This window comes from Copadichromis virginalis, linkage group LG7 (genome assembly GCF_057382275.1).
Source record: "Copadichromis virginalis isolate Kocher_CV1m ecotype Utaka linkage group LG7, C_Virginalis_male_GT1.1, whole genome shotgun sequence".
Lineage (NCBI taxonomy): Eukaryota > Metazoa > Chordata > Actinopteri > Cichliformes > Cichlidae > Copadichromis > Copadichromis virginalis.
This window is the reverse complement of record NC_140624.1, coordinates 44,765,402-44,907,625: the sequence shown is the minus strand read 5'-3', so window position 1 is coordinate 44,907,625 and position 142,224 is coordinate 44,765,402. Positions and strand designations below refer to the sequence as shown.

At 40.0% G+C, this 142,224-nt stretch overlaps 9 protein-coding genes across 13 annotated transcripts in view; 5 read left to right on the top strand and 4 right to left on the bottom strand.

Moving 5' to 3' along the window:
• The window catches only part of rab11fip1b (RAB11 family interacting protein 1 (class I) b), a 16,752-nt gene extending 14,809 nt beyond the window's left edge, over window positions 1-1,943 (top strand). Inside the window, exons 4-6 of the mRNA XM_085463625.1 lie at window positions 1-592; window positions 908-1,022; window positions 1,150-1,943. The exon at window positions 1-592 is cut by the window's left edge and continues 281 nt beyond it. Coding sequence (XP_085319751.1) covers window positions 1-592; window positions 908-1,022; window positions 1,150-1,356 — 914 coding nt within the window. The 3' untranslated portion in view covers window positions 1,357-1,943. The remainder of the gene's footprint in view (window positions 593-907; window positions 1,023-1,149) is intronic.
• Window positions 1,944-7,377: 5,434 nt separating this feature from the next.
• brf2 (BRF2 general transcription factor IIIB subunit) lies at window positions 7,378-12,139 on the top strand. Of its 3 annotated transcripts, none has more exons than XM_085463622.1 (5): window positions 7,378-7,587; window positions 7,942-8,165; window positions 9,412-9,471; window positions 9,574-9,895; window positions 11,005-12,139. In XM_085463622.1, the coding sequence occupies exons 2-5, from the start codon at window positions 8,018-8,020 to the stop codon at window positions 11,837-11,839; spliced, it is 1,365 nt and encodes a 454-aa protein (XP_085319748.1). In that variant the 5' UTR covers window positions 7,378-7,587; window positions 7,942-8,017; the 3' UTR covers window positions 11,840-12,139. The 3 variants fall into 3 exon arrangements, with proteins under 3 accessions (XP_085319748.1, XP_085319750.1, XP_085319749.1); XM_085463623.1 differs by lacking the exon at window positions 7,378-7,587 and adding an exon at window positions 7,836-7,907 and having other exon boundaries at window positions 7,991-8,165; XM_085463624.1 differs by lacking the exon at window positions 7,942-8,165 and having other exon boundaries at window positions 7,381-7,587.
• A 5,430-nt stretch (window positions 12,140-17,569) lies between these two features.
• Window positions 17,570-27,927, bottom strand: LOC146705801 (prolactin-releasing peptide receptor-like). The gene is made up of 3 exons (XM_085463621.1): window positions 27,857-27,927; window positions 22,967-23,445; window positions 17,570-20,596 (listed from the first exon to the last, which is right to left on the bottom strand). The coding sequence occupies exons 2-3, from the start codon at window positions 23,413-23,415 to the stop codon at window positions 19,963-19,965; spliced, it is 1,083 nt and encodes a 360-aa protein (XP_085319747.1). The 5' UTR covers window positions 23,416-23,445; window positions 27,857-27,927; the 3' UTR covers window positions 17,570-19,962.
• A 9,672-nt stretch (window positions 27,928-37,599) lies between these two features.
• Window positions 37,600-43,470, top strand: LOC146705800 (sterile alpha motif domain-containing protein 3-like). Its single transcript, XM_085463620.1, has 8 exons — window positions 37,600-37,879; window positions 40,209-40,404; window positions 40,574-40,732; window positions 40,891-40,978; window positions 41,791-41,997; window positions 42,262-42,433; window positions 42,558-42,637; window positions 42,742-43,470. Exons 1-8 carry the CDS (start codon window positions 37,600-37,602, stop codon window positions 43,036-43,038), a joined length of 1,479 nt encoding a protein of 492 aa, XP_085319746.1. The 3' UTR covers window positions 43,039-43,470.
• An 18,382-nt stretch (window positions 43,471-61,852) lies between these two features.
• On the bottom strand, window positions 61,853-71,962 carry anxa4 (annexin A4). Its single transcript, XM_085463619.1, has 13 exons — window positions 71,813-71,962; window positions 70,723-70,772; window positions 69,979-70,066; window positions 69,176-69,270; window positions 67,126-67,239; window positions 66,575-66,665; window positions 65,677-65,756; window positions 64,841-64,897; window positions 64,648-64,741; window positions 64,353-64,448; window positions 63,930-63,988; window positions 62,296-62,418; window positions 61,853-62,071 (listed from the first exon to the last, which is right to left on the bottom strand). Exons 2-13 carry the CDS (start codon window positions 70,729-70,731, stop codon window positions 62,015-62,017), a joined length of 963 nt encoding a protein of 320 aa, XP_085319745.1. The 5' UTR covers window positions 70,732-70,772; window positions 71,813-71,962; the 3' UTR covers window positions 61,853-62,014.
• Window positions 71,963-72,364: 402 nt separating this feature from the next.
• aak1b (AP2 associated kinase 1b) lies at window positions 72,365-93,467 on the top strand. 2 transcript variants are annotated; one of them, XM_085463616.1, is made up of 20 exons: window positions 72,365-73,420; window positions 74,670-74,788; window positions 75,998-76,106; window positions 76,357-76,499; window positions 77,593-77,714; window positions 78,021-78,102; window positions 79,362-79,494; window positions 79,597-79,700; window positions 80,006-80,088; window positions 80,242-80,402; window positions 80,893-81,014; window positions 81,129-81,467; window positions 81,738-81,883; window positions 81,980-82,155; window positions 82,238-82,327; window positions 84,184-84,279; window positions 85,213-85,320; window positions 85,709-85,879; window positions 87,015-87,122; window positions 91,659-93,467. In XM_085463616.1, the coding sequence occupies exons 1-20, from the start codon at window positions 73,258-73,260 to the stop codon at window positions 92,336-92,338; spliced, it is 3,255 nt and encodes a 1,084-aa protein (XP_085319742.1). In that variant the 5' UTR covers window positions 72,365-73,257; the 3' UTR covers window positions 92,339-93,467. The 2 variants fall into 2 exon arrangements, with proteins under 2 accessions (XP_085319742.1, XP_085319743.1); XM_085463617.1 differs by lacking the exon at window positions 91,659-93,467 and adding an exon at window positions 87,443-90,617 and having other exon boundaries at window positions 72,366-73,420.
• Window positions 93,468-96,065: 2,598 nt separating this feature from the next.
• antxr1b (ANTXR cell adhesion molecule 1b) lies at window positions 96,066-114,016 on the bottom strand. The gene is made up of 18 exons (XM_085465220.1): window positions 113,684-114,016; window positions 110,926-110,997; window positions 110,757-110,828; window positions 110,569-110,650; window positions 110,417-110,450; window positions 110,098-110,177; window positions 108,023-108,091; window positions 106,978-107,058; window positions 106,835-106,895; window positions 106,378-106,476; window positions 104,125-104,194; window positions 103,861-103,939; window positions 103,250-103,345; window positions 103,085-103,126; window positions 102,897-102,989; window positions 98,900-99,064; window positions 98,091-98,171; window positions 96,066-97,383 (listed from the first exon to the last, which is right to left on the bottom strand). The coding sequence occupies exons 1-18, from the start codon at window positions 113,881-113,883 to the stop codon at window positions 97,006-97,008; spliced, it is 1,854 nt and encodes a 617-aa protein (XP_085321346.1). The 5' UTR covers window positions 113,884-114,016; the 3' UTR covers window positions 96,066-97,005.
• A 1,722-nt stretch (window positions 114,017-115,738) lies between these two features.
• Window positions 115,739-135,592, top strand: LOC146705796 (bone morphogenetic protein 1-like). Of its 2 annotated transcripts, none has more exons than XM_085463614.1 (20): window positions 115,739-116,188; window positions 120,149-120,250; window positions 120,363-120,512; window positions 120,837-120,954; window positions 121,292-121,470; window positions 121,583-121,688; window positions 122,580-122,704; window positions 124,422-124,537; window positions 127,102-127,204; window positions 127,284-127,400; window positions 127,519-127,664; window positions 128,051-128,246; window positions 128,349-128,474; window positions 130,658-130,818; window positions 131,002-131,182; window positions 132,774-132,899; window positions 133,282-133,409; window positions 133,486-133,699; window positions 134,475-134,725; window positions 134,816-135,592. In XM_085463614.1, the coding sequence occupies exons 1-20, from the start codon at window positions 116,062-116,064 to the stop codon at window positions 134,948-134,950; spliced, it is 2,907 nt and encodes a 968-aa protein (XP_085319740.1). In that variant the 5' UTR covers window positions 115,739-116,061; the 3' UTR covers window positions 134,951-135,592. The 2 variants fall into 2 exon arrangements, with proteins under 2 accessions (XP_085319740.1, XP_085319739.1); XM_085463613.1 differs by having other exon boundaries at window positions 130,655-130,818.
• A 1,242-nt stretch (window positions 135,593-136,834) lies between these two features.
• trim69 (tripartite motif containing 69) lies at window positions 136,835-141,057 on the bottom strand. The gene is made up of 6 exons (XM_085463615.1): window positions 140,079-141,057; window positions 139,348-139,443; window positions 138,911-139,144; window positions 138,203-138,225; window positions 137,996-138,111; window positions 136,835-137,868 (listed from the first exon to the last, which is right to left on the bottom strand). Exons 1-6 carry the CDS (start codon window positions 140,712-140,714, stop codon window positions 137,324-137,326), a joined length of 1,650 nt encoding a protein of 549 aa, XP_085319741.1. The 5' UTR covers window positions 140,715-141,057; the 3' UTR covers window positions 136,835-137,323.
• Window positions 141,058-142,224: the final 1,167 nt, after the last annotated feature.

Here is a 142,224-nt window from a genome sequence, read left to right as displayed (position 1 = left end):
AGAGCCTGATGCAAAGCAATAACGCTAATGGAACAACAAACGAAGCCAAACACAGCAAACGTCCTGCGCCGTCCGTACCTCCTCCTGTGGGAGAAAAGCAGTCATCAGAACCAAAAACGAGCTCTAATCTAGGCGGCGCAGAGACCAAACAAGTTAAAGTTGTTTGTGGCTTAAATCCTTTTGAGGATGATGAAGATGAAAGTGAGCTCACAGCTCAAGATGACACAGCAGTCTCTAGTAATACTGGTTCAATACACTGGCCTGCAGCTGTGTCACAAAGTGCAGATAAAGATGCTGCCTCTCAACCAAAAATCAAATCCTCAAAGACGGCCCACGCTCCCCCACCTCCTGCAAAGAATGACATCAGCTCGAACACTTTAACGAACCCGGGCACGGAAAGAAGCCATGCTACAGGTGATCGAAGTGCAACTGCGCCCGATAACGATGCACTCCAAGCATGCGACCCGTATTATGAGTCCACAAGTCCTGGGCATGTCCCAGTGAGTCCACTCCAAGAGTCCCAGTCCCTTAAAGTCCAGAATATAGTGGAGACAGATGTGAAGAAAGACTGGGCCCCTACACCTTCACGCAGGTGAGATGGTTTGGTTGCTAAAGAATAACTTTTATAGGTCAAATGTTACTATATTTATATTTTTATCTGTACGCACGTTTCATTTGTGTAATTTGCAACATTCAATCTTATTAGCTTTCACTTACACAAATGTTCAATGTATTCTGTACAGTATAGTAAGCTTGATATGGGTGAACTGAGTTTTATTATTGGGTATTATGTTCAGTTTAATTGTTGAATGGATTACTGCGCAGTGTACTTGGTTATACGGTTTCCTTTACTCCCATTCAACAGGTGCTTACGTCTGTCTTTTATGCTTTGTTTTCATCATTTCAGGCTTCAGCCGGTAAGACCTCTTAATCCTCTTGAGCAGCAGGGTGCCTCAGTTGTTCAAGAGGAAAATGAAAACAAATCCACAGGAATCCCCAGTGGACTTCAGGACAAAACAACGGTATTTGTTTCTAACTCCCTCTCTCTCTCTCTCTCTCCCTTTTTAAGATTTTCAACAAGAAATAGGCCGATGGAATTTAAGTTTCTTATATCCTGGCACTTTTAAAGCATGCTTTGTCGCTCCACAGGTGGATGACAGTGGGATGAAAGGGCCTTACTCCCAGCTGACCCGGGAGGAACTGATCTCTCTGATCTTGAAACAGGAGAACCAGCTCTCGGAGAGAGATTATAAGATATCGGAGCTGGAGCAGTACATTGATAATTTACTTGTGCGAGTCATAGAAGAGAAGCCAAGTATCCTCATGTCCTTGACCGCTATGAAGAAAGCTGCTTAGGTAGCTTTGCAGGCATCACTGTATTCTTGCTGCACTTAATCAGACCTGTTTATTCACAGCTCGTCCACATTAGAAATATCACTTTATAGATGTATTGGTTACGTTAATGCAACTGGAATACTTTTGCTGTAAAGTGTGGAGGAACACTTTAGATTTCAAATATTTCATCACCCAATAAAATTAATGATTTGAGGGAAAGAAAATCTTTGAAATCTTTGAAATATTTAGCTCTCTCAGCTAAAGGATTCAGTTTGGAAAGACTTTGTAGTTTTTAGATGATCGATAAATTTAGACATTTGTTTCATGTGAGTTTAAAGGATATCTTGTATATATCTGGTCATGCCTGTCATCTTTCTTCTGGAAATAACTTTGATAAATGTGTAATCCTGCCAGCATACCAGACTTGTTGCATTTCATGGTGAAACTCGAGTTGATTTCTCTCTGTAGAGCTTACTGTCAAAGTTTACTGCTAATTCCCATGTGCACTTTAAGTAGCTCACACTATTAACTGTTAAGACACTGAACACTGTACTGAGTATTTTTACTGCTTAAATAAATTTGAAAAATAAAATAAAACCATGAATTAATACAAACACTGTCTGCTACCTTATTTAGTTTCTGATCAGATTATAGCGCGTTTTAAAGATTAGTTTTCCTTTCCTGAAGAAACAGTTGTTCTTGTTTTTTAAATCTTAATTTATATCCTGGAATATTTTTCTGTAGGCTTAATTTCATCTAATGTCTGTACGCAGTACTGAAATTTAAGTGTACATGGTCTTCTTCATCATCTTAAAATTAATCTTGACATTAATTTACTAAAGCTTGTTTAAAACATTTGCTTTTGGTGATGTCAAAGGAGAATGGCCAGACTGCTTTAAGCTGATAGGAAGCCAACAGGAAGTCAGATAACCACTCATTATAACCAAGGTGTGCAGAAGAGCATCTCTGAATGAACAGCATATTAAAGCTTAAAGCAGATGGGCTACTGCAGCAGAAGACCACACCGGGGGCCATTCCTGTCAGATGTAAACAGGAATCTGACCTCAGTCCAACAGAGCACCTTTGTGATGTGGTGGAATGTGAGACCTGCATCGTTAATGTGTAGCCAACAAATCTGCATCAACTGTGTGATGCTGTCAGGTCAATATGGACCAGAATCTGTGAGGAACGTTTCCAGCATGTTGCTGAATGTGTGTCATTATGAATTAAAGCATTTCTCAAGACAAAAGGGGCCCAGCCCGGTACCAACACGGTGTACCTGTACGAGAATCACATGGTTAGGTCACCTAGCAGTATTTATAAAACTGAGGATTACTCTGATTTAACATTTGATCTCCTTTTGGAAAAATAAAAACAATAATCATATGAAAATTTCTAGTAATGCAGAGGCTAAGGTTGAAAATCGTGTTTAATCATATCGTCAACATGACCCTAAGATTGCTTAGTCTAAAGTTTGTCTGAAGACAGTCTGCTTGGATATCCTTTTATGCTGTACAAAACATGATGTTCTTGGATATTTCTTCAAGAACTGGTCATGAACAGATGGAGTAATTTGAGATAAACAATCCGGTAATATGAGTACTAATGGGAAACTTGCCTTGGCTGTGATGAGTTCTCAAGGTCTCAAACTGTGAAGTTCTGTGTACCACAGGGTGGAAATCAGCCTCTAATCAGCCTCTATTCAGCAAGTCTTCCAGCAACCACAACATATTCAGTTGATCTGCATGTGCAAAGGGCATTGCTCAACAAGATTAAGATTATGAACAATAAAACTGTAATCACTGAGGCATTTGAGAAAATCACTCTATTTTAAGCTGTTAAATACTCTGACTGCACCCCCACCCCCCTCAGTGTTTCTTAATTCTTCCTTTCAAATATTTTTGTTGCACTGGGAAGTGCTTAGTAGTTTCAGACTGTAAGAAGACTTCATTTTAATTAGCATTAATCATGAATGAATGTTCGGGTTTTGTAAGTGCAAAATTTGTTACTGACAGTGTTTGCCCAGCCTTCATGATGCAGAGAGACAAACGTTGTCCTAAAAAAGGTCCCTGATCTCCGTTGCGTCTACCTTCTCAGAATTTATAGTTTAATAATTCAACAGTAACTTCTCAAAGATGGGTTAAAATGTTAGAGCTACTAATCCACGTCAAAGGGGGGTGGTTCGAGCATCTTACAAAGGTGCCTCCTGGGTGTTCCAGGCATGCGTGACTGAGAAGAGACCCCAGGGTAGACTCGGGACGTGCTGGAGAGATTATATCTCTTGGCTGGCCTGGGAACGCCTCAGTGTTCCACCAGATAATTTGGAGAATATAGCTGGGGAGGGAGAGGTCTGGGTCTCTCTGTTTAGGCTGCTGCTCCTACGATGGATGGATAGATGGGTGAATGAATGGGTGGGTGGGTTAGTAAATGAGTGAGTGGGTCCACAGTTTCAATCTACACAGAAAATGGCGTCCCTCCCACGGCTTACATGGACCATCAGTCATATATCTTACCAAATTCCCTCAGAATGGGAAAAATGACTCCTAATAGCAAAAGGTTATCAAAACTCCTGATCAGTAGTCTGTGCGCAAGTGTCTATATTATTCTCTCCCAACTATCCCTGTAACTCTCTCAAAACCTTCCATAATTACATAAATGTGAAAGGAGTCCAGCCAACATTTGTGTCAGTATTTCTTCTTTCTTCAGTATCTACCTTTTTCTGTCTCTTTCATGTTGGGAATCTTAGATTGTTTTTCTTCTATACTGCCTTGAGTTAAACCAGGACATTGTTGGTGTTGGGTTTCCATATTAACACAGTGTCCGAGTGAGTAGACAATTTTAGGTGAAGGAGTCACTGAGTTTTGCAACCTGTAAGATTATTTCTGGGAATTATTTGCTTACCTCATTGCCCTGCAGCCTTGCTGGCTCTGGTTCCAGTCTTAGAGTACCAAGCCTGTTTTAGTCCATTTCCCTGCTCTGGACACCTGCATGACTCCATTATACCTGCCCCCAGTCTTTACAGCCCCTACAGTGTGCTTGATTGTTTAGGACTCCTGCATGCTTCTGATACTGCTTCACTTGTTCTCTCATTCAGGAAATTCAGCAATCGGCAGTGTCTTTGAGTTTTTGTGTGCGTGTAACGCATTGTGATATCCTTTTCTACCTTCCCTTTCTAAGTAGCTGACAGTGATTTCTCTTATTTGCATTATATAGTGGTGACCAGCTGTTATCCTAGTGTAGATTTGTGTAGTGTGGCACTTTGCATTTGTTAGCATTTTACAGACTGGGAAGACCGCACATTTTAAACAGATGCATTTGTCAAATGAGCTTTTACACTCTCAGAGGAAACATTATGTGCATTATCTGCTGTAGATATGTTTTTGGGGTTTTTTTGGTCTTCTTTCTCATGTGTTGCACAACTATGCTTATTGTTTTCCCAGTATGGGTCAACAAGCTTAGTTGCATCACTTTTTTATTCAGATTAGAGTTGGACTGATTCCTGAAATAATTTCAAGGAGGGCTGGTCTCTTTAGGTTTACTATAGAAAGGTTACCTCCCTACTTTATGTAGAGTTCTAGTCTGGTCTTAATTTTTTCTTTATTGTAGCACAAATGTATTGACCTCAGTGTCTTTCGCTGGCCCTATTTGCCTTTCAAATGCACATATTTTGCACTGCATGGATGGATCTAACTGAGATATTATGATATGTTGGCTCTTGAAGAAAAGAGTGAAACAGGGATTTTTCTTTTGAACTACTTTTATAACCACTGGTAATTTTTGGTATTGTTTTTTTGTTCCTGTCTTTTTGTGTTCATTCCAGCCTGTAATTGCATCCTCTGTTGTTCATCTTGTGTGAGTCTTCATTTTGATTGTGATGACGTCTGTGATGACGCATTTGGCCTCCTGATTCTTTTGTGAGTCTTCTTCGTGAATACTCACACTACTTGAAGTCCACTTTTTCATGGCTTTTTGGGGTTGCTTTGCTTCTCCATCATTCTTTTTGTTCTTTGATGCCTGTTCTTTCACTGGAACTTCTCTCTGCACTGACATTTTCTGTTATTTATTACTGCTCCATTCTCCATGTTGCCCTCAAGTCATTCCGATTTCATGCTGTGAGTCGTTCTTGGGTAAGTAGTTTATCCTGCTGTGATGAGTAGCCTAAATTCCCTCTCTAACATTTCTTTCTTCCTCAGTCTTTTTAGTCTTGCAACATCATCAGAATCCCTTACTCATTTCATGACTTTCCTTTTCATTTATTACTCAACTCTCTCACACCATTTTGAATTTCTGGTCCATGCTGAGGAATGAGGTTTACAGAGCTACCAGGCCTACAGAGGACACCATAACCACAACACTCCTTACTGTTGTCCTGAGCTACACGAGGCTGCTCTTTGTAGATTTCAACCTCCCTCACAAACTGGTGACAAAACTGACAGAGTGTCCAGTCACTTCTGGTCTGACTTTCTGTCTCTTTGACTCCCAAAAGGTGAGAGTAGGCTGCTACAAGTTCTCAGCCCTCAGTCTCAGCACCGGCTCTTCACAGGGATGTGTGCTGAGTCCCTACTCTTCATCCTCTATACTCACAACTGCACCCCCACCCATTCCAGCAACAACCTCATTAAATTTCCAGATGACACCACTTTAATGGGGCTCATCTAAGGGAGTGATGAGTCTGCTTATTAGGTGGAGGTGGAGTATTTATCTGGTTGTCGTAGTGATAACAACCTGATCATTAACACCACCAAGACCAAGGTGTTGATTATTGACTACAAGAGGTAGAAAATGGATATTCAGACCATTTTCATTTCATGTGTGGATAAATTATTGGACTGATTCCTGGGCATCCAAGCAGAAGAGGAGCTGACCTGGAAGAAGGCAAAGCAGAGACTTTGCCTCACTCAAAAATCTGCTTATGTCCTTCTATCACTGCTCAGAGAAGTAGAGAGTGGTTTCCCAGCTGCACAGTAGAAGAGAGAAAAGCGCTTTCAGAGGGTGATCACAGAAGATCACCTCTCTCCTCCCTGGAAGAGCTTTACAGTTCCCGGTACCTCATAGAAGGAAAGAGCATCCTGAAACATCCATCCCACCTCGGACACTTTCTGTTTGAACTGCTGCCCTCGAGCAGATGTTTCAGGACATTAAAAACAAGGACAAAAAGATTTAAAAATAGCTTTTATGCAAAAGCTTTAACAGCAAAAAATGCTGCTGGAACTTTGCAATTTTGTGAAGACAGAGAGCTATGCAAGCTGAATGCCTGGAGAATGCAAAATGTCTTGTGTGATGTGTGAAGTATGATGCGTGTTTTATCTTCCTTTTAAGTTGAGTAGAGAGTTAGCAAGTATAGAGGTTGCTCATTTATAAACTTTTTATACATATATTTATGGACACATTCTAAACCTTTTTTGCCTTTGCACTGATAGAATTGCATCTGATGATACTATCAGATGTACATGTAAAAGTACATGTGTACTTAAATTAAATCTATTACTGTCATTATTATTATTATTATTATTATTATTATTATTATTATTATTATTATTATTATTATTATTATCATGACCTTGATTAAAAAGGGTTATTTTCAAAATTCAGATTCCTGATGATAATCTCTGTTTGTACTCTTAACACTCTTTGTTATTCTGATCAAAGCTTTCATTCAGCTGGCCACCCTTTGGACATGTGCCTTGTTCTTTGTCTCTACCAAATGTCTACATCTTACATCAGACCTTAAAGAAGATGGCAGGGGAAGCTAGGCTCTTATCAAGATAAAAAAAAAAATTCTGGTAAACAAATTTTGCAATACAAAAGATGAGCAAATGTATGAAGCTACAGTTTGAAATTCAACACAAACAATCCTGAAACATATATGAATGCATACCGAAAAACAGGTAGTCACAATTCCCGTTCCACAGAAATTCGTGCCCCTCATGACGCCATTTAATTATTTTAAATGTCTTGGGAGCTGACATTCAGTCAAATTTAATTTCAAATATCGACAAAAAAGATTAAATCATACAAAGAAAACGTTACCTACATATAAGAATGTTATCAAGCTGATTCGGGGATACTGAAATAGCTGAAGAAATCCCTGCAGTTAAGCTTAACTGAAAGTTTATGTCTGTTTGGCTACAGTGACTTACACCCACTGCTTGAGTGGTTTATAGACAGAGGCCACGATGCACCCGTAGGATGGTCTGTTAGTAACAGCATTTAATTTAATTTAATTTTTTTCTTTTTAAAGACTGTATATAGGTAAGTTGTAAACGTGATGTTATATTTTCGTACTAGGCTGTGTGGCGATGCGTTTTAATGAGCACTTATCCAAAATTTCCGGGGTCGTAAAACCCGTTGTTTGTGTTTCAACCATCATTGGTTTCAACAGTGTTTCTGTTATGAATAACTCACCCCGGAGGCTCGGCCTTGTGATTTTTTTAATCGCTTACAAAAATGACGAATTGGCCGAACGGAACCTTGTAGAATCCGAACCTTGTTTCTATCCGGACACATATTATTGGGCTCCTTTCTCGCGACCGGTCGCTTAAGCGACGTTCATTGGTTGTTGACAGTTCCAGGTTAGTAACAGGATGTTGTGTGTGTGTGTTGCAGGTGTTCCTATCAGTTTAGTACCCGTTTCATACCTTTAGCTGTCCCTCAGGCGGCGGCAGCAGCTTCACTAAGGATAATGTCTGCTGCTGGTATGCGCTGTCCGGCCTGCGGTTCCACAAACATTGTAGACGATGACCTGTACTCTCAGGCTCAGCTGGTGTGTGTGGACTGCGGCTCTGTGGTGTCCGAGGGAGTCCTGGCTAATGATCCAGTGGGAGGTTCAGGTACGAAAATGAGACTGAAGTCAAGTCTGTCCCGTTAAAAGACCGTGTTAAATATGAGTAGTTTGTTTTTTTTTTTGTTTCTTTTCATAATTTTGTTTGCTGAGCTCACCGAGACAAAGTACTGATAGTAAGCGGGACCTGTATGTGCTCCCTAGTGGAGAAATTATGTAATGACGAGGCTTAATTTCCTCACAGTTAGAGATTTCTTAGATATAGATTCAATAAGGTTCTGGAAACATTCATCATAGATTTTTGGTCTATATTGATGTGAAAGCATCATACAGTTGCTGCAGATTTATCATCTGTACTTCATAATTATCATCTCAAATGTTCAAAGGTGCTCTACCGGACTGAGATCTGTGAGTACAGTGAACTCATTTTCAAACCAGTGTTACACTGTGGTTATAAAGGGACGGGACATGGTCAGCAACAATACTCAGGTAGACTGTGGTGTTTAAATGATGCTAAGCTTGTACTAGTGTGCAAAGAAAACATGCCCCCACACCACCATCACAGTGAATTTTAGCCTCACTTACCTGTTCCAGAGTTTCCAAAGATGCTCATCTGCATATCTTGAAGTTGAGGTTCTGTTTCCTTCCTATCAGTTTGAAGCAGCCTGGTCTTTCTCCTGTGACCACTGGGGTCAAACAGGGCATTTTCGACCGCTGCTGCTCTGTTGTTCACTGGTATTTTCTGTCTTTCAGAAAATTTTCTGTAAAACCCTAGACATGGTTGTGTGGGAAAATCCCAGGAGATCAGACATTTCTGAAATCCTTTAAATCACATTTCTTACTCATTCTCATGACTTCAGCAGGTCATTTGACCATGTCTGCATGCCTAAATGCATTGAGGGGCTACCATGTGATTGGTTGAATTGATAATGATGTTTATGAGCAGTTGGACATGTATGGCTAAAAAAAGTGTCAGGTAAGTGTAGATACATAATTTGAAATTTCTTAGCATTAGTCAGGCCGGTTTAATAAATTTGTTCTACTGGGGAGGTTATGTAAAAGGTTATGTAATGTCAATAAATGTAGATTTTTTTTTTTTTTTTTTTTGCTGCTGACATTGACTACTAACTTCAGTACAGGGCAATGACTAGAAGGGCACTTGAAGATTGTAAAGCATGTAAAGTAAGTCCATATGAATGAAATTTATGACCCTCTACTGCTGAAGGAATGGTAGATCTCTCTCTTTACATTTAATCACTTTTGGACTTTGCCTTGATTATTTTCCCCTCTTGCAGATGTCAGCTTCAGTCGAACCACTGCTGTTGCCAAAAGGCCGTGCACAAACCTGATAAAAGGTGAGCTCTTGCCCTCCAAAAGAAGCTTTTCCTTGTTACTTCAGTGTAATTCAGTCCTGTTGCTTGTGCATTTCCTCAAATGGATTTGTTTTACACCTACAGGTCAGCAGCGTGTGAAAGCCATATGTCGGATTCTCATGGTCAACAGGGAGATTGAGGATCTCTCACAGACGTATTACAAGATGGCCTATGAGCATAAAGCTTTCCTCAAAGTGAGCCTTCAGAAGAAAGAGATTCTTACTGGTTGCTGTGTGCTTCTAAGCTGCAGGCAGCTCAATTGGCCCATTACTGTGGGAACCATCAGCTGCCTGCTGGATGCCGACTCGATGGCGGTGGGAGCGATTTATCAAGAAATGGTCAAGAACCTCAGCATCGAGGCCCCGATCATCAACGTCACTGATGTAATAGAAGCTCACTGTCATGAGTAAGTGAAGAACTTACTGCAGCTTTCAGTCCTAAAATGCTAAGTAGGTATTTCAAAACAACTAATTTATTGCAGTTGTAGGTCTTCTAACTGAGACCTACAGTGGTGATGTAATTATTTGATTCCCTGATGAATTTGTTAGTTTGCTCACTTCCAAAGAAATTAACCATCTTTACTTTTTTAAAGGAGACAGAATATGAACCAAAAATCCTGAAAAACACATTACATAAAAGGTAGAAAATGATTTGCAGGTCATTGAGTGAAATAAGCATTTGATCCCAGAGCAAAACAGGACTTCATAGCTTTGTTGACAAGAACAGCAGGAAGACATTTCTTGTAGTTAGTATTTTAGTTCACTCCTCTTTACAGAAACTTTTAAGTTTCTTGGCTGCTGCCTGTTAGCTCGAAGCCTCAGCTCCCTCCACAGATTTATCTGTAGGACTGAGGTCTGGAGACTGGCAAGGCCACTCCATGACTTTAGTGTGCTTTACCTTTAGCCACTTCTTCGTTGCCTTGGCAATAAGTTGCCATATTTAAAGTTTTGGCCAAGGGAAGGAGATTCTGAAATTTCGTGGTGCATGGCCCTGTCCATTGGCCCCTCGTTGTGTCGTCCTGTAACCCTTAGCAGGAAAAACTGACCCAAAGCTTAATGTTTCCACCTCCGTGCTTGACTGTGGGGATGGTGTTCTTTGGGTCATACTCAGCATTTCTGTTCCAAATACGGCATGTTGAGTCGTTTTTTGTTCAGTCATACCGATAATTTAGTGGTAAGTTATCCTTAGTTATAGAATATGTAGTTATTTGCTTTTATTTTAAAAACATTTTTGGCTTACATAGTTTTTTACTACTTTAGTTAACTTAAAAAGCTGATTTTGTTTTTCCACTTGTTTAACATTCATTTCTCTCTTGGCCTGCCCTGGTTTTAAAGGAGTTTCTTGTTTCAGCGTTAAACCTCGATTAAATTTTAAAACCCATTTCATTGGAGTTACTTGAGGTTAACTGTGTTTATCTGAAAAGCTGATTGTTAAAATATAAAACTGTCAGTGCTCTAGATGATTTACCAGCTCAGTCTTTATCTCAGATTTACTGGGAGCATTTCTCTTTGACAGATACAAAATTAGCTCACTTGATGTTCCTGAAGAATTGGCTGAGAATTCGAGGGACCTGACCAAACGAGCTGTGGCCCTGGTAGAGCTGGCAGCAGATTCCTGGATTGTGACTGGCCGTAAGCCCATCCCCATAATGATGGCAGCGACGTATTTGGCCTGGCAATCCTTAAAACCCAACAAGCATCGCCTGAAATTCTCCCTGGACAAGTTCTGTCAGGTTGCCAAAGTGAAAAAGCTCAAGTCTGCTATGAAGAGAGTAGCTGAAATCAAAGAGGTGTTGTGTAAGCTAGGCAAGGAAATACCCTGGGTCAGGGAAACAGTGACACCGGATAATGTTATTCAGCTGGTTGAATGCATTCTGCAGAACAGGTACGCCCTGCTAAGAAGGGCTATGAGAACCCACGAGGACGCTCTGCTGGAGGAGAGTCAAGCCAGCTGTGCTGAGGCTCCGCCTGAGGGGACTGCTTCCTCCCAAATCTCTGAGTGTGCAGATCAGACTCCAATTACGTCTTTTGTGAAACAAAATGGGTCGAATTCTGACGGGAAAGAGAAGCCAGGAGATGTAGACTATAATCCACGTGTACTGCCAGAGCACAGCGACACTCAGGAGAGTCAAAATCCACCTCCAAACTGGGGTAAAAGAGTTCTGTTTGCTCCCCCATGTGTCATTAATGCTAAGAAAAGGAGAGCGGTGCAGCCTGAACACACGGATGTGACTGGTGATGAGGAAATCTCTGACAGTGAAATTGACTCATACATTCGCACACCTCAGGAGGCTCGAGACTTCGCTTTAATGCAGCACATGCTGTCTTTGTCTGACAGTGCTAAATCATAACCGAGCCCAGTGACTGGTTCTTCAGAGATGGCTGGCATATTTAAGTTTATGTGCACTTTCTTTTTTTTTTTTATGACTGTTGAACTCAGGATGCAGACATTTTCGTTGGCTTGATTATATAACCTATTCATCTAATTTTGTACAGTCTACATAAGGGGCTATGTCTTTTGTGTTTGTACTTTAAAAAGCTTCACTCAGCACTTGAAAGTGTAGCATGAGGAAGTTAATGTGTGTAAATATTTTGTTTTAATGGAAATGTGATTAAAGCAAAGGCCTGATTAAAAGGATGCACGAACTTCACCGTGTACATTTTATGATTTTTGGATGGCTTTTCTGTTTGTTCTTTTATATTAGAGCTCTTATCAGTGAAATAACACATGGCTATAAATAGAGCAATTACTGCTGAGTCCACAGCAAACAAACATAAAGAAAGTAATAAACAAATGTAAGTGAAATCTAAGGATGTGTTTGAGTAGAGCTCTGGTAATTAGTCAAATATACACTCACCAGCTATTTCTTTACTTACACCTTGCTAGTACTGGATTGATCCACTCAAATGTCAGATTTATTAAAGCAGAGCTCAACGGTTTTGTGTAAGAGGAAAATGTTTGAAATACTTTTTATTGGAACTTGTTTGTACATTCTTCTATCTTTGATAGCAGTTTCCATTTCAAAGGTCCTATTTGGGTTAATCCACGAGGGGATTACCTGCAGTTGAACTTCCCAAAACAATCGGCTTTGTTGCTATATTGAGAGAAAGTTCAAAAGTATAGAAGTAGCAGACATGCATTTGCATTCTCAACCTCTGTTGGATTTCATTAAGTATTTACTTCCTCTTCAACATTTGTAATGATGAAGATAGACCTCTAATGGTGCTTTTGCACAGGACACTGCATCCTCTTTACTTGCTGCTTTATTTGGTGCATTGTTTAAGGACGCTGTAAATAACAAAGAAAAATAGTCAGGTTTTAAAACTAATACTGGTAATTTTTGTTCTGTATGAAAACTGTCTATTCCTCATTGCCCTAATTAGAAGCTTTAGAACAGCAACTGGCCACTTCATTAGTTACACGTTGCTGGCACCCAGGTGAACCTTTTGCCTTCAGAACCTCCCTAATGCTTTGTGGCATAGATTCAACAAGATGCTGGAAACATTTCTCAAATTTTGGAGGCTATTTAAAAGCTTATCGTCATGTTCAAGAAGACTGTGGTCCTAAAGGGCTAGACATGGTCAGCAACAACACTGAGGTGGGTTGTGGAGTTTAAATGATGCTCAATTGATATTAAGGGATCCCCACACCATTACAGCACCACCAAAAGGTTGAAGCACTGGTACAAGGCATGGTAGAGGCATGTTTATTATGATGAGAGATCAGATGAGGTAGCACATTTTTCCAGTCTTGTCATGTCCTGTTTGAATTGTAGCCTCGGTTTTCTGACCTTAGCTGTCAGGAGTGGCACCGTGTGGTCTTCTGCTGTTGTAGTACATCTGTTTCAAGATGCTCTTCTGCATATGTTGGTTGTAACAAGTTCTTCCTATAAACTTTCCATTCATGTTTATTAAGTTGAATTGGTTTAACTGTCCACCTCTGACTTCTGGTGTCAACCGAGAGAACTGCCACTCACTGGGTATTTTCTCTTTTTCCGACCAATAGTCTCTAAACCCCAGAGATGGCAGTGTGTGAAAATCCCAGTAGGTCAGTAGTTTCTGATATACTCTGAAATAGCAGCACTAGTATTAATGCTACATTTAAAGTCACTTAAGTCACCTCACTTCTTCATTCCAATGCCCAGTTTAAAGTTTAAAGAGCAGCTGAACAGGCATTGGGTTTAAGGTTTGAGTATGACTCTGGTAGTTCCTAACATGTGATCCAGTTTAATAAGATCAAATTTCTCACACTAATGGACACCATTTGAAAGAGCTTTCTTCTGCATATTATGTATGAAATGCCTCATATATCAGATGGACATGGAAAGAAACTCGCCCGAACATCAAAACCATAAATTTCAATTAATTTTTTTCCCCTGACAGACCATTTTTGTGACAACATCACAAATTCTACCTGAGATATGAGACCTGTGAAGTATAATAAGCCCTTTTTGCTGAAGTCATGTTGACATATTGAAGTACATTCAGGTTGTGTGTGTCCTGTCTCTTTGTTGTATGAACTACAAGGATTTCCTTAATACAATAAAGGGACGCTTTAAGGTTACCACTAATATGAGCATTTCCAACTATGAGGAATCTGCTGTGGAAAAAGCCTGTTGTCCTGAGGCTACATTGTGTTGAGTAAACGTCCAATTTTCGTTTCACTTCAGTGAAAAAGTTTGTTGAAACAGGAAATATCTGTTTGAAAATTATTGTTATTGAACACAATGCGTCTTAAAACTCAAAATTCCCACAATACATAATAAAAGATTCACATAAGTGGCAAACCTGAGAACTTAAAAATCAAACCCACAAAATAAGTGCCCAAAACTGGGGTTCCTCTTGTAGTGTGACTTCAAAACTCAGTCAGTCCTCATAGATGTATAAAGAAATAATCCAGCTTTACAGCTTAAAAAACTGGTGTTGAAGTGGGACAGAGTGATCTGGAATGACGTTCTGGCATTTTCTGCTAATTATGACTTAAATCTGATTGTGTGGTTAAATACATAATAATACAAAGCACCATTATTTTTCCTGTGCTGCAGCCTGGCAGTCTTTTCAGCTGATCGCACTGAGGTACTTGCTCAAATTAAAAAGTGGCATCCCACGGTCCTGCTTGCACCCTCTGCGCATCCTGTTTTCCTTCTTATCCCCTTCATGCTTTCATGCACACAGATGTCACAGCTGATGTTGTGGAAATTCTGTATTATAGCCATCTAACAAGTCCTGAAAAATGGGAGCGCGATAAAAGAAATGTGTATTTTCCATTGAGAGAAAGCCTAATGTGTGATAATATAAAGAACTGATGTTAGAGGACAGGAGAGGAAGATGAGAGTTAATTTATGTTGTGAAAACACTTGGAAAAACAAATTGAATTATAATCAACTTGTGTTATTCCAAGTATGAAAATTTTAAGCTGTTTAGTGAATGCTAAACAGCTTACTTGGCAGTGAGCACTGAGATGGATTGGTAGAGCTAGTGGTAGGGTGCAGACAACCAAGTAAAAAAGGTAAAAGAGCATGTATAGATTTTCTTTTACTTATGTATTAATCACATTATTTTATTGTATGATGCCTTGGTGCCACTGGATTTTAACTGAGAGCCATGCTAGGCTCAGAGAGACTCTGCTGACCGTCTGCCCCACGGTCATGCTCTCCACAAGCTTGGTTTTCTGTTCTTTGTGTGTTTGGATTAAAGAATGTTAGCTACCGCTCACTGCTCGTCTGCAGGCTTTATTTAAATGGAAAACTCCCACAACAACAAGCATAAATGTGGCTTTTCTTTAAAGGAAAACAATCAAAGAAGAGTTTGCTGTTGTCTGTTGATGACAGGCACCTTTAAGTGAAATTCATTATAGATTATTTTTTATTATTAATGATTGATCAATTTCAGCAACCGTAGCGGTTATCAATTTAAATTTATGCTGGTCATGCTTTTTATTTTCACTCGTAAAATGCTATCTTTTGTATTAATTTTGTACTTGGTGAGAATGCTGCCATGATAGCTCGTGTAATATTCTTAAATGTTGTTGAATAAATTGTCTAAATCCAAAAACCCCCCCCAAAAAAACAGGTCAGCTGATCACAGCGTGCACACAAAGAAAACTCTACTGGGGCTCACAATCCAAATCATCATGCTACACTGGATCTTAGCCTAACCCCACCTATCACATCCCGTTTAAACCCTTGATCAAAAAGCATGTTTACTGGTGCAAGTTTTTGGTCTCTGTGGATAATTTTCCTCTTAACTGGAGTCATTGAACTCAACCTCTCTGGTGTGTTTGCACCTTTGTTGCCTTTTGCAGCATTTTAATTATCTGACAAATTACATGTCCTGCTGTTGCACTTCAAAGCCTTTGTTTTAAAGTTTTGGTAAATGAAGTTAAAGTGTATACTTTAGTGTTTATTTGTTAGAGCACTTTGCAAAATTCTGGAGCTACCTCTCATTTCCTTATGTTTTGTTAGGAAAATGGATATATGTGCAGTGATTTATTGAAACATAAACATACATGGAAATACAGCATATTAGGTACCACCTTTGTTCTTCAACACCGCCTGAAGATTTCTTGTAATTTCTTTAAGTAGTCTTTAGGAGTAGTTCTTCATGGATATTTAAAGCTCTTCTTCGGATGTTGGCTGTCTTTTGTTCTGTTTACTGTCAAATATGATCCCACACTGCTTCAGTTATGTTTAGGTTTGAACTTTGGGGAGGCCAATCCATGACTGATAATTAGTACCATTGCGTATGTTTCTATCCAGGTATGGTTTTACCGCATTGGCAGTGTATTTAGGATCACTGTCATGCTGAAAAATGAAGCTGTTGCCAATCAGATACTTTTCAGATAGATGCTTTCCACCACTGGATGAAATGCAGTCGAAACCATGACACAGCTTCTAGTGTGTTTTACAGATGGCTGTAGACACTCACTGTTGTTCTTCTCTCCTGACCTTTGTACTTACTAATGCTTATTTTGAACTAAAAATGTCAAATTCGTATTCATCAGTTCATAAAACCTGTTGTCACTGATTTTCAATCCAGCTCTTGTGTAATTTGGCATATCTCAGCCTTTTCACCCTGTTTGCTGTCCTTAAGAATGGCTTTGTGGCAGCCAAATAAAGGGCCAGATGCATCTCTCGGGTCTTGTATCCGGTCTTTGCTGGATTTTCCCTTGTCTTTTTTCTTAAGGACATGACTTTCAGATACTGTTCACCTGAGGGGGGTTTCTTGGCCTAACTATTTTCTTTTATCTTCCACTAGTCTAATTACTTCATATTTTAAGGACACATTGCACACCATGTGGAGATTTAGCAGGTTTTCAGGTGTTAGCTCTTTGGGAATCACAATGTTGGTGTAAAAATATTATTTTATGCCCGTAAAACTGTGCTATCTTTGGCATTTTTCAAAGACTGAAGGGAAGAAATTTAAAGAAATGACTATGAGCTTTGCAACATGCTGCTAGTGACAAAGAACTACAACATACACTTATTAAGTGAATTCTTCGTTAAGTTATCTGCTATGTACAGACACATTACTGATTCATCCCTCGAGTTAGGTGCCTTTTAAGTGTATTAGCAAATGCGACATTCCTATAAAGGTAAGGACTGGACTGAAAATGAGCAAAATAGCAACAAATGTCCAAACAAAAAAGTCTTAGTGCTCAAGACCACCTCACAAAATGAAAAGAAAGTCTGGCTGGAAAATAAAAAAAATGAAGACTTTTGCAGCTTAATGTTTTTAACATCAGACATGTGCTGTGTGTTGATCCTGTGTGGTTTATAAATCCATTTTGATAATCACACTTGCCAACATTTTCTAATAATCCACTTAAAAAGACAGCCCAAAATGATGATTTCCCTTCTCTGTTAAAAACAAAACAAACAAGAAAAAACACAGATAATATTGAAAAAAAAATTCATCAGCTTGCAGGTTAAAAGTAAAACACAAAAATTAAATAAACAAAATCATACATGACTGAATGAGTTGATGATAAAATTTTCACCTACTTAACTGGGTGTTGTCGTGCTGAAAAACAACCACTGCAGGAAGCGAACATCTTTGTTGGCAAGTAGCAAGTTCTCTGACGTGATTGGGGAGATCAATAAATTATCACATTTTTCAGTGTCCTAACAGGCCTAATTGATATGCAGACAACACTTTTCATCCTCCTCTTCCATTTAATTAGTAAATTCAGCTGTGCAGCTGCACTCTGACCAAGTTGGATATAATTTGCTTCCCGTTACTGCCATCACACAGGCCGGTCAGAAACAGCAAGGTCATTTCATCTCTGGATTTAATCTCAGATTTTCCATGCTACACATTACAGTATACTGTTGTTACATGCCACACCACATTATTTATATCATTTTAAACATTGTGTGATCATTATAACACTTTTTTTTGCAAAGTATTTATACTGTGTCCTTTAATATAAGAATATGATAGGGAAAAAAGCAACAACAAAAAGAGAGAGCACGCTGTAACATTTGAAATGTGTTGACTCTGCTGCAGAGGCACAGATGTGCACACAGAGAACACAAAGCAAGAAGCATAACATCTGCTGTGCAAACTAAATAAAACTGGATTAAAGACGGTGTAAACAACAGGCAGCTCATCTGTTATCAGTTCAGTGTAACATGTTGGTAAATGCAGTAGACAGTTTTATTAGAAAGCTGCATTAACATGACTTCTTTCTTTCTTTCTTTCTTTCTTTCTTTCTTTCTTTCTTTCTTTCTTTCTTTCTTTCTTTCTTTCTTTCTTTCTTTCCACATTTTCTGCCTGGATAACCAGTCTTTCCCATTATGTGCAAATTTCCAAAAGCCAGTGGAAGCAAGAGAAACCACAGCACAGAAAAAGCAACATCGAGCCAACTGCCACAGTATGATTATTTTTCTGCAGTAATTATATTATGCTATCAAAAATAATTTGATGACTTAAGCCGCATATTCATCAAATACAGGAAATGTGGGCCTTAGGGACCAAGCTGATGAATTTAATTTTGCACTACACAAAGATTAGCTCTGACACCAGCCCTCCTGGTGCAAACAACCACCTTTGTGGTTTCCAAATGCAATTTGAACTCATGGTTTAACCCTCCTGCCATCCTTTAAAAAACTCACACCCATCACCCTAGGGACCATTCTCAGCCACGCCATAAAAAGACCACATATCCATATTTTATTCCACTTTAAATTAGCCAACCTTGTAAAACTACTTCTCCCTGAAATATTCATGTAAAGTTTTAATTATATTGTCGTTGTTTTAACCCTTCAAATCCCAGTGTTATTACATGAGCGCCCTGTGTTATAAGCCCCAAAAACCAAAAAACGAAACTAAATATTTCCACAAAAAACCAGTTGAAGTAATATGTGATTGTCATTATAAGTAGGCCTTTAGATGGACCAAAGATTGGCACCAACATACATTTTGACCTGCCATTATTTTTTTTGCATTTTTTTTGCAATTTAAAAATTAAAACTTCAAGGCCCTGAGTCTTCATTGACATCCAAGACAAGAAGAAAAAATAAAATCATATGATGATAATTTGGGGTTGAAAAATAGCGTTTATAATGGAAGTCAATGGGCAGAAAATGGTCCCCAGGGTGATGGGTGTGGGGATTTCTGCTGCTCAGCCATTTTAGGCTGATTTAAGGAATTCACACTGGAATATTAACATTGACAGGTAAAAACTATCCTGTGGCAAGTTTGGTTATATTCCACTGAACACAGTGGAAATGGCAGCCATTTAACACATAGCAGTGGCACAAAAAGGTCCCAAGAAGGCAGGAAGGTTAATGTGCTATTCATATCCAGTAAAGCTGCACCCGTCTGACATGTTCTCTGTCATTTTTGATTAAAAGCTGAAACCCTTCTGATCTTATCTCCTGTAATTCACTGGAAATATTACTATTAAACAAATAATTACAAACATTTTTTTTAAATATTAACATTTCTTTTCAAACAGCACTGTGGTCCATGACAGAGTAGTCTAACCGTCTGATATTTATGAAATCTGCTGCTGATATGCCCCCTCCCCCCGTGTTAGCAGAGATTCTTATCTTTCAGCTCGTGGCACATGGCAACCCATAGAAAGGAAATGTGCGGATCTAAGTAGCCACAAAAGTAGCTGCATGCACTCATGCTTGCCTTAGCCTGGTTTGGGTCCTCTGAGTTTTCGCCGCTCTTAGCTTAAATGATCAGCCTTTTACACAAATAAACAGGTGCTACTCCCACCTAAACACGACTGATCGTGCCATTTAACAGATGTGATTCCTAAGAAAATGAATGCACATTTTCATGCTACCCAGGAAATAAATCACCTGAGATTCACCCCCATCCCGTTTTATAACCAATGACTGCATTACCACGAATGTTTAGGTGGAATGGTTTGCTGCTGAGACCTGTGTTTCCACTTGCGCTCAGGATGAGTCAGTAAGTGACACTAAATTAACGACAGAGGATGCTCTTCACTAGTCAATTACAATACCACGCTGGCGGCACAGTGATTGGCAGGCACTCCAATGCGATGATGGCACTTGAACATCTTCCGCAGCTCGGTGCGGAAGCGGTCGTGAAGCCAGGCGTACAGGAAGGGGTTACAGCAGGAGGAGCTCATGGCGCACAGGTGGCACAGCAATTGGATGAGCAAAAAGTAACGCTTGTTAATGAGGTGAATGTCAATGTCTCTCAGCACGTTGAACACGTGAATAGGAAGCCAGCACACCGCAAAGGCAGACACCAGGAGAGCGACCAGGCGAAAGATCTTTCTTTTGCGAGCCTGCTGAGCGCCTGCCTGGTCCTGCGTCCTGTGGCCTGGAGCAACGCAGTTCCTCAGTTTGACAGTGATGCAGAGATAAGAGACAAAAACAGCCGAAAGCGGGAGGACGTAAGTAACCAGCAGGGTGCTGTACGCATAAGCACGTCTTTCTTTTTCCTGACCCAACCAGAACTCCTCACAGATAGTGAAGCCTTCCTCTTTGAATTCAACATGATAGGTGTGGGTCACTGCTGGAGCTACCAGGCCACAAGACAGAAGCCAGATCCCAGTAAGGACAGAGGCACAGGTCGCCACAGAGGTCCGCTTCTTCAGGGGGTGAACTGTTGCATAATATCTGCAATGAATAAGGAATAGTACTTTATAAAAAAGAAAGGGAAGGTGCTCATGCTTAATTAATGAATGGCTATTAATGCAGTCGTGAACTCCTACAATTATAATACTCAAGCTCATTGGCAGTGGCGTTACTTAATATTGGCTATAAATGTTAAGTTGAATCATTTTCTCATAACCAGTTACTTTGCATTCGACGTGCTTCACTGAAGGACAATCAAATTTGTTAGAAAAGACAGAGTGGACTCCGTGATCTGCACAGTCCACGAGGAAAAAGAGTGAATTATTTATATTTTACACTTTAAAACTGAACTCAGTTGTGCATCACAAAATGACAGCAGCATTATATTCTCTGTAAAAGTAAAGGGACTTTTCATTTCATGTTAATGTCTTCCCCTTAGAAGGAGGAGACATTGCAGAATGCAAAGTACAATTGAAAACTTAACTAAAGATCAATGAATTTTTCATGGGTCCAGTGAGCAGACCTGTTCAAACCTGAGGTCTGTTGCATGTCTCAGGGGTTTAATGATGAACACTCTATACAGCTCAATAATTATGTTATGTCTGGGTCTGGAGCTCATGTAAATGAATTAATGCATTCAGTGGAAAATCTTTATTGTTTAAGTGTCACCTCAATGAAAAGAAAACACTCAGTAATCAGTCTCCCTTCATATCTGCCTAATTTCTAAACTAATGTCTCATTTCCAAGTAATCATAATGAGTTATAATTGCAATTTATAATCAAATTTACAGTTCTCTCATATATACTGTGAAGTATTTGTTCCTTTCCTGATGTCTTTCTATTCTTTTTTTACTTTTTTTTTTTACATATTTGTCACACTTTGTCCATGTTTCAGATCATGAAACAACAACAAAAAAATGCAGTTCTTCATGAGTTTCAGCGCTTTTGCTGTTAATGAAATTAACAATTGTCACACTAGAAGAGCAAAAGTGAGACAATCCCCAAAACAGGACTGGTTTTACATCTTTTCTCACATTTAGGATCAGTTTCACTGCTGGTAGCCCAAGGCGATACCTGGACCCAACAGAGGTAGCACAGGTAGTCCAGCTCCTCCAGGATGACTCATCAATTTGTGCCATGCCAGAAGCTTTACTGTGTCTTCCAGCAGTCTGAAAATCATGGAGGAGACTTCAGGAGTCAGGCACATACTCTAGTAGAGCTGGATGGGGCTGTAGAAAGCACTTAAACCATCAGCAGGACCAATATCTGGTCCTTTGTGCAAGGAGGAACAGGATGAGCACTGCCAGAGCCAAAGCCCTACAAAATGAACTCCAGCAGAACACCAGTGTGAATGTTCCAACAATCAGAAACAGACTTCACAGAGATGCCCTTAGGATCCGACATCCTCCACAGTATTTACTGCCTGGCACCGTGGAGCCCAATTTACATTGGCCATAGAATATCTGAACTGGCAGATCCACCACTCGCATCCCGTGCTTACAACAGATGAGAGCGGGTTCACCCTGAGTACATGTGACAGACGTGAAAGGTGTCTGGAGAAGCTGTGGAGAAGGTTATGTGGCCTATAACCTCGTTTAACATGGCCTGTTTGATGGTGAGTCAGTGATGGTCTGGGGAGGGATGCACAGACCTCTGTAGGCTGGCCAAGAGCAACTTGTGTGCTATTAGGTATCAGGATGAAATCCTTGGACCCATTGTCAGACCCTACATTGGTGCAGTGGGTCCTGGGTTCCTCGTGGTGCATGACAATGACAATCCACGTCATGTGATGACAGTATGTAGGCAGCTCCTGAAGGATGAAGCAATTGATACCACTGACTGTCCCCCAGGCTTGACTAACTTAAATTCAATAGAACACCTCTGGGACATTATGTTTCAGTCCATCTGATTCTGCCAGGCTACACCTCAAACTGTCCAGGATCTAGGAGGAAATCAGGACTTCAGCCATCTTCTCATTCGGAGGATCCCTCGACATTTTCAGACATGCATACAAGCGTGGGATCTGTACAAACTGCTAAACACTATTTTAAGTTGCTGCAATGAAATTTCGACAAAATGATCTGACCTGCTGCATCAATTTCTCATTTTGATATTTGGGGTGTTTTCAGGGTCTGATCATTTTTATTTCCATCAAATGATGCGGCAGCCTTTTGTACCAAACACATTACCCAGTCCATATCAGTGTAGATATCTAAGAGGGGTTTTTTTGCCATTGAGATGTGATGCGTTTTCAAGCCTTTCTAATTGTCTGTGAGATATATACATATATATGTACAGAGCAAGAGAGAGAAAGAGGGAAAGACAAAGGGAAAAACATTTAAAACAATTCAAATAATTCAAATCTTCAATTTTGATCTAAAGAAGATCTCATATGCCACAAGGAGCACTTACCTGTCCACAGCAATAGCAGTGAGTGTGAAGACTGAAACATACACTGTGACAGGTTGGACGAGAAACACCAGATAGCACATGGTGCGCCCGAAAACCCAACCATGAGGGTTGAAGGCGTAGGCGAGAGTAAAGGGGACGCAGGTGACACACATGAGCATGTCAGAGAAGGCCAGATTTCCAATGAAAAAGTTGGTGACGTTGTGCATCTTTCGGGTTCGGCAGATGACATAAAGAAGCAGGTAATTCCCAAAGACACCCACCACCACGACTAGAACGTAAAAGGGGATGATGAGAGGTTTGAAAGTTTGCAGCAAGGCCACGTCTGCAAACTGGGAGCTGCGGTTGGTGGAGTTGGTTTGTACTGCAACTTCATAAATGTGCCCATCAGTCTGTCTTTCTAGCAAAGATGGTTGTGTGCTTCCAGTCAAACCACTGTGATTACCCTCCATGGGAGCAGAATCAGTCTGCCAGTAACTGCACTATAAAAACAAAAAACAAAAAGCAGTGAAACGACACGACATTCTAACTTTTCCAAAGGTAAAATCTCAATTTTATCCAGTCAATCCAAGCTCCATTTTTATGCATTATATTAATTGATTAAAATGTTGCTTCCCTTTCCGGTTATTGTCACATGCCATCTAGCAGAGAAGGAATTGCAAGTTAATTAATTAACGGGAGGAAACATTTAAGCGTAAAATTAAATTAACGACTTCCTTGTTTTTGTGTGCCTGAAAAGTGGAACCAGGAACAGCTTCACATGTGTAAGGTGGGACCGAACACCTCTTTGCTCCGTGGTTCGAAGACTTGTGGAAGACTTAAAAGAACTACAGATATTTAACTAGTAAAAAACTGTTTTAAATCAGCGAGCCAAAACTCGCTGATTTATCATCATCGATGTTAAACCTGTCCTTGAAGCTGACAACTGGAACACCACCAGATGGAATGAAAAAGAAACGAAGGAAAACAAATGTACACTAATTTATCAATCAAACTAGCTCTTCTAGGCATCATGTTGAGTTTACAAGGCTGGTAACCTCCTCAAAATTGCAATGGGCTGCCATTATATGGATGAAAATTTCTGAATTTCTACATATTAAATCTCCTGTGCAAAATAACTTCACAGCCTGATTTTGAAGCCAGCTTGCTGATGCAATGTGTCGTGTAATTATCTAAATGTAGTAATTTGCAAATAGATGATGAAACAGAAGCCCCTCTGCAAAGCAGTAGTGTTTTGAAATGAAGTCTAAAAGGAGCGCAGTCAGAATCGATGAGGTTTATTATTGTGGTTGTTTTGTTTTTGCACATAATTTCATGAAAATATTTCTGTCCTTTTTACCTCACCAGATTGCATCATTTGCAGCTGCAGCACAGACTGTGACTTTCTGTACTCATTCTGTTCTTTTTACACTTGACACTTATACTGCTCTTTAGTGTAGCAGTACACCGAATAACTAAGGACTGAACTGTACCTTGTCAAGGCCTTTTTTTTTCATTCAATTCTGCCATTGATGCAAAGGACTGATTCTGACAGCTTATCCTAATGTTCACCAAGAGTGTGAACAAATGAAAAGATTGTAAAATTTGATCAGATTTCCTCCATAGTTTGCTGGTACTTGTTCAGGATTTTGTTCTTTTCAGGTACAATTGAATACAAGTCTCTCCTTTGAACCTCTTACAGATTTCGGCAGTGAAGAAATTATGCACTCCATAATTTGTATGTATCACAGGGCTTTTTCATGCTTGTAGAGTGCATTTTCTTTCAGTGACGATTTGCCAAATGGATGTTGACAGGTCTAAAAGACTGACCCTGGTGCTTTAAATGTGGTTAAAAAGATCAGGGCCCGTATCCCTAAAGATTCTGAGAATCCTCTCAGAGAGCTCCTAACTTAACCTAAAAATTCCTTGCCAGGAGTTTTAGCTTAGAAGTGATTCCAGAACATTTTCAGTGAACTCTGAGCAAGGAATGGATGGAAAATCCTATCTTAGTGAGGAGGTGTGGTTGACCCCGTTGCTAGGTATGAGTCATCATTTCAAAAGCCGTGATTGGTTGATCCTACAAGTTTGATGGAAATGAGCTTTTGGTGATAATGAGCAAAGGATGTACCCTCAAATCAATAAACATATTATACACTCTAATCTTATGCGGACTGTAATTGTAAATAATATTTCACATTCAAGAAAATATCTGGAAAATGAATAGTAAGCTGTAGGGGTTATAGCCATTAGAATCTAAAATATGTGAAAACTTAAACTCATTACACCCTGTTCAAATAATGATTCGTGTCTTATTTGCTCATATTAATATCCTAGCTGGCATATTTTGTACTTTCACTCCCATATGGACCCCGTTGAAAACGAGATGGCCTATCTCAAGAGGCTGTCCTTAATGAAGTAGAAATCACAACGTTACAAGTCCAGTGTGGTCTTAACGAGGGTAACATGGCTCAGCTTTTAGCAATGTCTGTGATTGCAGACCCAAGTCATCACTGCTGCATTGTTGCATTTTCCCGGTTGCCAAATACCTCAGGGTTGTGATTACTTTCGTCTCCGGTGTAATAGCGTTGTGGCATCGAGTTGGTGAAGTAATTGCATCTCTAAGGAGATCCACCACAAACATGATTCCTGCACGATCCAATCTGTAGCATCTCAATAATTCCCTGTCATCCAGTGTTTGCAGGACATCTCTCCTGCCTCTTCTGTTGGCCATTTTGTGCAGCTGCTTAGGGGAACTCCTAAGCCACTAAAAGTCCTCTTCCCTGCTCTTAGCAGATCTCGCCTTAGGAGCCCTTTTAAGCGCTAGGAATCTTGAGGAATAGCTTTTATATTAACTGGGATTGTCGTGTCACTTTTAGGGGAAATTCTAAGAAAACGTCATGACTCTGAGAATTTTCTTAGAATTTGGCCGCTAGGAGCCACTTTTTGCACAAAGATTCTTTAGGGATACGGGCCCAGATCTGCACAAATAAAAAGTACTTTGCTCCCCCAAATTACTTTCCACACAAATGAGGCTCAAACCAAATGACATAGTAACCTGAATGTGAATAAGGAGAAAAAATGATGGAGTCTTGTGCACCAAAAGAGCTCCAAAGGGACAAAATATAAAGTGCTATCAATAAACGTTGTATAAGTGAAAAAAGGTAAACAACAACAAATTAAACTGCTATTATATGCATTTTTTTATGTTTAATAAAAGCATTTTAGAGAACTTTCAACAGCTCTTATGTGGATGAAGGTTTAATGTTATTGTCTCTATATCTAACCCAATATTAATGCATTGATTTGTTTGGGTTTATTTTACATCAGAGCTTTGTAGGAACCCAGAACCTGCTGCAGGGTTCCTACAAAGCTCTGATCTCAGGTGAGGAGCTTGTCTTGCTTTACAGACGGGCAAATAAGCTCTCATCTTTCAGAAAGATCACTTCTGACAGAATTCTGTGTATTGTACTGTACATAGGGGTATCAGGGTTTCACAGGTTTTTGGTGATTCTCAGCTGATGATGCTGTTGGAGTTCTTCCAAATACTTCTCAAAATAAGGCTTTATGTCTCTTTCATCTGCTACCTATTTTTGTTTCGTGTCCAAAGCTCATTATGTTGTACATCTGCAGAAGAGCCCGGATATAACAATATAACAATAACCGTATGACTGTTCCCACCACTAACACATGACCCTACGCTGTGTTCACTGCATCATTCCATGTTTGGCACTGATCACCACCTGCACTCGTGTATATATCATGTATATATCTATCTGTCTACTTAGCACTTTTAATTCTTATTCTCATTTTTATTTTCATGTCTATTTAAGATTAATTTATAACAGTATGTTTGCACTGAAGCACCGCAGCAATTTCCTAATGTTGCATTTGGCAATAAAACCCTTTCTGATTCTGATTCTGATATCTAGAAACATCTGCCTGCTGCAGAATTTCTGCCCGTGAGAGTCTTCGCTAATGCAGGGTGACCACCACCTTGTGTCCTGTTGCTATGCTGATGTTTTTCATTGTGTAAGATTTCAGATAACCCGCCAGCTCTCCAGCAGCCTCATCTTTCTCATATGTCCATCCCAGATACAGGTTTGTACACCCTTCCAGCACTTCTCATTTACTAGTGTTTTGTTATTTATTTTAAAAAAATTAATTTAAAAAAAATGATAATTTAAAAAAAAAAAAAAAAAAAAAAAAATATATATATATATATATATATATATATATATATATATATATATATATATATATGATTTCTATTTATCTAACTATCTCACTCGCTATCTAAAAAGATGCCAATTTCTTCTCATTCAGATATTTGCAATTTACATGATTACAAATCTAAACTTTTTGACAGACTAATAGATATTTCATATCACTGTTCCAATATACTTTTTTTTAGCGTTAGATGACATACACAGGTCTTTTTGGTTCCTTTGTGTTCACACACTCACCCTTCAACAATACAAAGCTTCACATGTCCATGCCAGCACTTATTTGCAATCTGATTTTATGTTAGAAATCCAGCTGTAGGCCCTTGGATGAAAATGCCAAGAAGCATCATAAAAGAGGTCTGGCATGCAAAGCTATTAGCTCACAACAATGTATACCTTTATATGCATTAATTGAAAAAAAAAATGTGGATAAGCATGCAATTGCCATATATATATATAATATTCTGAAATTACCTAACATAAGCCCCTACCTGTGAGGCTTGTGTTACATGTGACTGGAAAAGCTTGAAAAACAGGAAACACTCGTTTCTGTTCTAATTACATATTTTTATGCACTTGGAAAAAGAAAAATGTTACTACTACTGCTTAAGGTGCAGCTGAAAATAAAATAAAATAAAAAAGAATACAATAACATGAAAATTCCTTAAAAAACAATCAGCTGATAACCTACCTGTGCTGCTGTTTCTCAGTGCAATGACGAGTTGAGTGTGTGAGGAGTGTGAAGAGCAGACCTTCCTTGTGTGCTTCTCCACGGTGAGTGAGCTCGGGCTGAATGCAGTTTTATAAAGACAGGAAGAGAGAGTGCGCGAGAGAGGAGGAGAAAACGGGGGGAGAGAGAGTGGGTGAGAGAAATGCCAATAAGATAGTTTAGTTCCAAGTCTAGGTTGGACTTGCCACAGACTTTTGATCTTCAACACGTTAGTTAGCGGTCTGACTGAGAGATCTGGGAATGGTGACAGTTAAGATAATTAGAGCTGTGTTCACAGGCATGTGCAGGACTCGCTATGACAGTAGTTTAATTAATTGCTTGCTGAACTGTTTGTTTACACAGTTGCGTTGCCAGTAACCTTCTGACTTAACACACAATCAAAGTGCTGATTGTCAAAAAGATCAGAAAAATGGAAGCTGAAGCTGGATTCCTTCCAATCCTGCTGGAAAGGGGTCTACAAAAGCCCACGTAAGACAACAGCAACGCATGTTGGCTGCTACACATGAAGGTCTGCATGTCAGCAGTATATGAAGTATCTCATGTAAAAATGAGTTATTAATTACCATGAAATATATGAATGAACAGTTAAGGGTGAAATAGAGGAATGAAGATCGTGACTTACACTCATATTAATGTGGCTCACGAGAAGGGTTACCACTGTACTGAAATTAAGTAAACACTGCACAAGTGCTGTTGCAGTTTTTATATATATATATATACATATACACACAGTATATATACACAGTATATATATATATATATATATATATATATATATATATATATATATATATATATATATATATATATATATATATATATATAATTAGAGATATATCATAATTATATATGTAAAAATGCAGATGGTTAATAGTGGCTACTACCATTACCTCTTGGCAAAAAGGTCTGGGATTAAAATCCAAAAGCTGGCCATGGGCTTTCTGTGTGGAGTTTACATGTTCTTTCAGTGTGTGTGTGTGTGTGTGGGTGCGTCCTATCAAAAAAATGCATGTGGGTTAACTGGTGATTCTAAATTGGTTGTGAATGCTAGTGTGAATGGTTAGCACTGCAGTAGACTGGCAACCTGTCCAGGGAGTAACCCCCCCTCCTCCTGTGACAGCTGAGAGAGGATCCCATTCAACTGCTACCCTGCATTGAATAAGCAGAAGGAAATAGATGGGTGGATGGCTGGAAAATGCAAATATGTTAATAAAAAAAAACAAAACATACCCAATGGACCCGCAAAAGGTCAAGTTAGGAAAAGCGAGAACAGCCAGAGGCTGCAGCACGGTGTGGGGCTCAATTTAATTTACCACTCACGCTAACTAAGCGATCACACCACAGTTCCACTACAAATCCAGATGCAAACTTAAACTACACCGCCCCAAGTGTGCACACCGAAGAAGAGTGTGGTACAATCACCAGCACAGTATCTTTCAATGCCAAAAGACATAAAACAATCTATGTATTAAAATTACAGGATAATTAAAACGCAACTGGATAACAATTAATGACAAGTCCGCATAGTCCAGGCACCTACATGTTTTGGAACGTCTTTAAAATGAGTCTTTCTTGGGGAAACACATCAATCTTGGAGGGCCGTGTTGAGTTTTTGTTTGGGCAACAAAAAAAGTGACTGTTACACCTGATGCATGGTCGCTTGTTGCCCAAGCACCTCCCACTAGCACACCCACTAAGGAATCCCATACACTACATTAATATAGTCAAAAGAAAAACTGTGGATTGCTCAGATGTAATGAATGGATCCACTGAAAATGAATGAACGCCGATGCCAGGCAAAAAGGAAATTGAATTAACTGCACTTCTCTCACTGAGGGATTCATCATGACGGAAACTGACTTAGGGCGATGAGATGGTCAACAAAGCTTCCTGTTTTTAAAGAAGAATTGCTTTTCAAATGTTTCCATTTAGAGCATTGTCCCGCTAAAGCCTGTACAAGTGCTTGCTTACAGAACACAGCTCCCAGAGCCTGCACAGATGAATGATGTAAATCCAGCAGCAGTTATGCCTCAGCAATTCTTCTGCTATAAATTTTTTGACTTTTTAGAGGAAAACAAGGCTGTCATTTCAGTTTTGTGACAGCTGGGACCCTGTTTACAGCTGGGACCCTGTTTACTAGAAGGTTTTAAAATTTCTGTACTTTTGGGTGACAGAAGGAGACATGTGGCCTGGTCAAAACACAGAGAGCTGCACTCTAAATGATCTTTAAATATAGTAAACATACCTTGTGTGCCACAGACTGCTCCCAAACACGAGGGGGCAAATAATACCTCTAAAACACTTAAGTTGGCTTTATTAAACGTTAGATCTTTAGCTGGGAAAACATTTTTAATTAATGATTTAATCACTGATTTTATGTTTTTAACAGAAACTTGGTTGGACCAAAGTAATAGTGGAGCTGTTCTCATTGAGACGACCCTTCCTAACTACAGTTTTATCAGTGAGGCCAGGGTGAGCAGGAGAGGAGGAGGGGTTGCTGTCTTATTTAATGAATCATTTCAATGTAAGCAGCTATCTCCTGGAAGTTTTCAGTCTTTTGAATATGTGGCTTTACAGCTGAAGGCCCCATCCAAAGTTCAATTCAATTCAATTCAATTTCTTTATTGTCCCACAAGGGGAAATTAGTTTAGCAGCAGGATATAAATAAACAGAACAATACTATAAAATAATAATGACAATAATAGTGATAGAAAGTCCAAGGACAGACCTGGAGTCTTTTAGTCTTCCTCACAGGTACGCTAAAACGGCGGCCGGAAGGCAACAACTCAAACTCACTGTGAAGTGAATGGTTCAAACAATTAATAATAGAATGAGCCTTTCTAAGCACATTTCTATTGTAAATGGCCAAAAGTCCATCTTGCCAGCGCCCTGAAATTTTGCTAGCAGTTTTTACCAGAAGCCCAACCGATTCTTATTCTTCACCGTCAGGTTACCAAACCAGGCAGCGATACAAAAGGACATCACAGATTCGATAAAACTTCTATAAAACAAAGACAACATCTCAGATGAGACATTAAAAGATCTCATTTTCCTTAAAAAGAACAGTCTTTGTTGAACTTTTTTAGTAGTGGCATCAGCATGAGATTCAAAACACAGTTTATGGTCAAGTACCACACCTAGATATTTATAACTCTCAACGATCCCAATATCAGCAGTTTTAATGATAGTGGGTGATGAGCTATAAAAGGACTTCCTAAAATCAGTAATCATGTCTTTAGTTTTTGACACATTAAGTCATAGGTGTCAAACTCTGGCCCGCGGGCCAAATTTGGCCCGCAGCCTAATTACATTTGGCCCGCGAAGCCATACCAAATTACTATTAGAGCTGGCCTACTAGTATTATACAGCTAATATATATATTGTTTAGTATTAAGCATTGCTTGTTTCATATTCAGTTTTCCAGCAAAAGTTATTTGAGTCCATAAGAAAAGATTCATTCTTAAATCTGGAGCAAGATTTTTTTTCAATAAATATTAACGTTAGCCCGCGACTTTGTTCCAGTTTTGAATTTTGGCCCACTGTGTATTTGAGTTTGACACCCCTGCATTAAGTGAAAGGAAGGACTCATCACACTAATTCACAAAATCATCTACAACCTGTCCATGGCCTGACTCGTCCCCCACTAGAAGACTGACAATCAGTGTGTCGTCAGCAAACTTCAGGATGTGTCTGTTCGTGAAATTGCTGCGACACTCATTCGTGTACAGAATGGACAGAAGGGGAGAGAGGCAGCAACCCTGGGGTGATCCATAGAGGAGGTGAGCACATCAGAAAATACATGATTCACCCTCACGCATTGTGACCTATTAGTCAGAAAGTCTGTCACCCAGCCGACCAGACTAGTGTCAAGCTTGAAATGATTGTAAAGCCTGTCAGCAAGTAAGAAGGGTTGAATTGTATTGAATGAAAGTCAGCAAATAATAATCTTGCATGGGTGTGGGGGGCCTCAAGATGCTTATACAAGAGATGCAGGAGTGTGACAACAGCGTCCTCCACACCTCTCCCTGCTCTATAGGCGAACTGCAAGGGGTCAAGATGGTGTTCAACATGCATTAAAATCTCCTTCTTAATTATCTTCTCAAATGACTTCATCACTAAAGAAGTTAGAGCCACAGGCCTATAATCATTCAGCACCTTAGGAGAACTGCCCTTAGCAACAGGAACAATGACAGCATGTTTCCAAATCTTAGGTACTGTCTGTAGCTCTAAAGAAAGTGAGAAGATATGGTGAAAAATCCCACTCAGCTGATCAGTACCTGTCCACAGATGTTGTCAGGTCCAGACTCTTGCTTTTAGTGTGTCTAAAAAGATTAGCTAGCCCCCTCTCATCAATACAAATTGATGGGGGAGTGACAGTCTTTTCCCTCAGTGTGCTGGTCTGCCTAGAACAGTCAAAGTTCTCAAAATGAAGGTAAAAACTGTTAAGACTGTCTGCCAGATGTTTGTCAGAGGTAAACCCCTCTAAGGTAATATTACTTTTACCTTTCGTCTGTAGCCCTGCCATTGTTTTCATACCAAGCCAAGCTCTTTTGAGGTTTTTACTGCTGAGTTCTGTCTCAATCTTACTTCTATACCTCATCTTGGCAATCTTTATTGCAGCCCTCACCTCCTTCCTCAATATTCTCATAGTGGGAACGTCTCCCTCGTTAAAAGCAATTTTCCTTTTAAGAATCAGATCCTTAATATCTTTAGAGAGCCACGGTTTGTTATTAGGGAAAGTCTTAAATTCTCTGACTGGAATCACAGAGTCTTTGCTACACACCACATCAGTGAGTTCATCCAAATCAGAAGTGCTCTTTTGAAACAAGGACCAATCAGTGCAATCAAAACACCCCAGAAGGGCAACACAACTGTCTTTTGTCCAGACATTAGTCCGCTTCACACAGGCCTTCTCCCTCCTAATCACAGATCTGTAAGCAGGGAGGAGATGAATAACATTGTGATCCGAAGAACCTAGCGCAGGTCCGGCCACAGACTTATATGCCCCCTTAATTGGTCCATAACACAAATCCAGCGTTTTGTTATGCCTTGTAGGACAAGTTAGCCACGTCTCGGTAAGTGCCATCAGACAATCCTCCCTGTATTCCCGTAGATGAAGCACATTTCCTTGTAATTCATCCGTTTTGTTCCTAAGAGATTGGACATTGGCCAGAATCATAGAAGGCAGAGGAACACGATTCTTCCTCCGAAGTTTTCTTACATGCTGACCCACGCCGCCTTTCTTTCTGCGTTTTCTCAAGCGGCGGGGCTTTCCAAAATTAGTCTTTGACCGGGCAAATAAATCCTCACCAAGAATCACATCTGTCCGAGCATTAGAAGAGTCGTACATAGACAAACAGGACCACTGTAATCCAAGTAGTTCCTTGCATGTATAAGTGATTGTCAGTGAGAGTGAATTACTCCAGGTGAATATCGCCAACAATAAAACTAAGGTGTAGAAGATCTCCATCTCGGCAAAAAAAAAAACTTCATAAAAAGTTAAAACCACAGTTAAGAACAGAGTTAAAACAAAGTTAAAAACAAAAAGAACACCAGTAAACACCTGCTGCAGGTCGCCACAAGAGCAGCGCCCCTTTGTGTTGTGTTCTTAATGTTTACAGGCCTCCCAAATACTGCACAGACTTTTTTTAATGATCTCAGTGAACTGTTGTCTGTGATCTGTGTTGATTTCGACTGTGTAATTATTGTCGGGGATTTTAACATCCATGTGGACAACCCTCAGGGCAAAGGGACTAAAGACCTGAGTAACACTCTGGGCAACGTTGGGCTGACTCAGCATGTAACAGAGGCCACACATGATAGAGGACACACTCTTGACCTACTGATCTCCAAGGGCCTGAGCATTTTGAAGGTTACTATGTCTGATGTGGGCCTGTCTGACCATTACTGTGTTTTCTTTGAAAGTAAAATTTCAGCTCACACAAATATATCAACAGCAGTGATCACAAAACGGTGTATAACTGAATACATTAGTGAGATATTTAACCAGGTCTTCCCATTAACACCTGACCTGTCCAGAGGGTCAGTCAATGAACTCGTCAATAGCTTCAATGCTAGCATGTTAAATGTAATGGACACTATTGCTCCCATTAAGGTGAAGGTTATCTCTGGAAGGAAAAAGTCTCCATGGAGAAACTCCAAACTGGTGAAAAATGAAAAAAGAGAGTGTAGGAAAGCTGAGCGCAGATGGAGAAAAACAAACCTCCAGGTTCATTATGACATCATAAAGAGAAACTTCACAATTATAATTTACAACTGAAGAGTGCAAGGAGGTCCTACTTCTCTGACATCATCACCAAAAACAGTCATAATGCTCGGGTCTTAATTTCTACAGTTGACAGGCTAACAAACCCTCCTGTGTCAGTGGCAGCTTAACGTCATTCTACCATGGCCTGCAATGACTTCGCCAAATTCTTCACAGACAAAATCCAAAAGATTAGACAAGCAATTGGTACATAAACAGCATATTCAGGATATATACTGTGTCCACTGAAAAACTGTTTAAACACCATGAAACAGTTTCCCCCTATTAACAGCAAAGACCTGGAGGACATCTTAGGTCACTGAACTCCTCCTCTGCTGTTTAGATGTCCTGCCAACAAGTTTTTTCAAAAAGGTCTCAAAGACTTTGGAGTCAGACCTGTTACAGATCGTCAACTGTTCTTTAATATCAGGTGTGTTTCCAGAACCACTAAAAACTGTAATAATAAAGCTGTAATCAAACCTATACTGAAAAAGGACAATCTTGACATGACACAAATGAACTACAGGCCGATCTCAAATCTCCCATTTTTAAGTAAGATCATTGAAAAAGCAGTTTCTCAACAGCTCAATTACTTCTTAAAACAGAATAACTGCTATGATGCCTTCCAGTCAGGTTTTAGACAGAACCCCAGCACTGAAACCGCTCTGACCAAAGTGTTTAATGACATATGTCTGAATACAGACAGTGGAAAAATGTCAGTCTTGGTTTTGCTGGATCTCAGTGCAGCATTTGATACAGTTGACCACAACATATTACTCAAACGACTGGAGAACTGGGCAGGTCTTTCAGGAACTGTACTAAACTGGTTCAAAACATACTTAGAAAACAGGAAATACTTTGTATCAATAGGCAACTTCACATCTGAGCAGACAAGTATCACATGTGGAGTTCCCCAAGGTTCCATCTTGGGACCCCTTCTGTTTAACATTTACATGCGCCCACTGGCACAGATTATAAAGAACAACAAAATTAACTATCATAGCTATGCAGATGACACACAAATATATATCACAATGTCACCAGGAGACCGAGGCCCTGTACAGGCTCTTGGTAAATGCATTGAGGAAATTAATGACTGGCTGTGCCACAATTTTCTCCAGCTAAACAAAAACAAAACTGAGGTAATAGTCTTTGGTGCCAAAGAAAAACGATTACAGGTGACCAGAGAACTTCAATCTATACACCTAAAAACCAGGCGAGAAATTTGGGTGTAGTGATGGATGCAGACCTAAACTTGGAAAAACACATTAAGACAATAACAAAATCAGCTTCCTATCACCTCAAGAATATTTCATGGATAAAAGATCTGATGTCTCAACAGGACCTGGAAAAACTAGTCCATGCATTCATCTTTAGTAGGCTTGATTACTGTAGCATCTTTACAAGTCTACCTAAAACATCAGTCAGACAACTACAGCTCATTCAGAACTCTGCTGCTCGAGTCCTCACTAAGACCAAAAAAGTTGACCACATCAGTCCAGCTCTGAGGTCTTTACACTGGCTGCCTGTCTGTCAGAGGATAGACTTTAAAGTTCTGATGCTGGCCTATAAAGCTCTGAATGGTTTAGGACCAAAACACATCAGTGACCTCCTGAACCTTCCAGATCCCTCAGGTCATCTGGATCCGTTTTTTTTATCAGTTCCCAGAGTCAGAACCAGACATGGAGAAGCTGCATTCAGCTTTTATGCTCCTTATATCTGGAACAAACTTCCAGAAAGCCTCAGATCAGCTGAAACACTCAGTTTATTTAAATCCAGGCTGAAGACTCACCTATTCTCAGCTGCATTTGAATAAAGCACCAAATCCACACTTTTAAGCTTAAATTTCAAAACGTACATTTTAACTACTGATTTTATCTATTGTTCTGATTTTATCTGTTTTGATTTTATATACTGTTTTGTTTGTTTGTTAATTTGTTTGTTTGTTTGTTTGTTTTAATCAATTTTAAATCATGCTTTTTATTTGTTTTTGTTTCTAATGTCTCTGTAAAGCACTTTGAATCACCTTGTTGTTGAATTGTGCTATATAAATAAACTTGCCTTGCCTTGCCTTACCTTTGTGTATGAGGCAGAAATTTGCTCCAAATTTCAGAGGAAGCCACATATGAAAGCATGAATCTTTGTAAAAGACATAAACAAGGCTAGCAAGACACAGTGTCTTGTGCCATTTCTCATTAAAAAAAAGAAAAAGAAAATAAATACATAAACTGTATATCACACTGCATATACACATAATAATGATATTACTGGCATAGACAGAAAAAACAAAAATAAACTGAATTAGTTTGATCCCCAGATGCTAGAAGTCTATCTTTTCATGTCATTTTCGCAGATTTAGAGGTCTAGTACTGTAGGAAGGAATTTTTACCTGGTGTTGTAAGGACTCACAGGAAAGGGCGGGCCTGTGGCTGCAAAGTTCATAACATATGCAAATCATGTTTATTCTGTATAAGCAGAAGCATTTTTTTAAAGAAAAGATGAAAGTGCCCATTTAATGATGCAAAAATGTGTTGCTGTGATGTTGATGCAAATGAATCCCGTGCGAATCGATGAACCATCTGGTGTCAGGTCCCCCAACAAGGTTCCTTTATTATAAATAATATTAAAATATTTTCAAAAATGCTCAATATATCTCTCAGAGTGATTTCACAAAACAGATTACGATTAATTGTGTGACCTTTAGTGTTTTCCTGTAATCGTCTTGAACTTAACTTAGTAGAAGAGCTCTTGTCCCTTTAGCAGGAAGGAAATTACATATTTAGAGAGTGCAACTAATCGAATGTGCAGCTCATTAAATTTGAGTTCAAGTCTGCTGACAGATGTTTCCACAGGAACTTTGTTCAAACACTGTTATGGCTGATACATAAGCGGCAGTTAATTAAGGCTTCATTAGAGTATTGGATTTATCACTCATACACCTTTAAAAGTTGCACGTTTTGGGTTTCTTACACAGTCAGAAATAGGGGTACGGAAGGGGTACATTACTGTGCCCCAAGGTACAAAAATGACATTAATACAGTCTAAGGACAAATATTGGACCTCGGGGTAACTATCTGTACCTTTTTTAGCGTCTGAAAGGTACATACATGTTCCTTAATTGTGAAAAGTACTTATTTGTACCCATTCTTTCAAAAGATAAAGTACAGGTTGATTAAGCTCTTTTTGATTAGAGGTTTTTTGTTTTTTATTCTTTTTGACAGTAATTTATTTGCAACTGTATTGATATAAGCATATATTTTAGTGTTTTTATTTTTTATTATTTTCATTGCTGTTGTTGTTTTTGTATTCCCTGAACCCCCCCCCCCCCCTTATTTTTAAGCTGCTTTAAGAACAATGAATTTATTTGAAAGAAAAAAAAGTAAAAATGCATTTAAAATTTTTTTTAAGAGAGTGTTTTTTTTAAAGTATAACTCTTTGGATGAATTGCAAAAAAGCACCCTTATTGAACTCGGAGTGCGAGTTGAGCCCATCCTCACAACATCAAACAAAAAGTAGAAGAAGAAACTCAACGAATAGCTGGTGGATTCTAGAATTTTCTGTAAATGCAGCAGGTGCCATTTTGTTTTATCAACGGAGGGAGATGGATTATGAACTTGCAAGTCCTGGTGTGCTCTGTTCACTTTCAACCGAGGAACTCTTAACAAAAATACAAGAGTGGGGCTTAGATGTCACCGAAGCTGAAGCTCAGCATTTCAGAGGTAAGTTTTATTTAAAGAAAAATGTAGCGTAATTACTAATTATTGGTTTAGCCTAGCTTAACGTATATTAGCAATTTAGCTAGTTTCGGCACTCTCTTAGCTCAAATTATGTCTTTTTACAAACGTTTTTACAAACGTTTCATGTGTAAAGTTGAGGTCACAGTTCTGAAAAATGAAAAATGTGTACACATAGTATTTGTATAAGTTTGAACTTATGTATGTGGTTCGGCCACAGTCTATGGGTTCGGTAACCCCTGCGCAGCGGAATGGCGCGAAATTTGATTCCCTGGTAGCTGAATGCAGTTTACCGTTAGTGTATTAATGGTAGAGCTGGGCAATATGAGATTTTTTCATATCACGATATGTTTTTTTCATTTCAGGCGATAACGATATCTATCACGATATAAGCCAAATAACTATATTTGTAAGATTTAAATGTGCCGTTGCTCACAAGTAAAATGTGAAATAATCAGCAGCTTGTTTTTATTTAAATATTTATTTCCCATAATAAGTTCAACAGGGTAGATGTACTTAAGGAACATGAGACTTTTTCAGATAAATAAAGGCAAATATTGCAAACTACACAAAAGGCAGCCGCTAAAGCGTTTAAGTTTCAAAATAGAACAAACAAAACAGACTACTAAATTGTCAATTCCACTTAGAAACAAAATATTAATTCTAAAAATAAATCTTAGTTTGTTTTACAGAAGAACAGACAAAACTGACTAACTTTTGTCAATATCAAATAAACTGAGAACTAAAAGGAAATTCTCAATCTCTCCTTGTTGTATAGCTGAGCTTTTCAAACAGTTGTAACAGTTACTTTAGTCTGACAAAAGCCGAATGACGAATTAGCGCTTCCAGTCAGAGACTGAGGCTACGTCCACACGTACACGGGTATTTTTGAAAACGGAGATTTTCCGTTTTCGTTTTAAAAAATAATCCCGTCCACACATAAAGGCAGAAATAAAGGAAAACGCTGCTATGAACATGCCAAAGCAGCAGGTGGCGCTAGATTCCTAACCGTGCAGAAATATTGGCCAATCAGAAGTCTAGAAGCCTCGGTGGGAAAAAGTAAACAAAGCTGGGGCATAGAAGCAGAACCGAGTCGTATGTGTGGAGGGACAGTAACTGTGTGTATATGTAAGCATTTAAACACTGCAGAGAGTAGAATTAACAGTATTGTAGAAATTCATTTCACCGAAACAATAACGTGGCGCACAGTGTGACGCATGCACCAGTTCATTGTATTTCCAGACTTGCTTTCGGCACAATTTACAGTGCACGCTACTCTGTTTTTTGTCAGACTTGAAATAGCCGAAATACCTTCACACTACGGAACTTCTATGGCTCTTCCGTTCGACAATCTCTTCGGCGTTGGAACCATCATCTGTTTTCTCTTCGGTCACGCTCGGTTGATTTTTCTAGTCTGCACACTCATTTCCTCCATTACCCGCTGGCTGCTTCCCAAACAAACACACGTGCGGCTTGGCACTTGTGCTGTACGTTACAAGTCACGCGACGTGACGCTGCGGCTGTGATTGGTTCGGCTCTGCGCTACTTAATTTGGATTGGCTGATCTTTTTTTTTTTTTTTTTTTAAGAGGACAAGAGCGGCGAGGTCTATCGCGATAGCTTAATTTCTCTATCGAGTAAAAGTTATATCGCGATACATATCGTTATCGTTCTATCGCCCAGCTCTAATTAATGGTTTAATAAAATCACGTTTTTACATCCATTCCAAGGCCGTCAACACACATGGGCGGCTGAATATAACGTCTAAAGGAAATATCTTAACACCGCACTTGTTTAAAATATAACAAGGGTGTCGCAGCTGGGGTTTGATAGTCGCGTTTTAAGCAATGTGGGAACTTTTTCAGCATGTAATCTGAGCTTGTAATACGGTCCTGCGGGTGTTATCGCTATAAGTAATCGGTCTGAAAGAACAGACGGCAGAAACTGTCGGAAATCTGGAGAAAGGAGTCACCTTAGTAGTGAATATTAACAAATTACAGCATTCTAGTCTTTTTTTTTCTTCCAAACTTGAAAGGGCACAAAAGCATGCTCAGACTCTGCTCTCCTGTGTCCAGTAGTCCCAAACAAACATCTAAATTTAAAAATGAAAACTTTGCATATCAAGAGGATTCACTCTAAAGATTTGCTTTATTTTATTTAATTTACTGATTTTTTTAAATGAATATTTCTTTGAACTGAAAGAAGTTGTACAAAAGGTTTTAATGTGTGTGATATACGGTTTTTACCCATGTAAAAATGTGGTGATAAATATTCTTACATGCAATTTAGAGGTTGTACTACCATTTATCTTGCAGACAATGAGGTTGATGGTGACACAGTTGACTGCGGTCTTACTGAGACTATGGTTGCATACCTTTTCCAAGGATCCTTCAAAAAGCAGGTTAAATTCAACCAATTTGTGTCAAGGATGAAGGAATCTTCAGTGACGCTGACTCTACAGACTGTCTCTCCAGAAGACTGGCAACCATCTACTTCGTCAACTTCAATAAGGTATTTTCTTATTTATAATGAAGTTAGTATGTCTGAAACATACATGTTGGCCGTTATGCACTTTTAGGATTTAGTTAATATGATCATTGTTTCTACCATATGTATTGTTACTGTAGTGTTTTATACTTCAATTCATGCAATAAAAACAAACGCTTAACTGTTTTCACAGCAATGAAAATACTTTGAGACTACCAGCCTCTTTTGAAATTCCAAGATTTCCCAAAAATCTCCAACTAAAACTGGACAACAAAGAACCGTGCCATAAAAATCCAAGGGACAGACACACAATAATCAGAGTTCTATATGAAGCTGTGGCACAGTATACTATGTAAGTTAATCAGGGTAATGTTAGCTTGTTGCTTTAGAAAAAGCTGAATCTGTCATATTGAAAATAAACGCTACATTACTAAGAAACAATAACTGACACTTGATAAAGTTTGTTTGTCAGCAGTTGCTCTAACACTTATGTTTCTTCTGATATTACAGGTATCCCACAAATTCTGAATATGTGCAAGCTGTGAAGACGCTGGTAATGAAGTATCCTTTCCTCAAGGATCGTGAGGGAAATGGTTATGTAAGTTAAATTTAAAATTTGCATAAGGTTCCTTCAAGATTACAAAGTAAAAGTGAAGCTTTTTTCAATCTTGTTTTGTTAGTAAGACAATCTGTAGCCTTTCAGTAGGTTTGTATGAAGTATGTTTACTGATTCTTTGTTGGGTGTATTTTGTGTAGATTGTTTTTACAGTAACTTATGTTTCTGTTCAACAAGCACACATGGCATATGTCTTTGAGACGTAAATTCAAATCAGAGCGGGCACCACTAGTCGACAGTGAGGCAGTGAGGCGTTGTAAGGAGAAGTTTGGTTCTATGAGGAGAGGGCAGCCTAATAAATGTCAATGAACAAGTCAGAGAAATGTTTGTCAGGTTGGTGTGAGGGACATCTTGAGCTATAAAATGTTCTTGCCTCTGTTATTACATCTAAAACTAAGGATTAGGGATGCAACTGTACCCCTTTTTTTTCAAACCGAAACAATACCAATACTTGGATTAGAGCACTTGCTAATACAAAGTACCAATGCTAATACTTCTACCTCACAAAATATTATTAATTAGAAGGCGCTAAAAGAGGGTGAACTAGATTTAAAAAAAAACAAAAATTTTTAAATATGACTCCAAAACTAAAATTTCAAGTTAACAATTAAGATTTTATGTGAAATTATTTCAGAGTTTCCATATTTTAAATATTGGTCATGGTATCGGTTAACTTTAACCGATACGAGTTCTTTGTGATGCACAGATCGTGTCAGCTCTAATTGTATATTTAGTCTTATGTTGGGTTTCTAATCTGTTTTGACTTTCTCTTCTCACTCTTGCTTTCTTTCAAGGGACCATGCGTCCAAGGAGAGGATTTATTATCCATAGACGCCCACTTAAAGGTCTTACAGTGCCAATATCAGAAGATGCAACCAGATACCATGGTGGTTCATAACCGTGTGCAGCAAACGTTTGCTTGGCGGCAGAAAGAAATTGCAAATGGTATGCCTGTGGAGGATGTGTTGAAGAAGTACCCCTTCTTAGGGATGCCTACTGGTGTAAGTCAGAAAGCTGAATTGAACTTGGAAATAGCTGTCACATTTAACATGTTTATAGTAGTAAATTTTATTTGCCCTTGACCTTGTTTTCTTCATCTGTCCCTCTTTCCTTTTTTTGTATGTTCATGTAACTTCTTACAGTATTGTTGTTAAATTCTATAAAAAAAATAATTATGCAGCACCATACATAATTAATATCAACTTTAGATTATTTCATTTTCATACACTGTTATTTTGTACTGAAAATGAATTTTTTACTTGTAGCTGTGCAACGAACTCGGGTGGATCCAACCAACAACGGGTAATGTAAGCCAGCGATTTCGTGAAGGGCTCTCATGTGTTGCGGCAAAGGTGATTGACCTTACACAAGGGAAAACCCCACTCTACCAGCTCTACCTTGATGCAAGAGAGGAGGCTCTCACTGATGACCTACCGGGTATTTGCTTTTTTTTTTTTTTTTTTTTTAACTTCAAGGCTTCCATTTTATATAATTTTTATAGGTAACTGGAAATGCCAGATAAAATGCATGGGTGATCTTGTGTTTTGTTGTTTTTTGGCAGATCTTGACACAAGGGCTGCACTTTTATTCCTGCCATACGTCTTCAAGGAGAAACTGGATCTCTTTGTCATACTTGGAGAGGTGTGTGTATTAAAATATTTAGTCTATATAAAAGGAAAACAAATGTATCTTTTGTTAAGAGACTAATATATTGCTTTCCTCTACCTTCTTTTTTGACTTCAAAGGTTCATCCTAAAACCCCCTATCCAACTGTTCAGCTACTTCATGAAGACTGGAAACCAGTGTTCTCCAGAAGCGCTCCAAACATTGTGAAGTTGGATGGCAGTGAAGTGTGCAGAAGCTCGTGTATTTTTGAAGGAATCATCTCTTCTTTCTGCTTGTATTTTGTCTTCAACCTTGCTTATCCAAAACATCTGAAGAACACCCTGATTTTTCTCCAAAAGTACATTGTGAAAATAGATGAGGGTGAGGACCGGCCTCTGCCAATCACAGTCACCAGACAAATAAATCTTCTGTATTGACCACCATGCCTCAGCCATATCAGTGCTCCAAATGTGGCAGAAGAACCTTTAGTTTGACAAAGCTTATGCAGCACATAGGACTTATTCATTCCCATGATGCCAATTTTGATATAACCTGTGGACTCAGTGACTGCTGTTCTTCCTTCAAAAAATATGAATCTTTCAGACGACATGTGTATAGGAAACACAGAGAACAGGTGTTGTGTTAATATTGACACAATGTGGGTCTTTTGTGGAAAAATTCTCATTCCTCTGTTATATGACAACCATTTTCATTCATACAGTGTTAGAGTTGATAGTGAATGGACGTTGCTAAAACCTGGACAGGAAATTGATGTTGCAGCTTATGACACATACTCTGTTGATAACAGTTTGTATGTAACAGTTAAGCAATGTATTTAAGAAGGTAATAAATGTGACAAGTATTTTTGACTTTGTATCTTCAATTTTTCAAATCTTGAGAGGAAAAATATAGGAAATCTGTGTGTAGATACTGAACCTTTAGAAAGACATTTTTGTACTCCTTTTAAGGGTTCTTTTTTGTACTTTATACTAAGGGTACAATTTTGCCCTTTAAAGTACAGGTTTGACGTGTAAAAGGTACAAATTACAAGGGTACAATCAGTACCCACAGTTTAGGGTACAGAACGGTACCTTAGAGGGTACCACCCCAGTGACAAGCCATTGTACCCCTATAGGTACATTTCTGTACTTTAATTTCTGAGTGTGTAGTTTTGAAAAGTCTCTTTTGCTGGAGTCAGTCCAACCACATGATTACTTTTTTCTTCATTTGAAAAAAGCTCCAATGGAGCATTTAAGCCCTGACTTTCTTGGAAACAGCTGCAGAGCTGAATCCAAATTTTATTAAAGCAGCTATAATCAATATTTTTATATAGCAAGAGACCCACTCAGTGTTGTCAGTGACAAACCGACAGACCATCATTATCTGAGTCTGCCTCTGCTTTTCTAAACACACAGAACATAAAGCACCTAAAGGGCAAGACATTTTCTCTCAGGAATTATAGACTGCAAGCAGTGTTCACACAATTTGGAAACACAAAAGGGACAAAACAATGCCAATGCATTTATTTTGACCTCAAGTGACTATAATGAGGTTGCAGTTTGTAATCCTACACCTACGCGGCCGAAATTAGTTGTTACAGGTTTATTAAGAAATTATAAACATTAATAAATTAGTATTGCTTGCGTGTTGTTAATGTTAACTTAGGTTTTAGCTGCAAGTTTTGTTGCTTAAATGTAGGAAAGTTGTGACCCACCGGCAGCCCATGGATGGGCTTTCCTTGCAGCTTCAGTCAAAGATTGAATGGCCCTCCAGCAGCTCCTGTAATGTTCAACTTTGCAAAATGAGCATCCTGCAAAGCTTCTGCATCCTCCTTCTCTTGGCTCACAGAAAGTCCTCCTGTCCCTGTTCCTACACTTTTCCTGCAGGTCTTGGTACCTTGTGCGTTTTCTTCTCAAGGTATTGTTTGAAATACTCTTTCCAAGGCACCGTGAGTTCCATTGTGATCAAATGTTTTGAAACTTCAGAGGTAATTATCAAGTATGGTCTGACTGAAGTTTTAACAGTGAGCTCTGGGAACTGCTTTTCACGATATACTTCCAACTGCCAGTCCAAGGCTGTGTGAAATGGCCTATATTTGTTTGTTGGTTTCTCTGAGGCTTTGACAGTTGATATTGTCTTCTTTGAATCATGATGCTGTTTGCTGCTATTAATAGATAAGTCTAGCCACTGCCATAAGAACCTGGTCATGGCGCCACAGTGGCTGTCTGCCAACGTAGACATTGTCAAGCTCACCTGATGAAGTTCAAACTGAGCATCAAAATGGGGAAACAATTTAAGTGACTTTGAATGCTGTTGGTACCACACAGGTTTACGTTCAGTATTTCACAGCATTTCAGAAACTCTGGGAGAAAATACCTTGTTGATGCCAGATGTCAGATTAGAGTGACCAAATCAATTCAAGTCAGATTTATTTAATGATCCCCAAATTACAATAGCAGTCATCTCAAGGTTCTTTATATTGCAATTAGGGCTGGGCCATATTATAACGTTCACGGTAATACCGGTATAATGTTAGGCAACGATAGGAAAATGAAATATCGGGATGAGTAAAACGCGCATGCGCAGTGCCTTTGTTTTCGTACGCACATGGCCGATTGTTGAGTGAAACAGATGAACCAGAATTGGTTTGTAAAAATGGTGCAACTTCAGTGATGTGGAACTGCTTTGGTGTTTGTCCGTCAGATACACGACAAAGCACATTTTTTTGCAGAACATGCAAGCGGCCGTCGGACTAAGATGCCCTTAAATCTGGGAGTAATCTGGGTCCTAAACTCCGTAAGCTTCAGGTCAAACGAACACTGCAGCATCACTGAGACGTAAAAACTGTCTAAATTCTTTCATCTTTAATAAAACGATCAGCATTGCTGCTTTACCAGGTGTAACTATGAAGTTTAACTCCCAGGCATCCATGAAAACAAAATGTATTACATTTAACGGAGTTAGAAGTTAGCAGGAAGCTAGCGGAAGTTAGCTCGCTAGTTTCGCTAGTTACCCAAGCATGCTATTGCATGTTCTGACTGAGAGAGTTCTGAAAAAAATCAAACGTACAGCTCTGCTATCACTTCCAACATAAATGAAGACAGGAAACTAAACAGCATTGACGTTTGTAGGGTTACTGAAGTTGGGCTAGCTGGTATATAATGATGTGCTACGTGATCGCTAGCGGCACAGCTATGTTAGCATAACATAAACAGTGAAGCTGGAGGACGAACACTAACACTTTTCCACTTATAAAAGTTAACGTGAAGGTTCCTCATGGTTAGAGACAAATGCAATCGCATGGCAGGATGCTGTAAACGGACCAAACTTCAGTCAGGAGAACAACTGAGATAATCCATCCACAATGCGAGGTTAGTCATTAATATACTGCAACAACTGATGTAAACAACCCGCACAGTTTGTGAGGGACATGTGGAAGAATACTGGTGTAGTAAAGAAGAAAATATTAAATGAGAGGTTTATTTCTTTTATTTGAAGGATTTTATCACCACATTTTCTTTCTTTGCCTTCCATGGAATCTGCTCAATGTTAAAGGGGCGATGCACTTTTTTAAGACATGATCGTACTGTGGCTCTTGAAGGAGCTCTCATAGCTTCGACAAAATAACCATAATGATCTCTTCAGGGTAGCTCAGCTTCAGCTGGTGACTTAAAGCAACGGTGATCAATAATTTCATTCTGACAATGGAGCACATGCCTACTTGGATGAGAAAGGGTTCACTCAAAGTGATTTTTCATCCCTCTCATCAAACTTATGCCTTTTTGGCAATAGGAGGCAGCTGTTTGAGGTTTTAAAAAGGGGGGGGAGAGAAAAGGGTTTAAAAAGCCGTTTCTTGCCCATCACCAAATGACAGATAAACGACAGCTGGTGAATGTAGAATAATCATAGTGTAACAGAGTCATAAATAACATTGTTATAATTACACAAAATGTGTTCTAAACCCCCAAACTTCTCCTTTTATACCTGACTTTTAGGACCTCCAAGCCTGTAGTTGTGTTCATTATCAGTTAGAGCCCCTCCTCATTCTTTTCTTCTTCTTTGGTGCAATACTATAAATACAGTGTACCCCTTTTGCCTCTCCCCTTTTTCTACAATTCCCCTGTGGGAGAGGTGGGTGTCATTTCTTTCCAGCACCTTAAAGCACACATAATTCATATTTAACCACCCTGATGTTTATGATTGCGATTTTAGTTCAGTTATTGTCATTATTGAGCCTGTTTTTGTAAGATGTTATAAGTGTGTAGTATGTGTGTGTCATAAATGTGTTTTAGGCGCCATAAATGATAGCATGAATATGTATTCCTTGCTAGCTTGGGAGCTGTGGTGGGTTGAGCTAATCCTCTTCCCCACTGTCTGTATTTGGTCGTAGGAGCTGGAGTGGGCAAATTATTTACTTGGAGGTCTTTCTTTCTTTTACCTTTTTTATCAGGTATGTCAGATTTCATGTTGTTTTTGTTTTATCTTATGTCAAATATGTTACGTGTAAATGCATATTTTATGTTTAATGTAAAAATAAATGCCAGCCCTTTTTCTACAATTCCCCTGTGGGAGAGGAGCTGGAGTGGGCAAATTATTTACTTGGAGGTCTTTCTTTCTTTTACCTTTTTTATCAGACACAACGCAGAATCACACCGGTTACACTTGGTGCCGTGACCCGTCACATCGCCAATCCGCGATCCACCCCTCCTCCTTCTGCTGCCGCTGTTTTCCCGCCTCCTCTCTGCAGCTGTGTGCCAGAATCCTGTGCCCTGCGCTTTGACTCACAGGTTTTTATATCGCGTGTGTGATCGATGCCCCGTAATTTGGCTTGCAGGCATCTCTGTCACGTGTGAACTTAAAGGGCAAATACGTAGGTGATCATTTCTGTCACTGTTTCATATTGTTGCCTCAAATTATACAGGCACGGATTGTAATTTTTTTTTCTCTATTGATATTGGCTTTTACAGCCTGTTTTAATTGAGAGGAGAAAACAACATTTTATTTTCTATGGTGTTTTGATTCTTTGATGTTTTTTTTCTTCTCCCCACATTTCATTGTTTTGTGAAGTTTTGCATAATTGTGTGTGGGGGTTAGGCTCGTTTTTTTTTGCTGTTGAACAGTGATATCTCACTTGGGCCAACATGTTAAGTGAGGAAACTGTGGATAGCGCTTTGCCTGATCTGTTCTCTGCGGGGAGTAATATGACCTTTGGTTTGGGGAGGGGTCATCAGATTGCTCCAAAGTTTTTTGGGAGGGGTAGGCCAGTAGTCCCGGGTATTGGTGCCCACACTGTAGACCAGCCAGTGATGCACTCACCATTAATGCCAGCAGCTAGCTCCACACCAGCTGCTTGCGAACGCCAAACACACACCCAGGCTGTCACTAGTGACATGTTGAGCAGCTTGATCACTGACTTAGCAAAGCAAATTGGGGAAAATATCACATCCTCTCTTGACTCTATGCACCAGCCAGCCCCCACCCAGCCACAGTCTCCCCAGAATGTGCCCTCGAGCTGCAATGACCAGTCCCAGCTGAAGGTTGTTGTTCAGTCAGACACCAAAGCTCCACCATACTTCAAGGGTGACAACACAGATCTATTTCCCATCGGTGAATGGGAGGACATGATGAGATGTTATCTGCACAGAATCAGCTGTGACACAGATGAAGAAATGTTTGCCATATTAATGTCTAGACTAACTGGCAAAGCCAGAGATGTGGTCAAGGTGTCACTTCGTTGCCGCCCTGAGTTGAATCGGAATGATCCTATTACTGCTGTGTTCGACATACTGAGGTCTAACTTCAGCGACTTGACATATTCCAGCCTGCCCATGAAAGATTTCTACAGTACTGTGCCACGTCCAGGTGAGAACGCCATGGATTACTGGATCCGGTTGAACAAGTCTATTGATGCTGCTGATGAGTGTCTCCGCAGGCGCGGCAAGATGGTAGAGGACCCCAGTAGTGAGGTTGTTTCGATGTTCATTAATCACTGTCCTGACCACAGTCTTACGTTGTCTTTTCAACTGAAGGCCCCTGAGGAGTGGACTGCAGCTGAGGTTCAGAGCCGTCTGGACAACTATGTGAGGAAAATGAGACAGTCTAGTGTTTTGTCTCATAATACAGCAAGTCTGTCCATCCCGCATCAGAGCCCTGTCGCTGTTAACAGCCAGCCCCACTCCAGCGGTGCTCAAGCAGTCCCAGTAACACGTGAGCCAGCCTCGTATCCTATGCCCTCTGTTCCCTCTGCAGCCACATGTCAGCCTCTCTCTTCTGATGGCATGGTAAGTGTGCAGCAGCCCTCTGCTTGTCCTCCTTTGACTCTACATGTCATGCCCCCATCTTTGCCAGTTTCTGGCCCTCCTCCAGCTGAGCCAGGTGTTCAACAGATGGTAGCACTGTTTGACAAGGTTCTGTCCATGTGCACTGCATCACTAGCCACTGGTCCTAGGTGCCCACAACCCACAGGTCATTCCCATGGGCACCGCAATGCTCATCGTGCTTCGTGCAGAGTGTGTGGCTCACATGAACACACAACCCATGTGCATTGTAGGCTGTACAAGCTATGCCACAGCTGCTTTGACCCTGGACACATGAGGCGTGAATGCCCACAGTTGCACCAGAAACCAAGCGTTTCAGTCCCTCCTCCCACCGATGCTGCTTTAAACTAGCCAGCCCATGTAACGAGAGGGGTAGCATGGGCAGTGTTGATGAAACCCTCGGAAATGCAACAGACCCAGAAGCCATATATGTTAACTGCTGTAGTAGCCTCTCTGATGAGAAGACTGTTATTATGGGTTCACAAAGAGTTGGCAGGGCTAGTGAGTTGTTTTACACTCCAGTGTCGGTCAGTGGCCGGTGTTCCCTGACAAGCATGCTTGATTCAGGAAGTATGTCATGCACACTAAGTGAAGAGGCTGATAGCAAGCTAAGAGCCGCTGGTGTTGCTCTGATTCCGCAGCATATCCCTGAAAATGTGGTGCTGGTTGGTTGCGGTGGCCTTCTCACACAACCGAAATGCATCTATGATTTGGACATTGAAGTATATGGGACTAGGTTTCTTGTACCAACATTTGTGGTTCCTGGGCAAAAAGATGAGCTCATCGTGGGGAGCAATGTGATCCGGCCCATCATTCAGAAGATGAAGGCTGATACAAAGTACTGGGAGCTTATTAACTCCAATTACACTGGCACTGATTGTGAAGACTTCCTGCAGTTGCTGAGCTGTATCTCACGGTGGTCTGCTCCTGTGTTGCCAGATAAAGTAGGTACAGTCAGGTTGCGGAAGAGTGTCACTCTCCTGCCACAAAAAGAATATGTAGTTTGGGGAAAGCTGCCACCTTCTGCCCTCGTGTCTCCAGGAAGTACTGTCGTTGTGGAACCCACGTCAGCCCGTTCCACTCCAAAGAACATAATGGTGGGGCGCATTATAACACCCATGTGGGGAGATCGTTGGGTCCCTATGAAAGTCCTTAACCCAACAGAGAGCCCTGTGACACTTCGTCGCAATGCTAAGATTGCGGATGTCTTTCCTTGTATTGCTGTGGAGGACCTGCCCATCACTCAAGGTCTCTGCGAGACTCTGACTGACCAGCATACCAGTTTTCCCCCCTCATCAGACTCTGTGCCTGACTCTGCACAGCTACTCAAAGATGCTGGGTTGGCTGACATTGATGTTGAGGGCTGTGAAGTGTCAGATGGGTGGAAGAGGAAATTGGTGGAGCTTGTGTTGACTTACCAAGATGTGTTCTCTAGAGACAAACTGGACTGTGGTGAGGTGAAAGACTTTGTCCATCGTATCCACCTCACTGACGACCGCCCTTTCAGGCTTCCCTATCGCAGAGTACCCCCGGCTCACTATCACAAGTTGCGAGAGGTGCTGTCGGACATGGAGATGAAAGGCATCATCAGTAAGTCCACCAGCGAATACGCCTCGCCACTGGTAATGGTTTGGAAGAAGTCAGGTGACTTGAGGATATGCACTGACTTCCGCTGGCTCAATGCCAAAACCATTAAGGATGCTCACCCACTGCCCCATCAGGCTGACTGTCTTGCTGCCCTTGGTGGGAATGCTTTCTTCAGCACCATGGACCTCACATCTGGGTTCTACAACGTTCCCCTCCATGAGTCTGACAGACGGTACACTGCTTTCACTACACCTCTTGGCCTGTATGAGTACAACAGACTTCCCCAGGGTCTATGCAACAGCCCAGCATCTTTCATGCGGATGATGCTCAGCATCTTTGGTGATTTGAACTTTTCCAGCCTCCTGTGTTATCTTGATGACCTGCTGGTGTTTGCGCCTTCAGAAGAGGAGGCCCTAAGACGTCTTGAGATTGTTTTCTCTCGCCTGAGGACCAGCAATCTGAAGCTGGCGCAGAAAAAATGTCACTTTCTCAGACGCTCTGTGAGGTTTTTGGGTCATGTCGTGGATGCTGGTGGTGTCTCGGTTGATCAGGATAAAGTGAGGGTTATCGCCAATTTTCAGAAGACTGACCTTATGGATGGTGACGGTTGCACCCCTTCTCAGAGGAAAGTGAGATCCTTCCTTGGCATGGTGATGTTTTACCAGCATTTTATTCCAGGGTGCTCTCGTATTGCGAAGCCACTCTTTGCTCTAACTGCCGGTCAGAAGAGGACTAAAGGCTGCCATGGGAGTCGGAAACCTGGAACTTTTCGCAAGCTCACCCCTCAAGATTGGACTCCTGCTTGTGAGAAAGCATTTGAGGGACTCAAAGGTGCACTCCTCAGCTGTGCGGTGCTGGCACATCCTGATTTTGAGAGGCCATTCATCCTTTCAACTGACGCTTCCATGGATGGGCTGGGTGCTGTCTTATCCCAGGTGCCAGCTGGTGAGGAGAGAGCAAGACCTATAGCCTTTGCTAGTAAGTCTCTCAGCCGCAGTCAGGCCAAATACCCAGCACACCGGCTCGAATTTTTGGCTCTGAAGTGGGCTGTGTGCGATAAGTTCAGCCACTGGCTCAAGGGTCATCGGTTCACTGTCTGGACTGATAACAATCCTCTCACATACATTCTGACTAAGCCAAAACTGGATGCCTGTGAACAGCGTTGGGTCTCTAAGCTTGCACCATACTGCTTTGAGATCAAATATGTTCCTGGAAAGCTGAACATTGTGGCAGACACCCTGAGCAGGGAACCGTTTGTGAGGCCGTTGGCCCAGCGGCTCCTGTCGGAGCCCTACTTTGAGCTGCTAGAGCAAGTCAGTGGTGTGAAAGATGCCAGTGTCCAAGATGCCTTCCGTTTGACCTGTCAACCTCAATCGATACGCAGTGCTCCACCCTCTGCTGTGCTTGATGTGTCTCTGTCAACTGATGACGTGTCTTCTCTCATGTCTTCGCTCTGTGAGTGGGAGTCTGCTTCTCGCCAGCGTGCAACATCCCTCGCTGGTCACCTAACCTCCATCAGTCCACCTGACTGTGATGTTACTCATGCGCTGTCCCGTGCTGATCTCCTGTCTCATCAAACAGGGGATCCTGTGATCTCCAGAGTAGCCCGCTATGTTGAGCGTAAGCGCAGACCCTCCAGACGTGAGCGCTGTCATGAGAACCAACATACGTTGCGGCTCCTGAAACAATGGGATAAGCTCACATTCCTCAATGGTGTCCTCTACAGAGTCGTGAGGGACCCACTGACCAAACACAAGAGATTCCAGTTTGTGGTACCTGACTCCCTAAAACAAGTGGTGCTGTCTGGCATACACGACAATGCTGGTCATCAAGGTCAACCTCGCACACTCTCCTTGGCTCGTCAGCGTTTTTTCTGGTATGATATGGAGAAGGATGTGCGCGGTCATGTGAGAAATTGCCGCAGGTGTGTTCTCAGCAAGACCCCAGAGCCAGCAGCTAGGGCCCCGTTGGAAAGCATTAAGACCTGTGCTCCACTGGAACTTGTGTGCATTGACTTCTGGTCAGCTGAGGACAGCAACAACAAGTCTGTGGATGTCCTTGTGATTACTGACCACTTCACAAAATTAGCACATGCATTCCAATGCCAGGATCAGACAGCTAAGAGAGTCGCTAAAAAGCTCTGGGATGGATTCTTCTGTGTGTATGGCTTCCCTCAGCGCATTCACTCTGACCAGGGAGCTAGTTTTGAGAGTGAGCTGCTTGCAGAGCTTCTGGTTTTGGGTGGCGTTGCCAAATCCCACACTTCACCATACCACCCCATGGGTAATGGTACCACAGAGAGATTTAATCGCACCCTTGGAAACATGTTACGGTCCCTCCCCCCCAGATGTAAGCAGAAATGGCCGCAGATGATACAGTCCATGACGTTTGTGTATAACTGTACGGCACACGAGACCACCGGCTTTGCGCCATTCTACCTGATGTTTGGGAGGGTGCCAAGGTTGCCAGTTGACCTCATGTTTCGGGATGTCCTTCATGATGACACCATTTGTGACTATGATACCTATGTCAAGTCACTGATGGATGACCTGCGCTCTGCCATGCTCCGAGCCCAGGAACACAGCACAATGGAGCAGAGACACCAGTCTGACCAGTACAACAGAAAAGTGAAGGGTCTGCCTCTTTCACTAGGGGACCAGGTGTTGTTGGCAAACAAGGGAGTCAGAGGAAAAAGGAAGCTCTCTGACAAATGGGAACCTGTTGTGTACACGGTAGTTGACTTGGATCCTGCTCTTCACATCTGCCGTATCAGAGACAAAGAAGGTCATGAGCGTGTGGTGCATCGCAACCTGCTCCTTCAAGTTAACTTTTTGCCCTTGGACACAACACTGAATGACGATGCTGCACATCCTGCTGTGAGCGTTGTCAGTGGCCCCGCTGAGTCTGACCTGGATGGGTCTGTGACATCTTTTGGGGGCACAGGAGCTGTACCTCCTGCCACCTGGACTGTGGATTCCGTCTCCAGCATTGGCGAGTGTGATGACCGCACACTATCATGGATCCATCAGCAATCTGCCGCTGACCCGGTCGAAGATGGCGTTCATGGGACCCCTCCCATAATGGGTGTTTCTGATCTTGGTGGGCTGGCTGGTGATGGAGCCTCCCCAGGCTCCCCTGCTGCTTTCCCGTCCCACACTTTTCATTCTCTTGAACCCAAAAATGTGGACGTGGATCAAGGACTTACCACACGTTTTGGTAGAATCATTAAACCAGTTCGTCGCTTGATTGAATCAATGGCTCAACTTGAAACACTCCTTGGTGTTGAACCTGTTCAAGCAGCGGTTATTGATGTGTGAATTTGCTTATTTCTGTATGTTTTTCATTGCTATTGTTTTTGGAAAAGAATAATACAGGCACAGAGTTCATTGTATTTTGTCAGTCTGTGCAGTCTGATGGTGACGCCCATAGATATTATGGCCTGTTTTGTGTGGTGTAAATGGCACCTCATTTTATCTATAGAAAGTCCTGGGATCTTGCTAGGCGCCGAGCAGGTCTCAGGTCTCTTATCCTCCTTGGAGGAAGCTATGTTGCTGATCTAATTCATTGTATATGTGATGTGAATTTGTTTGAGGCCACTGTATCTGTTATTGTGGGTTTATATTTTTTTTTTTGGTGTACCCTTTAGGATTTTGTGTAATTCTTGGGGGGTGAATGTAACAGAGTCATAAATAACATTGTTATAATTACACAAAATGTGTTCTAAACCCCCAAACTTCTCCTTTTATACCTGACTTTTAGGACCTCCAAGCCTGTAGTTGTGTTCATTATCAGTTAGAGCCCCTCCTCATTCTTTTCTTCTTCTTTGGTGCAATACTATAAATACAGTGTACCCCTTTTGCCTCTCCCCTTTTTCTACAATTCCCCTGTGGGAGAGGTGGGTGTCATTTCTTTCCAGCACCTTAAAGCACACATAATTCATATTTAACCACCCTGATGTTTATGATTGCGATTTTAGTTCAGTTATTGTCATTATTGAGCCTGTTTTTGTAAGATGTTATAAGTGTGTAGTATGTGTGTGTCATAAATGTGTTTTAGGCGCCATAAATGATAGCATGAATATGTATTCCTTGCTAGCTTGGGAGCTGTGGTGGGTTGAGCTAATCCTCTTCCCCACTGTCTGTATTTGGTCGTAGGAGCTGGAGTGGGCAAATTATTTACTTGGAGGTCTTTCTTTCTTTTACCTTTTTTATCAGGTATGTCAGATTTCATGTTGTTTTTGTTTTATCTTATGTCAAATATGTTACGTGTAAATGCATATTTTATGTTTAATGTAAAAATAAATGCCAGCCCTTTTTCTACAATTCCCCTGTGGGAGAGGAGCTGGAGTGGGCAAATTATTTACTTGGAGGTCTTTCTTTCTTTTACCTTTTTTATCAGACACAACGCAGAATCACACCGGTTACAATAGCAGGGGCTTAAATCACAGCAGCAGCAGCTAGCTGCGGCACCACTGGCTCCCTCCAGAAGCCAGAGCATTACAGAGGCGAGTGCTGCTGTTTTGGGGTGACGCCTCAACCTAATGTAGCTGTTTGGCACCGCCAGGGGTTGATGCCACTTCTTACCATAGTTGTTGCTGCTTAATTTTGTAGACTATATCTAAATTATATTAATTTTTACCATCTGTGGCATGGAAAGCTTTTTGTATGGACCCTTAGACTGCTACAGTACTTCAGTCTTCTCTCTGCCCTTTCAAAATAGGCAGCATTATCTTTGAATTTTCTCTGAAACCATTAATTTTTATGAACATACTGATTAATAGGACTGTAAAATACCATACAGTACTGTATGATTTAGTTATTGTGCCTCCCAGCAACAGATGTGTTCAACTAATTAGCAAGTATAATAAATGTGAAATGCCTAATAAACATCTGGTTTTCAACTCAATTAATGCCAGAAAGATCATAATTAATATACAACTTCCTTACTTACTATCAAAACACAGTTTTTAGGGAGGCTAATGATGCAAAACCTACTCATGGCTGCAGTTCTAGGACTTGTATAATAAATAATGATGCAGAGTAAAACATTAATCTGTGCTTTAACTTGTCCAAATAAAGGACCACAAGTCGCTCTAAGTTTCAGCTGGTCCCGCAGAGACATGGGTGCTGTGTTGATGATATTTTAGTTCCTTCCAGGACCAGAGTTGAACATTATTGTTCTCATTGTTAGAGCAGTATTTGCAATTAGGCAACATTAAACCATTTTGAATTCTGGATAGACATGGGAACACAAAGTTAATGAAAATTAAAGTGAACACAGATTTATAACATTGAGAGAAGCTAAATTAAAGCCTTTAATTATGCTATAATTTAAAAAAAAAAAAAGAAAGAAAAGTTTTTTGGCGATGATTTTTAGCACTCATTAAAAAATCCCAACAAATGTTCCTGCTTCTGATTAAAAAGGCTCATATTAAAGATTTTGTGTCCAAATATGCAGAAGATAAGTAGCCAGTTGGTTATTAGGTACACGTGTTGAAGTCATCCCATCACATTTCAGCAGCTCAGTGCATTTAGGCATGTAGACGTCATCAAGACCACCTGCTAAAGTTCAAACTGAGCATCAGAATGGGAAAGGTGATAAGTTGTTTTTGTCAGATGGATTGCTGATGTACTGGGATTTCCACGCCACTGTTTGTATCATGGATGTAAAGATACATTTTTAAGACAGTTTGGGCCATAAATCAAAAATGCTGAATGTGAGAGACCTCCAGTCAGGTGTATTTAAGTGGGAGTTAAGAGGGTTGTTGACCCACCATTGATCATGTGCCTTATCACATGAGCCAAGGTGTGAAAAAGGGTGTGGGTCATTAGTCATCAGTAAACAAACAAAAGACAGTGAAGCACAAAGGGCACAAGTACATGAACGTGACATTAACCCTCTCCAGGCAGACGTTGCAGATTTGCAACAGTTAAGAACTAACAACATGATTACCCCACATACATATTTTATGAGTTGTTTTTTTTTTTTTTACTCAGAAGTACCACTGCAGGACTTGGTTGTGCATTAGCAACAAAAAACTTAATTTGGGCCTGAGTGTGTTAAGAGCGCAGACAGCGAGGCCCCAACGAGGCTGGAATAACAAAATGAATAGAAACCAGAAATCAATTTCACAAGAACAAAGACTCAGAATCACAAAAAATAAAACTAGCACTACAGTGGCAAGTAAATCAAAAATACGAATGAGAACTGAACCAAAGAACTGAAGCGTAACATGACTGGAATAATAATGAAATCAAAGCAGGAATCCAAGACGTCAATCCAAATAATACCCTGGGAATTTTTTTAACAAGCAGATTGAATCTTTTATCTTTATCTTTATATATTTACTATTTAATTAACAGGGAACACACATAGTTGGTTTTTTTAAGTGGTGTTATACAGCACAAGTCTACAATCCAAGGATCCGAGGCTTAAAAGAAAAATAAGGAGAAAATTGTAGCTACTTGGCTGTCTGTGCGTTTGACTTTCTGGATAACACAGAGAGATCATTGTGACGGGTATCTGAAGCTTTCAGTAAAAACAACGAACAACAAAACACAAAAATCAGTGTAGGACAAAAGAACGTGTATGCAAATGTATAATGGCTTTCATGTGCCTTAGATTTGGTGCAGTCTCTAAAAAGATCTGTGTGGATTTGTCGGATTTTGAACAAATCTCCTTCATATTCTGGTTGTCTGGAAAAACCTAATATTTGATGTGTTAAATTCCAGTTCATTGCACCTGCAGCTACGTGTGCAAATAACACATTTGTTTTCAATGCATTCAACCACAACAACAGCTTAAGTCTTCCCCTGTGACTTTGCCAGAATTTAGTCCATATTAATGCTTGTGTGACTGTGTGTGTGTGTGTGTGTGTGTGTGTGTGTGTGTGTGTGTGTGTGTGTGTGTGTGTGTATTATCAGAACTTTGGTGGTCCTCAGTCAGTCACGAGCAGAGCAGCTGTACATCAGTTTTCGTTTTATTCCCTGAAGGAAATGACCTTAATTAATTAAGATTTTCTGCATTGCCCATCTACTGCACTCACAGCCTTCACAATGGACCACCTAATGACTGTGCACTAAATTATCATCTGACTTATAAGAAGTAAATGTGAATAAATATTTTTATCAATTTGCATTTTTTATGCACTCAGTATCGACAATCAGGCTGAAGATGATGTGAAATGTCCATTATTTTGCAAATGAGGATCAGATTTGATCCACAGACATGAACTTATTTACATAGAAACTGATTTGTGTTATGCAAATTTCTTCCTAATCTCTCAGCGATTGAACACGGTGAGCATTTTGTTTGTTTGCTTGTGTAAATTGGGAGCTAAATTACGCTGCAAGCATTTGCATCTCGCCTGCTCCTCCGGCATTTGCTTTAATTTACACAACATGTTTGTGTATGCGAACACATTTGCGTAATGTGTTTTTCCCTCATGAAGCAAGCAAATGTTTCAAGTAAAAGAGCACAAAGTTGGTCAGACTAAGTATATGTGCTCAGGATTTTCACCGAGGAATGGTAATATCCATCCATCCATCCATCTTCATCCGCTTTGTCCGGGGCCGGGTCGCGGGGGCAGCAGCCTAAGCAAAGAGGCCCAGACCTCCCTCTCCCCAGCCACCTCCTCCAGCTTATCCGGGGGAATACCAAGGCGTTCCCAGGCCAGCCGAGAGATATAATCTCTCCAGCGTGTCCTGGGTCTGCCCCGGGGCCTCCTCCCGGTGGGACATGCCTGGAACACCTCACCCAGGAGGCGCCCAGGGGGCATCCTTGTCAGATGCCCGAACCACCTCAGCTGGCTCCTTTCGATGGTAATAAATTACTTTAATCCCACTAGATGAGAATGAAGTAATGGATCAATACTGAGCAGGAAAGCAATGAATAATGATCATGTTATGGAGCAAATTTCAGATCACATAATACCCTCTATTTTTGCTTAATGAATTTCTGTGAAATTCATTAATGGGCCCATTTGCTCAGCTTTCATGTCACTGAAAATATTTAAATCTGTATTTCTTTAAAGGTAATTAAGGTGTCCCTTTGAAGTAAAGCAAAAATGAGGGATGAATATCTGTTTAGCTTTATAAATAATAAATAAAAACCTAAACAAATAGCTTCAGATTTCAGCTGTGAACCTTAACTTTGAAAGTCAAAAAAATTCAGCTGACCCCAGCTTCTGCTGGTAATCAGAATCAGAATCAGAATACTTTATTCATCCCGAGGGAAATTATAATACTATACATAATAATAAGTAGTTCTCAGATCCACTGATATCTGGGCTGGTGCTCAAACAGAAACACAGAACTGGCTTTGCACTGGCACACTGCTGGAAAGAGGTATTTAGTGTCATTTCTTTGTCCCAGCAGGTGGCCATGTGTGAAAATCTTGTAAAAAAAATGCAGCTGCACATCAGCACCAAGCAACATATAACATATTTCCTGCATAATTTTGCCCTGCCATTTTTGAAGTACAATTTTGTTAGAAGCAGAAGAAGGTGGGTAATGTGGCCTTCGGGAAACTAAGCCAAATTAAAAGTTAAACAGAAATAGATTATATATGTAAAAAATATATTAACAACACTCTCTCTATTGTATACACCCACCATTGGGCGGCTCAGGTGTTTGACCCTCACTCTGCAGCCCATTAGTGACCTGTGGCTGATGTGAGTTTCTGCAGTCACTTCTGTTTTATCTTTGTACAACAATGATGCTGTAAGCACTTGGTGAGGGTCAGTACATTTTTGCTTGGCTATTTTGAAAGGCCATGAAAAAAATCATGGAAAGGATTTCCATGTTATTAAATTGCTTTATTTTAGCATTAGGCAATTCTGTTATTTCAACTTCACTTATTTGAGTTGGACCAACGTAATTAATGACTAATCAACTTGATTTAATTGAGTTAATCCAACCCACGCAAATTACGTTAGTATAACAAAGTATTTAATGCTAATATAAAGTCATTTATTATATTTTGTTTGGTAAAACATTATAACACGACTAGCAAATAAGGCGCAAGTACCCTGTACTTATGTGCATTTTGCAGGCCACAGATCAGGTTTTCTGGAATGCGAGCCATATTATAGAGTCACATGCAAGACCCTCAAAACAATGAAACAATTACACTGTAAGTACCCTGTACTTCTGTGCATTTTCCGAGCAACTAGTCAGGTTTTTTCAGGAAACAATGAAACAAGTACACTGCAAAAACCTGACTTGTTGCCTCAGTTAATCATCAGTTAATTGGATTGTGGGAGGAAGGCTGAGGACCCAGAGAGAACAACACAGAAAAGGCCCCAGGCAGTTAGTAGATTTGAAATCAGGACCTTCTTGCTGTGAGGTAACAGGGCTAACCACCGTGCCACTGAACTGTCATGCCACAGCAGGAATCAAGGAGAACATTATGCATATTTGTTTACTCATCCACTTCTTTCATTCAGCATGTTGTTGACTGCAGTGGCATGTTGGTAGTTTAAGCTCATGTACATGTAAGTCAAGTCCTCTTTAAACCAGTGCTGTCTTTTACTTCCTGCATGTGTACTGAATGAGGCTTGAATCACAAACAAAGCAAATCTAAAACTGAATGTAAAGAAAAAAAGAAAAAAAAAGTTGTGGTTTGTGATGCCAATTCACCTTAAGAAACACACATATACATTCATTTTCCCAGTCTTGCATAAGTTACTGTGAACTTGAAACACTTTTCTATATTTCCACCTTTTACGGTAACATGACAGCCACATTGGTCCTGAAGCCAAAGCACCATACCTTTTTACTTGTTGGCAAATCCATATTGTTGATAATGATCTTCTGTCTCAGCTTACCGCCCACTTATGTCAGCAGAGGGCTGAGTGCACAGTATGCATTACATACGGTTTGCTGGAGGTTTTCTTGCTTTGCTGCTATTTCTCTTGTGCTGTCTGGTACATCTGCAGTGCTGTGTTCATTCACCTTACACAGGACTATTTAAGGATAATTCTTAATGTGTTGAAGTAAATATAAAGAAATGACCTCCGTGTGTGACCTTGCTATCGGTGCATTCCTCGAGATATAAAATGTCGTCGCTTGTGTTTGCTGTATCGACTTATTGTCACCTTGTCTAGTTGTTTTTTGCTGTAGTAACATATGTCCTGTCGAGTCATTCTTTCTAAGAGGTCTTTTATAATGTTTACTTGATTAGCTCATATATTACAGTACACAGTGAAATACCAAATCCTCTTTCTGTCTTGTGAATAGAATTTACCAAAGGTGCTTGTAAAAAGGATTAAACTGAACGCAATAAAACAAAATGATTTCTTTGAAAGCTTTTGCATCACAATATATATAACAATGCGATAAGGCAGAAAATGACATTACAAATTTAAAATGTTTTAAAGAATTTACACACCTGTAATAAGACCGAGATCAATAAAGGGGCACAAACTCGATAACTGCACGATACCTATGCAGGGCTAAACAACACAGCAGCCTTTTGGGGCCTCTAAAACTTCAAGACAGCCTTGAAAACGCCTTGTTTATTCCTTCTTAAATGGTTTCAAGCTATAAAAACAGGCCAGATAAAATAGCAAGGAGCCCACTTATACGGTTGAACATGCCACCAGATTGTCCAGGGAGCAAACAAACATTACAGAAAATATGGATGTCAGGATGTCATGGATCTGGAGACCAGTGCATTCTCGTTTTGTACACTGATCACTCACTAGGACCGCCATAAAGCATACTCTGCTTTTTCATCCATTTTGCATTAGAAGTGACCAAAATGTAAGAAAATGAACGTCTTGCTTCACTGAAGAAGAACTGAAACTAGTGACTGAGACCATGAGGTCATAAATGAAGTAAGCAATGGGGCATTTTTCAGGCATTTTTCTTTTTGCAGCTGAGAATGGAAGTTTAAAGAGGCCTCTTCATTGGCTTGACTTTTATGGGCCCACAGCTCCTATTTGGAGTTGTTTTGGTTCCACCTAGTGTTCACCTTGACCACTGCACACTACAGCATTACCTGGGCCTATTGTTCAGACACTGAGCTGTAAGTTTATACTTTATGTGACATTCCCGATAACCTGATTAGAGCATGTACTGCCTCCCAAATCAAGATAGCATCTTGTTAAGTAATTGAATCAAATGATAAAGGGCTGACTTAGCAAATGAGGAACTGCTACCAATTAAACAAATGGACTTCATTGACTAGATAGTAATGAAAATGCTGCACTGTAAAAACAGCTAGATGCCAACAACATCCATCTTTGTGTTGCTTTTATGTGGAAAGCATATAAATTTCACCCTCTATAATGCAATTAATAAATCCTTAACACAGCATCAACAACAAGGAAAAGAAAAAACAGAAATCTCTGCACAGGTCACTGATCTTTGGTTTAATTGTTTTTAGAAAGCGTCAAATAAGGCACAGTGAAATGTAAAAAGCACAGATGAACAAACTGTAATAGAAAAAAGCCAATATTGTAGATTCCAGAGTAAACGCATGGCTGAATGTTGGAGTGAGATTTTCTTTACTCGCCTCCACAGAGCTCGAGCAGGATTTTGCGGTAGTCACCAGATGTGTCTCCCTACGGGGGGGTGGGGGGTAAAAAGGAAAAAATTAGAACATATTTTTACAACTTCAAGGCTTCTGAACCCCCCCAAAATTATCTTAAATATTGTCTTGCAACATTTCAAAACAACATAAGGACATTACATAAAGTCAGAAGTGCATATATTACACCCCAGCTGATGTATTGCAAAGCTTTTGCTGACGAAAGGGCGTTACCGTCTCCTTTCTTTGGTGCCTCACCTTGATGAAGGAGTGTAGAGTTTTTCCATACATCTTCAGGAACTGTGCTTTAATGTCCAACATGTCAATCTCAGCCCTGGCTACCATTATCCGGATAAGGACACTGTCTGTAGTGCCCAGGCCCTGGAAAGAGAGAAACAAAAACTGTATTTGTACTGCACTAGACTCTGCTGCAGACTATAACAGCCTCGGACTGATTTCTTTTTGGCCTAATTCATAATATATTATGGCATACAGTGCTGTGCAACAATCTTGAGCCACTTTTATTTTTATATCTACCTACAAGAAGCCTGACTTCCTTGTACAAAGTAGTTTTGAGCAATCATTATTCAGGCTCTCTGAAGGTCTTTCAGATTTTTTCCTTTGGACAATGGTTGATTTTTCCACTCATTTCCACTTTCACAGGGATGTTTTTTGTTTGCTTGTTTGTTCAAACCATTTAACACTAAATTATGAATTATAGAAGCATAAAAAAAATCTAAGGGAAGCTTAGCAAAGAACCAAGTTTAAATTGTTGTCTTTAGGCATTTTGTGACAGGCTACAGTAACAGCCTGTCACAAAAAATGTGTTTGTTCCAAAAAACACAATTTGCTCCTTTTCTTTTATTTGAACCTACAAAAACATAATAATAATAGTAATGTCAAAAATAACAACGTTTGACAGGCGTGAAATTGTATTTTTGGACCAACAAGGTGCTATTAGCTGAAACCTGGGCAAATCTCAGCATGCCGTGCAGCGTGTCCTTAAAAATTTGGAAGAAACTGTGAGAACAAAAGAAAAAGTGGCAGGCTTAAGAAACCATCTACATCAGATCAACAGTATCTGAAAGTCATGTCCTTAAGAAATTAAAAAAAAAAAATCCAACAAAGACCTGATGCAAGGCTGGCTGCATCTCAGGAAGTAGAGGGTGTCGTCTACCAACTGAGTGGTCGGTGGTTTGATGCATGTCTGTATGGCTAAATATTTTTGGGAAAGATATTGAACTCCAAGTTTCCCCTGATGCATTCTTTAGAGTGTGTGAATGTTAGACAAGTGCTGTTTGAAGAAGGAAAAACATAGGTACATAGGTAAACAAAAGTGTTTTATATACCATAGTGGGCCATGTGCCACAGGACCTGAAAGATACATCCCGCCCTTCAGCTGATCAATCTATTGTCTGCCATACCCTCATCAGAAATGAGCTCAATAGCTGTCAAGAAGCCATTAATGGTGAGGTCCAACTTCAACATTAATGAAGCAGAGAACAGGAAAAAAGACAGCCAACATCCAGAGTTGAACTATACTTGCAGACTTTTTAAAGAAATTACAAGAAAAACTGTCTGAGAGAGTTCAGGCTGTGTTGAAGCATAAAGGTTGTCATACCAAATATTGAATTTGCAGGCTCATTATAATTGCACAAGCTCTGTTTTTGCCTTATATGCTGTATTTCCATGTATGTTTGAACACATTTGAATAAATCTCTGAATCCATTTCCCATTTTCCTAGCAAAATATACAGAAATGAGGGGTGACAGGAGGCTTTTGCATACAGTAGCACTTAATGGAAGTAATTCTTTATATTTGTGGTTGTTTTATGATAGAACTGGAAGTGGAAGAAAGAAAAGTAGCTATGTATTACTGCATGAAATATTTACCTTCATTGATTTGTATAATCGCTCAGCAAAAAAAGCCGGCTTGTTCCTGATGCATTTCACTGCAAAGTAGAAAACAAATCACTGCACATGAGATGCAAATCGTAGTGTATGATGCAGAAAAACAATTTATTCTACTTGGTTAATATATTAAAAAAATATTGTGAACAGCAGCATTTATTTGATCTCTTGTGACTGAAGAGTAGGCCTTAAGTCGACCTGCAATTCCTCATTTTGTGCATTTTTAAATATTTAGTGTCAACTGATCAGTGTATTTTTGTGTTTCTGCAATAAACTTTATACAGACCACCTGGTAAATCAGCAGCAAATATTGTAAGCTTGCTTATTTATTTATTTTCTGTGCTAATTTGAACCCACGTGTATCTTAGACTTCATCTGAAGGATCACGTAACTGAAAAGACACACCTATAGCCAGAAAGACGTCTTCCAGGCAGCCAGACATCTCCCTCTTGATGCTCTCCTCAATGTCTCTCCCAGAAATCTTCTGATACTCCTGAAACACTGGAGTGGGACATAACGTGATTCATAAGGAAGTTGCCAATAGTGACCTGATGACTCACTAATTAAAAGATTATGTGATTTAACAAGTGATTTTGGTCATAAATTTGATATAATCATTAACTGAAATTCCTTTGGTGGCCAATTTAAGGAAGTAAGGCAATGTTTAGTATTTTCACATGACACCAAGCACTTATAGTACCTCGCAGCAGATGGTTTCGGTTCCTCACACAAAGCACTGTGAGGAATTTAACCTCATCTGTGCCCCATCGAGCCTCACCAGCCTCATAGATTTCCTATAATCACAGACATAAAATTGTTTATCAACCAGTCTCTACGCCTGTGTAACAGGCGAGTTAAATACACCATTTTTCCCTTATGACCTGAACCTTTACCTTGGCATCTTGAATAGCCTGGGCCTCGTCCACATTGGTGCTTTCATCCCGTCCAGCCTGCAAAACAGGAGATGCGTCAGCTCAAGAGAACGTGCGTACAAGATTAAGCAACAGAAAAAAGTAATATTAACTGGTTATTTTATTATGCAGAAGTGGCTCATTCTTCCTCTTCCCTGAAGAATAGATATTCGATAAAGGTCCAACTGACATTTTACAAGTACAGCTGAACCTGCTAGTAAATACCAGGAGGTTAATACTTCATACTTATAATCTACACAGCTTGACTTTGTTCCATTTGACAATGGTAGTATTTGCGATGCTGCATGCAAATATCACACTAAAGTCCAAAATGTTTGGGTTTCCTTACTTTTTTGATTGCTAAGATGCTAAAGGTTCTAAATTTTAAAACAAGCCGAATTTATTTTTCTGTTGTTTATTTTCTATGAATTTTAACTTAAAGCTGTCAAACAGTGTCCGTTCTTTGGATTAACACAGTTTAATAAAAATGCAAAATAGATAAATATTCACTTATGTCAGCTTTGTAAATGATCAGACGTCTGATTAAAGCTTTGTAAACAAACTGGAATAGAACAGCGGTTTGCTGGATGAGGATTTAGGGCACTTACATCAGAAAATGTTCAACAAATGACTTTTTTTTTGTTTTGTTTTTTTGTAACACGGTTTGGAGATACAGTGAAGTTCAGATAAGCATTAGAAATATTAGAAACTTCAGTTGGTCTGGACGGTATAATTGCTTGTCTACTTTTGCGTCTCTGGCCAGTGTTTCGCACACTGAATAACACTATAAAAAAGGTTGTGGGTCAAAGTTTGCTCACCGTGAGTAAAGAGACCAAAACCCTTTGAAACATTCCAGATGTATCCCCAGTTACAGCATCTTCCAGTTTCTTCTCATATTCTGCCATTAATAAAAAAAAGACATAAAATCATGTGACATTGTACTCTTTTAGTTTTTATTTTAAAATTACACTTACCACTAAACATGCAGTTCACTAAATGTACATTAGGCTCTGTTGGTTGTTAGTACTCGTAGGAAAGATGCTGTTAAGTTGCTACTTGCTCAACTAGTTCAGTCAGTCATTAAATGTGTCAAACTACCGTCAGCACTAATAACAGCTTCTCATGTAAATATTAGCCATACAGTAGATCAAGACTGAGCACTCTGGAGGATTCTTGTCGATGGCTTATACCGCAGGAGGCGTGTTAGACATAAGTAATATAGTAGATTCTCAGATTTCTACATTATGAACAACAGCTCGTGGGAAGAATAATATTTACTGCAGGCTTAAAAGGGAGCCATAATCCAGATTTCTATGAGATTCAAACAAAACAAAAATAAAAAACAGATTCGGAAGCCAAATATTGACATTCACGTTCAGTTAATATTCATTCTTTTTAATCTAAAATTTCCAACGGTTATGCTCTATAGAAAAACACAACAAAGCAGACAAATCACTCAAGGCAAGGTTACTGAAAACCACTTTATAAATACTTTCCAGCTACTCTCATTTCACCCACAGAGGAACAATTCAGCAACAATAAACCGCCACACAGAGAGCAGCAGTGGCTTTTATGAATAATTTACAGCATCCAGTGTTTTCTAATAAAGGAGGTCATTGCAACTCCTAACAAAACACAGAGTTTTGTTGGTGCTACATAATATCATATATCATTGGTACCAGCTGGTAGGGAGACCTGACGAGGTGACACTGTTACCTTTCTTGTAGACGTCGTTGATGACTTTTACTTCCTCGTTTGACCTTGAGGCGAGGATATCGATGAGACAAGCCTCTTCGGTTCCAGCCCCCTGTAATAAATCAGTATTCCGTAAGCTGCACATTGGGAATTAAAGGAAAAGGCTGGCGGTATTCAATATATTTGTTATTGTCACATAATACCACTTCCTGAGGTTGCCAGTCCCAAGCAAATTTCTTCAATATTTTCCCCAAATCACTTCACACTGTTATAAACAGTGCAACTGTTTAAGTATACATGTATATAAGTTGAGCTACGGATTAATACATATTTGTAAAACAGCAGAGGGCTGATACTGTGTGCAGGATTAGCTCAAAATAAACTACAGTATGTAAATAACAGCAACCGAGGTGTGTCATTCAAAGACTGTGAACATAAATGATAATTTGTGTGACATAAAAATAACAGACTTGGCATACACAGATAATACATGTTGACCTTGGGGACAATAGGAAAATATACAGGCGCATTACTAAAAGACTAGCAGCTCTATCAAAAACCTCTTCAATCACCTTCATTGCATTTCTCAGCTCGTAGGCATCGTATACAGGCGCCAGCATCAGCAGACCCAGAACAACACTCCTGAAGTTCCCACTCAGCTCTGAGGACAGATCATCAGCCAGGTCCTGAAGGGGGATGGAAACAGATGAATGTTCTTATTGTTTTAAAGTTAGTCCTGCATTTATTACTTCTAGCCTGGACTACTGTAATTCAGTATTGTCATGATGTCCTAAAAACCCTCTGAAAAGCCTTCAAATGATTGAAAATGCTGCAGCAAGAATACTGACAGTCTACAAAGAGAGCACATTTCTCCCATATTGGCTCCTTGTCATTGGCTCCCTGTTAAATCCAGAATCAACTTTAAAATCCTTCTCCTCACATACAATGTGTTGAATAATTAGAGTCTAGCTTATGTACTGTATCATCCCGATAGAGCACTTCACTCTCAGGATATTTAAAGTAAACCGGGAGGCAGAGCTTTAAGCTTTCAGGTCTTGCTTCTGTGGAACCAGCTTCCAGTTTGGATGCAGGTCTCTACAGCGTCTCTACTTTTAAGATTAGGTTAAAAACCTCCTTTTTGATAAAGCATGTAGTTATGTTGGAACAGGTGAATCTAATCCTTCCTTAGTTATCCTGCAATAGGACTAGGCTGCTGGACAGCTTTACACACCTCTTTTCACTCTCTGTTTAATCCTTAGGTATTATTAATCTCTTGCCCTCCACAGTGTGTTTTTGTCTTTTTGTCCCTCCCCTCACCCCAAACCGGTCATGGCAGATGGCTGCCCCTCCCTAAACCTGGTTCTGCCCGAGGTTTCTTCCTGTTAAAAGGGAGTTTTCCCTTCCCACTGTTGCCAAGTGGTTGCTCATAGGGGGTCGCCTAATTGCTCAGGTTTTCTCCATATTATTATAGGGGCTTTGACTATGGAAGTAGAATATAAATCACCTTGAGATGACTGTTGTTGTGATTTGTCGTGATATAAAAAAACTCAAGTTGAATATTTGGGGTGGCTGTAGCTCGGGTGGCAGAGCAGGTCAGCCACTAATCAGAAGGTCGGTGGTTCGATCCCAGGCTGCATCCTGGCTGCATGCCAAATATCCTTGGGCAAGATACTAACCCTATGTTTGCATACTGGTGGTGGTCAGAGGGCCCGGTGGCGCCTGTATCTGGCAGCCTCACCTCTGTCAGCGCAGAGGGCAGGGCAGCTGTGGCTACAATGTAGCTTGCTATCGCCAGTGTGTGAATGGGTGAATGTGTAAATGTAGTGTATGGACTAGAAAAGCGCTATACAAATGCAGGCCATTTAAGTGAATTTATTAGGCTGTGTCAGTGTAACAAACACCGACTCTCTACAACATTCACTTGAGTGAAATGGATTTATGTTGACCATGACTTCACTCATTCCAACAGCATTTGGGTCTCCGCTAGAGGGTGTGGTTCTTGGAAAGAGTTTTGGTGAAAAGAGGAGCTTGTTCCACTCAGCCCCACCCCCTCCCCGTGTGGGTGTCCGCGTGTGCAACATGACTCACTTTTCCTGACTGCAACAACTCTGCTCACTCTGCTGTTCCCATAGCTCCCCTCAGTGAACTTTCAGTTGCTTTTAATGACTTTGTACCAGATGTGCAGTGTGTACAGTGTGCAGGGAGATAAATATTATCTTAATATGTCAATACAATAAAGATCTCAAGCTTCCCGTTTTGTTAATATATTGAGCCCCATAATCAGGAAACAACCGAAGTGACAGTGGGTAACACACCTATGTGGGTTCAGTCTGTGTTTTTTATTGACTCAGACCTTCCTCTTCTAGAAAACTCACAAGCCCCTCTCCGTATTAGCCTTTATTTGCAAGTGTTATTCATTTCTGCTTTGCAGTTAAAGGTTAACTTGCACCTTATCACTTTACCCCACCTAAAATAAGGACAGTGAGAGTACACAGCGGAGTAAGAGGCAACACATCTGCTGTTATTGCCAACAGCATTCATCAAACTCATTTATATATTACTGTATTTAAGATGCAAAGGCACATCTTCAGTTATGAATGGACTACTTTTGCTGCATCTCACCTTCCCCACTGTTTGTTTGTAGGCAATTTTGATGCGCTGCCTCTGGGCAATAGTACGGTGGGCCAGGATCTCAGTGATAGCTGCCTCATTAGTGCCTGAAAGAAATTTCATAGACTCAGGTTATGTAATCTTAACTGCTGTCAATCTTGAAATAAAAGGACCATATTTATTTCTTTTGCTGGAAATGCATTTAAAAGCATAGGTTTGGTCATTTTATGTAGGCCGTAGAGTCGGGCGACACTGCTGCAGGCCTGGAGATTATCCTAACACAAGGTTGTTTGTTCCCATGGCCATAGAAACCATCTGTTTCCAATGGAGCTCAAACAAGAGTCAGGAGAAGATTATTAGAGTATCAAACCCGAACAGCTTGAACATTCCTCTCCATGAATTTGCTGAATTTGTTAACACTACCAAATGCTGAATGTTAGAGGGGATCTACATAGCACCTACACAGTATCTCCCTGCTTGGCTTTAAAACAGCATAATCCATGACAAAGCTAGTCTACTACTACAACCTGCATGATAAGCAAGACTCATTTCCTTCCTTATCAGGAGTGAAAATGTTGCAAAACACAAAGGTTAAAGATTAGTCACTGTCAGAGTAAAAGATTACCAATCAAATGGACTATAAAGGAAACACTATGATACCCCATGACTGCGTGAGCACTGCGCAATGTTGAAATTCGTTTTCAAACTTTCCTTCAGAAGAAGGGCGAGACCAAGGAGAATTTATTTTCTCCATAGAGGGCTAAGGATATCTTCAGCTGATGGTCAGTGGGTGACAATGGTGTTGGATCACTCACCAGCTCCTTTCATGGATTCTCTAAGCTTCTGGGCATCTGCGTCGGGATTAAAATTAGCAGCTTCAGTCACGGTTCCACGGTTTCCGATCTGATTACAAATGACAAAAATACAATTATTAATCTATTAAACAGAAATTAAATAAGTAAACACAAAGCTTAAAGTACAACTCAATCATTTTTCCCATTCATGCCATTTTTAAATAATCTCACTATGTACACGTGAAGGGTTTGACATCAATTTGTTTGAACTAGTTTAACACATCTGTGTAAGAGCCAATTTTAAAGCCAGAATCCATTTCTCAGAAGCTTATCTGCCTATCGCAAATTTTATCTTTTTCTATAAGTAGAAAAATAAAGATATGCAGATGAGCATTTGTAAACATTTTACAGAATTAATTAAAAATATGTGTGTAACAAAGTATGTCTGATTATTGATCATTTATGCTAAAGTCAAAGGCATATGTGCTACAATGCATAATTATTCTTCTATTCATGAGTGTTAGATTATTTTACAGTTTTAAAAAGCAGGATTGAATTGTAAGGGCTCTATAATCTTGTTTAGGGGACTTGCATTGAACATAAAAACAAAAAAATTAAGCAAAACAAAACTATTTAATAAACTACCTTTATCACGGGTTGCTGAACCTTTAACTTGTCTTTAATTTGAATGCTGTGTCGAAAGTGCAGTGACTCCCTACCGGTGATGCAAATTCACACATGAACGTGCAGCTGAGAGAGACTTACTGCTGCCATTGTAGGAAGAGTGTAGATTTTCAAACTGGAAGTCCTGAAAGCTACAAAAGAACAGATTTAAAAAATGCACAATGAGTACTTTATTACGTTGCAGGGGCAGGAAGATGTTACAGGTTTTAATGTGGCCTTCGTTAACCTTTGATCAATATTGTATACAGGTCATCATCTCACAGAGGGTTTCCACCACACGACGTTTCGTCACAGGTTCTCATGTGTCCTACATCTGTGGTGGTTTCCCGGGAGCTTATCTCATTAAACGTGTTTGTTTGGATACACCTGTAATTACTTCACTGAGAGGAAACCTAGTACACTCCCACCTGGTTTTATCCCTGTGGAGATCAACTTACCCTGTTCACTTCCATCCACTTATGATCCGGCACATTAAATGTTTTTACCATAAATTATACATAACATGACTAATCTCCCAGTATTTGTCTGTGGAGATATTTGATATTCAAACACGGGAGCCTAAACTCTGCACTTAGGGTTAGGGCCACACCTTAGCGGTGTGTAATGTAAATATGAGGCATGCGATTCTTGCTGTTGCCAAAGCGCAATAGTGCAACCTAATGTAGAAATCCTCATTTGCGTGAACAAACCAATGCCTTGCTTTTCAGGGTAAACTCTTGCACTTGATCGTGCATGGAGGGGAAAAGTTCTAACAACTGCTGGATTATAGTTTTCCTGTTAGTAAACCTGTTTGGGCTGCTCACGCTCATTCTGATTCTCCGAAAGCGAGCAAGCGAATTGTCAGGGAATTCACATACAAGGATAAACTAAAAGCTGAAGCTCAAAAACGAAATCGACTCATAGTGCCAAAGACATTCTTGAAACTGAAACTTATTGATCGATGCCTTATAGATCTATGGTTCAGACGTGGTTAGATACGAAATATAAAGAGTACATCGCGTCGATTAAAAAGTCAGGAAACAGAAGACTTTACAGTTAACTTGTCTTAAACTCAGTGGGCACACCCTACAGACAGATAGACAGAGGAGCTCCCGCCTAATCTCCACGCTGACAAAGTCACACCGCAAAACAGCGTAAATAAATGACTGACCGGTGCTAAAGTATAGCTTACCTGTCCCGGAGACAAAACTACTGAGCCTGAAGTCAGACACGAAGGTAGATCGTCACAGTACAGCGAACTCTACAGCTTATAACTACCAGCTGTTTTTCTTGCGCCTCCCACGGATGTCAGTTTTTTGCAGGGTCGTTCGCGTTTTGAGGTGCGTTCGCGGAATGTCGGCCAAGGCATTGCTTTGTTCCACTGCAGAAAAAAAAATTACCTTATAACTCAGAGTCAAAATTTTGAGATATGCAGGTACATTTTATGTCTTGTAAAATCTATTGTAAATTATAAATATATTCTAATGTTTTTTTTTATTTTCAATCACTTTATTCCATGAAATTGAACATACACAACGTAAATTGTAACATAAAATGACATTATTTTTGTCTCCATTGTTTTTTAATTAAACCTATAAAATCGAAAGTAAAACATAAATGCAGAATATGTCTTTATATAATTGAATTTTATTTTATCATTTGGATGCACGCGTGCGAGCGACGTGACGTAATCGCGTCACATGATCACATAAGCTAGGGGGAGGCTGCAGCTGCGCTCTGAACTACAATACCCATAATTCCGTCCGCTCGTCAACAGCAACAGCTAGGATGTTGCGATAACGGTGGAAGCCAAAGATTGCTGTGGTTGCAGAGATTATACCGCTGGGCTGAAACCTCTGTCTACTGTTTTGGTAGATGTCAGAGTCTGTGATTACATATTCGCAGCTATAACTGCGACAGGCGGAGTCTTCAGTCTACTGTCGATTCGACGCTTGTTTGTGTTGATGAGAGGCTTCATCGCGCTAATGCGTTAGCCAACTAAAATCATAGTTTTTATTTATTTATTTATTGTAAATGGAAGCAATTAAATAGCGACACGGTCAGCTAGCTATGTGGCAACAAACGGTCGCTCCACTTGGCTGAGGATGGAAATATTTTTGCTGGCAACGCTGTCAGACAAGTTACACGTCGGTTACATCGCACCCGAAGACATTATCTTCAGAGGATAACCTGGATAACCTTAACGTACACGAAATGTCATAGCGCGTAAGTAGCTAGCATTGAGCTAGCCTAAAAATGGCTGGACGAGATGGAGATGGACCGAATGTTATCGCCGTCAGCAGCAGCCGACCGTGAACAGCTGGATTGATAGCTAAAGAAATACTTTCTCCGGAGATGCTTTAGCCTCCTGGGTGGTGTAATTCACTTACATAACAGTTAGTCGCAACGGCTCTAGCTATCACCAACTGTCTTGATCTGGCAAGCAAATGGGAAATTTGCCACCAGAAACCTGAGTTCTCACAATATTATATATCATAAAGGCATCACTACAGGCTCCACATAGACTCGTTAGGGTTACAGTCTGAGCTGCTTTATTATCTATATCACTGCAATAATTGTGCATACAAGGACCTACAGCTCATCTGAAGCCGCAAATACCCCTGTCATTTTGACACTATGAGGAAGTTCTTTGATTCCCGTCGGGAGTTAGTCAGCTCCGGGCCTGGTTCTGGAGGAGGAGGGAGCAGCTCGGGGTCCAGCCACGCAGGCGGCAATTTCATTGGACGAGCCTTTACTGTCGGGCGACACCAAGTCACTGTTGAAGAGATAATTGCTGAAGGTAAGAAAGAGTTGCAAAGACCAGATGATGCCATTTGTTTGTTTGTTTTTGCCCGTTCTCTTGTCTCCTGATATATGATATGTGTCCTGCATGCCCAGTGCATGGGTCGCATAACAGAGATGCAACCTTGTATCATTCCCACAGGGATAATGGAATTGTGAATCTATGTATTTCAGGTACATAAATGCTAAACATAGGCAAGCTACTTCATCCAAACTGTACTCTGACTAACACACATGCATACAATTTTCTTTTAGCTCTTGTGAATCAGATGAGTGATTCAAGCAGGTGGAGATGTACCTGATGTCAGGCATATGTGTGATTTCTTTGAAATGAAAGGTTTACTGTCAAAGAGATTCTGTATTCAAGGTTTTTGTAAGAACAGCCATTGGCAGGAAAACGTGGAACATCAGGATAATATAATGGGTGCTGTATAAGAAGCCTGAAACCTGACCACTAAAAAGTAGTTTTAACAGTTATGTTAAACCAATACATTTAGTCTGAGTGTGCATTTCTAATGTCCAGTAGCAAGTGAATAGGCTTGTGTGAACATTAGCTGTGTATATTCTGTTGTAATGCTTGCATTAATCTATTCTTAAAGTCTCTTGTCTAACTTAGACACCCCTTTATTCTACCAGGAGCTCTCTGAACCAAAGACTGCACAGTATCTATGCTTTTAATCAGTTCTGTTAGGCTGCCAGCTACACGGCGAGTGCCCAGTCTGCATATAATACAAGAAAACAGTGCAGGACAGCTCATCGCGATGTCAGCTTTTACTGTAGCCACATAGACGCTCCAGACGTGGCTCTAAACCCTCAAACTAGACTGATGCTCTTGCAGATGTATAGTACCATACTGCCATTACACATGATGAGCGAAGGATGCAATGTAAGCTGTGATGTCTGCCTGAAATTGATGACTCCACAGCTAAACTCTGCACAGCAAATTTGTGGTCTGAGCTATACCAGATGGTTAGGCCTCAATGTAGGCCTCTACGTAAACCCCGCAGCAATGACATGACTAATAGATATTATGCTATAAGGCGGTGCCATTTGGTGCTGATTGTGCTTTTTGATGTGAGAATATACATGGATAGAAAGCTCGACAGTTGCTGAAGAATTGAGGCTTAAAAATGAGCACGTCTGCTAAATGTTCAAAATCATGGTATCCTGATAAGGTTCATAAGATTGATGTTTTGATTTTATTTTGAATGCACATTTTAAATGTGTCGTTTCTCTGCATCATGCAGGTGGCTTTGCAATCGTGTTCCTCGTGAAGACAAACCAAGGGGTTCGTTGTGCTCTGAAGAGGATGTACGTCAACAACGAACACGATCTCCAGGTCTGCAAGCGTGAGATTCAAATAATGGTGAGTGACTGAGACTAAACATTTCTCCACAGACTTTCCCTTTAAGCTGTCGTGGTTTGGCATGCTGGGTAAAATCACGTAAGGCAAGCACAAAAAAGTCCTTCAGAAGAAATCCACAGATGCCTCATTCTGTCCAGAATAAGTAAGAGCAATGCACACCCTGCAGCAGGCTTGTTTGGATTGTTCTACCACATTTGCCAGCCTAGTACTTAGTGTGCTGTTTTTCATTTGCCTTTCATGGTTTGATATAAATAACCAGATTAATGGGCTGTTTATTCCTTAATGAATTGTTATTTTCTAAGCATTTATTATTGGTAAGGTATATTAAAAAAAGGATGGGTGTTTGACACATCTCTGATCACATGAAATAACATTGATCTGCATATATCTGCTATAAATATGTTATACATAAAGATGTTTACATTACTCTAAAGTAAAGATTTCTAGGGAATATATATATTTAGTATATAAACAGATATTAATGCCATGGTAGCCTACCACAAAATATGAATAGTCTATTATGGGTCTTGGAAAGTTTGACAGCATTTTTGATGGCTATCCTGTATTTGTCTTTGATGTTAGAATCTGTATAGTTTTCCGTTCAAGGCAGCACTCCAGAAAGAACCAAGGAAGAAATATATGGCAACAGGTGTTCAAATTATTAAAACATGGCAGATTGTATAATTAAACAAACACTTCATAGAATTATTTTCATCGTTGGCTTTATTTTGCTTCTGAAGCCAACTGACCTGTCTTCCCCATGTGATGTTTGTGTAATGCATGTATGGTCGGAAGGGTAAGACGGCGCTGGCACGGCTGGCAGCCTTAATCCAATTTCCTTCGGGATGAATAAAGTATGATCGATCAATCAATTAATCAATTAACTGACTCCAGTATTCGCTGTGAAGATGGGGCTTCCCCAGCATTCAGGGATTTCGTCACATCTCAGTCTTTCTCGCTTTGTGTCTCGCACACTCTCATTGAGACACACAAACACACTCATACACAAGCAGATGGTGCTTCACCTGGGCTGTACTACTTGACATTTTTTTTTATTACATAATAGAGTTTAGATTTCAGCTCTCCATTGACACTGCCCCTGCAGATGAACGTCTCATACTACATCTCAAAACGCTGACCTTATCGAATGAATGGGTTACTTTCTTTTATAGAAAGAAATGGAAACATTTTGTGTTTGTGTTCTTGCAGAAAGATCTAGTTGGTCACAAGAATATTGTTGGTTATCTGGACTCCAGTATCACAGCTATGGGATCGAGGGACGTATGGGAGGTGCTTATACTAATGGATTACTGCAAGGGTGAGTGCTGAAAGCGAAGTGAAACCTCATGCCTTGATTATTGAAAGAATTTAAATTTCTGTTGGCCTTTCAATTTCAGGATGGATTTGTTAAAGTGCAGTTGTGCTATTAAATGAATCAAAACACGATTACACGATAAGTCTGAAAAAAATTGTGATAGAACATGCAGAAGTTAAGGTAAAATCAAATACTTCTTTAGTTAATTTCCTCTGTTTTTCAATGTGCTGCCTAATTGGATGGTATTTTGCAGGAGGTCAGGTGGTCAATTTGATGAATCAGAGGCTGCAGACTGGTTTCACTGAAGCTGAGGTGCTGCAGATCTTCTGTGACACCTGTGACGCTGTTTCTCGTTTGCACCAACGCAAGACACCTATCATCCACAGAGACCTTAAGGTGACACATTTTGCCACTGACACTCACTCTAAAACTGCAGCAGTTATCTTTTTCTCTGGTTTGTTTGATATTTTTTTTCCACAAATTAACAACTTCCAGTCTCAACTGGAGTCAGGATAACTGCTATTGGCTTTTGCATAAAGTTTTATGCAGTTTTTTTAACCTTTAAGTTTTTGAACCTTTAAAGCTCAGGGTTGGGTGCACAGAAGCAAAGTCAGTTTAGGCTCTGTCCCAGCTTTTTGAAGTCATATGTGAACAGCCAGTAATTCACTGCTATGTACCCTCTGCTTTAAGAAAGAACAGTTGGCCAACACCTACTGTCAAGATACTCCCATCCTGGCACCGTCCTTATATAAACCACACTAGTGCAGGCAGATTATTTTGTGGAGTGTGCAACATGTCAGAGGAAAATGTGGAAAATGTTCCCTGACTCAAAAGAATTTGGCATTAATGTGAGAAAATGGCCTAGAACAAAGTATAAAAGATTTCAAAGTGGCTGTTTGTTTTAATACAAATATTGATTGATTCAATCATTGGTACACAAGAGAACATGCACAAATATATAGAGCTATTAATATTTTACTCCGTTTTTAAGCACTATGCTGTGAGTTGATTGATAAAGAGAAGAAAAAGGTAGTTTTAAAAATACTTCAAATAACTTCCACTCAGTCAGCAGCTGTCTCATTAGTCTCTGGTTACTGTCACTCAGTAATTATATAGAATTATATGGACTTCAGTGTATTACAGATTTGCTTTTGATTTATTTTTTTTGTTGTTGTTGTTGTTTTTTAGTGATAAAACCTCAAAAATAATGTGTGACAGAGTCTTTAGAGCATATCGAGAGGAACGTGCAAGTTTTGAATGTGGCTACAATCTGAAAGTCATAATGTGAAGGTGTAGATTATAGATGCAGTGCACCTTTATTATTATTTCAATCTCAGATCTTGCAAGAAACAAAGGCCGTTATTTGACTTGGCAGTGTGGCTCATCGCTTACTGCCAAAATTATTCCTTTCACGATAAAAACCCTGTATTGTCCTCAAAGCAAGCAGCCCTGCACGTCACTGTGTGAGTTACGTCTTGTATGTCTGCAGGTGGAGAACATCCTCCTGCACGATAAGGGTCATTATGTGCTGTGCGACTTTGGTAGCGCCACTGACAAGTTCCAGAGCCCTCAGACTGAAGGAGTGGCTGCTGTGGAGGAAGAGATCAAAAAGTTTGTGCCTCTTTTCATCCTCAACTTTCATTCATTTGCACATTTTCTAGGTAATGTGGCACAGAAACTGACTGCATTTTTAAATTCCTAAGCAGCTTCATTGTTTTGTTTTTTTCTTTATTTTATTATGTTTTTGAACTTTCTCAATATTTCACCGTTGTGTGGAATTGAAAGGTTCTGTTTTTAGGTTTAATTTGTGATATCTGAAAGCAAAACTCATTTGTTTGCATTTATAAGCACATTGTGCTAAGCAAGTTATCTTTTTTCAATACCTCACTAAAAATCTGTAGCTGTCCCTTATTGCAGGTATACCACCTTATCATATCGTGCTCCAGAAATGGTGAACCTCTACAACAATAAGATCATCACCACGAAGGCAGACATCTGGGTGAGTGAAGATTGCAGACTGCTGTGATATTCATGATGCATGGTAGTCGTGATGAGTTAATACATGCAGCATATACTGGTACCTGGTATAAATCTCAACTTAAATGTAATGTTTGGCTTAAACTACAATATTGTGCAAAAGTCTTGAGCCAACCTCTCATTTATTTCTATTTTGCTTCCAAGGAGCCAGACTTTTTTCTTTGTGTGTGAATCATTTAATCGTTTTTTTACTAGCAGCCTGTCACAGAAAACACGTTTGTTTGCAAAACTACCGAAAATAACGCAGTTTCACAGGCATAAAAGAGTAGTTTATGATTCCTGCAGGTCTAAAAAACTAACTAGAGAAGAGGAACAGTATCTGAAAGACGTGTTCTTAAGAAATAGGGAAAAAAGTTTTAGTTGAAATTATTTACAAAAAGTATGGAAGAGGTCAAGAGAGAGGTACAACAGTGAATGTCTACAGCCATCCGTAAAGCACAGTGGAGAATGTGTTTGGGGTTGAATTTCTGCCAGTGGTGATGGAGATCTTGTCAAAATTGATGGAATTGTAAAATGCAGAAAAATACCATCATATTTTCAATACCATCTGAGTTTAGTCCAATTTCAACTGCTTAAGTTTCTCAGCATGACAGTGATTCCAACCTCACTGCCAACGTAGTAAAAGCATATCTGGTTAAAAACACAATGCAACACTATCAGTCATGGATTGGCCTCCCCAGATCACAGACCTCAACATAATTGAAGCAATGTGAGATCTATCTGACAGAGAACAAAAAAAAAGGCAGCCAGCATCCAAAGAAGAGCTTTGAATGTCCTTCAAGAAGCCTGGAGAACTGTTCCTGAAGATTACTTAAAGAACTTGACTTCAGACTGTGTTCAAGTGTAAAGCTGGTCATACCAAATATGACCAGCTTTGGTTTGAGGCTTGTGTTTTTTCCTTATATACTATATTTCTGTGTATGTTTGCAGTTTCAATAAAGCATCGCACATATTTCTCATTTTCCTAGCAAAATTTTAAAGAAATAAAGGGGTGCTCAAGACCTTTGCACAGTACTGCAAGTTTGACATTATAGCCAAAGATTAAACACGTCTTAAAAACAAAAATGTAAAATCTCTAGGTTTGTGAAATAGCTATGATGTTAATACACAAATTTATAGTGCTATCTCAACTGGTGTTTGGATGGGAAATACTTTCTTATCACCATATTTGATGAATTATCCTCCTCTCTTCTCGGGCATGCATGTGGTTGTCTTCTCCAGGCACTGGGCTGTTTGCTGTACAAGCTGTGCTTCTTCACTTTGCCCTTTGGTGAAAGCCAGGTGGCCATCTGTGATGGCAGTTTCACTATTCCAGATAATTCCCGTTACTCTTATGATCTTCACTGCCTCATTCGTTAGTACCGCTTACATTTCAGAAGCATAAATTTCATATCTACTAACAGACTGGTGTCTACCTTGTTGAGACTTTCATTTTTATGTACACGGTATGTTTCAGGGTACACGCTGGAGCCAGATCCAGACAAGAGACCAGATATCTACCAGGTGTCCTATTTTGCTTTCAAACTAGCTCAGCGGACGTGCCCTGTTCAAAATGTGAAGGTCAGTGCCTCTTGGCACCAGAAGTAGTCAAAATATTTGGATTTGCTTGACTTTGTCTCATCGAGACTCTGCTATGGGTTCTCTGCCTGACCTACATATGGATACAGGCCAGTTGTCACGCTGTGGGAGGAAGATAAGCTTGGATTCTTTATTTTCATAGAGTGTAAAATACTTGTTAGTCCTGATGATATTTTAGTTAAAAAAAACTTTTTTGTGTGTGAAACATTGATTTTCTCATTGCAGATCTCTTTGTAAAATCTGTGCAGACTTCATTGTAAAGCCTTTCCTTTTTTTTCATAAACAAGAATTCTCCGATTCCTTCCAAACTTCCTGAGCCAGTCAAAGCTAGCGAGGCTGCGGCAGCAAAGAAGAGCCAGGCTAAGCCCAGGCAAGCATGACCTGCTTTCACTGTGTTACCATTAAAGCTGTAGTAACGTAGAAGTAATTAGGTATCATCTGTATTCTGATACTCATTAAATAATTATGTTAACACTGTTTGCCATGATTAACAAGAAGGCCAACATCCTCCCTTTGTTGCCAGACTGACAGATCCAATTCCCACCACTGAAACCTCCATCACCCCTCGCCAGAGGCCCAAAGCAGTCCACACCCAGCCTGCTGCTGGCATCTTACCCATCCAGCCTGCTGCTCTGACCCCTCGCAAGCGGGCTAATCTCCCTGTTGGTGCAGCACAGCCTGTGGGTACGTACAGCACTCTGTCCTTATTTTCCTGTCTGTCACAGGAAAAGAAAACCAGTCTTTTGAATAAGGATGAGAATAAATACAGGGATGTCTCTAATCCTTTGTGTGCACGTTGAATACCTCAATTCTCAACAAGAACAGCTCAAATAAACAGGTGAAGACTCATGCAAATTAAAGTTATCTAACCAAAACCCCAAAGTGATTATGAAATGAATTTCTCTGCTTTCACTTATAACAATGCTTCAGGTACTGTAGGTTCTTTTTTGTGTGATGAATCACTTTGATGTGTTTGCGTTTAATAGACTGTTTAATTCACTTTAATGCATTTTGATGAGCGTTATATCGTTTTTTTGTTGTTGTTGTTTTTAAATTCAAATAAACTTGTTTGTGTTGCTTCACATTAGGTCTTTTGAGCATCTGTGCAAGTATTCAGATCAAATTGTCTCCACTGACTGTAGAGTAATGCGCTCTTTTGTGTTTTTGTCTGCAGGAGTCAGTTTAGATCTCTCTCAGCCAGCTGCAGCTCTTCAGTCACAGAAGGCTCAGGCTTCAGCTCTGCCTCTCATTCAGTCACAAAATAATTCAAATCAGACTGCAGCTCTACAGAAGCAGGTTCACTGACCATTGTGTCTTCTTTAACAAAACAGATTATAAGTTGCTTTTATTTGCAGATCTACTGTTTTTGAGTGACAGTTCCTTTCAAATGTTAAAATCTTTGCATGTTAGGCTGTGCAGCCAGCTCCAGCTGCAGAGACAGCAGCACCAGCAGCAGTGGCATCACCGGTGACCAAAGCTGACATCCAACCACAAGCACAGCCAACAGTACAGCAACAGACTACACCCACCTCTGTTGTGAGCTCAGCCTCCCAACAAGGAGCACAGACCCCATCCAGCCCAGCCCCGCCTCAGCGCCCAGCTCGTCGTAAGCAGGCCAGCCTGGCTCAACAGCCAGAGGCGCAGCCTTCCCCCAGCAAGCCTGCAGTATCTCAGCAGCAGATAACTCAACCGTCAGCTACCCAGGCTCAGCCTGGCGCTACTGAGAGCAGCCAAAAACCAGCTGAGACAGTAAGTGGCTTGCTGGCAAACATCTAGCTTCAAACAATGCCTAAATACCAGCACTGCAGAGCTGTCAACGTCATCCTTTTCCCCTTAATCTACGTGTGGCATGTCCTGATCTAAAGTGTTTCTCTGTCTCATCAACCAGAGTCAGTTCAAAATGTGAACAAATGTGTTGTTTTTTTATATTCTTCCTCTTGTGAACACAATTAGCTGTCTTTCTAAATTAAATAGTTGTTGATTTTTGATATTTTGGCTTCCTTTGCCTCTTTTGATCAGACCCCACCTGCTACTCCAAAGACAACTGAAGAACTAAACCACCAACGCACACCGAGTGACGCCACAGCTCCTGCTGTTTCTGCAGTTCCAGAGAGCGACTCCTCACAGCAGCCACAGGGAGCTAATGAAGAAGCAGCTCTCAATCAGTAAGTGTCACATTTTCTTCAATAATATTCAACTACAGCTTCTCCTATTTGGTTTATTTATGAGGTTTTGCTGCTGTTGTTGATGTTTACTTTCAGATCACTTCCGTCTCAGCCAAATCTTAGTGATGCAGTACAGGACCAAAGTAAAAATGTTCCTGCTTCTGGTGCCACCACAAACACCCCTACACAGCCAGCGTGGAACCCCTTTGATGATGACAACTTCTCCAATCTCACTGCTGAGGAGTTTACAAGTGATGCCAAAAAGGCTAATGGTAACATCTGCATGCTAATGTTCATGTGCAGTATTTTTAAAATAGGATAAACAGTGAATGACAGAGACTCTCCTTTTATCAGACCTAACCCCAGATACTGAAACAACTGCTTCAGAAGAGTTGATACCAGGCCTTCAGGCCTCAGCTGTTGATACCACCCCACAGGAAACTGGTATGTGAGTTTTTACACATAGGATAGGATAATTCACATAGTTTTTCTTCTGTGTGGTCTAAGTCAACGGTCCCCAACCTTTTTTGCGCCACTGACTGGTTTATGTCCGACAATATTTTCATGGACTGGTCTTTAAGGTGTCGCGGATAGATACAACAAAATAAAACCAATGCCGGTACCAAAAAAAAAAGATTTATTCATAACACACGGGAAAAGACCCAGGGAAACCAAGTTAACGATAAAAACAATAAAAAAAAATTAACGCCTGAAAACCATGAATTTCATACCCGAGCCTCAACTCTCGCAGCCGGTACTGGTCCGTGACCCGGGGGGTTGGGGACCGCTGGTCTAAGTGATCCTTGATTGATTACATTTACTATTATAATCGAAACTGTGATTATAAAAATGCAAAAAATATAAGCATGTAATAAACTAATGAAACAAGTAGATACAAAATATGAAGGTGATCTTGTCAAACTAAAATGATCTCATTGTACTTTAATGCTATCCTTAATAAATATAACAGTATCAGGAAGTTTAGGAACAAGAGACTCTACAATAATACAGAGAAAACCCCATATAAGCCTTAACTTAGAGACAGTGGGAAGGAAAAACTTCCTTTTAACAGGAAGAAACCTCCAGCAGAGCCAGCCTCAGGGAGAGGCAGCCATCTACTGCCACTCAGTAAGGGGTGAGGGGAGGGAGACAGGACAAAAGAGACACTGTGGAGAAGAGCTAGTGTGAATAAATGAATCTTGATAATTAATCTTATGATTGTCATCATATCATCTAACACTAGCATGAGTTTATTAAGACCGCTGTAGATGATATTTACTGTTATCTATACTATGTTTTTTTCCCTCCTTTTGTTCCACATGAAGCTCTGCACTATAAAATCTGGAGGAGAAACTTTAAAAGTAAACCTCTTAATGCGCCTAATCCTATAATCTGATAGCTTTAATGAGCTTTGGAAAACAACAGGGCTGCACTGTAGTGTGTGTTAAACTGTTAACTAAGCTATGCTGGCTCTCTTTTAACTTGGCTCAATCACTGTAGTTAACTATCCTGCAAACCTGACCAGCTCCAGTGCAGAGTTTTGGTTTTTAAAATCAGCTGTGCTCATTTTATTTCAACGTCTTCACTAAATCGTCCCTGGTGATATTCTTTTTTTTTTCTTTTATATAGATTTCCAGCTGATAGAATATGTTGTATATAAATACCTTGGCCGTTACAGTTACATGAACTGTGTAACTGTCACTTCGCTACGGGAAAGCGTTCAGCTGATGATGTGGAAAATGTATAAGTGTTGTTGTATTTTGTCTGAAAGTCTGTTGCAAACTATGTTTGAAAATAAACATCACAGATTAGATAACTGATTAGTCAGGTGGTATTTATGAAAGAGAAATAGCTGTGAATTAATATCACCAACAACTGTCATGATTTCCACATGTCCTTCATTATGGGATAAACAACAAAATAACAGAATCAAAACGATGTAAAGACGACTCATTCATCGATGAGATGTTCAGACCTGACCTGAAACAAATATTTATTTTATTATGAAATAGTTTTCTAAAGCACCGCTGATCATCTAAAGGACACTTTTACTTCATGAGACAAGTCAATTGTTTTTTAATTGTGAAACGAATAAACAGGTATTGCACTTAGTGAGGTTAGGTAAGTTCATTAGCCTCAGTTTTAAAGCATGGTTGTTGGATCTGCTTTTGAATCAAATTTGCACTGGAGCATAATCAGGCTGTTTTCCTTTTGTATTTTTAGTGTAATTTTCCAACCTTATGTCATGGATTATAAATCTTTCCTTTATGACACCTCTCTACACCTCCTCTGCTTTCTAGTTGAAAGACCAACATCCATTCTTGATGTGGAATCAGGAGCCTCGCTGCTGGCTGTCCCTGATCCTTTCCATACCCTTGAGCTGTCAGATGCACCAGGTAAATGCCTGTCTTTGTGGATTAGTATACTGCTTGCATATGTGTGAACTGTTATTTCTAAATTTCCTGATTTGTTTTAAGTAGCGAGCCCATTCTTCGCCACACATGCCGATGCCTTTTGCAATATTAAAGAAAATCAGATCAGCATCAGGCTTACCTGGTAGCGTACGTTCCAGCAATAGTTCTTGCTAGGCATGATGTTCTCAGGTTGTGTGTCCATCTATGCCCTTCTCCTGAACCCAGTAACAGGAAATGGTTTTTAATTTTTGCACAACAAAACACTTTAGCATTATATTATCCAAATATATTGTTTAACAAAATTATTAGACCACCACCACAGGAAAGGTTTATGCCCCAGCTGCCCTAAATTAGCAGTATTGGTAATTACCAAATCATCTTTTATGTTTCTGTAATAGTTACACCAGTATATATACAAGCTCACTAATATATGCCTAAATGTATTTATTGATGTCAGTATGAATTTACAAATTTATTGTTTTACACAAAAAGAGAAAAAAATAGTCCATTATTATTTTTTGATTAAGATGCCAAATTACAGTTATTTACTTAGGGCAGCGATTTCTAGCCTGCCTGCTTAGGCCTGTACTGGACTCCGACTGTTGTTAGCCCAACCTACTGCTTTTGAATGTAAGGACAGGGTAAGAAGGTTGCAGAACAGAGCTATACCCCCAGACAGAAATTACAAACTGGAACTGAATGGAATCCTTGAAAGTTTTAAGTTCGAGCAGGCTACTTGGTGAAGGTATGCAAGCTTCTTTTATCAGTAAATTCTTCAGTTTAGACAACATTGAACTCCGGGCAATGTTTTGAGCTTTGTGTGAATGCCTGTGACTTAACATCTTTACATTTTTGACACAGTTGTGCTTAAATATGTCTCATTTGTCTCCCTCTTATCTTTCCACTGGGTTTTAGAGAAACTGATTGAAGGACTCAAATCTCCAGACACATCTTCACTCATGCTTCCTGACCTCCTGTCATTATCCGATCCTTTTGGTGGGAATGTGGAAGAGTCTGCAAAAGGTGTGTGTGTGTGTGTGTGTGTGTGTGTGTGTGTGTGTGTGTGTATTCAAGTTTCTGTGTTTAAAAATGCATCAAATACATGGAAAGGTTTAAAAAAAAAAAAAAAAAAAAAAAAAAAAAAAAAAAGCAATTAAGGTGTTTCAGATATTATAGTGTAACGCTATTTATAGTTTTCCTTTCCATTATTTAAAAAACCCTATAAATAAGAAGAGAGAAGTTTATTTATATTTACCTTTGTGTATAACTTCACACTTGGCTCTTTTAATGTTTGAAAGTAGTAGAAGAAACCTCACTGACAGGCTGTGCATTCATCTGTTTACTTGTTGTCAGTGAAAATTCAACCATAAGAAGACCTCTTCCTTTGTCCACCTGTCCTGACTTGTCTCAGATCCTCTCACGGCAGACGACTCTCTCCTGGGCTGCTCTCTGATCTCTGGTCCATCTGCCCCCCTGGCAGCAAGCAGTGCAACTTCCTCTGTGTCTTCTGCTCCCACTTCTGCTGCCTCTGCTTTGGATGATTTCAGCCTGTTGTCTGGAGACTCCATACAGCCTAAAGCAGGTAAGGAACTCTGCCAGGGCTGAACTGAAAGCAGCATTACCTATGACCTGCCTACCGTGATCTTTGACAGAAACTTTCCTGTATTGTGGGTAGCGGTGTTTTCCTTAGAGACATAGCACCAACGATGTTCTTTACCATCTCAGTCATGCAGCAGACTGAGCTCTGCTGTCGAACACTAGCTGGGGAGCAGAAACCGACATCTGTTGTCAGCTACAGTTTTGAAGACTGAAGACAATATCAGCACCTAACCAGTGAAAGTGAGATGTGCAGTTGTAGTTCAGTGCTGCAGCCTCTTCAGTTAATTATCCTGCAAGCTTTGGAATTACCACAAAGGTGCATGTTTGGTCTTATTTTTGTTGGCTAATTAAGAATGACACTTTAGCAGAAAAGCTAATGTGGATGTTGCAGCAGGCTGTTGTCTGGCTCCATGTAGCCTTCTGCTGTGCCTCTGTGTGGAAAAAGGGGAGGCATTGAAACCAAATGATCAAAGAAATCCTCACCAAGTGGAGTTGGTTTTCTGATTCACCATTCAGAAAAAAGACATTTTCACCACTGAGTGGCATCAGAAGCACGGCTTAACAAAACCATTTTCATTCAAAATGTTCTCGACTGGCCTCATGTGTTTTTTGTTTTGTTTAGTTTTTTTCCTGTTTGTGTGTCTTGTGTTTCACTTAATCTTTAAAAGTTAAAAATGAAGGCAAAGTAATTAATCTGTGGAAGTGTTCTCTATGTCACAAAGTGAGAGCTGTACAGCTGTGGTTTAGTTTTTCGCTTCTCGGCTGGTGAACAAAAGCCTTTGACTGTCGTTGACAGTGCCAGCTTCAAATCACAGCCTGACTGTGCACCAGCTGCATGAAAACAATAACTACAGGCCTCTCCTCATAGCATCTTATCAAACAGGCTTTGTGCAGCAGATACGTTTTTGGAGTAATGGCTGGGTTTTTTTGTCTTTTTTAGAACATTTTTATTGTAATGAGGAACAATAATGGCTCGTATTATCACTAATGTCTTAAATTATATGTGGAAGAAGCAGCTACACTATAAAGCCCTTATAAAATTGTTTTCCTTAGAGCTACGTCTAGTTTCACTTCAAAGGTTTTCTTTTTTGGGATTATTTGGCTTTTATTTTGTGCAGACTCGTCTCTCCTGATCTCAGACTTTGAGTCCCAGCAACCCAGCGCAGAGGCTGGTACAGAGGATGAGTTTGACCCTATTCCCGTCACAGGCCGAAAGAATTCCCAAGGTATGTCTTTACACTCTCCTCTAGGAAGCACTGGATGGGAAAGATGGTTCCAGAAAAAAATGAATCGCAGTGATATTTACTGAGACGCAGACCAGCTAGCTGTATTATTCTACATGCTCAGTCAAAGTAATGTTTGAAAACCTGTAGAAGGAAATGGGTAAATTCAGCCCTCTCTTTCTCTTTTCTCTTTCTTGACCTCTCTCCCCCTTGCTTTGATTGCTTTATGTGACTCCCGCTCCTGCGCCCCTCCTCACCTCTGTTTGCTTGTATCCGTCTCGACCCCTTTGCCTCCCTCCCCTCCTTTTTTGTCTCTCGGCCAGTTTCAGGAGGCCACTCGCGCAGTAACAGTGGCGGCTCTGAATCCAGCCTTCCCAGCTTGGCCCGCTCCCTGCTGCTGGTGGACCAGCTCATCGACTTGTAGGCACTCCCCCACCCCATAGAAGCTGTAACACTGGATTATAGACTGGCATAGCATAACAGCGATCAACACTGTTGTCATAGCTAGCTTCCTGCACCCCTTGGCTGTCATCAGCATTGTAGTTGCTGCAGTAGAAATCACCTTTCAGTGCTTTTTTCCATTCCTGTCCTTTCCACCATATCGATCCAATCATCTGGCCTATCTTGACTTCTCATCTCTCACCTTCACCGTCATGTTTTATCTCCTTGCATCATGTATTGTGCATTCTGGAAGAGTGGCCAATACGCAAACGTATCATCATCATACTTTCTAAAGATGAACCATTACACCATTTCTGTCAATCAGGATATAATACAGCTGTCCAGTTTGTCTGAAAAACACTGCATTATTCCTTATAGCAAACTATAGAAGATCATTGTTGTAATGTATAATAAGCATAGTTCTAAGTGGTTGTAGTTATAATCGTGCGCAAGTGAATTTGTCGTCGTTTGCCTTTTTAAATTCTCCTCCCCAGATTTATTTGCACATTTTAATGAAAAAAAACATGCAGAAAAAAAATTGAGTGACCATTTATTCAAATGAGGTTTATTCCTGTAAAAGCCAAACTTCTTTGAAACTTAGTCATGTAGCCTGATTTGCACAGTTGCAGAAACGTTACCTCTGTCAGAGCTGTAGGAAGGAATAGCTTAAAAATTTAAAGCTGCTATAGATTAGGCTGAGAAACATTAAACGGTGTTACAATCTGGAAACCAGACAGCCATAACCTCAGTGAAGTGCCATATAATAATAATAATAATAATAATAAAAGAAGCAAACTGCTGGATTTCTGAAAGCAAAATGACAACGTCACCACAAAACTGAACTACTAGCAAAATACAGTATGTCCAACCACGCAGTGAGAGCCAGCACGCTTTCTTTTATGCTCTTATTTTGAGCTTCTTCGTATTTCTTTTTTTTTTTACTTTCGTCCTCAAGGCAGGCAATAGATAGGGTTGGAATTAAAAATGATGAAACGGGGTCATTTATCTGTGTTAATAGCAGCGTGCCATATCGATAGTAATGCATGACAATAATTTGAAAAATCAGCAGTAATAGGATATAAAGTAGCAGTTATATATAGGCAGAGCATACATGACTATTCATATCATTTCTTGGCACTAACGCATCATTTCACAAATTATTTTCACATTAGCATATTCATTCCACATTGTGCAATTCCTTCTGCATTCCTTATGTTTGTTTACTCCTAATTTGTGTAAATAGATATCTGCAACTCCCTGCAGGCTCCTATCCAGACCGTATATTATATGAAGTCATTGTCATAAAGCTTTACTTGTGGAAAACATATTGCTTTACTTGTGAAATCTCTCTCTCCCTGTTAATACATGTTAATATTATAGCGTGTTAGAGAATGAATGTAAGAAATAAATATTAGTCTATAATACAAAATATATCTATGATTCTTAACACCATAATCATTCAATAATATTGAAGAATATATATAAATATCTCATTCCTCTTTGTGGAATTATGTGTTAAGGAAGTTTTTTTCTTTCTTTCTTGGTTCTATCTACTCAATAATTGTCAGTACATTGAAAATGTATAGATGATAACCCTAGTCTGTTCAGTCTGAAAGGCCAGACTGAATCCTATGTCTTATTCTATCTTCGTGAAATGAAAGTGAGCCTGTGTTCTGTTTGTTTACATGAACTGATGAAGGATTATATTTTTATTCAGAACAGTCTTCTTCAGAGCGGGAGTTGATGCGCTTCATTTGAAATTGTGCTTTTAAAGTCGTTTCTTTTTCTTTTCTTTTTTTCTTTTTGTTTTTGTTGCTTAGCCGGTTTTAGTGGTCACAGGATTCATATCAAAAAGCATGGCAGTGTTGTTGAATGTTACGTTCATGTGTGTTGGTATACAGTGTTATGACGTGTGTGTGTGCGTGGAGTCCAAATTGTTGGCTGTGTTTTTTCCAGTAGCCTGTTTGTGTTGATGTTTGCTGCAAATATGACGACGGTCACGTCTCCTCTGAAAGCACAGGCCCCGACCCTCCTCCCATTCTAAATTCTCTCAGGTAGTCAGAGCTACATTGCTCTCTCCGAGAGCTGGAAATGTACAGTATTGGCTTACTGCTCCCTGTCTCGTTGTCCTCTCGAGGTCTGCTCTCCGTATTGCAGTTATTGAATTACAGATGTGAAACGTGTGAGGGGCTCTGTGAAGTGTGGAGAGGTCTACTCTGCCAGTCTGCCAGTCTTTCAGTGAACATACTGCACTCCTGCTGTAGCTGTGGTTCAATTATCAGACAGCATCGCTGTCATGAGTTAGAAAGGATCAGCTCTGTAGTCAGCAATATTGATGTGTCCGTAGGATCCGATGAAGATACTTGCTTCCGTGTACCTTTTACTCGTTAAAAAGTTATTTTGTAAAGGACACTCTAAATGTCCTGATATGTTTGTGCAAGATCTAATAAGAAGACCAGAAGTTTCATGCTAGCAGGTTTAATTACGTACACTATATCGGCTCCTGTGTTATTTCAGTTTATCTGTCTCTGCCCCCAAAATTGGAAGTGTTTTGAGTACATCAAATTTTTGGTCCTCATAAATCTGCAGGAAAAAAGAGGTGGAGGAAGCTGTTTTAAAAGCAGGCGTAATGACTGCAGGTCAGCTTGTGTTTTTGAGCATCCTCTTTACGATCCTTCCACTGAACAGCTCAGTCTTTTGCAGTCACTGTTTGAACCTATGCAACTCCCGAGCTTTCTCCCTGTAGCTGCCAGTGTGCCGTTGAAATCAGTGGGAAGACACAAAAAAAAGCCAATCAAGACGATTCCTTGATGTGAAACAGAAGCCCCTCTTTTATTTTGTTCTTCTTTTTTTGGTCATTTGTTTGTTTTCTCCTCTCTTGTTTTTGCCAAAAGTGGCCACTGCCCATTACCTGATATTACTGAGTGTTTTGAGACGCCTCCTGTCATTAGGGCCCAATCCCGCGTCAGAGCTGTGATATTGTGTGCTCCTTCTATTTTTGTGAGATAACTAAAGAATTATAAAGGGATGGCAAATAAAGTACAAATGTGAATGTCAGCTTGTCGAGTATTGATTCTATGCTAATTGTGTAAGTGGTTTATAAAGACTACATTGTTTATTTATCCTGATATTTCTATTTATGCTCAACTTTTTTTTGTTTGCTATAATGATATCTACCTGAAGTAAAGGCTTCGAATAGGATTTTGTATGTAAATAATCTATTAAATGTGATGTTATTATGTAGGAGGATAGGTTTAAAGCATTAATAAGAATCTCCCTGGGAAACACCTTACCTCTACTCAGGTAAGACGAAACAGCAGCTTCATGCTCGATTTAATTCTAATTTAATTTAATTTGTCTATTTTTTTTTTATTTTTTTTTTCTTACGCCACGTTTTCTGTGTTGGTATTGAGGCAGTTTAATAGCTCCATTATTTGTTTTTTCAGTTAATATTTTTATATGCATGCTTTTAAAGGAAACTTTTTTTTTTTTTTTTTTTAGTCTAACATCATCATGGAGGTTTTCAATTACATAATTATTAATGTAATCATCCATCTTTAATCAATAATGAATTTTAAAGGAGCAATTAAACAGCAACAGTTACTCCTTCATACACTGTATTACATAATTCCAGTTATTCGTGATACAGGTCTGACAGATCACGCTGACATAGCTGAACATTTTTGTGCCCCAGCACATTTTCCTAACAAGTTTTTGACTTTTAACATGCATCAGATAACTCAGTGTACATTCATTTAATAAAAAAAACTTTGAATTAGAATTCATTTTATGAATGCCTGGCCACTGTGATTTGCACCAAAGCAGGTGAAAAGATATCCTTGAAGTTTAACTAAAGTTTGTGTTAAACTAATGATCAACCGTTTCCTTGATTTTTTTTTTTTTTTTCTCAGTGTATGTTGCACCATTTTGACAATACTATGATTTTTGTCACAAGGAGCAGTTTACTTGATTCTTTTTAAATTAAGCATCAATTTCTTTTCAATATAAAAATAATAAGAAAAGAAATGTCACTGTGTTGAAAAGCTCTCGTGCATCATTCTCCCTAGGTGACCTTTCTCGTGTCTCTTCCTCATACAGACCTGCAGAGGGAGCCGAACAGCAATGAGCTGCGAGCCGCCTGGACAGCAGCTTCTGTGCAGCTCGCAGAGGAAAAACAAAAGCTGAGAGTCCAGCAGAGGACTGCATCATGTGTCTATGATAAACACATGTTGCTGACAGATGAATGGTACAGTCAACACCATACCAGACAAACTCCTCGCACCAGTCTTCATTTCACACTATTAGACCAAGAATCCCAATTCCAGCCTCCAGACAGCCAGTTTACCTCTGATGTCTTCCAGCTGGCCCCTTTTAAGACTCCAGCAAAAGAAACTAAGGTGGCGTCTCATAAACCTGTTGAGGTGTCTGATGTTTTCCTCCAGGCCCCGTTTGGAAAGAGGCAGGAAACCACCAAAGAAGTTCCTATCAACACTTGTGTATTTAAGTCTGGTGCACAGCAAATCCAAGCCAGCAAACCGCGTCATTCAGCTAGAACGCCATTTTCTCACGTTTTTCAGAGTAGACGAGCGGCTCCAGAGACGCCTTTGCTTCAGCAGCCGGTGGCCGTGCACCGGGTCGTCTCCAGGATCGGTCAGCAAGCCGCCGTAGGCTCAGTAGCTGTGGGGCCGTTACATTCCTGGACCATAGGGGGTAGAGCTCTCGATGACCCGTTTACCGCTGCACCATTTCAACCAAGATGTTCTCAGGAGAAACCCTGATTATATAATCATCTTTAAAAAAAACAAAAAAAACAATTAGGAGCTTTTTTTTTTTTTTGCAAGTAATGAAGAAGCCAACATATAGTTCAGTGGCAGTATTACTTAAATCTCTGGTGTAATTTTACTTTTGAGATTATTGTTGGCTATTTAAAATAATTGAAGTAATCCTTAAACCAGTTCATGTTAAAACTTGATGTTCTACCTCAGCCATGAGATCCGTCTTCAGTCTGAGAACCGCAGTGCATCACATCAGCACTTTACAAATAGTTTGAGCTTTGGCTAAAATGGTCATCGTTCATGGATCTGTCACTGACAAAAGTTAATTTAAGTTTTTTAAGGAAATCCCTCCATGTGTCACATTTTGAAAGGAAAGAAAATCATGAGCATTCTAGCATTATAGAAAACACAAACAACTTCCATCTAATACAGTAGGTGCTGTAATTGTGAGTAGTTGTGTTTATAATGTTGTTGCGGTTTCCTCCTTAGTTCACATTTAGAATACAGATTGTGCCTTTGTTTTCCAAAATGACTCAAAGCTGGTCGACAAACTGACTTAGTGTTCCCACTGACACCAAATCTTTTGCTATAAACCAAAGAAATTCTACAAAACTAAATGTTTCTTCATATTTGCTGCTTTCAAATGAACCGAGTTAAAGCATTGTAGATTTACTAAACCTGCAGCTGTACGTTATTCAGAATAAAGTTCCCAAAGAATGAATTGATTACTCACAAGCTACCCCTGTTGTTCCCAGTTAGTTCCCACTAACTGCTGTCATTATAGCACAGCCAATTTTACAAGCTCCTTATAATAATCTTTAAAGAAGTTATATATCATATCTGTTAGTTTAAATCATTGGCGTTTTATGTGTTTGTAGAAACTCTTAGAAAAACCAAGTTCATTTCCAATAAACTGCTACTTCAGTGAGTTTTTTTTTTATGGTTTACAAGAATTTGTTTCCAGTTTTGCTTCACACTTTGGCAAAGATGTGGACTTTTTTATAAACCATACTGCCTTTGCTGGAAAAGTATTTTGTTCATGCGTAGTATTTTTTTGAATCTATACTATCTGATTATTAATACTGGACTTTAGGAAATATCACCAGTGAAAATAAATGAATTATGAACACAATGGAGATCTTTTTATTCACTGCTTTGACAAACAATGGTCACATTTCTGTTCTGAATGTGTTGTAAGAGACATAAGCTGAAACTATTAAGTTTTTTGTCTGACTCTGTTTGGATCGTCCAGATTTTGAAGATTAACCTCTAAAGATTTATATAGCTGAAGGGAAATAGATAAGCACGAGAGATTTATTATAAATTAGCTCAAGGCTGTGTGTAAGCTGCACCGTGGCTCATAAATCTGCATGACTGGGGGTGATTAAGCTGCCTGAAGACACTCACTGCCATTGTTTGTGCAGCCAAGGTAAACAGTAGCACTAGCAAACCTCAGCAAAAGCATAGTACTCCATTTATTTTGACTGTTTTTAAAGGTATGGGGGAGAAAGAGCTGCACACACACTGCTGCTCCTTCTCGCATTGATGGCGTAGGTTAATAAAAGAAGACAAACACTCTCTCCTGTATAGCTGCAAACTGAATGAATCTTTTTCTTGCTTTCATGTGAATTCTTTGCCAGCATTAGGATACATAAACACCTTCTTCCACATCTCCAGGTCATAATGGTTATATTTTGCTTTCACTTCGGCAGTTTGCTGCCTTTAATCCCACTGCTGCCTCTGCTTCTGGAAGTTTTCTTTGACACGCCTCCATGAGCTCACCGCTCACAGGACTGCAAGTCTGCCTGCGCGTGTCTGCGAAAGCATTTCCTACTGGTGAAAAAAACTGAACAAAAACACATGGAAAAGTTACAAAGTTAGGATTTATTTTAGGAGATCTGAGTTTAATGAAAATCAGCTGACCGGCTGCTCTGGATTGTTACATAATGCATTTTCCCCTGTCTTTTGTTATAGAGAGCCACATCTCACCCGAAAAGCATATCGCTGAAAATGTGTTGTAATATGGTTTAACCTATCGCAACGATATACATGAACTTGCCATTTTATTAGGCACACTGAATAAACGGCTTGTTAGCACAAAAGTCAGCCAATCACGTGGCAGCAGCCCAACGCATTTAGGCACGTAGACATGATTAAGATGATCTGCTGATGTTCAAAGTGAGCAGAGCAGAGTGATGTAAGTGACTTTGAACGTGGCATGGTTGTTGGTTCCAGACAGGCTGGTCTGAGTATTTCAGAAAGTGCTGATCTGCTGGGATTTTCCCACACAACCATCTCTAGGGTTTACAGAGAACAGTCCAAAAAAGACTAAATATCTAGCAGTTCCCCGCCACTATAACTCAAATAATCACTTTAGAATCAAGGTATGCAGAAGAGCACCTCTGAACACACTGCGTGCCACTCCTGTCAACTAAGAACAGGAAACTGAGGCTATACAGTTCACACTAACCACAAAAATTCACCAAAATTGGACAGCAAAATGTTGCCACCCTGACGAGTCTTCATTTCTTCTGCAACATTCATATGGTAGGGTTAGAGGTTTATGTAAATAACATGAACGCGTGCATCAATGCATCCGTGCATCCTGCCTGTATCATTACTTCAAGCTGGTGGTGGTGATGTGATGGTGTTGGTAATATTTTCTTGGACCACGTTGGGCACCGTAGTAAAAATCAGGCATATTTAAAAAACACCACAGCCTTTTTGAGTAATGCTGCTGACTCCATCCCTTTATGATCACAGTATATCCATCTTCTGATGGCTTCTTCCAATAAGGTGGATGTGCAGTCAACAAGCCGTGTGATGCTATCGTGTCAGTATGGACCAAAATCATGAGGAGTGTTTCCAGCAGCTTATGAATCTATGCCAGAAAGAATTAATGGGGGTCCAACCCAGTACTAGCAAGCTGTACCCTAATAAAGTGGTTGTGATTATATGTTCTGGTTTTGTAGTTTATTATAAATCCTTTCAGTAACTTATATATGCATGTATGTATATGTCCACATTTCAGCTGTAGGTGTTTTCCCACTGAAGCACAGCAGTAAAGTCCATCTGCCTCTTTTACTTCCCCATTCCCACTGACTTCCATACATGGAAAAATTGGGCATTTTCTTTTTTTTTCTTTCTTTATTTCTTTTTTCTTTTTTTTTACAAGGATTAAGAATCACTTCAGGCAGCTCACTTCCTCCGCTTCAAAGCTCATGGAGCCACTCAGAAAAGAAACCTTATTTTGATCTTTTCCACTTTTTCAGTCTTGCAGTCCTGAGCAAATGAGTATAGTTTTGTCCTCTGAAGTGACAGTAGATAAAAGATAATTGATATTTTTAATTCATTTTTGTTTTTTATTCGAGTGTCCCTAATAAAATTGCATGTAATATACAGGTAGTTTTGAAGGCACATATTTCAGGTGTGGATTTGGGGATCTCGCTGAGTCATAACAAGCGATTCATAAGATGACTTTCTTTTAATATATATATGCTATGATACTAGTAGCTGTCTTCTCTCCACTGTGACAAGCCAAAATCTGTTTAGGCTTAACAAGTGCACACATTTATCGGGTTACGTGGTGATACTGAACATTACACACATCTACTACACACTTGAGAGGAGTTTATTCATTCAAAATGAACGGAAACATTTGCAGAGGTGCCTGTAGTGTACAAATTTCTGATAAAAATCTCTGACACAGGGCAAAAGAAGGAAAGGAAAGTTATCTTTAAAATGATTTATTGCACATCATAGTGGTGTGAACAAATCAGACGTAACATAAATCTGAGTCTGCCGTTCTGCCAGCTGAATCAGTCGCACAGTGACTTTCCAGAGGTCACATTTGTGACAGAACTTAAACAGCGTCACACGCTGCCAAACTCAGTGTCTGAATACTCGAACATCTCCGGTCTGCGAAAGAATTTATTTCCACACTGATGAGGCGAGTGGATCAGTTTCTCTGCAGCAAACAATGTTTGTGTCAGCAATGTGTAAATCTTAACTGTGGTAAATATGCTTATTTGTTTTCTTGCCAAAAGCTAGGTGAGGATATCAAAGCCACTCTCGTGCCTGTACGATGAATGTGAAGCTAGGGTGCAGTTAGCTTAGCTTAGCATAAACACTTGTAGCAAAACAGCTTGCCCAGCTCTGCTTACTTTAAAAAAAATTAACCCAAAAAACCTCAAAAATACTCATAGTATTAAAAACAATCAACTTCCATTAAATACAATGTGTGTACATGTATGTTTTTGTGATTCAAAGAACATTCATTCACAAAATATTGCTTCCTGGACCAACTCTCATGTATAAAACACATGATACCTTTGATGAAGCACTGGGTTTTCTGCTGTTCAAACTCGTGACAGTTTAAAGACAAAGGTTACAATTTTCATTGGTAATTTGAAATGTTTGACCAAATTATCTGATTTGAAGAGCAAAACTTCTTTAAAAAAAAGAAATGAATGCTAACTCCATTAGCCAAAGCTGTGCTCATTTACACCAAAAAATTTCACTTTTTAAACTTAAAAAAACAAAGTCACAGTTCATATCATGGCAGGTGTGGGCCACGAGTGGGTGATCACCAGGTGAAAAGACACAGTGAAAAGCCCTTTTTTAGGTTCCCGTTCGGAGCTGGGATCCTCCAGTATTTCAGTTTTTAGTTATCAGTGGTTGTCATGATTGGGGCGTGGAGGGGGCCGCGATGGAGGTGGTGCTCTACACGGAGGTGGACCCTGAGGTGGAGGCGGCAGAGAGCCGGTAGGAGACGGAGGAGCAGAGAGAGAGCTGTTGCTGGTTGAGGGCAGGGCTCTGTTTGGAGGTGGCGTGTACATGGGCGAGCTGGAGGAGGATGGCGGAGGAGTGGATGGCAGAGGAGGAAGGGTTGAAGTTGGAGAGGGGGGCAAGTGGGAGAGCTCGTTGCCCTCCGACAGACGGCGCTGGTAGCTGTGGGGCAAAGTGTAGACAGGTGTGGCGGGGTGTTTGTAGATGGGGTAGCGAGGAGCAGGATAGGATTTACTCCGGGTGAAGTTTATGCACCTGCCCTGTAATTAGAGCACAGGAAGTGTTCACGGCTCAATACAGAAGTTTGCTTTTGTTAAGTACTTCAACTGTACAGTGAGAGACATGAAGAAAAAGGGCAATTAAGACAAGAAAAGTCCAACATCTCCTGTGGCACAGCAGTTAGCAGGTTTGGAGAGATACAGCTCTCAGATGGAAAGAGAAAATTCCACCATTACTTTGTGCTGTGGAAGAAAACAGCATTCCTGACAGGCCAGCCGTGCTGATGCTGGGAGTTTAGGAAGGCAGGCAACATCTACTCTTAATGATTTCTGCAGATGGTGAAAGCAATGCTCCAGACAATGCTGCAGTTGTTTTCACTTTTGTCTACTCGCTGTGCCACTTGAGGGTTTCCTTGAAGTAAATACTCCTGGGATTTGAAGCGGCTTTGACTTAAAAATGTTTAGTTTATTGGATAAGTGAAGTTAATGTCATGCAGATAAGATTCAAGGTTATTTTCCATCCACTCCACTTTTCTTTTTTTCCTTGTTTGATCCTGAACTTCAAACATTCCTATTTTCCAAAGATAATAAATTCAGACTCTTAAATGTCTTCCTGCCACAAGCTGAAATAGCTGGTTCGCAATCCTTTTATTATTTCAACGTGTGCTCATCTTACAAGCGTGAAATATCCAGTTGTGTTACCTTGCAGAGGAGGTTAAAATGTTACCTTTTATTTTCTCATGCCTCACCTTGTCTCCGGGATAAGGTCGCATTACAGACACTCTGTCGTAGCCTTTTCTCAGAAATACACACAGAGCATCCAGTTTGCCCTAAAGGAGGACGAATAAAAAAAACAAAACAGCATAAATAAATAAAAATACCAACAATCCCTTATCCACAGTTAATTGCCAGCCTGGCTCTGGAGCACTTTTGCTCCAGATGTATCTCAGGAGGCTTTAATATGACAAAGAGACAGATAAACAAAGAATGTATTTTGTTTGAAATAACACCCGCGCAACAAATTCCATATTCAGGGGTTAGCTCAGTGCATGTCTGGTTCCTATTACCATCCATCCAGCTGACTAATATGTGAGGAAACCAATTGTATTAACTGTTTCCTGGTCATACATAAAGTCTTTTTTTTCTGTGTTGGAAGACATATGTAAGGAAGGGTCCTACATGTCAAAGAAGAGCATCTGGAAACACTATTATCTATATATTACATATGTGATCCATGCCTTAGAATACATTTTATGGCAGTAATACATTTCTGTGTCATGGCCATGAGATTTAAAACTCTAGGAAAAGCCAGCAAGTAGAGCTGAGATGAAATTTTTTTTCAAAACAGGAAAGCTACAGTAATACTTTGGATTTATTTAACCCTTATTTAACCAGAAAGTGTAACTCTTGATATTAAGAATCTCTGTCGGGAGAGTGTATTAGACCAAAATAGCACGTTTTATTTATGGCAAGCAAGTCTACTGTAGAACACAGTGCACAGAAGGGCCATGAACAAACTGCCAAACAGATGGACATGAAAAGTGAAATACTGGAGCACCTTGATGGGCGAGTACCACTTGTGGGGTTGGGAAGATTTGTGTGAGTTGTAGTAATGCCGCAGTGGAGCAGGATCGTACTCCTGCGCGGGCATCACAACGCGAGCGTTTTTAGCCTTTTCCAGTTTGGCTCCTTCTTCAGTCGATCCTTTATCTCCCCATCGAACCTGAAAAGAAAGAAAAGCTTTGTGTTTCAGACAGCCACGTTAGTATGGAGCCTCCAGTGGTCTCCAACGGTGGTAAAAAAGCTCCACAACTCAGACAGAGAATGGATGAAGGGGTGATAGAAGATAAATAAGGATTTTGTCATCAGTCATGCAAAGCTTCTCTAGTAGAGTCCAAGAGGAAAAATATGAAGCCAGAAAAAAGTGAAAAGTTGGACCAAAGTTGTGATTCTGGAGAACTGACAAGATCTGAGCCAATAAAATCACATCCAGTGGGTTCTAGTTTTACCACTGCCTCTGCACGTGTGTCAGGGTGCCTGAATGTGACTGCTGTAAATGAGGTTTGTGTTTGACACAATGTGCCGCATTTCCTTTTACTCAAAGAAACAAAAAAATCTCTTTCCTTGTACGTTAACATGTTTTGAAGCATTCCTGTGTGGGTTTTAATTAAAGCCAGTCCACTGAAGTCCACAAGATCTCAAAACACACACACACAAAAGTAGCTCCTTTGGCTCTGACTTGAATTGTTTCAATTTGCGACACAAGTTTTACATTTAGGTTTTATTTCTAAACCTTCAAGAGGATATAGAGCATTAAGTCTCAAACCATATTCACTAAGAAATCTTAAGATTCAACAAGAGCCCGACTGGGTTTTTCTCTAACGCAAATATCTCGATTCTCAGAGTCACCAATAAAGCTAAAAAAGGAACCCGGCACAGTAAGAGTGAAAGCATTTCTGTCAAAGCAGCCTTGAAAGTTCATTACTCAAATTCACTCCCTTTCAGCTGCACCAGACAAGCCACCAAGGCTTTAACTTGGCAGAAAAGGCACATAAATGAAGCTGTGCATACTTTCCGTAGCTGGTTTTGGAAGTGTTCACAGCAAAGACTCTTCAGACTTCACAACCAGTCTGTTAAAAAAAAAACCCAAAACTTCACACTGACTGGGTGACAACTGTCTCCTTGACCTTATCACCCCAAACCACGCACACATCTGGTCCTCTCTGGTCTGAAGATTCTGTTGCCTTCCTCCTCCTCCTCTCGCATTTCAGCGTACACTGGGAACAGCTTGCTTGCTCTTATCTCAACACCATGAACCAAACTGCTCCACTCTTTGGAGCACTTATGCCGACTTCGCAGTTTATTGTGCACAGGGCCTCATCTTAACTCTTTCTGTTTCTCAGAGCTAATTACGACAACAAAGTGACTCAGTGCCGTCCAGCACAGAGTCGCATACTCATCTCTTTCAAAGGCTGACTTGCTTCCTGTTTTCTTGTGTATGCTTGCTGTACTACTGTTTGATCTCATTCCCGTCTTTGAGCATTTACTTTCAGCTGAATGCCAGAGTGAAGCTTGCCACGTGTATATCAGTGAGGCTGAAACCAGTCAGCAGTAGAGCAGGGCGATATGACCAAAAATATTTATCACGATATACATTTGAAAATTTGCAATAACGATATAACTGACGATATAATTGAAAGTAGACAAAATACTTTACAACTCCCCAACGTGCAAAAAACAAACAAACATCAATGTATTTTCACTTAAACAAGCAGCTGTTTTTTGTGTGCATTAAAGTTATATAAAAATTTTACAGTGCAAATGCAAATTCCTTGCTAACAGTTAAACCAAAAGGCATTTCCAGTGGAAATTGGCCGACATATCCTCAGCATAACCATGTATAATATCCACAAAACTTAAAAAGAGGTTATACACACACAATACGGTAACATTATGTTGAAGCACAGTATGTATCACTCCGTGAGGCTCCTGCCTACGATGCTCCGACAATCCATCAAGCGGTGCGGCTTCGTAGCTTAGCAAAGTCGTACTAAAACATTTGACAAATTTTCGAGCGCCGTGTACGACATAAAATCATTTCGAGGTCAGTAAACACAACCAGAATTCAAACATAAGGCACACGGGATTATAAGGGGCACTGTCGATTTTCAGAAAAATCAAAGGATTGATTTTAAGTGTGCCGTATTTTCCAAAAAACACGGTAATAACGACGGCCCGCTAGCATGCGCTACCAAAAATAGTGCTTTGTTGTGTATCTGACGGACGAAAGCTAAACCAGTGCCACACCACTGAAGTTGCAGCATTTTTACAAACCAATTCTGGTTCATCGGTTTCATTCAACGATCCACTTTCGCTCTTCTCATTCTGCGTCGCCGCCATGTGCGTATGTAAACAAAGGCACTGCGCATGCGCGTTTTACCCATATTCTATAGCGATATTTCATTTTCTTATCGTTGCCCAACATTACACCGGTATTACCGTGAACGGTATGATATGGCCCAGCCCTAGTCAGCAGCACCAAATAAAATGTACAATCACATTAGAACATTTTAATTTCATTTTCACTTGTGTAAGATTCAACAAGAGCCCGATGTTTTTAGGTTGCCAAGCAACTTAAAAACTCAAATAGCAGTCAATCTAGCACACAAGCAGACTGGTAACTATATAAGTATATAGTCACAGGGTTTTTGACCGACATAGTAGTATTAGTTGTAATAGTCGCCCGAGTGCTTTCATATTTTCATGTTCTCATGCCCCTCTGTGTTGCCTTGTTAAGTCTTAGTATTCTTGTCTGGGTTTTTTTGGTCCTGTTTTACTTTCAACGTGAGTTTTTTTTGTTTTCTGTGTTAATTTTGCTTCCTGTATGACTTCCTGTTTCCCTCTTTGTTTCCACCTCATTCTCCTCCTGCGTCTAAACCCCAGTCAGCCCTTCGTTTATGTGTGCATCTACATATTGCCCTCATACTGTGAAGAAACAATATCTTTCCATCATCTTCTGTTTGCTTACCCTAATGTCGGCACTCAGGATGAGCGGTCACAGGAAGCTGATTATCAGCTTGTTAATTTAACCAAATGGTACACATTAAAGGAGCATCTGACTAATCACAAACAGTGTAGTGTACAGCGTGACAAGCAGCTGATTTTACCAGTGAAAATGAAACTATAATATTAGAAAAATATGACGATGTTAAACATACAATACAGACAGTTCAAGTTTCAATTCTTTCAGCTGCAGCCCCGTTTATGCTAAATGATGACAGTTTGACTTAAAATCCACAAATGCAAACAGATGTCCTGTATTATATAATAATGCTTATAAACAGAAACAATTCTTTGCAACCAACAAGGAAAGTCAATGAGTCAGATTTGAAACTTTAAATGCTACTGAAAAACAGAGGGTGTGAGGGCTCTTCCAGGAATACTGATGCTATTTTCCAGAGAACTGATTGGTCAGTAGGTCGTGACTTCATGGTGCTTCTACAGTAGAAGTTACCATGGTGATACAACCCAATAAAGAAGTGATCTGTATTTGTAGTCCAGAAAACCCAGGGTTAACAATTACAGAGATAAGCCCAGATCCTGCTCCGCAGTACAGACCTCTGGCTGCACTCCTTAGATTCTTTAGTATTCCTCATATTCCTCTTTGTATCCTCCGTTTGGACTGTTTATTTTGGATTCTGGAATAAGCTACAATGAAACGGATCACCCCTCGTTAAACATTCGTTCTTCTGCTTCCCACACTTTTGGATCCTAAATCTCCTCTCAACAATCCCCATTAGGACATAGCTCCATGATAGAGTTTAATCGCATTAAATAAATAGAGTTTAATCCTGGAGATAATTCAGTTAAATAAAAGAAAACAAAGAAAATCACATTTTTTGGCTGGTTGATTAATTTAAACTGTACAGCCAAGAATTTGATTTCTATTAGCCAGCATGAGCAACTGGTCGATACTTGTTGTTAATGGGAAATATGCACGATAGTTATTATACATATGCAGTACTGATCTATTTACAGTTTGCTTTCTGGATTACCTCCATTCTCTTGATACCCCCGACTCCACGGCCTCCGTAGTATGACGCATCTACCGTGGGCCACCTCTTCTTTGGAAAACCATCTTCATCATCCTAAAGAAAAAAATAAGCATACGTTATTTCTAAGAAAGGGAAATTTAGGAAGGAACTTTAAAAAAAAGAATAGAAAAAAGAAACACTCCACTTACAGAAATGTCCTCTATTACTGGTGGAGGTGCCTCATGGATGACCTGCAAACCAAAAAGACAGTGCCTGATTTTTGTTATCGCACCAAAGAGCAACAACCGGAATCATGTAATTGTGAAAATAAGCATCGCTAATTTAGTTGGGATGTAAGTTTTTCATGATCATACCACGGTGCAGCAGAGAGGCCAAAACCACCACAGCAGAGCGATGGTCAACAGGAGCAGCAGGATCAGAAGCGCGATGGCCACAAAGGTCCCGTTAGACTACAAACAAAAGGACATATTGAGGATATGTTGCTCATAGATACACTATTTATATTCATCCACTAATGAACTGCAGAACACTGTGGCAGTGGGTCGAGCGGTTTAACGGTTTAGCGGTTTAGGGCAGGGATAGCTCAGTAGGTAGAGTGGTTGCCCCATGATCGGAAGGTCGGGGGTTCGATTCCCCTTAACAGCTACCCTGAGGTACCCCTGAGCAAGGTACCGTCCCTACACACTGCTCCCCGGGCACCCAATGGCTGCCCACTGCTTCACTGAGTGAATGGGTTAAATGCAGAGAGCAATTTCCCCACGGGGCTCAATAAAGTACAATAATGTACAATAATGTACACACTTCTTAACCTGCATAATGTGCGTGCGAGATGACAAATTTCTGTGACGTTATGTCATTATGTGCAAATTCTCCTTCTAAGTCAATAAAGTTCCTCACATACTTTTAGCCATGAGGTAATGTGTGGGGATTGTTTTTGTCCCCTCCTGGTTTCCATTATACTTACACAAGCTACTGCAGTGATTGTGACAGAGCTTGATATGAAGCTCAGGCCATTATTCATGCTGACGTGGAGAGTGGCAGACCTGTAGAAAAGGTAAGAGCGTAACTAGGACTCGGTTTGCATACTTAGTGCTCATAGATGTTTACTGCAATTATAAATAGCGATACAGATGAAAACACTTTCATGCTGTCAAGCTGTGTATACTGCTTACACTTTGATAAGAAGTAATGAAGCTCATTAAAGTTTCCTGCAGCAGCAATTACTTACGTTCCCTGTTTTTCCAGAACAGGAGCTGGGCACAAAAGGTAGGTATCTCTCACCACCAAAGGTCTTTTCACTGTGCAAAATGAAATAATGTGAAAATTTATATTTAGCACTGCACACAACAAAGTAAACTACACATTACGTGAGTATCCATGATGAAAGAGAAAGCTGTGAGTGATGCAAAGGAAAAATTTACTTCACTTTCCTCTTGCAGTCCTGTAACTTTAGGAGATTCAAACCTCAAAATATCTTCTTTTTTTTTGAATTCCTGGACTTCCTGCTCTTATGGAAAATGAAGCAAATGAGGGAGGGCTGTGGTTTATTTACCCTGGCTGAGCGAGTGTCTGGAGTGTGCAAAGACAGTGCTCGTCTCTGATGAGATCCACATTCCCCTTTAGACATCTGAGATGCGTAAAGCGCTATACCAGCTGATTAAAAGGAGAGGAAGAGTGCGCTGATGGCTTTTCATGAGGGCGAGGATTTACATCGCCAACAAAGAGCTGCTGTCCCCCACCCATCGTACTCCCACGCTGGCCAAAGTAAATTTAGCACAATGAAGAAAATGCTGAGGGCAATCCCTAAATAATACATTCTGCTGATCATTTAAAGGATAATTGTTGGCTGAACCGATTCACACATTTTTCTTTCTGCAAACACCAACCACAAACTGTATATAAAAGATGGCTGTTACTCCCAGCTCTGGAAAGTGAAGTATTTGCAGAAGGTCCTTGACTCTGTATTAATCCTAATAACCAGACCCCTCTGGGTATCAGAGACCACTCTGACAACTCTCGACAGGTAAATGATTGTATTGCTCATTTGCCCCAGTAAACATTTTCCTAATAATTTTATCTCCTCAATCATCAATCACTAGTTTCAAAACATGCTAAATAAAAAATTAAGATAAAAAATGGTTCCAGTTTCCAATTTCTTCCCCCTGACTATTCAGCTGTAAGTGGTGGTGTAAAATTACAGAGCAGGGTCCCTGAGTGCTGAGGGGCAAAAAGCAGAAACATGCTATCCTGCAATAAAAGTATTTTACCTGCAAACTTTAAACAAACTCATTTTCTTCCTCTGTTTCCAATCTATATAAAGAGCAAAGCTAACTCCACTCTACGTTAAGAAGCTTATGTTTTAGTTCAATAAGGAGAATCTCTAATCCCTCATCTAGCTGCTTTCCTGGGTGCTTGACTGCTCGGCTATTCTTTACGTCAATTCCACTTTCTCACACTGTCAAACTCCATGCTGACATCATTGCTGTAGTCCAATCATTTTCTTTATATCTCGGTGCTCTTCTGTCCTTCTGCCTTTTGGATCTCATTTGTGCATCTGCCTTCTCTCCATAACCACTTCAGCCTGGTCACTCAGACCTCCACCCAAGCCTCTGTCTTCATCACACCAGCATCTCAACTTCAGGAAATCCTGTTCTAATTGCAATGGATTCTGTTTATTGACTTCAATAAGCATGCTTAATACTGCCAAATGATCTCTCCTGATTCAAATAGTTAAATACATCAGAGTGTCTGACTTTCTGCAACAAAGTGTGTCTTTGAAAGAATATTTCAAAGTGAGAAACTATTCATTTAGGTATAGTTATAACCCAAAAAAGTGGATTTCTGAAAACATAGCATTGCTACATCCAGATGCAAGCATCAAGATATAGTTATAACCCTCATCACTTGTGTTTTTACAGCATTAATAAAGAAGTTATAGAAGGCATCTGTTTGAGTTTGTGCACACTGACTGGGTGGAGGTGGATTTCATTGTCCAAAGCAATGACTGAATATAAACAGAAGAGTTTTAGTCTTGTTGGGGCAGAGCTCCATAATTAGCTCACACGTGTAAGATATTATACACTTCAAAATATGATTTCGCAAAAGTTTTAGCAAATAGTTACAGGCACAAAGTAAGATCAGTAAGCCTATATTCACTCTAGTTTTGCTTTGTGTTTTGGTCTTTAGCAACTACTCATAGAAGTATTTGGCTCTGTAGCCTCATCACATTCACCAACTGGTTGCCAGTCTTGCCAGTCTGCTGTTTAGCCCTCAGCATGTATCACTGCCTCAGTAACATTAGTAATTAGTCAAAACAAATCAATGAGAGAGAAAGCTGCAATGAAGCTCTATGAAAAATGAGAGGGCTGGAGAGCTGGGTAACATAATGGTGTGATGGTTTAAATAAATAAAGTCTGCATGGGAGAGGTGAAATTACAGCTAAGAATGAATTAAAATGAAAAACTTTGCAAGTGGTACTTACTCAAAGTAACAGTGTCGTTGATCCAGAAGCTGCAGAGAACTTTCTGTACATCTCGGGCATGAAGGAAACCATTTCCACTCACCACCACCTGGAAGGATTCTGAAGTGGGATTAAATTGATCATTTAATCAACTTTTGTCTTTGTGGTAAATTTGGAATACTATAGAGTGAGTTTTAGGGAGGGAAGTGCTCTCAGTAGGACTACTGGTCCATACCGATGCTACAGTACTGTTATGTCATAGTATAATGTCATAATATCTGATATAGATGATGAAAACTTTTATGGGCCTAAGATGTACCTGTGTGCCAAGTTTGGTTGCTAAACTGTGATTTTAGTAATTGTCTGTGTATAATTTGGAGTATATATCAAAAGTAACGATCAAGTGTAAGTAGAAAGGTGTATGTATACATCAAGCTTTTGCATTTTGAGACAGTATTTTGAGTTCAAGTTTCTTCACCTCCTTCACAGATGCTGGAGGGCTCGACAGCTAGGATTTCAATACATGATCTCTTTAGGATCTGAAAGAGAAAATAATATCAGAAGCTTAACTTAGTGCAGGACCTTCCACTGATATAATGCGATCTTATTGTGTTTTAGTACCGAGTCTATGACGCCTTGCAGTGCTTGAAATCCATCATTCACAGGGAAGACGTGATCCTTGCTGTCAGCTATCGTTGAAAGCTGTGGAGAAAAATGTCTACATGGTTAAATTGTTCTTTAGCTGACTGATTAATTGATCTTCTAACTGTTAACCCTTTAAGACCTACCATAGAACCAAGTCCGCCAGTGCTTATATCATATCATAGTTGATATACATCAATACAACCATTATAGCCCAAATTTTAATAATATGTATGCAGTACATTTATAGTAATTACATAAATTGCAAAAAAGTGCAATAAACTACAAAACAATTGAAGATCGTTTTTGTTTTTTTTAACATATATTTCTAGTTAGAGAAATTTAAGAGGCTTATCCCTCAAAACTGTAAATACAAAAAAGTTGCACAAAATAGTTTCTCACCACAGGAAATTTATTTTGAGTGTCTTCATAGTTTTATTTTTGAAATACACCAATTTTTATATAATGCAGGAAAAACTAAAATAAATATTATACTGCAAATTTGCAAAAAAACAGCACATGCATCAAAGTAAACTATTTCCAGCAGTGCAATATGAGTCCTAAGCATCCCAGAAATGACACAGAAAGTCATAAAGTCAAACATAACTTTTAAAAACACCAGTACAGGCTCGCTAGGCCCTGATGGTAAAAAACTACATTTCCGCAAAATGGCGTCACTTCCAGCTTCGGGCAGGTCATGGTGGACATGTGATAGTTCGCGCTGATGGACGTAGGAAGTGTTACAAACAGCTGATTGGATCAGCAAAGCGTGTTTCTGGAATATTGTGTTTTTGTTCCTGCAAGTGCTTTTTATGAAGTTTTTGCAAAGCTATATGTGGAAGGAAACTGTGACCTAGGACAAGCTGATGGCATAAGATGTAAGTCCAACTCCTCCGGTTTCATATGCAAAAAAAATTATTGCGCTAGCTCACGTGGTTGCAGTGCTACTGGGATTTAAAAATAGTTAAGCAAAACAGAGCGCGCCCGCTCCGACCGGCTTTAAAGGGTTAACTGTTAGATTTACCTGGGTTTCATTAAAGTCTTTTACTCCCACACAGTACACAGTGGCACCCAGTTGCCGTGCTCTGCCAGCCTGAGAGAAAGTGAGACATTAAACAGAATAAACAAGCTACAGTGAAATGGTGAACGCTCACTGAATCACATTAGAATTTGGTTGGGCTGAAACTTAAAAGCTCCATCAGCTATATTGAAGTTATTCTCATGTCACTGACAACTGCTGGGAACATCTGGAAGTAATGCACAAGAGGTTTCTGTTATCGACAGTATATGAAAGATGTACATAGCCACTGTGACATCACCCGTGGCTATTGCTGCAGGGAGTGCAGAATTATTAGGCAAATGAGTATTTTGTCCACATCATCCTCTTCATGCATGTTGTCTTACTCCAAGCTGTATAGGCTCGAAAGCCTACTAACAATTAAGCATATTAGGTGATGTGCATCTCTGTAATGAGAAGGGGTGTGGTCTAATGACATCAACACCCTATATCAGGTGTGCATAATTATTAGGCAACGTCCTTTCCTTTGACAAAATGGGTCAAAAGAAGGACTTGACAGGCTCAGAAAAGTCAAAAATAGTGAGATATCTTGCAGAGGGATGCAGCAGTCTCAAAATTGCAAAGCTTCTGAAGCGTGATCATCGAACAATCAAGCGTTTCATTCAAAATAGTCAACAGGGTCGCAAGAAGCGTGTGGAAAAACCAAGGCGCCAAATAACTGCCCATGAACTGAGAGAAGTCAAGCGTGCAGCTGCCAAGATGCCACTTGCCACCAGTTTGGCCATATTTCAGAGCTGCAACATCACTGGAGTGCCCAAAAGCACAAGGTGTGCAATACTCAGAGACATGGCCAAGGTAAGAAAGGCTGAAAGACGACCACCACTGAACAAGACACACAAGCTGAAACGTCAAGACTGGGCCAAGAAATATCTCAAGACTGGTTTTTCTAAGGTTTTATGGACTGATGAAATGAGAGTGAGTCTTGATGGGCCAGATGGATGGGCCCGTGGCTGGATTGGTAAAGGGCAGAGAGCTCCAGTCCGACTCAGACGCCAGCAAGGTGGAGGTGGAGTACTGGTTTGGGCTGGTATCATCAAAGATGAGCTTGTGGGGCCTTTTCGGGTTGAGGATGGAGACAAGCTCAACTCCCAGTCCTACTGCCAGTTTCTGGAAGACACCTTCTTCAAGCAGTGGTACAGGAAGAAGTCTGCATCCTTCAAGAAAAACATGATTTCCATGCAGGACAATGCTCCATCACACGCGTCCAAGTACTCCACAGCGTGGCTGGCAAGAAAGGGTATAAAAGAAGAAAAACTAATGACATGGCCTCCTTGTTCACCTGATCTGAACCCCATTGAGAACCTGTGGTCCATCATCAAATGTGAGATTTACAAGGAGGGAAAACAGTACACCTCTCTGAACAGTGTCTGGGAGGCTGTGGTTGCTGCTGCACGCAATGTTGATGGTGAACAGATCAAAACACTGACAGAATCCATGGATGGCAGGCTTTTGAGTGTCCTTGCAAAGAAAGGTGGCTATATTGGTCGCTGATTTGTTTTTGTTTTGTTTTTGAATGTCAGAAATGTATATTTGTGAATGTGGAGATGTTATATTGGTTTCACTGGTAAAAATAAATAATTGAAATGGGTATATATTTGTTTTTTGTTAAGTTGCCTAATAATTCTGCACAGTAATAGTCACCTGCACACACAGATATCCCCCTAAAATAGCTCAAACTAAAAACTACTTCCAAAAACATTCAGCTTTGATATTAATGAGTTTTTTGGGTTCATTGAGAACATGGTTGTTGTTCAATAATAAAATTATTCCTCAAAAATACAACTTGCCTAATAATTCTGCACTCCCTGTACAGTAGTTCAGCATGCATTCACACTTTAGGTTCTCTAATGTTCTAATAGTGTTTTGAGCAATATAGTGAGAAGAAAATACGCAGTACGCTGTATTTACATTATCTTATGCTTTGTACTAAAACAGGCTTTAAATTTCTATTTAAGTTAATAGTTGTTCATAAACTTCTTAATTAAGTGTTAGTAAGTTTCTTTTCACACGGATTCTTCTACCTCTCTTTGAGCCAGGTCAAACTGATTTTCTCTCAGTTCACCGTCCGTCAGGGCAATGATGACACTGGCTGTCCGGTAACCTACAGCACAGAAGGAAGCGCTGTTAAAACGCTAAAAAGAAAAAAAAATCTTTGAGAGCACAATCTCTAAGTATTTTGAACATATTTGTGATGTGAAGAGCAGCTGTGTTTCTATTGTTTCCTTATAGAGTGATTCTAACGTTTCTGAATTAGGAGTGAAATTAATTTTAATGTTTGGATCAAAGACTTTACTATGATTAAGTGTTAAAAAAAAGAAAAGAAAGAAAAAATCTACTTACCATCTCCAGTCCCGTAGTATATTTGCTCGCTGGCCTGAGAGGGAAGTTTTGAGGCGTCAGTGGCTATAAACTTTAAAAAGGCCTCATTTAAAGGCTCAGATGCCATACTGTTGGGTAGGGTCAGTTTTTCATTGACTTTACAGATGACTTACCCTTTGAAATCCTCTGTGCATGAAGGTGTCTCCGCCTGGCTGCACCATACGTAACTCCTCCAGTCCCGCCCGAATCTGATCTCTTATTATTGACACGTGAAAAAGGACAAAAACTACTGATCAGAAGGGGATGATACAACAAAAATAAAAAGAATTATTAAATTTAGGTGTGTTAGTATATGTGCCACCTGTCTTCTGTTAGAGGCATGAGAATCCTTCCTTCTGTTGAAAATACAATAAAAGACATCCGCAGCTGAGGACTGGGAAAACAAAAACACCGGAGATGATTGTTACATGTTTTTATGTTCTCTTCCCCCCCTTTACTCTTATAGTGCCACGGCTTGTGCGTAACTGTACCTGATAAACTTGTGAGCCAGATGATCGACAAAGTAATAGATCTCATTCCAGTAATGCTGCACACTGCCAGACCTGAAACAAAGATTCAGCGGTTTCAGTGACACACAGGAGCTTTGGCACAAAAAAGTCAATTCACAATTGACTGAAAAAGACATGCAACACAATTGACTAAGAAAGAACTTAGAAATACTCTAATAGTGAACAACTTAATGCTGTTATACTGTTGTTTAGCTTCTTCGCTTCCAGAATTAGGAAGAATAAAAAGGGAGTCATCAAAACAGACAAGAAAAGCGTGACATTAAAAGCTGAAAGACAGAAACACTGAATATCTGTGAAATTGTGGAAACTGCCTTTAAAGTCTAGATCTCCTTATAACCCTGTAATGTGATGTAATTAAAGATTGTTTTTGCACTGCATACAATATAATGGCAGAAAGAAGGACTGGAGTCTATTCTCACTGACAGTGAGCAGCAGTGATGGAGAACACTGTGGACACTTATTAAAGGAGTTTTAGTTAAAGAGTATTCTTATTGTGATTATCGGCTATCACCTGAATCTTTTTGTGTAAAAATATTTTAGAAAAAAGAGGAAATTACTGGTGTTGAGTGCTTTAAAAGAAGGTGACTGGACTTCTTTTTGGCTCGTGAAGATGTTTTAAACTTTTCATCCATAAGGCTTCTTCAGTTCTAAAACAGCTGTCTAAGAGTCCAGGTATTTAACCTGTAGTGGGGACAGTCCCCTGTCCGCTTGTCCCCTGTCCACTCAACTGAGCTTTAGCTGTTGTGGACACCAAATTATGGAATCAGTGTGAACAACTGATATTTTTAAACAGCTTCTAGAATCATAAATATTCTCCAAGACATTTTAAGTTTAGTACCAGAGGTCTTGCCAGTTTCAATCATTTTTTAACCTCCTTATTTTTTTATTCATTTTTTTCCATTTTATTTCTTATACATTTTATTGTCTATTTATTTCCATTTTGTATGTCTTGCTGTTATTTATTTTCCTTTTAGTATATGTTTGTTTTAGTTTTTTATTGCTCTTTTTTTTTTTTTTTTTTTAACTAGAAAGCACTTTGTTCAGCTATGTTGTTATGCTAAATAAGGTTGGATGGGACTGGTATGCTATTCTTGGTATATTATTCATAAAAAAAATCTCACTTTTTTATGTGACTTTATTGCCCACTTTTACTCCAAGCCAAAGTTATAGTTCCACTTGATCCTTACATGGCTTCCTCCTGGGTCCAGGTTTTGCAACAGGTGCAGACCAACACAAACAACCAGCTGATTTCTCTAAGTGGAAGGCTGTAATTAAAGAGACTCGTGGAGCAAATATGCACAACTTCTTGTGGCCCCTTTCTCTCTCTGCACTCTCCCTTCACCTCCTCCCTTATGTTTTCATTTATCCTGTGATGTGAGTCGCAGTGCAGAGACAGCCAAACACTCGGGATCTTTGGAACATCTGGCTCTAATGGAGAAAGGGTTCTGCAGACCGAAGCGCAGAGAGATGAAATTGGGTCTGGATGTGGGCAGCGCCTGTCAGCGAAGAGCGGCCGCTTTTGGAAAACAGGAATCCCTGCAGGGCAGTTTATCATCCGCTGATGAATGCATGAAGATGTCACCGTGTAAACATACTTCATGTCAGTTCTTACAACTTTGAGGTGATTTGCAAAAAGAAAACGATATGCGTGTTTTTGATTTATGTATGCACGGCTCTTTTAAGAGAGAATTTATGAAACAGCACACTGATGTGACTTGACCTGTTCAACAGTGTCATGTTAGCCTCATGACATTTAATTGAACCCTTATGTGAGCTTATGGCATTTGAGTCTCTTATAACCTGCGACTGTTTCCTTGAATAAAATGGGACGATACCGCAATAGCAGCTGAGAACAATAAGTATTCTAAGATAAGTACTATAATATCACTTAAGCCATTTAAGACAAAAAACAACATTTTTTATATGAATAGAAATATTTTGGGGTTTCACATTGTACAAAATAACACATTTAAAGGCTTTATTTTAGACTCCAAAACTCCAATTGGTGTTTTTCACCATGTTGGCCTTTATATACAGCATTTCTAATCTTATTAACCACTGAATGCTCTTTACCCTGCAACCCACACTCATTCATTCACAGATATTCATATAGTGCTTTTTCTTCAATGCATACGTCAAACATACTGACACAGATTGTGGCAACAGGGGCCACTTTACCTCCTAAGCTGTTTGCACAGTGATTCAAAGCTACTGATCACCTAGAAAATCAGTTGATAACTCATTCAGTTTTAAGTTGATGGTGTAGGTCACAGCAGCAATGAGTTTGTATCTCACAATGCAAATGCCATATCATGACTTGGAGTTTTGAACTGTTGTGGCAGGTACATCGTTAGGAAATTAGCAAATCTGATGACTGAGTCTGTTCTTTTTAAATCAGGCTTCTACTGGTGTGATCAGAAATTCTCAAGCTGGTGACATTTCAAAATTAAAAATGCATTATATGCATGTCACTTACGGTCACATTCGATTCAGTTTCTATTTGGAATCCAGACCCTACCTTCAGCTTTATAAAGGCCTTAATATTTCAGTAGGCTAAAACATGCTAGTTACATCCTATTAGCATATTTTTGTCAGGCAATTAGCAGCCCATCATTGCCACTGGATGACACCTTGAATGATGCGTGCACCTGTGCCTTCAAAAAGCACCGATGAGTCACACAGATCTCTTCTGTGATCAAGTAAAAATAAAAGCACTCACTTGTCCAAAACAAAGTAGAGGTCAAATCCTCCATAGCACGATGACCCGGCTTGTCTCCTCTCAAATAGCTGAGCTGTGCTGCCAGCCGCCAGGACTGCCACCAGTACACCCAGTTCCACACAAAGCACGACCCGCCTGCACCAGCACTGGGGCATCACTCCAAATTTAGGAGAGCAATCAGCCTGGGAGATGGTAAACATAAATATTGTCTCAGGATGAAGGATTTTTCTTTTCCTGGTGGCTCCTCTCCTTACAGTGCTCTGGAGGTTTCAGCCATACAGACTGAGGGATGAAGAGAGCTCTCCTCCTGATCAGGGTCCCATCTCCTCAGGAGCAGATGTGTGGTGGCAGAGGAGGAGTGAGGCTTGTGGGACTGAGTCTTTGACTCCCACTCACATCACACTTGTAGAAAACTTTGCTAAGAGTTTGCACAACAAAACAAAACTCTCACGCATAGGTGCTTCCTCTCTTCTCAGAGTGTTTCTCTGAATGACTCCACAGCTTTGTCCAGGTATTTGTTTTCACTCATACTTTTCCTTGTTTTGTTTTTTCTTCTTTTTTTCCTTGACTTCTTTTGGTAGTTCACTTGAATCTACAACTTACCCATCAGTGCCACTCAGTGGTAAACATATGCACTGTGCAAAGCTGTTACTGCAAATAAACATTAAACACTTTTTTTCCACACTGCTTTTAATATTTTAGTGGAACTGAATGCCAGATGATTCACAAGATAAATACTATACAGGGTTAATATAAAGTGTCCACATGAAGGATTTTCTCTTTGAGGCTGAACCATTTCTTGGTTATGCTGCTATAGGCTGAGACTGCTGCAGGGAACCCTGCAATACACTGTGATGCACTGAGCACTCCTCCACTCACCTCTTTTCATTACTCATTTCCTTGCTCGAGGCTTCTTCCTGGTAAAAGGGAGTTTTTCCTTCCCACTGTCACAAACTGCTTGCTCACTAAGTGCCGCTTGTATAGTGTTGCTTTGATTTGGTCTATATAAATAAACCTCAGTGGAACTGAACTGAAATGAACTCTTTTAGCTGATTAACAATCAGTAAACCAAATGGTTAAAGAATAACACAGGATGAGTCACATGCTGTCTGATACTGTATGTTCCACTTCAGAAGCCAAATCAATTTAATGCTCCACACTCAACAATTAGCAGTCATTAACAATAAAAAACGAATTTTATATTTCTGTTATGTAGGAATTTCAAAAACATGATTGCTGGATTTTATTATATTTAGTAAGCTCTGGTTTATATCATTTCACATGCTTTCTTGAGTGTATTTCATCTCCCACCTTTCCACCAGGTGCCCTTGGTCTGATTTCCAGTCTCATCCCTCAGTCTTCTGGAGCAGGTGGATGCCTTTTCCAGCTGCTCCTAAGTGTCTTACAGGATTAATGTGCCAGATTATTATTATTACTATTATTACTATTATTATTATTATTATTATTATTATTATTATTATTATTATTATTATTATTATTATTATTTTATGTTAAATCACTCACGATAGAAGTCCCCTTCTATCAGTATCACTACAGTAAACCTTTCAGAAAGTTTCAAAACCTCATCACACATTACTTTCATAATTTCTTTTGATGGGAAATCTTACTGTATGTTATGTAAATAAATATAGATAAATAAACAGTTCTTTCGTTTGTTTTTGGAAATTAGATAAGACGGATAGTAAGTCTTTTGGCAAAAAATAATTAAATAAACGTTTTTTTCTTTTTCTTTTTTCTTTCTTTCTTTTTTTTATTTTTTTATTTCCCTTAGCTTCAGTTATGAGTCAGCTCCTCTCTTAACTGCTGAGTCAGTATTCCCGCATTTCAGAGCTAACGTGTGAGTGGACCTTGTAGCCTGCAGGTGGTGTAGCGGGTCAGGAATCAGCACCCTGTGATAGTCTCTGAGGCATAAACAGTATCGGGATTCTGTTACACAAACAAGACCCAGTCTCTCTTATTTAACAGATGTAGGTTGTCGAGAAACAGTTGTAGTGCACAAATACAGGATGGGCTACATGTCAGCTTTGTGTTCCTGCTATAGGTGTTTTTGCCCTTTAATTTTAAATCTTTCTAACATGTTTATTAACACAGAAAGAAATGACACGGATTTTACCCGCGCTTACGTCCGATGTAAAGCCCCCTAAGTCACCTGACAGCAGGTGAAGCACCTCTCTGGCTTCAGAGGCATGGGTGTGTGCGTTGCTGTGCGCTCGGGGCTGGATGCCAGCGAAATCACTGCAGCAGCATGGAGACGTGAGGAAACAGCGCCGCTGGGCAGGAGAGTCTTTTCAGCGCCTTTTTCTCTTACTGCAGCACAATTACAAACTTTACCTCCTCTGCATATTTGATCAAAAGCAATGGAAGTCGTCCCTAGATTTTTGTTTGTTTGTCTTTGCGTTCCTCTGGCGGCTGATTGGGAGACTGTGGACGCAACTTTTACTGACCTCGGGGACGAAATCGACTACAAGGATCCATGTAAAGCAGGTACTGTCCATATTACTGTACATGATACCTCCTTCTCTTGTTGTGTGTTATTGGTGTATTTTTGGCTAACAGCTCGAAGTCTTGAAGGCTCCAATCCCTGTGAGAAGAGCTAGATGTTTATTAAAGGATAACCCTTTAAAAGAAGAAAAAATGATGCTCTCAGCTTAATAGGTGTGAAGACTGGATGTAAATAAACTTTAAACCAGGGAAAATATTTTCAGTCCAAAAATAATATTTACATATTTTTATTTTTTACATTTTATTGTTGTTTGAAAATATGTAGAATAGCAGCTAATCGATTGTGAGGATGTTACACAATATGTTTAAATACAAAAAGTGTAAATGTTTCACATCCTCTGGAACTAAAAGTGATTTTTTTTTAACCTAAAGCTATTAAATCAAGTTTAATAAGAAGAAAAAAAACTGTTAAACGACATGAAAATGGTGTAAATGCAGTTTTAAAAGACAAACAAAACGATTGTGCCATTGCAAACTGCAGTGGTATTTACAAAAAGGACTAATTTTAAAGTCAAATGTAGACTTTCTGTACTGAAAAAGTTCAACCAATTATTTTTTTGTTTACACTTATTAATATGTGGGGGTTTTTTCAAAGTAAAGCAAGCATGTTTTTATCTTTACTCAGTTGTAAGAAAGAGATGTAGAGGTGACAGTGATGCTATAGACACAGCACAGTATGTACCCCAAATTAATTTATTTAGTGAAATAATTGTTCTTTTAGTCATGTTATACTTTAAAAAAAAACTATTACTGTATTTTCAATTTTTTCAATTTTAGTGTTTAACAGTGTAAATTTTGTTACACTTCAAAGGTCTGTCATGTAAAATAACAGTAATATTAACATTAGCACTCTGGTAGAGTTAAAATAAATACATGCTCCAAAATAAAGTAATGTCATATTTCCTTAATATAATGACAGAGTATTGTGAGCAAGATGCAAGAAACTGCATCTGTTGAAATTAATGTGTTAAAGTACAGTAGTTGTTTTTTAAATGCAATGAAGAGTAACTTTAAATACCTGCAGTCAAGACAATACCATAACTTTCAATCAACATAAGTGCAGTGGTACATGGTACATGTCTGTGTTTTTAATATAAATAGGTTGTACTGTCATAACTAAAAGTTTAGGCAATGGCACAGATTTTGCGTTTCAGTTTTTTTTGTTACATTTTTACTTCTTTTGATGATGAAGAACAATCATAAGCATTTTATGAATTTCAAAGACTTTTATTGTTAAACAAAATACATTTTTACAAAGAGTCTGTATTTACAATGCTGACCCTTCTTCATAACTTCTGCAATTCTCCACGACGTGTTGGATATCAGCCTCAAAATCCTGTTTGATGGTGATCCAAACTCCACGATGTCCCCAGTATATGAGCTTCTGCTTGTCCATCCACTTTTTTAAGGTCTCGCTAAGGCATAAACTCTTGGTCTGGAGAGTTTCCTGGTATTGGATCGAAAATGTTAATTTGATGATTATCGAGGCACTTTCGACTCGCTTTTGGCTTGTGACATGGCGCTCCATCATGCATGAATGTGATTATGATCATCGTTGTGATCAACTTGGTGCACTGACAAGCTAGGAATGGTTGGTCATCAATCAGGATTTACCACAGAAGCCGACATCCAGGCAGTGTATATATATATATATATATATATATATATATATATATATATATATATATAAAACAAACAGTTCACTGCGGTTATCCTGGGCCTCCAGCAGGTTGGGGTTCCTTTTTCACTTGTGACTTCTGAAGCTTTCAAAACAGACCACTCTTCCACTCTGAGGGAGTTGCCTGGAGACTTGAGGTCACTGAGGCCGTGCCAGCACAACCCTCAGCTGGACTGTGGTGAAATCCCTCAAGCTCCAGAGCATGGGGTGCACACTGCAGGGGTGACAGTCATTTACAGTCACCCTTTGCTTGAGTGAGTTTACTTCAAAGGCTGACACAGGGCCCACTACCTCTTTTCGTTTGTACTTTCAACGGTTGTTACACACACTGTTAAATGAGGTATTTAGAGGGAAAGACTCAAGTGAGCAGCTCTGCTTGGCCAATATGACGGATATTATTTTTCAAAGAGCGTTTCATGTCATCCTTGAGTTTTGAAAGTTATCTACAACCCTTAATTGTGTTTCTCACTCTCACCTTTGTTGGCCACTGGAAGATGTTGTGTAGCTAATCTTGTAGTTCAGCATAGAAGTTTATGGTTTCTTTGTTCACTTCCCCACGGCCTATTAGAGCCCAGTTTTCTGTCAGACTCTTCTGTAACAGTTCTCTGCAGCTGACACTGAGCTATGCCATATCTTGAAGCTGTTTCACCACTTTTGTCTTCTACTGTGTTTGCTGCACTGCTGACTTTGTAAGAAATCCTGTAGTGACGCAACTTGTTTTTTTCTTTTTTGTTTTTTTTTTTAAGGTATTGCAGAAAAGTTGATGAGACCTTTACAAATCTACCTCTGGGGCATTTACCTCTGTGAATTTGTGGAGTTTACTCGTTTTCTGTGTCAAAGTGCAAATTCAGTCCATTTTATCTGCTGTTAGCATTTTATATACAGACCTGGATGAAAGAGCCAATGCTCATTTCTTTATGTTGTGGTATAGAAAATATGTGTAGTGGTTTATTGAAGCAAGAATACATGGAGAGCCAGTATATAAGGTAAAAAAAAAATGAGTGCAATTTTAATAAGTTTGAATTTCAATATTTGCTCTGACCATCTTTATTCTTTAACACAGTCTGAGTCTGAGTCAGGTTTTTTGTAATGTCTTTATGTAGTCTTCAGGAATAGTTCTAGAGGCTTCTTGAAGGACATTCAAAGCTCTTCTTTGGCTGCTCTTTGTTCTGTTCTATCAAATATGATCCCACACTGCATCAGTAATGTTGAGGTCCAGGCTTTGGGGAGACCAATCCATGAGACTCGTGGATTGGTCTCCTTAATAAAAATTTATCAAACACTTTACAGGTGATACTGCATAGCGGATCAGAATCTAGTGGTATTTTTCTATGTTCATAATTCCACAAATTTTGACAAGATCTCCATCACCACTGACTAAAATGCAACTCCAAACCATGACAGAGCGTCCACTGTGTTTTACAGACAGCTGTGGACACACCGTTCCCTCGCCTTCTGACCTCCTCCATATATCTTGATAATGATTTAAATCAACAATTTGGATTCATCACTCCATCAGTCTAGTTCTTGTGTAATTTGGTATACCTCAGTTTTTCCTTTCTGTTTCTCTTTCCTAATAATGGCTTATTGACAGCCGTCCTTCCACTGAGACCATTTCTGATGAAGCTTCAGTGAACAGTAGATGAGCCAGATGCGTCTCTCAGATCCTCTGTCAGGGCCTTTCTAGACGTTTTTTCCTATTTCTTAAGGACATGACTTTCAGTTGCTGTTCATCTGTTGTAGATAGGTTTTTGGCCTTCCACTCTTTGTTTTTCTTCCACTTGTGCAGTTTACTTAGTTTAGTTAGACATGGTGCATCAGCACGGTCACAGTCCTATAATGTATTCAGTTCACATCTTCCTTCCTTCCTTTAAAAGGACACAAACAGTCCTCAGATATGTTTTAGTTTGTGAGCCAAGGGCAGGTTGCAAAAAGAGATGACTTTAATAAGCTTGTTAAAGTAGATGAGACAATCCAATAAAAGTCCCACTGAAGGACAAACTAATAAGAAGAGTCAAAACATAAAAGACAAAATAAGGCAGCAGGAAGAGGTGAACATGAGCAAACCACAAGAAGAAATAGCAGCTCTAAAAAAACATGTAATCGAATGAGGACAAAAACACAGAGACTTTTGATATCAGCGACTTTATGCTCATGTTGTTGTGCGACTGCTCTTTAAGAGGTGCTTTCTAAAATTCTCCTCCCTGTCACTTTAACACAAAGTTATATATCTTCAATTTATCGGAGAACTTTTATCCTCATAGCTGCCTTTTTGGGAGACATCGCACTGGATGAAGACGACCTCCGCTTATTCAAAGGAGCTGATGATGCACAGCACGCTGTCCAGAGCAACCACACAAACTCAGGTGTCAAAACAGAGAAAACCCAACTAATATGTTAGGAATTCAAACTGAATGTGCAAATAAGGGGATCATAATCAAAACAAACTCCCCTGAACGTCCTATCTACCTTTTACAGCTAACAGTTCCACTTCCAGTGAAAACAGAAGGAGTGAGAGGGCTGCTGACAGACACAGCCTCCGTCGACAGAGGAGAGCAGCCACCGCCAGACCTGAGCGAGTATGGCCTGATGGTATCATCCCCTACGTGATCAGCGGAAATTTCAGTGGTGAGCTTTGGTGGACAACAATAAGTCTTACATCTGATTTCACCATGATAGGATGGTTGCAGGATATCAAAAAGCAAATGAATTTTAGGTGTAATGCTTAACAGTGCATCCACCTGACAATTCAACCAAAAAGAACTGACAACATACCAGACGGCATAGAGGTTATTTTCTGCAGACTTGCTGGGCCTCGAACTCTTCGGCTTGCCCTGTAGTGTGCATTGGGCACAAAAACATTTAAAAACCACTGCTTTAAGGAGTCTTTGTTGCCATGTGCAGCTTGGACATCCTGAAACTGTCAACGTCTAATTCAGAGTTTCCTTTCAGGCAGTCAGCGAGCCATTTTCCGTCAGGCGATGCGTCACTGGGAGAAACACATTTGTGTAACGTTCACAGAGAGGGCGACTGAAGAAAGCTACATTGTTTTCACTTACAGACCTTGTGGGTAAGTTGGGAGCATGTCAACATTTTTATGATGTCATCGGTTTTTTAACAGAAGTGTTTGTCTCAGCTTATTGGCTTAGAAAAAAAACCGCACAATGATCTAAACTAAAATTATTGGAGCTCTTATTCATTCATTTATTTATTTATTTGACCAGATTTATTGTTTCCACTGTTTTCTATTCAGAAACCATAGACTGTATATAAAAGATGGAAAGCTCAGACTGAATATTTTCTTTAAAAGTGGGCATATACCTCTCTTTATAGTTAACCTGTTAAAAACATGGGGGGGGGGGGAATAAAAGCAGGATGTGGACCTGAATAGTGTCGCTGACCGGCAGGTGTTGCTCCTATGTGGGGAGGAGAGGTGGCGGCCCTCAGGCCATCTCTATAGGAAAAAACTGTGATAAGTTTGGCATCGTTGTGCATGAACTCGGCCACGTGATTGGCTTCTGGCATGAACACACACGTCCGGACCGTGATGAGCATGTAAGCATCATCAGAGACAACATTCAACAAGGTACTCTTACTGCATGCGTGCGTTGAGGATGAAATAAATATGTGGGAATGGATACTGATGCTGCAGATGTTTGTCTCTGCATTTAGTTCTTTGTCTGTTTGTCCATCAAAAGGGCAGGAGTATAACTTCCTGAAGATGGAACCAGGGGAGGTCGACTCACTGGGAGAGGTATACGACTTTGGCAGCATCATGCATTATGCAAGGAATACATTTTCCAGGTTGGCATCTTTTTTTGCTTCATGTTAGTATATTCTCAACAGAAATGTAAGGTTTTTTTCTTTTGTTTTTGTGTTTTTTTCTGAACATTTACACTTTTAGCTTTACCATATTTACATTAACAGGCAATTAAAAACCTTTCTTACGGAAGTTAAATATCTCTTAAATTCATGATTTTCTCTGCCTACCTCCAAACTGCGAACACACTAGCCTGACTAGCCCCACGTGTCATCGTTACCAAGCTTGTTTCTGATTATCTAACAGGGCTATACCCTGACCTGGTGTTTGTCCCTTGAGTCAGCTCTGCTTAGCATGCCTCACAGGAAACCTCTGGGGGATTTGTCCTGTATTGTTACAGAAGTGATTCCACACTAGTCTCCTTTTTTGTTTCTCTCCCATGCATGTCGTTGCCCCTTTCAGTTTCTCGGTGTTTTGGTTTTTTACCCCCATAACCACATTGCAGGTCTGGGTCATGGAGGCATGCCAAGCTAAAAAAAGGCCCGGCAGTTCAGTCTTTGTCAAACAATTTGGGGTGGAGTGGCCTTTTACTCTGGCATTCAGGAGCGGGCTCCACTGAGCCGGCTGGCACCGGCGAAAGGCCCCATTCAGAGCGCTCTGTTTGCACATGCTTGTCATTCATGGGTGCATCACCATGGGAACTGCAGGGTGGGAGCTCCGAACTCAGTGAAAGATTATCACAATCAATAAATCAAGGTCCTGAACAGGAGGTACATCAGAAAAATCATGTAGATTTCATCGATCCTTCAGTTTAAAACCTCTGAAACTCAGATCTTCTTGCACATCAGTAAAAGTTAGAAGTTAGAAGATGTTTTTTTTCTCTTCAGGCTTTAAGTGTTGTCACTGGATTCTTTGCTGTGGTTTTTTTGAAACAGAGGCATCTTCTTAGACACAATCTTGCCCCGTTATGATGTCAATGGAGTCAGGCCGTCTATTGGGCAGAGGACCAAGCTCAGTAAAGGAGACATTGCACAGGCCTGCAAACTCTACAAATGCGCAAGTAAGCTACATTTGATGTAGAGAGGCTACTCACCAAACTATATAATGTGGCCTTTATACTTTTATTATTCATTAATTTAAAAGTAACTGGTCTAACTGAAGATAAAACTCCTCTACCCTTGTCAAACAAAACAAAGGGTTAACAAAAAAGGTTCAGGAATTCTTGCTTGATATTAAATAGAGCAGAAAACCATGGAACAAAAACCTCCATATTCAGGAGAAATAATAAAATTTTACTCTTTGATAAAATTCTTCTACGATCAAACACAACAACACAAACGGTTTAAGATGCCAAAATTAAATCCCCCGTTCGCTTCATGCTATTTGGACAGCTGTGCCGACTTCAATATCTAATATGAAATCTTGTCAAAATACAGCAACACCAAATGCTGTCAGTTTAAAGAAAGAATAAATAAATATTTCACTGCAGTACATTTCTAAGAAAACAGTCTTGATGCCGTATTTTATCTGCTTTCTTGCAGAGTGTCTTCTGGAGTGCGTCACACTCATTTACCCACATTTCCAGGCAGACGTCTGCTGTTGATCCATTTACTGAGATCAACAGCAGACCTTTGGAGTTCCTGCGTCAATGAATATGTGAAAAATACTCGGCTCACTAATATGTTTCACAGACTCGTGGGCCTCATGTTCTAGCCGAGAATGACGCAGTGAACGATGGTCAGGTTAAGGTTGATCTTTAGACACACAGGAGTGTCGCTCCTCGTCTCTATCGAACCAATTATAGCAGCTGCTACTTGCAAAGCCAACAGACTATCCACGTAGCTGGATAGTCTGGAGAGTAGCTTTTATGTTTTGTTTAGAGACGCTCTTCACACTGATGGTTTCTAACTGCAGGACAGTGCAGACAGCAACTGTGTTGCGTACTGTAACTGCAATCGAGAAATGAAAAGCTGCTCACTCTTTAGGCAATTCTGATATAGGTAAGGCATGTGGTTTAAGACTCCTAAAAACTCTAACACTCCTGGATCCTTTTCATTTCTGTTTTATTTAGTTAGTGGTAGTTTTCAAGTTGAAACAGCAGTTTCAACCTGATGGCAGCATAATGAAAAGTCTCATCTCTACTGTCACAGGTTAAAAGTAAAAGTGCTTTTATTATTATATGCACCATGGACTGTTTCATACAGAAGATGATTAGAGTCACTGGAACAAAAAGTGGGCACATCTTTTTCTTTTCTTTTCCAGAATTCAGACTTTAATCTCAGGAAAAAAAGTCAGAATTCCGACTTTTTTCCCCTGAAGAGTGAGCAGCTTTCCATTTCTCGATTGCAGTTACAGTCAGAATTCTGACTTTTTTTCTCAGAATTCTGGAAAAGAAAAAAAAAGGTGTGTCCACTTTTTTCATCAGTGGCCCTAATCGTCTTGCATAGATTCAAGATGTGTTAAAAATCAGAGGAGACTATATGTTTTTATCCCCATTGTACACCCTATTTGAAGCAAGACATGGAACTCACTTATCATTTCTACTAATTCTGTGCTTGTGAGGCACTCATGACTGAGAGTTAATCATCACTGGTTTAAATAAATTGATTAAAAAATGATATTATTTCTCCCTAAAATGAAGTCCTTTGTGAACTGTTTTTTTTTTACCTGAACACCAATCAGATGATCAGTCAAGGCTTTGCAATGTTTCTTTCCTCACATCTTTCTGTTTTCAGTTCTTAGTTAAATATATTTTAAATAATCTCCTATTGTGACAGAATGTGGGGAAAGTCTGCAGGACAGTTGTGGAAACTTCTCTTCCCCTGGTTTCCCTAACGGATACTCGGCATACACCCACTGTGTCTGGAGGATTTCTGTCACTCCTGGAGAAAAGGTACTCAATATGTGGATGCATTAGCTCCATAAGGGCATGATCAGCATGGTTACTCACCTAATGAATTTATAAAGTCTTTATCCATAGTGATCATGAGCTAAATCAAAAGATAAAGTGGTAGTGCAACAAGATAATGATCTTAAACACATCATAGAATCATAATTTATTTTCAAACTGCCAATTCAAAGCCCTGATGTTAGCAGTTAATGTGAGGAAATCCACTAACATCTTTCCAGGGAATACAGACACAGATAGCTGCAGATACCACAAACGAGCAGTCATTCTTATTTATGCTTATTTATGCATAAGAGCCCATGAGTAGTTAGTGGATTGTTATGTAGTTTCTTCAAGTGACTCCTCAAGTCATAAGGAAAAACTTAGCGTGGGAAAACTTGGCAGGCATGCAGACATCTGCGCGGAGCCTCGCCATCTGAAGAAGAAATTCATGCCACTTGAACTTCAGCAGATGCAGAAACTATAACGCACGCATTACAGTCGAAGCTGTTCTGCAAGGAGGACTTGAGTAAAGTTCAAATGAGGTCCATTAAGTGTTGTATTAATGCTCCATATTAGTTAGCAAGCATTCATAGCACATGGACTGCAACCATCATCTTTACTTCTTCTGCTAAGTTAACAAGTTTCCCAATCGCAGATGTATAATATTGAAAGAATTTTCTCAAATAAATTAGTGACCAAGACATATGTTTTTGTTTTTTTCTCATTTGTTTGGGCTGATTGGTGTTTCTAATTTAGCCACATGGATGCGGAGGTGAATATGGCTAAGTCAGTCTAGTTATTTCATTCATATAATAGCTACTTTTGGTTGCTCTTATTCACAAGGCGTCACCACAATGAGTCGTACTACGGTGGCCCTGAGAGGCCAAACGTACTGCAACTTAAGAAAACACCAGCAATAAGAAAAATGCTGCAAAAGCACACGAAACACAACGGAAATAGGAAAAACAACAACGGAAATAGGAAAAAACGAAACAGAAATAGGAAAAACAAAAACAGAAACAGGAAGAAACAGATTTCCAAAAGCACAAGGGAAGTGTTTCTGGGGGGACAATAACCCGACGGACCAGTTGCAACCAAAATATGCTAAGAATTTTGCTGGGAGACACTTAAAAGAAGTGGAGGATCTATCGGTTTTGTGAGAAAGGAAAAGATGAGAGTTAAGTGTGTTAGCCTAACTATTAGCCTGAAAATCCGTCATCAGTATTAAATGAATCATGATAAAATATGCCTACCATGTTTTGGGCTCCTGCAACTGGTCCGTCGGGTTATTGTCTCCCCAGAAACACTTCCCTTGTGCTTTTGGAAATCTGTTTTTCTCCATTTCTGTTTTGTTTTTTCCTATTTCTGTTGTCATTTTTCATATATACGTTGTGTTTTGTGTACTTTTGCAGCGTTTTTCTTATTGCTGGTGTTTTCTTAAGCTGCAGTCCGTTTGGCCTCTCAGGGCCAACACCAGTGTTAGTCAAGTTACTTGAAAAAAGTAATCAGTAATTAGTTACTGATTACTTCCCCCCAAAAGTAATCTTGCTAGTTTACTTTACTGGTTACTTATTTTCAAAAGTAATTAGTAACTTAGTTACTTTTTTAAAAGATGATTTACAACCTGAATAGGTGATAAAGCGAGAGATCTTTCAGCCCAGTTCTATTGTTTCTGCATAATCCATCATATAAAATGTAATCAAATGAAAAAGTCTCATTTTGAAAGTAGTTTTTTTAGTTTTAATATTTTAACTTTACGCATGAAGCAAAAGTTAAATTATATGCAACATTCTCTGACTGGAAGAAAATTGTTTAACATTTAAACCTATTTTCTGCACATTCCAGCACATAAATTAAAAGTTTGTTGTGTTTACACTCAGTCTTTCAAATAGATGCACGTATAAGACAGCAGAAAATAAATAAAATCAAAGACTCAGCGGTCCTGTTGCTCTATTTTCACCGTAAAGCAGGAGTGGGGCAGGCGGAGGTTTGCCCTGGTGCAGGTGTGTCGTAGCGGTCAGTGGAAGGATCTGGGAGTTTCACATTCCCGTCGTAGCGCACTCGGTGCTTACTCTGAAGTTTAGGGGTTTTTTTGCTCTAAAAATAAGTTTTCTTCCCATGTAGTGTGCAGCAGACGCTAATGTTTTTGTCACTTTTTACGGAATCAAACTCAAAGTAAGGTCAGTACTTCCACGCTTTAAACCCTACACGCTCATACTCTCTCCCGCACTCGATATATTATCCATTGTTGATCTGCACTCACTTACATCATTGTCATGAGACACTCTCGCAAAAAAATCACGGTTTTAGTAACACAGTAATGCAGCGTGCTTTAGTAACAGTAATCTAATGACCTTTTTGCAATAGTAATCCTTTACTTTACTTGTTACCTGAAAAAAGTAATCGGATTACACATTTTGATTTGGCAGATTTTTTCTAGCACAACCCAAATGAATTTGTATCACCTTCCACCTTTTTTACCTCTTTTGGGACGACACAGATGTCGAATCTTGATGCCAGATCATTTGCTAACACCCTGGTGTCCTTCTGTCTCCTCTGCATCTTAGATTGTTCTCAATTTTACGTCCATGGACCTCTTCAGGAGTCACTTGTGCTGGTACGACCATGTCGAAGTCCGGGACGGCTTCTGGAGGAAGGCTCCTCTAAAAGGTCTGTTTTACTTGCGTCTCTAATGTGAAGTTCTTACCGAGAAGAAATGACAGTTTGGGGTTTTTTTGCACTTTTGCAGGGCGCTTTTGTGGAGACACACTTCCAGCTCAGATTATCTCGACCGACAGCCGACTGTGGATTGAATTCAGGAGCAGCAGCAGCTGGGTGGGCAAAGGATTTTCAGCTGTTTATGAAGGTACAATGCTCAGTTTTCCCATGCATCTCCTTTGGTACAGATGTGAATTTGGCCATATGAAAGCAAGTCTGTGACTGTAATCAACTGGTGCTTATGTCACTTCTCACCTCCTGTGCAGCCATCTGTGGAGGAGAGGTGAAGCGGGAGAGCGGCCAGATCCAGTCGCCTAATTATCCTGATGAATACCAGTCCAACAAAGAGTGTGTGTGGAAAATCACAGTGGCAGAGGGGTTTAATGTTGGCCTCTCCTTTCAGTCATTTGAGGTAAAATTACCTCTTTTGTTGTTATTCCTGCATTCTGGCAACGTGCTAGCAAATAAAATTAAAAGGTGGTCCCTGCAGTGAATGGTGCAGTTGGCATATAGAGAGGAATGGCCAACCTGGAAAGATTTAAAACAGTCTTAGCTAATTTGCAAAGATTTTAATGTGCTGCTATGTTGGAACTTGTTTTATTAAACTTGTTAAATAATTACCTACTATACTATAGTACTATAGCAACTTTTTTAAACTTTGAAAAGTCTACAGAGTGTCAGCAGAAAAAAAACATCTCACTTTTATTGTTTGTGGATGGCGAGGATGACGCTTTGGACAGACTTCACAATCCTCTGCTGTAATGTCTATTAGCAGACTTTTGTGTCCGCGCTGTGCAGATTGAGAAACACGACAGTTGTACCTACGACTACGTGGAAGTGAGAGACGGCGCTTCAGAGAGCAGCCCGCTGCTCGGACGTTTCTGCGGGTACGACAAACCAGACGACATCAAAAGCACCTCCAACCAGCTCTGGCTCAAGTTTGCATCTGACGGATCGGTCAACAAAGCTGGGTTTGCGGCCAACTTTTTTAAAGGTCAGAAGGTCATTTTAGCAGCAAACAATCTGGCGGCAGTGAGACCTGTTTGATGCATTTGTCTGGCACAGAAAACTAGTAATTGCCATTTCCTTTTGTTAGAGATGGATGAGTGCTCCAGACCTGACAATGGTAATTGCAAGCAGCGCTGTCTGAACACACTGGGTAGCTACAGATGTGCTTGTGACCCGGGGTATGAGCTGGCAGCTGACAAACACACCTGTGAGAGTGAGTTTACAGCCTGACTGCTCATATTAAATTACTGTCAACTTCAGAATGCCACTGCTTCACGATATGAAGTACACTCTGACGAGTATATTCCCTCTACATGATATATACTCACTATGTACACCTTTAACTGCTCATTAACCAAATATCAAATCATCGAAACATGTCAGCAAGACAGTATATTTAGGCATGAAGAAATGGTCAAATGATCTGCTGAAGTTCAAACTTGAGCATCAGAATTGGGAAGAAATGTGACGCTGAACTTATCAGACGGACTGTTCCTAGTGATTTTCTGTGATTTTCCCACACATCCATCTTTAGTATTTACAGAGAATGGTCCAAATAAGTAAAAATAACCAGCAAGCAGCAAGCATTTAACATTTAAGCATGACCACTCTCGGTTTATCAGAATTTACCAGATATTTAATGTTAGCTTTGGCTTGGATGAATAGTGGGTCTTATCTGAGTCTTGTAGCCTTGAAGATGGTAGCAGATGTGCATGGCCGTGTAGTTGCCCGACACTTGTCGAAGAAATAAGAATTTACTCTTGACTAACTTGACTCTCAGTTTCTAAGCTTTTAAAATACACCAACTTCTTGAAATCCTTAAACTATAGAAAAAACAAAAACTTTGCAGATTCCTCTGCCTCCATCAGTGACTCTGCTGAAGTGTTGTTGCTGTATGTCTCTGCAGGTCACCATGGAAACACTTCATGCAAGTTTCATGTTGTAAACTAAACACTATTTATTTATTTTACACTACACTATTCTATACTTTATTTATTATTATAGTGTAGTATATTAATATGTATATAAATATACTAGGCTATAGCTTCCCTAGTTCACTGCTGTGAAAAATTAATACAAATGGTGACTGATGATTCAGAAAAGAAAGATGGAAATTCCAACCTGCACTGATGAGGTTGATGAGGTGTCTTAGGGGTTAAAACACTGGGTCGTTAGCTTTGGAGGGGAATGATGCATAAATTTGAAGCCTGACAGCATCTCTTGTATATGTAGCTCTGGTCTTTTGGATAAAGTGGCCCTTTAAAGAGCTCAGCGGCTGAGACCTTTTTGTATTTTGTAAAACCTAAAGCCCCACAGCATAATAATAATAATTCTAATAGTTTATATGAGAAATTCATTATTTATGGAGCTACCTCATGTCATATTTTCTTGGATACTGATGTTTAGAGAGGCCCCACTCACTATGGGAAACACACATGTGCACAATAATAATTCCATAATCCCTGCAGGTACTGACTTTAGAGGGAGAATCAAGACACATAATAAAGTTGAGTTTAGGTAAGGTTTCAGATTTTCAAAATAAAAGATATTTAAACCACCTCGTAAAACAGTCTCTGGTTAACAAATGAGTCCAGTGTGTGATGACTGCTTCCAACAGTATAATGTCACAAAGCTCAGATGATCTCAGAACGGCTTCTTGGCCAGGACAGTGACTTCACTGTACTCAAATGGCCTTCACAGTGACCGGTCCAATACACCACCTTTCAGATGTGGTGAAACGGCAGATTCACATTGTTATTGTGCAGCTGACAAATCTGTTTGTAAATTCTGTAGTTTAGAATTTCTGCCATGTCATGCTTAATTTTACAGTAGTGCGCCTAAGCTGTCAGCTCTATTATGCCTACAGTTAAATCCCACAGCTTTTTCCCTGTGCTATAAATAGATAGATGTAAACCTAAAGTTATATAGGCCATATATATATGATTTCTGATAATAATCCTGAGTATTTGGGACTCGCAGGTGTTACTAGAATGAGATTTTTACCTTGTTGAGTCTTGATTCCAAGGAAGCGTCCTGTTTCTACCACATGAGGGCAGCGCTCCCCTGTTGTATCTTCACAAAGAACTTAGATCTTGATTCATCGTTTTAAAAGTGTTTGCAGACACAAATAGCAGTAGGAGCTGACGTTTACTCTCATTTTAAAAAAAATAACAAATAATCTAACTAATGGTGTTAAATTTAAGGATGTCTTTTTCTATTTCCAGTACCACAATTTCAAATCCATCAGTTTAATTATTTAGATTATTTTTAAAATAACATTCAGTTTCAAATTTTGTTTTTGTTTTCTTTTGTTGTTTCTGGGAATTTGGGGTTTTGTTTTGTTTTTTGTTTTTTTTACTTTTACCACTTAAATCTGTGTTTTTGCCCCACCAGCAGCTGCCTGTGGTGGATTCATCACCATGCTGAATGGCTCCATCATCACCCCCGGCTGGCCCAAAGAATACCCACCCAACAAGAACTGTGTCTGGCAGCTAGTGGCACCCATTCAGTATCGCATCACCCTGGTGTTTGATGTGTTTGAAACCGAAGGAAATGATGTTAGTGGGGTTTTTGTGATTTGCTAGGAAAGTGCTTGTACACATGGGTAAAGAGCATTCAGCAGGAATAAATACCTGATAAAAATCTCTCGTGCTAAAATATATCTGTAAAAAATACATCAAGTGAATGATGTACATCAATACATTTATTAACAGGGATCATTTCTGTGTGTTTCCCATCAGGTGTGTAAATATGACTTTGTGGAAGTGCGCAGTGGGTTGAGCTCAGACTCAAAGCTTCACGGCAAATTCTGTGGAGCAGAGAAACCAGAGGTCATCACCTCCCAGCAGAACAACATGAGAATTGAGTTTAAGTCTGATAACACCGTCTCCAAGAGAGGCTTCAAGGCTCATTTCTTCTCTGGTGAGTTGACTGATGATTTAGGAAGCATAGAAGGAACTGCAGAGTAAATGTATCTGTTATGGTAACTGGAGGGACTCAAACACAGGACTCCTTGGCTCAAAGGAAGAACAGAGGGTTTATTCACAAACACCAGGTGAAATGTGCAACAGTGACAAAGTGCTATATACAAGGGTGCGGGGATCAGGGCTCCAGGGAATCCACAGGGAAAAGCAGGGGAACACTCTCACTCCTCTTCAGTCTCTCTTGGTGTCTCACCAGTCTCTCACTCCTCTCTCGCACCAGAATCTCTGTAGGCAACAAGGGCAGGTCCACGGTGTCTGTACACAGGAAACAATGCGTTAATGCAAGAAGCAAAACCACAGGAACTAGACTGCAGTGTCCTAGCCAGGATTTCACTAACACAGGTCAAGCATCGAGCCAGCGAAGAGCAGTCTTGCTTCTTCCCTTTAGTAGAGGCCAGTTAATGAGACGCAGGTGTTCATCTCACAGGTATGTAGGCCAAAGGCGGGAGCCCACAATGAACTCTGCCCAGGCGACAGAGGGAGAGAGAAAAAAGAGAAAACAACACAGAATTTCTCAGGCGGATCTGCTGGACGGTGACAATAACAGTATGGTGCAGGGAAAACGGCAAAACCAGAAAGATGCAGTCCGCTGACTTCACAATGAGATATAATGTATCACAGAGATATAATCTTACACAACCTTACCCAGAATGCTTAGTCTTCGTGTGTAAACACATTCTTCCTCTTGTGTATTTTTATTATTCACATCAAAATCTGAGGATTTTCTCTTCTTTTACAGTTCTTTATTTTTGCCCCTTTAATCAAGCTAGTCAAATAATATAACAATAAAATCAAAGCACAAAATTTCAATAGAACAGAATAGAATAGCTACTTTATTGTGATTCAGAACACAGACAAGTTTGTGCACATTAGAAAAAAACATTTGGTGCATTTACTCACCATTGGACTGTACGGCTTAAATCATAATACAATCAAAATCTAAAGATTTTCCAGAATATGGAACTGAAAATGATCATAATAGTTCCCCTTTTAAAGTCTGGCTAATGATCAGATTACATGTTTTTATGCAATATCATCAGATAAACAGCTACCTGAAGTTATTTACTTTTCCTCAGCAACACTAAAAAGCACGTTAAAACTCTGTACAGTACGACAATGTATGATTTCTAGCAGCCATGTAATCCTAAAATCCTGTGCCTAATGTAGCAGACATTTCCTTCTTGAGGAAAGGCTTAATCTCAGTCTGACCCAATAAGTTCTGATGCCTGCTTTCACACATTAGAGTGTGGGAAAAATTCTATTCTGATTATTTCAGATTATTCTGAAATGTATTATGTAAACTGCCTAGAGTACCAGGATCAGCAAGCTCTATATAACTTTTGGGAATTATTTTTACATCAGTCAAATCCTTATAAATGATATATACTATGTGTAGTAGTGTCAAAATAAAAAGCAAAATTACAAATTACTTCTACAATATCTCAATGTTACTGTTTGTCACTGGAATTTGTTGCTAGTGACAATAAAGTTTCTATTGTATTCTATTCTACTCTATTCTATGTCCGCAGATATAGATGAGTGCTCCAAAGGTAATGGAGGCTGCCAGCATGAATGTGTTAACACCTTCGGGAGCTACAGCTGTCAGTGCCGCAGGGGCTTCATGCTGCACGACAACAGGCATGACTGCAAGGAAGGTGCAGTATGTCCACTCTTCACTCATCAGTGTGATGTATGGCCTTATATATCCTTACTTTTCTCTAGTGGACACATGAAGCTATCGTTTGTGATTCACTTACTATCTAAAGATGAAGTAGTCTCCTAGAGGGAACACACCCTTTACCAGCTGCTGCATATTTACAGACAAAAGTTTGACCTTAGGACTATTTATTAATAGCCTGAGTGGGAAAGTAGGATTGCTTAAGGGCAGCTTTAGTTTTGCTTTCATTTTGACAGTTAATATGTTCGGCCTGTTTTCCACAGCATGACCTCAGAGGATGCTTGTGCTGGAGAAAAGGAAATGATGTGCAGCTGTCATTGTTTTGCATCCTGCTTTGTTTTTGTTTATTTTTTTTACAGCGGGATGTGATCATGTGATAAACAGTGTGTCCGGCACCATCGCCAGCCCCAACTGGCCTGACAAATATCCCAGCAAGAAGGCTTGCACCTGGTCTCTTTCTACAACCCCGGGCCATCGAATCAAACTCGTATGTCACGATGCCAAAATTAAAACTGTTCAAAACCATTTATATCGTTTTAAGTTTAACTCGAAACAATTTCCAGATTTTTAATGAGGTCGACATGGAGGCTCATCTGGAGTGCGCTTATGATCATCTGGAGATTTATGACGGAAGAGACAATCGCGCCGCGACTCTGGGACGCTTTTGTGGCACCAAAAAACCTTCTCCGGTCATCTCCAGCGCCAACAAAATGTTCCTGCGTTTCTTCTCCGACAACTCTGTGCAGAAGAGAGGGTTTGAGGCTTCGTACAGAGCAGGTGAGCAAACTACAGTGGCACAAAACGCAAATAGAAAAATGCTACAAAAGCACTGAAAACACAACAAAGGTTAAATAAAGGACAACAGAAAAAACACGATAACAAACACAAACGCGTTTTTGGAAAAACACCAATGTGAGTGAACAGCTGCAGAAGTGACAAGCTAACAGTTGCTTTGCTAACAGCAAACATGTGTGTACGTGTTATATGAATCATAACACTCCATGAATCCTTTGAACACGTCTCAGTGAAAGCCTTCCCATGTTTTGGTCTCCATCAGCTCCACAGCTGTTAATGTCTCCTCAAAAACACTTGAATCTTTGAATCCTTTGTGTTGGATTCAGTTTCCATTTCCAACTTCCATTGTGTTTTGAGAGATTTTGTTTTTTTCAGTTGTCTTTGTGTTCTAGTCAACTTCTATTGTGTTTTATTCAGCTTCTATTTTGCTTTGTTCAGTTTCCTTTGTATTTTATTCAATTCACCTTATGTTTTGTAAGATTTTCTTCAACTTATTTTGTGTTTTGATTGCTTTTACAGTGTTTTCTGTTTGTCTGTGTTTTCTTAAGTTGTTTTGCATCTCAGGGCCACTGTAGTAAACAGACTATAAAATACTGCTCTGCTGAAAAAGAAGAAAAAACCCCAAGCAAAAATAGAGTAAAATGGTGTTTTGAAGACAGAATAAAAGCTCAAAAATGTCACAATTCAGCTGCATTCCTTCCTAACTTTTATGAGTTCCTCTTTTTGACCCTCTAATTTTGTGGTTGTGGATTCTCAGAATGTGGAGGAAGCTTTAAAGCAGAGGTCAAGACAAAAGATCTGTACTCCCATGCCCAGTTTGGAGATAACAACTACCCTGGAGGCTCTGACTGTTTGTGGGTGGTAACTGCTGAGAAGGGTTACGGTGTCGAGATCATCTTCCAAGTGTTTGAAATTGAAGAGGAGGCTGACTGCGGGTACGATTATGTGGAGCTATATGACGGCGCTGACACCAAGTCTCCCAGGCTGGGACGATACTGCGGATCTGGGGTAGGGCTGAATAAAATCAGTCTCGCTCACTAATTTCTATTTTTTATTTATTTGTTTATTTACTTGTCTGTATCGGTTGCTTTTCCTCAGGCCCCAGAGGACGTGTACTCAGCTGGAGACTCCATTGTTCTAAAATTTCACTCGGATGACAGCATCAATAAAAAAGGCTTTCATGTACGCTACATAAGCACAAAGTTCCAGGACACATTACACGTAAGCAAGTGACTTTCCAAACCTTCCCCAAACCTAAATGGAGACTTCACCCCTAGCATTTGGTTGGTCACACCCATTTCCTGGCGAGGAGTGAATGCACGGGTTGATACCACAAACAACAGCCCAAACGCTTTACATTGACTTCTGTTAGACAGACTGAAGCCATGCAGAGACATTACATCTTCACTCTTCATCATCATATAGCCCTGTACCCTAACAGTTTGAATGATTTCATATATAAATATACAATCGCACCACTTGTAATGAGCTGATTGGAGCGCTGTTTTAAAATGTAAAATGTATATATTGTGATAATAGTTTGCCTTTTTATTTTAATCATAATTTCCACTGTGTCACTTTTTTCTCTCTGAGGTTGAAACCTTCATCACTTCTGTTGGATGTAGTGCAGTTTCGTGTATTATATTACTTGATAAATTAACTTAATATGTATGGAAATCAGCAAAACTGTATTCTTGAATCATACCTAATCTCTTATTTAAGATTATATTCTTATCTGGCTTTGCTTTAAATTAGTTTAGTTTTTGAGTTTGTATGTCAGCCATCCTCTACAGCTTCTTGTTGTTGCTTCACAGCAGTTAAGGTTTTTTTCACCCGATCAAAAACGATTCCTTAAACTCCTGGACTACTTGTTAATTGGGAAGTTTTTCCTTTGCTGAACTTGGCATAAATGCATACAAATTATCACCTGCTGCGTGTGGTTACAGCTGCATTATCACTGATGCTGAGCGTGCGGAGAGGACGCTAATGTCTTGGACAAATGTTTGATTTTTGTTGTGAACAAAGTTCCGTTTATGAAAGCTGATGGTGAATCAACCAACTAACTTTCTTTCCCAATTTCAAATTACTGAGAGATGTGTGTACGTCTGCACCTTGATGAGCCTTTTCATGGTTTCCCATCTATGACTGCAAAGATGTTTTCACAAGTAGCATCCAGCTTTGTTTGTAGTTTAGTACGAAAAACCCTCTGCACACCTGTGCCATGCCTGACATCTTTTAAATCAAAATCGATTTCACATATTTTTCTCTTGGCTACAATCTTTCTCTGCTTTGCTCTGATTATTTGGGACTTAATGCCCCCCTTTTGTTTTCTGAGCCAGATCTAATCTCGCTAATTGGGTGAACTGAGTGTATTGCAGAGACACACAGTCACATAAAATTAAACCTACTTGAAAGAGCAAGACACTGCAGTTCTTCGACCAGCCACTTGAAGCTGCATCCAAAAGCAAGAATCATGTTTACAGCACAGAGGCCAAATTGGTGCTGAAGTTACTTAGAACTTATTTGGAAATATATGTGTGGATTGCACATGTACAATCTATGAATCCAGTTTGTTAACCAAGCATCCACCTACTAATCCAAATATGACATTCTTGCTCCAAAACAGCAACATGGCCATTAACATAATGCTAACATTATGGTTTCAAAATGAAGCCTAAAGCAAATGGGTAACCTGGCAGTGACAATGGCCATGTTTTAGTTATTTGTTTATTTATTTATTTATTTATTTTCATTTTGTCCCCCCTGCACAATCAATCATCATTAAAGGGACAGTTTTTTGTTCCAGGCTGCAAACGTGTTCATTTCAGTTCTTTGCTTGTGACCCCCTAGTGTAAAACATTTATTCATAGCGCTGCAAGTGGTTGAATAAATTAATTAATGAACTCTTAAGGGTACCATAAGGTAGTCATAGAAAGCAGAATTAAGGAGTTTGATCATGGAGGTGTTCTGTTCATTTTAATACTGGAAATAACACACTTGTGCATATAATTACGGACATCTTTTTACGTCTTTGGTACCACACATTTAGTGTAGCAGGCTTTTGATCAATATGTGCAAAGATTTCTCAGTTACAAAAATGTGCACACATACAAAAAGGCGATTTAAATTGATTTTTATTTAAGTATGTGCAAACCTAATGTTTGCTATGATGAAATAAAAAGTTTCTCCATGGTCCTTGAATGCATCACATCATCAAGTCTTGTGACTCCAGTATAATTCAGGATGTCAGTTATTTACAGAGTAAAAAACAAAGTACTGAATGAATTAATGAATCATGCATAAAGAAGATTACATAACAGCACATTACAATAATGTCACTACAGTCAGATAACCAGACAGTTTCACATTCTTCACCGAAGCACAGCTTCTCTGAAATGAAATGGTTGACAGTAGATTCATAGTCTGCAAACTCAGCAAAGCTTAGATGCACGTGTTTCTGATTTCTGATGAGATAAACTGCACAGTGCATTTGCACAGTTTCAAATCTGTACAGTAGGAACCATTTTTATTCACATGTGTTTTTTTGCATATCTAGTCATTTTCGGTAACTGTTTGACCCTTTGTCTTCTTTTTTTTTCACAGCAGTTAAATCTTTGGCAAGAAAACTTTGAGAGGCTCATTTTCATGCACTTTGTCCAGGAAGCCCAAGTTGAAATAAGGATACAGTGTTTCAGTGAAGGTCTCCCTGAAGGTGTACAGGTGTGTCATGCTCTCTGCATTGTAGAAGGACACCAGGCCCCTCTTGTAGTCCACGTACACACCGATCCTGGCCAGTGGCTCCTCCAGTGACAGGACAGTTGGAGGGGACGTACCTGCCATGTACTGAATCCCATAAGAGAGAGAGATAGTCCAGAAGCCGTTAGCTGGAAGGGCTTTGATGACTCCCTTTCTGGGTACCGACTCCCGGGCTACCCCCACAGTCCAGACTGTGCTGCTGTAGACCTCAATCTCCCAGTAGTGACGCCCATGGGTGAAGCCCTGGCTACCCAGCAGTGACAGGGCGGCATTAAACCTGTTGGGATTGTCCTCCACAGTGTGGTTAAAGTTCTGGTATCGAACGCAGGTGAGGGAGGAAGTCAGACTGAGCCAGGGGTTGGCCGTGCTGGAGTTAAATGTAATGGAAGCTGGAACTAAAAAGAGGAGAAAGCAAAGGCAAGAGAGGAAGTTTAAGGCTAAAGATGTTTCTTTGCTGGATATTTTGATGATGGTTTCTGAGCAGTGCAGTGATTCAGGAGTCTGAGTGTCACTTTTAAGTACCTGGATAGATGCTTCCTTTCATAGATTTCCACACTCTGTACTGTAGGGGCCCTGCAAACCGGCCCTCACACAGACTGGGCGGTGTAAACACGGGTTTCTCAAACTTAAGTGGAGGCCTGTCAACGAAAGCAAAGTCAAACAATGAAACCAAAGAACAAAAACAGAGCCTTTCAAGGACAAAATATTCGGCCTCTTTCCCACGCTCACCTCTGGAGAAGTGCTTTGATGCTCTGAAATGAGACATGGGAATAAACACAGGAAAAGAGACAAAAAGACTGTAATTAGTTTTGCTGTATTTGAAAGAAGAGAGAGCTTTTTCCACATTACATCAGTGTCTGACCTCACATTATCCCACCCTGCGGGATCTCCCTGTGGCCGGGGGAAATTCCCACTGCCTTGGCCTGAGTATGGCCCGGTGCCTGAACTGAACTCATTTTTCTAGAGCTCAGCGACTGAGGTCGTTGGCATGAATCCTGTCTAAGCTCATAAATATTTGTTTGGGCAAAAAACTACAACAGTGTTGTTGTTATTTATCACGCTTTACCCTTGAAGTTTTTTCATAATGATGTAATCAAATCGACCGTCTTGCTAAGACCACTCTGCAGACTTAACAGGAAAGCCGAGGCGGTCACACCCAGCTCAGTTATATCTTGAATGTTGACGTTGGACCCTGTTTAACCTGTTGGCACAAAAATGTATGTCTGCTACATAATAGATTGAAAAACACCTCATTTTCTTCCCAAATATTGTGCTTCTGATTCCATTTCTTTTAAAACAGTGATACAAATGTTTTGAAAACATATTTAAAATCAAGAGTTCAGCATTTTTTGGCTTAATCATCCCCAGAGCTGACTCATCATCCTGGTAATAACTTCCAGATGAACTGTGCTGTATGTACAAACAGGCTAAGCGTACCCGGAGCAGAGTGAATGGGTCCTGCTCTTTTAGTTTGTCCTCTATCTCATGGACGGCCCTCTGCAGACGCGAGATCTCCACGCACAGCAGGGCCTTGTGCTCGTCCAGGCGAATCAGCTCTCTTCGCTCCTCCGTCTTCAGCTTCACCTGCAGCAGTTTCTCCTCCTGGTAGAGGAACTGGTGCAGGTCGCTGAACTGGGCTTCGATGCGCTGCTTCAGATCAGCGGTGTGCTCCTGAGTGGGAGATGCACATTGTTACTGGGAGCGACGGTCTATTTCAAAAAGCACAACAGTCTGTGCGCACATACACAAAAGCATTAGAAATCCATGAGGGGAATGAGACAGGAAACTGTGGGTCGAGTGGGTCAGTCTGGATATTTATAGTGATTGTAGCATGCGCAGTGGCGAGGTTTTGATTCCGATGTGTTTCCTCTCACCTTCAGCTTCTTGACCTCGTCTTCAGCTTCTCTGTCACACTGCAGCGCTATGTTGAGCTCAGCTTTTAAAGAGTCCATTGAGCTGTGCAGAGATGCCTGTCAGGGCAGAAACACAAAATCAAAGCATTTTGTTTAACCATCCATTCTCTTCTGCTTAGCCAATTCAGGGTCACAGGGGGCTTTAGCCTATCCCAGCTGCGAGAGGCGGGGTACACCCTGGACAGATGGCCAATCTGCTGCAGAGCTAACACAGAGACAACCATTCACACTCACATTCACACCTGTCTATGTCTTTGGACTGTGGCAGGAAGGCAGTACTTTGAGAGAATTCACGCATTCAAAGGGAGAACATGCAAACGATGGTGGATTCAAACCCCAGACCTTCTCACTCTGAGGCACCAGTGCTAACCGCCTCACCACTGTGCAGCCCGTCAAAACATACTGACTCCCTCAAAGTCAATGTCTTGTCCAGGGTGATTTGTTGAAAACACAATGGGAAGCGTGATAAATTTGAGCTTACTTTTGCTTTAAGCCTAACCTGGGAGACTCCACACTGATGAACAACACAAGAGGATCCATGTTTGCAATACCAGAAGAAGTTGTTTTTGGAAAATATGCAGCCAAGTCTAAAACTATAAAAGCAAAAACAGTTTAAACCCCATTAACAGTGATATTGACTTCCCTGCTGAACGTTTAACTGCTGACAGGCACTTCATTAAAGCTTAACTCACCCTATACTTCTGTTCTGCCTCCTGGACACACACCATGGTGTGACTTCTGTGCTCCTGGGAGATGCCACACACCAGACACACCAGCTCCTGGTCCTCCTCACAGTACAGTTTCAGCTCCTCCCTGTGTCGGCTACAGCGTGCAACCGGTGCAGGAGCCCTCTCTGGCACCCCGGCATCTGGCAGGCAGGGTCCAGTCCCGCTCTCCTCCAGACCCTGACAGTAACTCTCCACTATGTTGGCCACTATACGGTTGGGTCTGTAGCTCGGTCCGGGATACACCTTCCTGCACTGAGGGCAGGAGCCGGCTCCACCTTGCCCGGTGCCCCGTGGCCCTGCCCAGTAACCCTCAATGCAACCCTGGCAAAAGGTGTGATCACAGGGCAAGGATACCGGCTGCTTGAAAAGATCCAAACAGATGGAGCAAGTCAGGTCTCTGCTGATTCTGTGAGCCGAGCTTTTAGCCACTTTTCCAGCTATGGGAGGCTGCCGCGGCTTTTCCATTGCTGTTTGCACAGCAAAGTCTCCTTCTTTAGGTTTCCAACTTTTTTTGTCCGGCTTTATCCCCTGGTTCACTTTCTCCAGGTTCTGCAGATAGACTGACTGGATTTTCTTCACTTCTTTCTGATTCTTGCTCATTCCTTTGCCTTTAGTGTCCTTCTTTGTTCTTACTGTACTGCTGGACTTCTGAGTCCTTCCTCTCCTACAGAGTGTGGCCGCTCTCTTTGGCCTCCAGCTTTCCTGTTGCTGTGGGGAAAACAAGGGGGTGGTGCAGAGGCAGCATGAGCCTCTCACATGCAGATCAGATAGTGAGGGGATCTCAGAGGCCCCCCTTTCCCCCTTAGACTGACGTCAGTCAGGAAATTGAGGCGGACCATGGATATTCTTTCCTTTGCATGTTTGTTTAGTAAAGTCTGCGCAAGTAAAGTCCGACTTCACTAAACTCTTAATCTGCTCTAAGAATAATTAAAGAAAAATGTAAATCCAGTGGATGTGACTGTGTGAGCTCTTGCCGTGAGTGTGTGTTAGAGGGAGAAAGCAGGAAAACATCTGTGAGTAGTAGATAGCGATTTCATCATTCTAATTATGGCCACGATCTCTGCCAAGTAAGTAAAAGGTAGAAGGGTATCATTCAAAACTGTATGCATAGAAAGCTCCACAACAGACAGAGTACTCTTTATCCAGACATAACGTCCAGTAAAGCTTATTTAAAAATCCAAGCTGAGTGAGAAATTTGTGTTTCACTTGCCAAGACTATCAGCAGCACCACATGGGCCGACTAAATATTACAGGATGTTACATCAGGCTGATGACACTGTAAATGTAGGCATGCTGTGATTATTTAGTGCATAATCACAGGTCGGGTGAGTAAAAGCACAGCAGTACTGCATAAATGTTTATACTGAGTGAGAGGTTTTATTTGTTTGCCTGTTTGTTTGTTTTAATCAGCCTGTCTTGTGTGTGCCAATATTCTGATTGCTGCACTCTCTGTAAATAACACTTAGAACCGTGTTTTCCTATGATGAATGACATGAATATACCTGAAGACGTTCTTGTTTTCTTTTAGAAAACCTTTCAGTCAGTTTCTCTGCCTTTTCTCTGCCTGTACTCTGTGTTATGAGCAATAGGGACATCTGGTGTCCAAAGTGAAACTTTAACTAGAACTAAACTTATTACAGATCAATATGATGAACATCAAATTGATAATATAACTGGGTAAACAACAGCTATGATTAAGTAAACCCATTTTTTTAATGTAGTACCAGTTGAGGGTGGAAAGCAGGAACCAACACCTAAAGGATTTCAGAAAATTGTTTTGCATTGAATCAGAGTTTTACAGGTGAACAAAGTGCTTGCAAAGTAGGAATATTACAGTGTAAAATCAGTGTGCTGCAAATTAAAGGCATCGCAATACACTCATGGAAACTTATTAAGTACATCTATTTCACTGCTCGTATCAGCATCACATGCACTTAATCATGTAGACATCAAGAAAACCCGCTGGACTTCAAACTGACCATCAGAATGGAAAAGGGTGACTTAAGTGATATTCTGGGATTTTCCCACAAAGCCATCTGTAGGGTTTTCAGAGAATCATCCAAAAAAGAGAAAATACCCAGTGAGCTTCAGTTCTCTGGTGAAAACGCCT

Coding starts and splice junctions, on each gene's coding strand:
- brf2 (XM_085463622.1), top strand. CDS start 8,018: ATGTCTGCTGCTGGTATGCGCTGTCCGGCCTGCGGTTCCACAAACATT. Junction 8,166..9,411: donor TGATCCAGTGGGAGGTTCAG/GTACGAAAATGA, acceptor CCCCTCTTGCAG/ATGTCAGCTTCAGTCGAACC. Junction 9,472..9,573: donor GTGCACAAACCTGATAAAAG/GTGAGCTCTTGC, acceptor TTACACCTACAG/GTCAGCAGCGTGTGAAAGCC.
- LOC146705801 (XM_085463621.1), bottom strand. CDS start 23,415: ATGGAGGGTAATCACAGTGGTTTGACTGGAAGCACACAACCATCTTTG. Junction 20,597..22,966: donor ACTGCTATTGCTGTGGACAG/GTAAGTGCTCCT, acceptor TATTCATTGCAG/ATATTATGCAACAGTTCACC.
- LOC146705800 (XM_085463620.1), top strand. CDS start 37,600: ATGAATTGCAAAAAAGCACCCTTATTGAACTCGGAGTGCGAGTTGAGC. Junction 37,880..40,208: donor TGAAGCTCAGCATTTCAGAG/GTAAGTTTTATT, acceptor TTTATCTTGCAG/ACAATGAGGTTGATGGTGAC. Junction 40,979..41,790: donor ATCGTGAGGGAAATGGTTAT/GTAAGTTAAATT, acceptor CTTTCTTTCAAG/GGACCATGCGTCCAAGGAGA.
- anxa4 (XM_085463619.1), bottom strand. Junction 66,666..67,125: donor AGCTGAGAAATGCAATGAAG/GTGATTGAAGAG, acceptor GATTTATTACAG/GGGGCTGGAACCGAAGAGGC. Junction 64,898..65,676: donor TTTTGGTCTCTTTACTCACG/GTGAGCAAACTT, acceptor CCTGTTTTGCAG/GCTGGACGGGATGAAAGCAC.
- aak1b (XM_085463616.1), top strand. CDS start 73,258: ATGAGGAAGTTCTTTGATTCCCGTCGGGAGTTAGTCAGCTCCGGGCCT. Junction 81,468..81,737: donor GCCAAAAACCAGCTGAGACA/GTAAGTGGCTTG, acceptor TCTTTTGATCAG/ACCCCACCTGCTACTCCAAA. Junction 82,156..82,237: donor TGATGCCAAAAAGGCTAATG/GTAACATCTGCA, acceptor TCCTTTTATCAG/ACCTAACCCCAGATACTGAA.
- antxr1b (XM_085465220.1), bottom strand. CDS start 113,883: ATGTTTACCATCTCCCAGGCTGATTGCTCTCCTAAATTTGGAGTGATG. Junction 110,451..110,568: donor TGCACAGAGGATTTCAAAGG/GTAAGTCATCTG, acceptor CTTCCCTCTCAG/GCCAGCGAGCAAATATACTA. Junction 98,172..98,899: donor AGTGGTACTCGCCCATCAAG/GTGCTCCAGTAT, acceptor GTCCTCCTTTAG/GGCAAACTGGATGCTCTGTG.
- LOC146705796 (XM_085463613.1), top strand. CDS start 116,062: ATGGAAGTCGTCCCTAGATTTTTGTTTGTTTGTCTTTGCGTTCCTCTG. Junction 121,689..122,579: donor GCAAGGAATACATTTTCCAG/GTTGGCATCTTT, acceptor TTTTTGAAACAG/AGGCATCTTCTTAGACACAA. Junction 130,819..131,001: donor TTGAAACCGAAGGAAATGAT/GTTAGTGGGGTT, acceptor GTTTCCCATCAG/GTGTGTAAATATGACTTTGT.
- trim69 (XM_085463615.1), bottom strand. CDS start 140,714: ATGAGCAAGAATCAGAAAGAAGTGAAGAAAATCCAGTCAGTCTATCTG. Junction 139,145..139,347: donor ACGAGGTCAAGAAGCTGAAG/GTGAGAGGAAAC, acceptor TCTCCCACTCAG/GAGCACACCGCTGATCTGAA. Junction 138,112..138,202: donor ATCAAAGCACTTCTCCAGAG/GTGAGCGTGGGA, acceptor TTTCGTTGACAG/GCCTCCACTTAAGTTTGAGA.